General features: G+C 44.9%; 1 long non-coding RNA gene across 1 annotated transcript; it reads left to right on the top strand.

Annotated features, from left to right (window-relative positions):
• The first annotated feature begins 48,581 nt into the window (after positions 1–48,581).
• On the top strand, positions 48,582–124,792 carry LOC147712746 (uncharacterized). The gene is made up of 3 exons (XR_015295769.1): positions 48,582–48,687; positions 86,564–86,723; positions 124,664–124,792. It is a non-coding gene; the product is annotated as an uncharacterized LOC147712746 (long non-coding RNA).
• The last annotated feature ends 19,387 nt before the right edge of the window (positions 124,793–144,179 follow it).

Genomic DNA, 144,179 nt, shown 5'->3' with positions numbered 1-144,179 from the left:
GCAAAGGAGCCCTCGCCTGCCCGATCCTGGCCTGCATCCTCAACAGCACCCTCATCCTCCTCCTGTGTCCTCCTCTTGCCACTGGGGGAAGCTGATGTACAACATGAAAGAAAGAAAAACAGAAAACGTGGATGATATTTGTCAACCAAATCAAACATTTCAAAAGAACTAACAAAATATTTTGGCGAAATAGCAAGACAACTATTCAACGGGATATAATATTGACCAATCTCATGTGGTCTACTACGTTATTAGTATTGCTTGATTTGCGGACCGTCGAATTGGAAACTTCTGGTAACTCACTACACAAAGTACTAAAAAGGTTTGCCAAGGATTGGCAGGCAGCAGTTCGCAGCACGCGAAGTGACAGCCAAAGCCCATCGTGATTGCAGATCAGCGACAACACTAAAGTTTCCTACTACATTAACCAGTCATTAAAATACTCAAACTACCAATCCACCACCACTATTTCTTCTTATCGCCATGTGTACAAAGGAAGGACTGGACTTGAGACTCTAGGGGCTGATTTAGAAGCCCCTTGCGGCTCTTTTGCTCCATTGTTGCGTGACTTTTGTGACGCAGCGGCAGCACAAAAGAGGCGCAATGGTGCGGCGTATATTAACAACGTGACGCATATGGGAGATGCATCACGTTGTAAAGCCCTGCGCCATCAGGGGGCGTTCCGGCGTAAGGGAGGGCGTTCCTGAGCAGGAACGCATCCTAAAAGTGGCTGAGGGAAATCTACAAGATTTCAATCACTCACTTTAACGACAATGATGCGTTACTCAAACCCTGCGCCTGCTTGAAGCAGACGTACGGCTTGACGCAGCTTTGGAGAGATAGGGCACCCCAGAGCATTGATGGAGCTGCGCCATCGTTGCGACGCAACTCCAGCAATGCGCCGCCCTTACGGCACAGATGCGTAACGCTTTGGTGACGTTTTGGGCCCATGGTGCGCCGCATTGTAAATACGGCGCACCATGGGTGATAGTGGCGTGGCGCACAATTACTGGCGCATCCCTGCTACTTTGCAGGGATGCGCCGGTAATTAAACATCTGAACCTTAGTGTGTAGCATTACGCAGTTCTTTAAACTACACTCATACATAATTTCACAGGCCAATGAAATGAACAAATAGGCATAGTAGCAACACTACTGAGAAGGAGAGCAGTGCACCTGAAATGCACAGAATATTTTGAAATATTATATACCTACAATGTAATGAGCAGCATTATAGCTCTTGGTAAAAAAAATTTTTTGCAATATAATAACACAGCAGGAGAAAACAGAGTAGTAAAGAAATAGCTACTACTACTACTCACCAAGCCCGGGGATCTCGAGGCCAAGCAGGTCGAGCAGATCTCGTTCACGGGTCAGGACATCCGTCCAGCGGTGGGTGGCCTCGTTGTAGGTGCGCCGGACTCGAGAGTGGTGGTACATGGCCCGGCACACCTTAACCCACCGCTTCCGCGATCCCGCATCCCGTACCCGCCTCCGATCTTGCCACCTGCCATTATGGTCCTGGGGAGGTGGCGCTGTACATAGAACACTAGTGCGCCCACCTCCTCCGGGCTGAAAATCTCCCGGGGTGCGACTGTCTCCCCCCTCAAACGCCCGCACAGGAGCCGGGCACGGGGTGCGGGACCCTTCCCCTTCTCGGGATGCTTCCGGGCTCCCTTCACCATGGTCTGGGCGGAATGGAATAAAGAAAATAGAATAGGGAAGAGAAGAAAAGAAAAGAGTTTAAAAAAGTAGTTTAAAATTAACAAAAAGTAGCAGTAAACACAAAAATATAGGGCTAGAAAACTAGAGGGATAGATAATAAGTAAAATAGATCAAAAAAACTTCAAACAAGCAAAGGATGGCAGAGATTTAGAGAGGATACAAGAAGCATGCCCAGAACCATAGCAATGAATGAGAAACAAGATGGACGCGCCCGTTCCAGACCGCGCGGGTAAGTTCGCGCGAGATGTTCCTCGCGAACACTCACGAAATTGTACTGGCGAGCCGCACACTTTGCGAGATTACACTTTGCGCCCGGAAATGGAAATACGTCATGCAAACAAGATGGCCGCGCCCTTGAACGACCGCGAGGGTAACTTCGCGCCTTGCGCTACAAGCGACTCGCGAAAACGCACAAAACCTTGCAAACTAACACGCCGCAAAAAAAGAAATCGCATATTCGCACGAATTAGCGGCTTACGAATCCGATCTTGCACGTGTTCGCGCCCCGCGAATCCCGCGACATTGCAGAAAAACGAGTTTTGCAAAACTGAAAGCACTCGACAGGTGAAAGAGTTCAAACTCATCATTAGTAACCATTCGTTGTAGTGCTTCCTGACTGGGGCCCCTCCAGAGTTCAGTTGCTAGTTGCAACAATTGTATGACCCTGCTCTGACCCTCACAGCAGGCTCATAAAATAGCTAGAAGTAGGCCACATAGGTCCTGGAAAAAAAAATTGCACTGCAACAGAAAGCAAATTACTGATAAGGAAGCGGGTGCCAGACCAGAAATTTTAAAACAGTGACACATTAATAAACTAACCCCAAATAAATTCATGTCAGTTGAAGCAGGGCAGGTGTGCTTGCTTTTTCCCCCCATAATCTACAGTGATGATGAACCAGAGGGTGGCATTGATGTAACAGAGGGTGGCATGGGTGAAAGAGAGGGTGGCAGTGGTGAAACAGAGGGTGCTGGGAGGCTGTGATGATGAACCAGACGTAGAAACAACATAGTCGCGACCGTTGCGAGCAGACAAGTAAGTTCGCAATTGCGAACTAGTACCAAACCCTCGCGAACTGGCAGAAACCCTTGCAAACACACAAAAAAAAATCTGCAAATTCGCGAGAATTCGCGGCTTTTGCGGATTGCGAGTTCGCAAATTCGCAAAATTCGCGAACGCCAGAATCGCAAAATTCGCCCATGCTTAGCCTTCTCCCTTGGTCTACGGGGCGTAAGACAGGCTCCGGGATGTCAGGACGGGGTATAGTTACCATATGGTCTTCCCAGTGTAACTTAAGCAAGACCGGGGTATGGTCACTATAGGTTGAGAGTATAGCGTTATGAAAAACAACCCAGTGTAAGATACCTGGGGTCATAAAGATATAATCCAATATGGTACCGGGGTCAGATCCTTTATACGTGACAGTTCTTATCCCTGCCTCAGAGATGCTGACTTCGTACAGGTTATGATTGGCAAGCAACTTATCAAGGGCCTCCCCCCGACTTAGTGTGCTCGAAATGGGGGTCCCTATACCCAGCAGGCCCGCCTGTTCACCTAAAAAACACAGAACACTACATGGGTGAACGTTAAAATCACCTAATAAAATAAATTCAAAGTTAGTGTAATTTTTATTTTGACTGAACATAGTAAGGGAATGATCCAAAGCACCTATGTGATTGTTTCCCTTGTCCCTAACCCAAGAATTATAAAAATGTAATATGACAATTTTGCAACTATGTGAGACTACCCACTCTACAATTAATAGGGTTGGTGACCCACTTGGGATCATCTTGAAGGTACACTTGAGGTTAAGTGAAAATAAGAGGAATAAACCACCCTCTGCTCTTCCAGCTGAATTTGGGACAGCTGGGATTGCAAAGGTAGTGAAGCCAACCAGCCAGAAGTTGGGAGAGGTATCCCAAGTTTCTTGGCAAGCTATGATGTCATGGCTGCTAATATACCCGATCTAGGCAGCGTCAGTCCTCTTTGCTCTAGAGCCAGCTATGTTCCAACTAATCAGTTTACAAAGCCCACGATCAACGGGGAGGATGGTGTTATCACTGCCAGACAGCGGGCCAGCTGGCTGTCAATCTATTTTCTCAATGTCAGAAAGGGGGGAAAAAGATTTCTCAAGGCTAGCCCTTCAGTCTCCTTACATTTTTACATAGACTGTGTGATTAAAGATGTCTGGATACTAAGATCCCGCCTTGGGTTGAAATGTGTGTAAGCCGCTTGCCCTGTCCCACCAACTTCGCTATTTGGGTTCCTTCTTGCTCGGGCTGGGTGATTAAGCCCGGTGTGAGTCACTGGTGGTGGGTAAAAGAAACTCAGGGGGATTGGTCTCATCTGGTCTCCTCCCTTAATATCAGAGCCGTCCCAGAATAATCTATCGGCCATATCAGGGCTGTCAAAGTTGACTACAACGCAATCCCCCTGTACTAACTTGGGTCGTTTCCCAATCCAGCCCACTCTGTTAGCAAATATGATCCTGTCAGCTACTCGAGTCCCACCACTGCTGGCTTCTGCACACCATGACTTTGCCTTAATTATTAAGTCACCACTGATTCCGTCGTTCCTCCTTCTAATGGGGGTACACCAACGAAACTAGTGGCGCTGCCGCCAGGGGTAGGTCAAGATTCAATTTGCTTCCCCTAACCCTCTTGTTCAGGACTCGATTGGATGGGTTGGATGGGTGACTAACGCTCCCTGGGTGTCCTACCTTGGGGCACCCTGAGTCGGCGCCCATGTTAGCACTGTGAGAATTTTCTGCCCCCTCCATGACTACAAGCGATCCGGAGCTACACAAAGTGGGCTTTGGGGTTGTAACCACCAAGCCTCTACCAATATCGAGCGGGGCAATCCCTGTAGCTAAATAAGAGAATGGGGTAAGATCTTTAACCAGTTTATCAATTAATGAACATTTCTTCAATAAACCAGAAATTCAAGTATTCAGAGTGTCAACAATGTCCTTAGCGATCCCCACTAGCAAAGGCTCGATTCGAGCAAGGGACAATATCTCTAACTGGTCTCCAAGATTGGCCTCTGTCCCAGGGGGAGCGATTGGAATACCCTTGGGATCTTCCATCCTCTTAGAGTTCCGTGTAACAGCACTGCCAGTAGATTGTTGACTCAATGTCAAGTTCGGGGCTAAGGGAAGCCAGTGTGGAGAGCAGACAGTTTGTGACGATGGCAAGTTCGCATTAGATATAACCACCTTCGATTCGAGAGGGATAGCAGGGGCATGTTTGATGACAGAAGTTTGTGGGGACGTGGGTGGACGGGTGGCAGATAAGCCCAGTTCAAGTTCGGCATTAGCAATTTCCTTAGACAACACACCCACCGCAGATGACAAATAAGAAATGATAGACTCAGAGTGTCTAGGTAACTTTGCCTTCTTTCCCCCTTCATCAGTTGATAAGGTTTTCTTGCGCTTACCCATTGGGTGATGTCAGGGGGGTGAACCAGCCCTGCCTCCTCCTGCCATGGACGCCACAGACAGCCCGCCCTTGTCCCGGGCTTCTCCCGGCTGCTCCCGCGCGCGACTCACGGGGCGAGAGGCGTTACCTCCTGTTAAGGCGCCTCCGGGCGCTTGGATGACCTGACGCTCACGCCTGGAGCCTGGGGCAAACAAAAGGCTCGCAGAGTGGGAGGTGCGTTGGTGAAAACAACTGTGGCCCCCAGGAGCTCAAGGCGCTCCCTCCTGTTAAGGCGCCTCCGGGCGCGTGGAGGACCTGATGCTCGCTCCTAGATAACCCCTGCTCAACACCTTGGTAGCTTGGCACGAGCAGACAGACTTATCTCAGAGGCAGTGTGTTAATCATTTGTGAATATACACAGTAATACAGTGAAAACACGACAGATGGACACCACACAAGTTTTCTAAAAATAAGTCTTCTTTCTATACACTTAACACAAGACCACAAATGACAAAATTCACAATACTATATCTAAAGTTGACTTAAAGATGATGAAAATTGCTTAGTTCAAGTTCATGATAAATGTAACAAAGTTCTCAACAAAGTACCTGGATGCGTAACGCAAAACAAACAAAAGGCTCGCAGAGTGGGAGGTGCGTTGGTTCCGTGATCCGGGGGAAATGATGCGTCGTGCCTCAATGCTTGCGCAGAGTAGGGGATGCGTTGTGATCCTTATTGGTGCGGAGGTGATGCGTAGATTCTTGGCCATCGGGCCGGTTGCGATGTGCAAGATGGCACCTCGATGCTATGCAATGATCCGGGTGCAGTGCGAGAAGATGGCGCCCTTGATGCGACGATGTAATGATGATGCATTCATGCTCCGGCAGCCTTGCAACGACTCTGTACTTGGAGCCGCGACAGGCCCTGCAACATGCTGCTCCGGTGATGCGATGGCAACTCTCTCGATGGCGTCACGCTTCTCCAGTGATCCGACAGCAGGCAGCTTCGACGAACACCCGCTTTTCGTGAGACACGGCGGCGGCATGCTTCTCCGGCGATGTGACAATTTCAGCTGCGGCGATGACACGCTTCCTCTCAATGCGTCGCGCTCCCAAGTCCCAGCGACAGGCAAAATTCCCAGCAAGGAAATCGACAGGGGGAGCTGGTAGTGAAGTCTTTTGTCCCTGAGACTTCAGCAGGTGGCAAGCACAAGTTCAAGCCCTTGGAAAATATTCTGTCAGATGATGAAAGTTCTTAAAAAGTTCCTTCTCCTTTGCTTGTCAATGAAGAAACCACTGCAGGCCAACCCACCAAACAGCACACTGGTAGAGGGGCAGTCAAACTCCTGCAGCTTCCTTTGGTTCTTCTCCTTGGCAAAAGGTTCATCTTGTTCCCAGAAGTGATCTACATTTGTTGGGTTTGGGTCCCAATATTTATACCCCAAAATGATTTGTTCTCTGAAGGCAGAGAGGCCTCTGCCTAGTCCAAACCAGTTCTTGAACACTTTGTTTAAATGACTCCTTCTTTCCTTTTCACAGTGCAGGGCAGAAACATTAGAAGCCCCTCAGGAGGTGGAGCCAGCACTGTGTAGGAAAGGCACAGCCCTGGATCACTTTGTTGACATGATTCCTTCTCTCCTTTGACAGTGCAGGGCAGAGACATCAGCACACCACAGAAGGTGGAGCCAGCATTGTGGAGGGAAGGCCCAGCCCTATTCAGGTCCCAGGTGCAACTCCTCCCTCCCATCTAGATGCAGATCTCTCTATTCACCATTGGGCTGCCTCAGCCTATCTCCTGGAGTCCCCGAGCCCTGTCACTCAAACTCCAGACAAGGAATACACAACCTAGCAGAGGCAGGCCTGGACAGTTAGACAAGAAAATACCTACTTTAAAAAAGTGGTATTTTCAAACACAGAATGGTAAAACCATCTTTACCAAAATATGTATTTTATCATTCTGAGTTCAGGCATATTAAATTAGAATTTCAACCATGTTCCCTGAGTCAGTTAGGATTATAAAATGTAATAATCTAACTGCCCATTCTGGCCTATGGAGAACAGGAGTCTTACAATAGTGAAAAACGAAAATGGCTGTAATTCACTATTAGGACACGCTACACACACCAGGGCATGTCCTACCTTATGCTTACAATGCACCCTGCCATTTGGCTTACCATAGGGGTGTCTGATATGAAGAAAAAGGAATGTTTAGAGACTGGCAAGTGGGTGCACTTGCCAAATCGACATGGCAGTCATATACTGCACACAGGCCTTGCAATGGCAGCCCGTAGACACACTTTATAAGCTGCTTCTGTGGGTGGCTTCCGAACAGTGCTGCAGGCCCACCAACAGCATCAGAGAGAGACTTTAAACTATTCCTTCCGGCTGCACACTGCTAAACGGAGCTAAAACAACAAGATACCTCGGCGCTGATTGAACACACGAGGTATGCTAAGATTTGGGAACATATCCAATAGTTTAAAGTCTCTCTCTGACCAAGTAATACGGGGAGCGCGCTAACGAAGAGACTTTGTGTCTTTTCTCTTCTACAGCGTGTGGGAACAGATGTGCTGGATTGACATTATATAATTTTGAAATAAGCACACCAGTGACAAACGCATTGGGTAAGTGACCACTGCAAAGACAGTCACTATATATTCTAGTGATTCTTGATAAAATCATAATAGGACTATGGCAATTGAAATTAGATCCTGGATATAGGGTTTATAGCCAATGTTGGCATTTGCAATACAACTCCCCTAATTAAATAGTCAACCCAAAAACCCGGCAATACTAATGATTTTCTCTCTGATAAGCAGTCACCCATAGGTGACCATAAGCTGTGTAGCACTAATGGCTACCTTTCCTTTATATTTTACAGTATAATTTTGGACACTTGCATATTACAAGTGCGGACCGGTCGTCGCACTTGGACGTATCAAGGCACCACGGGAGGGTGAGTGCTTTTTCACATAGGTCATTAGTGGACAAAATCAAAAACATACAGTGATGCTTAGCCCCACTATTCATTTATCATTACAGGTGCCACATGAATGGTTTTAATTGACGTGCACTTTGAGAGATATCCCCTGTCACTCCGTCCTGATGAAGACCCGTTGTTGAGGACTTGAACCGCCCACTCTTTATTTGGGTCGAAACGTCGACGACATTCCCTTTTGGGAGCCTGTACCTAGTGACCCCTGTCCCCAGTCCACCTTCCATCCCCTTCTCCCTGGTAATCCTATTGCCAACGGGGCAATCTAAGGACCAAGGAATTGTAGATAGCACTTAGCGAGTAAAAAAGAAGTATTTTTTACAAGCTATACCTAGGACAGGCTCAATGTTTCCCTGTATATAAATGACCTACACTGTTTTTCTGATCCTCTTGATCATTCACTTGAGCACACGCTTTATCTTTCTCTGTGCACGTTCTTCTTTCCTGTTTTAGAGAAAAAATGTATTTTGTCTTAGGATGTGTGTCAATATATGTATATAGAGACATTGATTTCCATTTGTTAATACGTGATATATTAAATTAATTACCTCAGCTGAACCCCCCTTTTTTCGATTTTATTGATTTATTGGCACATACTGTAAATGTTCTTTGTGGTTGTGGGCTAGCATCATTCATGTCAGAAAGACTATAGATTAAGTCTGAATGTGAAGTTAGTAAGATTGATCAAATGTTATGATTATTTTCATCAGTGAAATTATGTCGAGGACCATTTGTTGTCTATACTGCTGAATACCCAGGTCCTTTTGACTACATTGGGTCTACCCCTGTTCTATAACAGTTTCTTTTTAGTACGAGCAGCGGCAGGAGCGGTAGTTTCACCGGCTGCTGTAGTCTGTTCAGCCTCGTTAGCACCCCTAGTGGTTCCAGTGGCGGGAGGGTTTACCATTGACAGTGGTGTTAGTGTTGTGAGCTGCCACAAGAGCTAGCTGGAAGGTCAGGAGAGGCTGGGGCCGTGGTGAGTAAAGAAGTGTGCAAGACTGAATGGGCTGAGTACTCTGATACTAAATTAAGGGCTCTAATTCAACCAAAAAAACAATAAAGATGCCAAAAGTAAATCTAAAAGAGGCTGGGGCAGGGGGTCCAAAGGCAATCAGTGTTCCCAGGTTTTGCAGACAGAGTGTGAAAGCGGATGTGAAACTCGTGGAGGGTCCTTAGTTGGCTCAGGAGTTGCTGCAGCAACAGTAAATGAAGTGACACTGCTGTTTCAACATAAGGAAGGCGCTGCAAGATCAAATAGGCCTACAAGAGCCTCTGCTAAGAAAGGGCTAGGTGACATTAAACCCCCCTCCCGTATTAGCCCCTCTCTGCGCTCATACTTCAAGGTTTTAAATATCCAGAAACCTGAGCAATTCCAGCACAGTGGTCATTCAGCTCAAACTAATAGCAGCTCGGCTCTTTTTGCAGATAAAGTGGAAAAAGCAGAGAGCGTAGCACAGATGGCGGAAGCAGCCATGACGGTTGAGACAGTCGAACTGTAAGAGGCAAACAGCCCCCTGCAGGCACAAAAGCAGGGACAAGATAGGCAAGCCCAGAACAATCTTGGTGAACTTTTTAACGTACTCACTCAAGGAAAAAATTCTAAATCTGGCCCTAAAAGATAAGACTCTTAAAGGCTCGGACTTTTCGTTTGAAATCCGCTCAGATCTTTCGAAGACCACCTTGGACCGACAGTGGGAGTTGGGACAAAGGATGGAAAAATTGAAGGCCTTGGGTGCGACAGTGCAGATGAGGTTTCCTGCCTTCTTGCGAGTTATGTTCAATAACAAGATGCATAACCTTAGATCCCCTCATGAGGCCGACGAGATGCTGGAGTCATCAAGAGATCTTGCACGGGGAGAGACAGGGAGCCTTTAGGAGTAGGAGTCGATTGTACTGGCAATAAGTATAGCCCCCACTGCTAGCTTACACGGCTTTTATTACCCTGACTGAGCAGTGGAAATCTAGTTGGAAATGAATCTATACTACTATTATAAAGAGAGAACACAAACCTTTGAGCCAGGTAAACTACAAAAGTAATGCACCAATTACTACACCCAATACACCATTTTAAAGGGGAGATGTGGCAGAAGGACATAGGCTATAGATATGTACACCATATTCATTAAAAAAGCAAAAACGCCAAAAGTGGTAAAGCAGTCCCTTGGGGGCGTGGGCGTGGCCGTGGGCGTCTCAAAGAACAAATGTGGGCGTTTACAGGGCCGTGCCAAGTGCAAATAACATACCTAGGCAAGGCAACTTCACAACACACTTACATATGCACACAGAGCGGAAATGCGCTTTCACTGAATTTAGAACGCACAATATGCAGACAGAGCCGAAATGCGCTTTCAATGAATTTCTAACAAACATTTGCAAATCCCAGCACATACAGCGGAAATGCGCTTTCAATTAATTTAAATTCACACATACAGCGCGGTAACGCCAATATACAAAAACAGCAGAGGTGCGTGCTATAAGAAATATACACACATTTGTTGCAGTTACCCAGACAACATTGACGCCTTCGCATTAAAAACCGGGCGGGCCTTCCATCGACGAGGAGTGTCAAGTGAAGCCACACAGGGGGCAGGATTAATCGCATACTACACCAATCACAACACACTAAAAAAAACACACACACAACTTCGGCTTACGAAAAAAAAAAAGTCTTTAACCATTGGCCATTGACCAACGACGTCACAGGGGGGTAAACACGAACAAAAAAAGCCAACATTTCTTAACGGAGAAACGCAATCGACTGCGCATTCACAAGACTTTCCTCACATCTTGTGGACAAGATAAAACGCTTACAATAAGACATACGAATAACGAAAATAAGACAACTGCCCATAATCACTTGAGCATATGCACTTGATATGTACTTCAGGAAGTAGTAGTCAAAATGGCTGTGTTTCTCTCTCTTTCTTTATATATATTCAGGTACATAACCAATCAAATGTCATGAAATAATAGAAGATATTGAAAGTAGCATTTTAATTGGTTGTCAATTTTAACACTTCATAAGTGTTTTTGTTAGGTAATTTACCTCAGGATATTTAGTCAGGCTTACAGCATAATTTTCCCAATGGAATTCCATCAAATTTGGGGAAATGGTAGGGACTGCTATGTAATAGGGCCTATTCTATATTTGATGAAAGTGTCTGTAGTGGTTTTTCTGTAAATTACTTTCCCACCTTTTTTTATCAAGCGCTTACCGGTGCGCTCTCCGGTACGCGAACCGGCAGCATTACGGGAGTCCTCCATTTTGTGTATCGGTAGAATTGAGACACAAGATGGAGGACAAACAATGTTCGGAATGGGTAGAAGGGGGCACGGTAGACACTTTGTGACCCTCTAGGTTTTCTGAGGGGGGCTTAGGACGCTGATATATGCAAAAATAAAAAATAAAAAATTGGAAAATTTTGCGGGGGGAGCGCCCAGTACGCGCACCAGTAAGCGAACCGGGGAGCGTACTTTGGTGAAAAAAAAAAGTTAGAAAAAGATAAACGTTTTGAATGATCAGAGGTAGGGTAGCCCTGAAAAGAGCTATTGGGTTCTGTGGCTAATTTAGGTACCTACAAGTAGGTTCCAATGCACAGTTTTAAATAAAGGATGAATATTCTATTCCCTTCATCGGAGAAGTGCACACCATCTCTTCTGTAGATGTCTTGAATGTTGTAACGCAAGTTATTGTTGTATATTAAACCCATTCCATAGTCTCTCATGTAAGCAGAAACAGATTTATTCACATGTTTCCGTGCTTTCTCAAATTGTGGAAAAAATTGGTTGGACCACTTCCATTTCTGTCTTTGGCATATATTGGAATATACCAAGGCAGTTTGGGGAAAAAGTGTCATCAATTGATGAAAGGTGTTCTTTAAAAGCATTTCCAGACCAACCCCAGTCATAGTGCCCAAATCATTTCCACCACAGTGCACTATTAAGAGGTCAGGGTTTGGCAGATGCATAATTTTTTTTTATTAAAAACATATAAAATATATTTTTCATTTAAAAGAATAATACATTTTACAGCTTTTGATATTTGTTATTAAAAAACCATTGAAATTCACTGACAAAACCATAGGTTATAAACCATATATAGTTAGGAATTAGCATTTACAAAACCTTGAAAATTCTATTAAAAAACCATAGGTTATAGACCATATATAGTTAGGGATTAGCATTTACAAAACCTTACTTTACTCACACAAAACCATTGAAATTTGCATATATAGTTAGTTGCACTAACTATATATCGCGCACCCGCAATCCACTGCTGATGATGTCACATATTACATCATTGATGACATGGTCAGTGACATCACTGATGACATCACTGATGACAACTCAAATGACATCACTGACAACATCACAGATGACATCATTCATGTGTACGATGAACCTCTACAGACTCTGATATAACCTTAGATACACTCAGTGAAAACAGACACTCACAGATTGTCACTCATCCATGGAGTTACTCATACACCTAGACAGTTATGCAAAGAATCAATCACACCTCCATTTCCTCAACTATACAGTTATACACACCTTACTTATTGAAATATATTCTAACACATATTTACTCTCTTATACAATCACTGATACAAGTTTTCAATGATCCATGCAGCCATTCACACATTCACTGGCTCTTAAACACAGTAATTTATATATGTCAACTCTCACATGTACTGTGTTTTACATATGTACTTACTTTGACATGTAGCATTGAGATATCCATTCACTCACTAATACACTCATGCACACAGTCAACCACCCATACAGCTGTTTCCACATGCAGTTTTGAACCCATACATCTAGTGAATCAACTGTTCACACATCTATGCACAGAGTCACACACCTCCCAGCCACCTCCACACACACACTCACTCTCCCATACAAATACTTGGGCAACCAATTAATAACCCTTATAGTAACTCATATAGCTACTGATCATAACATGCAGCAGTTTACAGAACAACAGATATAATGATGCACAAATTAAGACAGTTTAATCACTAACTCATGCACTCAGTGAGACACATTTAATCACTCTCTCATACAATCAGTCATGCACCTACTAAATCCTTCATCCAGACATTTATACATCCACTCATTCTTCAATATGTAAGACATATTTTAACTTTACAGAAACATGCAGTCACTGGATGTTGTCATCAGTGATGTCATTTGAGTTGTCATCAGTGATGTCATCAGTGATGTCACTGACCATGTCATCAATGATGTAATATGTGACATCATCAGCAGTGGATTGCGGGTGCGCGATATATAGTTAGTGCAACTAACTATATATGCGAATTTCAATGGTTTTGTGTGAGTAAAATAAGGTTTTGTAAATGCTAATCCCTAACTATATATGGTCTATAACCTATGGTTTTTTAATTGAATATATATATATATAGATATATATATTAGTCAAGGTGTATTGAAGTATGAGTAGGTGTATGAGTGTCTGAATGGATAATTTAGTAGGTGCGTGACTGACTGTATAAGTGAGTGACTAAGCGTGTCTTACTGAATGCATGGGTTAGTTACTAAACGATGTAAATGTCTGTATCAGTCTGCCAGTTGGTGTATAAGCGGCTTCATGGGTTGGTGAGTAGCTACATGAGTGTCTATATGGGTTATTGATTGGTTGTCTGAGTATCTGTATGGGTGCCTGACTGTCTGTTGGGTGGGTGGGGGTGTGTGACTCTGTGCAAAGATGTGTGAGTGCATATTTCACTCGGTGTATGGGTTCAAGAGTGCAGCTGTGAAGGACTGCATGGATTGGTAAATGTGTGTTGGTGAGTGAATTGATGTCTCCGTGGTACTTGTGTGAGTAACTACATAAGTGAAAGGCAGTATATGTGAGTTTTGGAGTATATAAATCACTATTTGTGAGAGTGAGTGATTATGAGAGAGGCTGTATGGATGAGTATATGCTTGTATCAGTGATTGTAAAAGAGAGTAAGTATTTGTTAGTATCTGTATGAATAAGTGAGGTGGTGTGTATACAACTGTATACGTGAGTAAATGGGAGAGTGAATGATTCTTTGCATGATTGACTAGGTGTGTGAGTAATTTTATAGATGAATGACGATGTGGGAGTCTGCATAGGTGTATGAGTGTAAATGATAGTACTGTATTTATTAGGCCTGGGCAGTAAATTCCATTCTATTCGTGTTTTTTTTGTGGAATTTGGGTAATTTTGCATTCCGCCAAGAACGCGGAATTGCCAAAAATTCTGCGATACGCAACTTCGCAGAATTTTTTGCTTTTTCAGGCTTTCAAAATGTGTGTTCATAAGATATTTCCTCCCTAGCGTGCAAACAGTGTTCGCGAGAAGGAAAATAGCATCGCGAACAGGCGGAATAAGCAATTCTGCGTGTTCACAGAACTTTTGCGTGCTCGCGGATAGTTATTTACTGTTTCGCAGAGCTTTGCTTAGCGCGACTATGCGAATTCCGCCCACCCCAAGTATTTATAAGTGACTGCATGTATGAATGACTGTATGGGTGAATAAGTGGATGTGTGTGTAGACCTAGGAATCAGTGAGTGGGTATGTAGTAACTGGTATTGATGTGTCTTTGGTTTCAAAATGGCAGTCTGTATTTTAGAGTGGGTGTATCAAGGGTTATCTTAGGGTGTGAGGAGGTACATCAGATTAACACATGGATGATATCATCAGTGATGCCATCAGTGATGTCATTTGAAATGTCATCAGTGATTTCACTAACCATGTCATGAATGATGCAATATGTGACGTCATCAGCAGTGCATTGTGGGGGCGCAAGTTATAGTTAGCTCAACTAACTATAACAGCCATATTTCTCTGGTTTTGTGCGAGTGAACTGTCCAACTAACTATAACGTCCCTGAAACCCATGTTTTTTTAGTGAATTTCTATGGTTTTTTAAATTCTAATTTCTAAATATAATGTCCCTGAAACCTTTGTTTTTTTCAGTGAATTGCAAAGGTTTATTAAATGATCATTTCTAACTATAACGTCCCTGAAACCTATGTTTTTTTTAGTGAACTTCTAAAGTTTTTTAAATGATAATTTCAAACTGTAACGTCTTTGAAATAGGAAGACAAGCACCAAGGGAAATGGATAAAGGTGAAACAGAAGTCCTGAAATGCAAAGAAAATTGCGGAAAGAAGCAAGAGATATGCAGGAAGAACCAACAGAGGTGCAGAAAACAGCCTTGTTGCAAAGTCATCCTGTGCCCCTAACTTTTTACTGACTGGTACTGGTGGTAACCAACACTGACTAACCAGGCCCGGAGCCAGTGCTATGCTGAAAGACACTTAGAATACAGTGAAAACACCTACATACACTAGGGTACACTGTGGGTTGGGGTATCCTTGTGATTGGCATGAACTCCCCTGCAAGGCCCTAGTACATAATAGGGCAGGGGGATTAAAATTACCTCTAACTCAGAGGTGCAGAAACAGAGAACATGGGTGCAGAAAGAGGCAAGTGGGGTGCAGAATGAAGTAAGAACAATGCAGAAAGAACCACAAGCGGTGCAAAAAGAGGCAAGAGTGGTGCTGCATACAAAGGTAGGAGGGGTGCACAAAGAGGCATGAGAGGTACAGAAAGAGGCAGGAGGGGTGCAGAAAGAAGGAAGAGAGGTGCAGAAATAAGGGGAGCATAAAGAGGCAGTAGATCTGAAGAAAAAAGCAAATGAGGTACAGAAAGAGGCAAGGTATCTGCAGAAAAATGCAACAGAGGTGGTGAAAGCGGCAAGTATGCTGCAGAAAGAAGCAAGGCAGATGCAGAAAGAGGCACTAGAAGTGCAGAAAGAAGCATCAGAGGTAAACAAAGAGGCAAGAAGGGTGCAGAAAGAGGAGAGAGAAGTGCAGAAAGAAGCAAAAGAGGTGCTCAAAGAGACAAGAGGAATACAGAAAGAACCAAGATAAGTGATGAAAAAAACAACAGAGGTGTACAAGGAGGCACGTGGAATGCAGAAAGAAGGAAGAGAAGTGCAAAAAGAGGCAAGAGGGGTGCAGAAACAAGTAAAAGAACTTCAGGAAGAGGCAACAGAATTGCTCAAAGAAGCAACAGAGGTGCTGAAAGAGGCACAAAGGATGCTGAAAGAAGCAAGAGAAGTGCAGAAAGAAGAAAAAGAGGTGCAGCATGAGGCAAGAGTGGTGCACAAAGACGGAAGAGAGGTGCAGAAAGAGGCTAGAGAGTTTTATGAAGAGGGAAGACGGTTGCAGAAAGAGGCAACAGGGGTGTAGAAACATGTAAGAGAACTTCAGAAAGAGGCATGAGAATTGCTGAAAGAAGCAACAGAGCTGTAAAAAGAAGCAAGAAAAGTGCAGAAATAGGCAACTGAGATACAAAAACAGGCAAGAAAGGTACTGAAATGGAGGACGAGTGTAGAAAGAGTCAACAGGCGTGCAGAAAAAAAGTAAGACAGGTGCAGGAAGAAGCAAGGAAAGTGCAGAATGAAGCAACAGGTCTGCAGAAAAAGGTAAGATAACTGCTGAGAGTTGCAGAAACAGGCAAAAAAGGTACGGGAAGAGGGAACAGAGGTGCAGACAGAGGCAAGAGAGCTACAGAAACAGGTACAAATTTGCAAGATAGGTGCAGAAAGAACGAGAGCAGTGCAAAATAACCAACAGAGGTGCACAAAGAGGCAAGTGAGGTATAGAAGGAGGCTAGAGAACTATAGAAAGAGGCAAGAGAGTTGCAGAAACAAGCAAAAGAGATACAGAAAAAGGTAATAGCTGGATAGACTGAGGCAAGAGAAGTGCAGAAAGAGGGGAGGGGGTGCCAAAAAGGCAAGAGGGATGTAGAGATTTATAACGGAGGTGCAGGAGGAAGCCAGAGCAGTGCAGAAAGAACCAACAGAGGTGCAGAAAGAGGCAAGAGAAGTGCAGAAAGAGGCAAGTGAGGTGCAAAAAGAAGCAAAAGCAGTACGGAAACAACCAACAGAGGTGCTGAAAGAGGCAACAGATGTGCAGAAGGAGGGGTGAGGGGTACAGAAAGAACGAAGAGAAGTGCATAAAGATGCTACAGAGGTCCTGAAAGATGCACGAAGGGTGCAGAAAGAGGCAAGAAAGTGCAGAAAGAAGCAACAGAGGTACAGAAAGAGTCAAGAGTGGTACAGAAAGAGGGAAGAGAGGTGCAGAAAAATAAAAGAGGGGTGCAGAAAGAGGCAAGAGATCTGCAGAAAAAAGCAGGTGAGGTGCAGAAAGAGGCAAGGGATCTGCAGAAAAAAGCAACAGAGGTGCTGAAAGTGGCAAGTCAGCCGCAGAAAGAAGCAAGGCAGATGCAGAAAGAGTCAATAGTAGTGCAGAAAGAAGCATCAGAGGTACACAAAGAGGCAAGAGGGGTGCAGAAAGAAGAGAGAGAAGTACAGAAAGAAGCAAAAGAGGTGCTCAAAGAGGCAAGAGGAAGACAGAAAGAGGCAACAGCAGTACAGAAAGAACCAAGATAAGTGATGAAAAAAACAACAGAGGTGTACAAGGAGGCACGTGGAATGCAGAAAGAAAGAAGAGAAGTGCAAAAAGAGGCAAGAGGGGTGCAGAAACAGGTACAAGAGCCTCAGAAAGAGGCAACAGAATTGCTGAAAGAAGCAACAGAGGTGCTGAAAGAGGCACGAAGGATGCAGAAAGAAGCAAGAGAAGTGCAGAAAGCAGAAACAGCAGTGCAAAATGAGGCAAGAATGGTGCAGAAAGATGAAAGAGAGGTGTAGAAAGAGGCTAGTGAGTTTTATGAAGAGGGAATATGGTTGCAGGAAGAGGCCAGAGGGGTGCAGAAACAGGTAAGAGAACTTCAGAAAGAGGCAAGAGAATTACTGAAAGAAGCAACAGAGCTGTAGAAAGGAGCAAGAAAAGTGCAGAAAGAGGCAAATGAGATACAGAAACAGGCAAGAAATGTACTGAAAGGAAATACGAGTGCAGAAAGAGACAACAGGCGTGCAGAAAAAAGCAAGACAGGTGCAGGAAGAAGCAAGGAAAGTGCAGAAGGAAGCAACAGGGGTGAAGAACGAGGTAATGATAACTGCAGAAAGAAGCAACAGAGATGCAGAAGGAGGCAAGAGAACTGCAGAAACAGGCAAGAGAGTTGCAGAAACAGGCAAAAAAGATACAAAAAGAGGGAACAGAGGTGCAGATAGAGGCAAGAGAGCTACAGAAACAGGTACACATTTGCAAGAGAGGTGCAGAAAGAACAAGAGCAGTGCAAAAGAACCAACAGAGGTGCACACAGAGTCAAGTGAGGTATAGAAGGAGGCAAGGGAACTGCAGAAAGAGGAAAGAGAGTTGCAGAAACAAGCAAAAGAGGTACAGAAAGAGGTAACAGCTGGAAAGACTGAGGCAAGAGAGGTGCAGAAAGAGGGAAGAGGGGTGCCAAAAAGGCAAGAGGGATGTAGAAATGTGTAACGGGGTGCAGGAAGAAGCCAGAGCAGTGCAGAAAGAACCAAAGGAGGTGCAGAAAGAGGCAAGACATGTACAGAAAGAGGCAAGTGAAGTGCCAAACAAAGCAAAATAGGTGCAGAAAGAACCAACAAAGGTGGAAAAGAGGCTAGAGGGGTTTAAAGGGGTAGGGTAGGTGCACCAAGAGGCAAGAGGGATACAGAAAGAGACAGGAGGGGTGTAGAAAGAGGAAGAGAACTGCAGAAAGAAGCAACAAGGTGCTGAAAGAGGAGTGAAGTATGCAGAAAGAGACAAGACAGGTGAAGAAAGAAGGAACAGAGGTAAAGAAAGAGGCATTAGTGGTGCAGTAAGAGGGAAGATAGGTGTAGAAAGAGGCAGGAAAGTTGCACAAAGAGGAAAGAGGGATGCAGAAACAGGCATAAGAGATGCATAAAGAAGCAAGTGAAGTTGAGAAAGAGGCAATAGAGGTGCAGAAAGAGGCAAGTGAACTGCAGAAAGAAGCAAGATAAGTGCAGAAAGATGTACCAGAAGTGCAGAAAGAGGGAAGAGGGGTGGAGAGAGAGGCAAGTGGGGTGCAGAAAGATATACGAGGGGTGCAGAAAGAAGCAAATGAGCTACGTACAGAAAGAGGCAACAGATGTACAGAAAGAGGCAAGAGAGGTGCAGATAGTACAAGAGATTTGCAGAATGAGGTCAAGAGAAGTGCAGAAAAAGAAAGACGTGCAGAAAGAAGCAACAGAAATGAATAAAGAAGCAGGAGAGGTGCTGAGGGAAGCAAGAGTGGCCTGTACACCATTAGTGCCAATTTAACACACACATTTAGCAAAAAGTAACAGGTGACCACTCTAGGTTAGCGAAGGGCCTTCCAGCATGCTTTAACACTTGTCATTGCATTTTTAGTAACGGTTGAGCCATTTGAGCTAGAAACAAGGCTTTATTTGTTCAAATCTGCACCTTAGGGTGCAATGATGATTTATGGTTAATTCAGAAAATTTATAATTGTGCAAAAGTTGGTGCAATTAAACAGTCACATAATTCCAGTGGCCCTGCTTATACCTCTGATTAGGTCCGCAAGTGCCCTTCAGTGATTCTATCTTTGTTGTCTCACTGAGTTCACAGTTGAGCTTCTATGGAAATGAGGAAGATTAAACCTGAGGTTAACACTCCACAATACAGACTATCATACCACATAATTACTCTCCATAACACATAATCCCACTCCACAAAAATCCTATACACTAAATACCACATCTTACAATCCACATAATTTCACTGCACAACATACCACATAATTCCAGTACAAGCCACTCCACTCAGAAAACATTAGTAAAAAACCTTAGCAGTTACAACGCCAATAGTTCTAATTCTCGCAAATGCGAAACTTATTAAATTGTAAAAACTTTTTTAACTAGTGGTTACTTTGCAAAGTGGTGGAGAAAGGGTCCTGGGCTTCTGACCAACGAGCAGGAATTCCGCTATGTAGGACTTACAGGAGGGCTTCTTCGCCCCCAAAGTCCCTCAGGAGTAAACTGGGCTTCATCCCCCATCCCGTAGTCTGCCAGGAGGTGCTTTTGCAGAGTGGTTCAGAAAGTGGGGCATGGCCTCTGAAGACGTCTTAACAATCCTACTGTGAGGAACTTACTGGAGGTAACAAGAGAGGTACCCCTCCTATAACCTCCAGTAAGTCCCACAACAGCAGGATTGCTAAGTTCACATGGCTTGCCACGCCCCCTTCACCCACTACTCGGCAAACACACTCCCTGGCACGCTCTTGGATTGGGATTGTAGTCCTCTTCACTGCTGGGGGTCCTTTAGGGGCCAAATAGCCTACCTCTTACTTCCAGTAAGACCCACACAGTGGGATTGCTGAGAGGTGGTCCAAGGTCATGCTCCCTTTCCCCACCACTCTGCAAATTTGGCTCCTGGCACATTCTAAGTTGGGATATTAAGTCCCCTTTATTCCTGAGGGTCCCTGGGAGCCAACTAGCTTACCAGGTACCTCCGGTAAGTGCCACACTCCTGGATTGCTGAGATTGGCTTGAGGTCACGCCTCTTTTTATCATCACTCTGCAAACGAGGCTGCTGGCGCACTGCTGCTCTTTAAAGGATGAAGTCCACATGTGTCCTGTGGTCCTCAGGACACAAGTGGACCTCATCACCCCACCAGAAGTGTGCCAAGAGGCGTGTTTGCAGAGTGGTGTAAAAAGGGAAGTGGCATCGGACATCTCTCTGCAAACCAGCTGTGTGGCACTTACTGGAGGTACCTGGTGGGCTAGTTGGCATCCAGGGACCCTCAGCAATCAAGGGGACTTAATTTCCCAACTTTGAACGCACCAGGGGGCTAGTTTGCAGGGATGGGACGGGTACTCCGGTGAGTTGCCAGTCTTTTTTTTCATTTTTCTTTGTTTTGTTATTATGTGGGAGGGGCCACATGGCCCTTTTCCCTGGGCCACTTTTCTGCCCCTGGCCTTATTCCCCAGGGCCTGGCAGTCTTTTTGTCGTTGTGGAGGGTGGCCGCGTGGCCCCCTCCAGAGGCCAATTATGGCCTCTGTATAGGGTCCCTGGGGCCTGGTCACTGTTCTTTTTTTAATTTAAGAACGGGTTGGCCTTTATGTTTTAAATGTTTTAATTTTTTCAAATTAAAGGTGAGGGGGGCTGTATGTCCCCCCTCCTGGGCCACTTCTGGCCCCAGGTACCCCATCCATCAGGGCCTGGCCTCACTTTTGGGGACCAAGGGGGAGTCCTAATGCCCTCATCATCCCAGCCAGCTCCCTGCCTCCAGCAGGAAATTGCATTGCTTTTGCAGAAGGGGAGCTGCTGACATGCAGCTCTCCTTCTGCAAAAGCTATTCTGCTGTGGTTTTTGGAAGCAAGAGCCGGTTTCCTGCTCGAGCTTCCAAAAATAAAACCAGTGTTTGCTACGGCAGAGTGGGAACAGTGCTCCCGCCCTTTCAGAGCATACAGCAATATCCTGGGGGTGGGCACCCCGGGACTTGGGGGTGGCGGTCCCCAGGGCCATCAAGGGCTTCAGAAGGGGTGAATGGCCCCTATCCCAAGTGTTTAAAGCCCTGGGGAGGGGGTGGTCCCCTGTATTCTGAATAATTAGTGCCCCGGGGAGGTGGTGGTCCCCGGGGCAGTGTGGGAGGTCAGGAGGCCCAGGTCCCCGGTGCCTAGAGGTGCGAACGAACCCTCGTATTTGAATATTTAGCACCCTGGGGAGATGGCAGTCCCTGGGGCAGTGTGGGCGGGCAGGAGTCCCCCAAGCATTTTTTTAGAAGCCCTGGATAGGTGCCGGTCCCACAGGGCTACAGAGGGGTTGCATGTTCACATACATAATGAATAAAGCCCGGAGGAGGTAGCTTTCCCCAGGGCTGTTGGGGCCGCCATGGGCCCCTGCTAATGAGCTGCACATTGCCCACAGGACCTGGTCTATCCAGGGGCTTATTCAAAACGAAGTGCGGGAGCCCGTGCTTTGTTTTTTTGGGGGTGGGCTTTTTCCAGATATGTGAACCCCCCGAAAATTCAGCAGATTTTCTTTTTGTTATAAATTATTCTTTGGGCCTGGCAGTCCTTGTGGGACCCCATGAGCATGCCTAGGGGTTCAGGGTGTTTCTACCCTGCCCCCTTTTTTCATTTTTCACCCTTTTTCCACATTTTTCTAGGGGTTACAGAGTCACAAGATGGCTGCCAACACTTCCCGGTTTGGAGTGTTGGCAACCAATCAGATTGAAGCTCATGCTTGGGAGGAGTTGCAACTCCTCCTCGGTGTTCAGATATCGATATTTTTCTTTTTGAATTTCTCTGCAACTACTCAACAGATTTAAACCATTTAAAAAAAGAGTTATTTCTGTACGAAAGCCTACTTTTTTGCCAAAAGTGGTGTAATTCTGTTCAGCAGTTCGGGCTGTAGGCGTGTCCAAAGTTTCCAATGGAAATTAACATAGGGAAAGCGCATTTTGGGACCCCCCTTTTTTCTTTGCCCCGCATTATGAATCACTCCCAAGCTTTAAAGACAGGAGCTGACTGGTACGGGCCATTAGTTTTGAAAATTTCGCGAAGATTCATCAAACGGCGCTAAAGATATTGGCAAAAGAAAAAATGCTTTTTGAATAGAAACAAGGTCCTAAATATAACTACCTACTGGCGACCGCCAGTAGGTAGTATATACAAATATATATTATGGAAGATTGCACCTCACAGGTAAGTTAAGGCACACAAGAGAGATTTCACTCAGCGTTCAATTTCAAAGTGATTTATTCACTGCAAAATATATATATATGGGATCAAGACACTTGTTTAGTCAAAACGTGTAATGGCTGCCAAGTCTTGATGGGCTGTCAATAAAGATTTGTATCCAGCAAATATATCGGGTCCATGCTACAGTCTTCAAGAATAACAGAAATGCAAATGGAGTTCTGCTGATAGATATTTTTAGATTTGCGATTAACTTTGGTGTCGTTTGACAAATCGTCACGAAATTCTCCACAAAAAAAGTCTATCCAGGTCAGCTCCTATCCTGAATGATTTAGAGGGGATTCAACTAGCGGGGGCTGAGAAAAAAGAGGAGTCCCTAAACACGTTTTCCCTATGTTAATTTGCATTGGAAATTTTGAGACGGGCTACAGCCCAAACTGCTGAAGGTGTAAATCCGTTCAGTAGGTGCTGAGAAATTCAAAAAATAAGAGTAAAAAAACTTTGAGAAAAGCTACAGCTGAAACTACTAAACAGAATTACCCCAAATTTGGATCAGAAAGCGAACTTCTCAAAAATGGTGTAAATCAGTTCAGTAGTTGCTGAGAAATTCAAAAAATTAAAATAAAGATATCTAGAGACGCAGTGGATCTTTGCACCCTCCCGACCACAAGCTTTATTCTAATTGGCTATCAAAACTCCAAACCAGGAAGTGTTGACAGTCATCTTGTGACTCGGGGAACCATAGCACAAGAAAAGAGAAAAACAAACATGAAAAACAAGAAAACTGGCAGAAGAAACACCCTGACCCGCTAGCCCTGCTTAGGGGGTCCACAAGGACCATCAGGGCCCATAAAAGCATTTAAAAAAAATAATAAGCCGAATTTGCACTTGCTGCACAAATCCGCCCAAGAAATTAAAAAAACAAAGAGTGGGCTCCCGCACTTCGTTGTGTTGAAGCCCCTGGGTGGGCCAGGGCCCAGGGGCACTGAAAAAATGTGTGGGGGTCTGCCACCTCCCCTTGGCTTGAATTATGAGTTGTGAGGGCATGCAGCCACCCCAGGGGCTAATTTTTAAAGGTGTGGGGGGCCTCCAAGGCCCCCCTAAGCCCCGCGGACCACCATCCCCTTGGGGCATTTATTAATTATTTGTGGGGGCACACAACCGAGCAGCCCCGGGAACCACCGGCCCGGGACTTTAAAAAAAAATAAACCTGTGGGGGGGGCTCGAGGCCCCTCACATGCTGCTGGGACCACCACCTCCCCGAGGCACTAAAAGGCAAATTTGGGGGTCCGTTATGGACACCCGTGCCCCAGGGACAAAAACCTCCCCCGGGCATTGTAATTGAAGGGAGGGGGGCCGTGCTGCCCCACCCCTTGAGCCAGTGATGGACCTGGGGACCGCCACCCCCCCAGGGCCAGCTCCTGCAGCTCCCGGGACACTGCTGTTTGCTATGACAGGCCCCAGGGGATGTGGTCCCCAGGTCCAGAAGTGGCCTGGGAGGGGGGCATTGTGGCCTCCTTCCCCAGTAGAATAAAATATACAATGAGGCAGAGCCCCAGGGATGGGGTCCCTGGGGTTAACAGAAGCCTCAGGAGAGGCGCCACACAGCCCCCTCCTTTGAAAATATATTAAATATATATATATATTGAGGCCATGCCCCTGAGGATGCGGTCCCCGGGCCGAAAATGGCCCCGGGAGGGGGACCGCGCGGCCACTTTCGTATAAAAAAATTAACAAATTAGGGGTCAGGCCCTGGGGGATGGGGTCCCCAGGGCCCAAAAATTGGAAATGAATAAAAAAGCTGGCATCGCCCTGAGGCCCTGCCCCATCCCAGCAACACTATGCAAATGCGTGTTTGCATAGTGGTGAAGGGAGGGGGCGAGGCCAGATGTGACATGTGTGCTAACAGGTCCTGTGGCACATTTTAAGTTCGGGGATTAATCCTCCATCAATCCTGATTGTCCTTAGGGGCTAACTAGGGCACCAGGTAACTCCAGTAAGCGCCACAGGGCTGCGTTGCAGAGAGGTGGTTCAAGGCCATGCCCCTTTTTACACCTCTCTGCAACGCAGCTCTGTGGTGCTTACTGGAGGTACTTCTTGGTCTTGTTGGCCCCCAGGGCGCTCAGGATTCAAAGGGACTTAATCCCCCAATTTAAAAAGTGCCACAGGGTGAGTTTGCACACTTCTCACATCAGGTCCCAACTCCTCCTTTCACCACTGTGCAAACAGGCCCTCTGGTGCGTGGTAAGTTGGGGGATTAACACCCCTTGAATCCTGAGGGTCCCTGGGGTCCAACTAGCCCACCAGGTACCTCCAGTAAGCACCAAAGAGCTGTGTTGCAGAGAGGTGTAAAAAGGGGCATGGCCTCTGAACACCTCTCTGCAGCGCAGCTCCCTGGCACATTTTGGAGTTACCTGGTGGCCTAGTTGTCCCCCAGGGACACTCAGGATTGAAGGGGACTTAATCTCCTAATTTAAAATTTGTCAGGGAGTGCATTTGCACACTTGGTATGTCAGGCCCTGCCCCCTCCATGCACCACTGTGCAAACGCACCCTGTTGCACGTTTCAAATTCGGGGATTAAGTCGCCTTCAATACCGAGGGTCCCCAGGGGCCAACTAGCCCACCAGGCACCTCCAGTAAGCACCAGAGCTGCCTTGCAGAGAGGTGTAAAAAGGGGCGTAGCCTTTGAACACCCCTCTGCAACACAACTCCTTGGTGCATGGCTGTCCCGTGGCTGATGATACCCCTTCGAGCCACTGATACGCAGGCCGAAAGGCAGCACAATAATTTGCACACACACACACACCAGGGGCATTGTGTAACAAGCATTTGTTTTTTGATGTAACGTTTCAGATGCATGTGGAAGGCTAATGTACAGACCATGAATATTGATCAAGCTGATCGTTGCATGTTGTGTGTAGTATAAGATATGTGTACACAGCAAAAAACTTTTCAAAAAAGCACTCTGAGCAGAAGAGGTGTCTCTCATCAAACGCTGTAGAAAGTATGACTAAAATGGGTGAGATCCTCCAACTGTTACAAAGGGAAATGTTATGAGCCAATCAAATGCTTTTTTAAGGTCACATGGCAATTGTGCACTGAGCGTGCAAGGAGGCCGCACCCAACGTGATTTTGAAAAAATATATTTATCATAAGTTAATCTCACTTAGAAATATATCATTGTTTAAATATTTTAGGTTATTGCTTGCTCTCATATCCACTTTAAACGTATTTAGATGTAGTTTTGAGACATAAAAAAATGAGGGAATGGCGTACCCGGCGCGACAGCATATATTTATGACATAATACAGGGCCTGCCAGAGTGCACTCGTCGCCTACGCAATGCACAGCGGGCGCGACCCCATACAAACATGACGTAAAGCTCAGCTTGGTAATGCGTACCCGTTGCATGTCAAAGTAGCAGCTGGCGCGCCCTCATACCTATATGATGTTATGCTGGACACGGTGCCAAGAACCCATTGGATACGAAATGCGCATTATTTATGAGTTCAGCAATATGGTGGATAGGATTCGCGTGCTGATGGAGCTTGGTACACTACCGGTATGGGACAGCAGTTTTCTGAAAAGAAAAAAAAAAGATATACATATATATTTTTTTGAAGATATCAAACTTACATAATTTTTTAAGTTAAAAAAAAGTTTTTAGAGTTCCAAAATATTACAAAAAAAATAGAAAAAGTATAAGTTTTATAAATATTAAAATATGAAATTAACATTTAAAACCCTTCGGAATTCAATGAAAAAAACATAGGTTTTACAGACGTTATAGTTAGGAATTAGCATTTAAAAAACCTTTGAAATTCACTAAAAAACCATAGGTTTCAGGGACGTTATAGTTAGTTGGACATGTGACTCATATAAAACCAGAGAAATTCGCCTGGCATAGTTAGTTGAGCTAACTATAATTCGCGTGCCAGCAATGCACTGCTGATGACCTGGTTGGTGACATCACTCATGACATCACTGATGACATCTCAAATGACATCACTGATGACATAATCCATGTGATAATCTGATGCACATACTGATATAAACTTTGATACACCCACTCTAAAACTATTTTTTTTTTTTTTTTTTTTAAATTTTTGAAAACCTTTATTGTGCATAAGGAAGAATAACACATACGGGCCTACAACCATCCGGCCGGCCACGAATAATCATTTAGCACAACAGCATACGATACGGCGACACAGTACTGCAGCAGAATCCCAAACATTTAAAGGAAGAAAGACTGAAGGATATTGCAGCACCTTGTCACAGGATAAATGCAGGTTAAATTTTAAGTTTTTTGTATGCGACTATCGGAGACAGGCCGTAGTGTTCCGTACGATAAATGAAAATTTAGAACAAAGTCCATGTAGGTGGGACATGACGGTAGCAACTATATCAAGCAAATCGAAGATTGATAATCAAGTCCCCGCCAGGCAGGATGTTACACAATAGGTACGCTACAGAGAAGCATCTATGACCCAGTCACAGCACCACTACCACCCTACACCCAGCACTTCCAAACATGGATAAGAAAGTTAAAACCATAGAGGAGAACAAAACAGGTCCCATAGAAAGTAACAAAAATGAAATATAACCCCCCACCCTACACACATGCAGAGGCTATGGCCTACCCCCCCCCTAGCAGCGTGTCTGTCGCCCTATAAACCCGAAATTTAGGAAGAAGAAAAGTCGGAAGAAAGGAGAAAGTACAGCAGGAAGCGCAGAAGAAGGAAAAAGGGAGGCGAAAGGAAAAGGGAAAAAAGGAAAATAAAAAATTGTCACTCTTGAATACAGGGAGGGAGAAAAGGACAAGCTAATCCGCCACTCCCCAAAGGAAAAAGTGGGGGGAGGAGCCCTCTTAACATCTGAACTCCCGGGACCCCAGCCATCCACTACGCCCTACACTGAAAACCACCTAATCCGAAAGCACCAGCGCTGTATTAAATTGCAACAACAGGAGAGATGGAAGAAACATTTCACAATATGTGCGCACAACATTTACAGGAGCAGTTCCAAACCCTGGTCAGCCCACACTGGAAATCATAGCATCTAAGTCGCGAGCGACCAATACACCACGGCACCCGCCCAATCCCCGCCCCAGCCAGAGAAGAAACCAAGATGGCCACCCCAGGCAACGCAGAGACATAGAGAGGTAAAATGGACGCCATCCTACACAGGCTACCCCCCGTCCCAATAGTCGTTGTTGGCAAGTCAGACACCCCTAAAAATTAAACAGAGCCAATGGCTCATTAGGTATCAGGATAGTCAGTTGTGGCTCCGACTGTGCCACAAACAAGACTGCAATAACAGAAAGGAGGCGCTAAGAGCGGGTGCCCAACGATATCAAATAAATCCCAACCAGCTGGAAAAGTCAATTTGCACCCCGCGTACGGTCCACACATTCTCCCCACACAGCATTTTGAGCCCGACCCCCATCAGGCAAGAGAGCAGTGCAGCAAACATACAATCTAGCCTTGACCCGATTTCGGACGTCCTGTAATACACAGCCCTCCATGCATGTCGACCCCCTCATCAACAAAGGAACAAGATGGGAGCAGAGAGGAAAGGGGAGGATCACTAATACAAAATGGACGACACCACCTACTCAATAATGATTCGGTTACAGTACAGAGAGCCCCAAAATTACTCGGAAAAACCAAGTTCAGCAGGGGAAAAGGCGAGAGTTCCAGTGAAAGAGTTTGCAGGGGGACCAGGAGTAGAAGAGCCAGCAGTCCCACCTCCGGCATGAGCAGCGAATGTGGTGAAACAGTAGCCGAGTGCGGGAACAATGTATCCCCGGCAGAGTCGACATGTGACCGTCTGTAAACACCAGGCATGGCAGGGCGAAACATAGTCTCACTTGAAACCCTCGGCAGAACAGTAGCATTAACAGGAGCCCTCAAGGTAGCGATCTGTCCGTGCTGGGAGCAGTCTCTCCGAATCTGCGCCAGGTCCAGGGCGATGTCGTCAAGCTTGTTGCAAAGTTCCTGGGAGTCTCGTCGCAGTGTCGCCCGTAGTTCTCGGAGGGCAAGCAGGACATCTCCGTAGGTCGGGGCAGGCAGTGTGCCCCCCCCCCGCGCCCATTGTCGGAAAGTGCAGGCAAGTCAATCCCTGGTATGGCCGTGGCAGCACAGATAAGGGGCAATGGCGGACGGTCTCCTTCGTCCCGCGGGTCAACAGGGACTTCCATTGCGCCCACCAGCCAGGCACAGAAACAGGGGGGGGCGCGATGTAAGCCAGCAGTTGCTCCGTCCGCCACCGCCGTGAGTTGCTATGCAGCGGCGGCAGCGAGGTGCCCACTGCAACAGATCCAGGCGGTGTGACCAGGCGGTGTGGGCGAACGGGCAGGCAGCGATGTGCGGGCGAGTCCCGCAGTGGATCCGAGTCGTCCCTTCTCGACTCGTAACAATGGAGCCGGAGCGCCGTGCAAGCGTCCCAGCAGTCGCGTGGCAAGCGCGATGTACAGCACTCCACGGCGCCCGGGACACTGATTTCTCCGTTCCAGGGAGAGCAGCCCCTTCCAGGATGCGGGCGCTCCCCAGGCGGGCAGTTAGTCTTCACTCTGCCGAGGTCCGGCGGTAGGCGGCGAGGAGCGCCGGGGCAATGGCGTCAGGACCGGCACCGGGGTATCTCAGCCTTCCGGACGAGCCGAGAGTCCGGACAAGCATTGGCGAGATCAGCACGTCGCCCTCGTCTGAGCAGCCGATGAGGTAGGCAGGATAGCAGGCAGGATTGTTCGACGGGGCAAAAGGACTGGCGGAGCCGGGAGCTCACACGTCCGCTCCGGTCGCCATCTTGGCTCCTCCTCTCTAAAACTATTTTTGAAAACGTACACACAACAATGCCAAATACTACATACCACTCACTATTTACTAGGTCTACACACACATCCTGTCACTTATACATGCAGTTACTTATCAATACAGTACTACAATATGCACTCATACTCCTATACATAGAGTCACACTCCGCCACTCATCCATAGAGTTACTCACACACCTTTTCCGTTACAGTCAAACACACCAATTCTGTTATTTACACCCACACTACATCACTTATTTAAGCAGATACTAACTCATACTTACTGTCTTATATAAGTCTGGGCGAAGTTTGCGAAGTAGCGCTACACGTAGCTACGTGAAGTGCACTTCGCACTACGCGAGCTACGAGTAGCTATGCAAAGTGCATAGTGCAAAATGCTGTTTGCACTGATTGCACAGTGCTGGATGCTTGTCCGCACTGTGCAATCAGTGCAAACTGCATCTTGCACAGCAATCGTTTTCTGACGGTCAAGTAGATTTATACTCAAGTGGCAGCTTTCTCAACGCGAACTGGTAGTTTCTCATCGCGAGCGGTCGATCGCATACGCGACGAAGCGCAATGAGAAACCTGACCTCGCCGTGTTCAGAATCTCGCCGGGAGCTTTATTGTCCACGCTCGCGATCGGCAACTTGATGTTGCTGATCGCAAACGAGAAGCAAGTCTTGATAGGATGTCATTTTGCTTGCTAGTGGTCGGCAACTTGATGTTGAGGACCGCGAGCATGCAAAAAATGACCGCTGCACTACGCTACACTACGCGTGTTTGCACTGTGCTACGTGCAATTCGCAAAGTGCGATGTACGCAAACGTAGCGTAGTGCTTTGCCCAGGGTTAGTCTTATACAATCACTGATACAAGTAGACACTCCTTTAAACACCCACTCTTCAAGTACCTTACTCTCACGTACAGTAATTTATATACTCCAACACTTACATATACTGCCTTAAAACATATGTAGTAACACATATACCACTGAGACATTCATTCATTCACCAAAACACCCATACAAACACTAACTCACCCATGCAGCCCTTCCCAGATGTACTTTTCAATCCATACAACCAGTGAATCCACTCATACATCTATGCATAGAGTCACAGACACCCTCACCCACCCACACAGACACTCAGGCACCCATACAAATACTAAAACAACAAATCAATAACCCATATAGACACTCATGTAGCTACTCACCAACCCATGTAGCCACTTACACACTAACTGAGATACCAATACAAACTTTTACTCACTTATACAGTCAGTCACGCACCTACTAAATCATCCATTCATAAACGTATACACCCACTCATTCTTCAATACACCTTGGCATAGATATATATGAAAAATATTTAAACTTTATAGCAACACACATTCACTGGATGATGTCATCGGTGATGTCACCAGTGATGTCATTTGAGATGTCGTCAGTGATGCCATGAGTGATGTCACTGATCATGTCATGAGTGATGTAATATGTTACGTCATCAGCAGTGCATTGCGGGCACGCGAGTTATAGTTATCTCAACTAACTACAACAGGCAAATTTCTCAGGTAGGTATAGCTAATACCTATTATCCATCGGAAATCTGCAACATTCTATTTGGAATAACTTTTGCACCGGTTGATGAATCTGCATGAAATTTTCCAAACTTTTGGCCAGCTCCGGTCCGTGCCTATCCTGTTTTTTTCACGATGATTCGTCAAGCGGTGGCCAAGAAAACGGGGGGGTCCCAAAACATGTTTTCCCCATGCAATTTCTCATAGGACCTTTAACCGCAGCTACAGCCCGAACTGCTGAACGGAATTACACCAAATTTGGCAAAGAGGTAGTCCTTGGTTCAGACTCATGCCTTTTACAAGAACATATATATCTATGGGCTCGGAGGGTCCGCGAACCCTACGCGAAGCCTATACACACCCTGCCGTGCATGAGCTGTATTTTAATTGGCTCTCAACACTCCAAACCAGGTAGTATTGGCAGCCATTGTGTGCCTCGGTAGAACCGAGGCACAAGTAACCAAACAAAAAACATCGCAAAACATGAAAAGGGGGCAGGGTAGAATCACCCTGGCCCCTAGGCCTGCTCATGGGGTCCAACAAGGACCCCCAGGGCCAAAATTACCTTTTTTTTAAATCACGGGATGCGCATATGATCTGCGCATCCTAGTGATTAAAAAAAAGAAATGCGGTCTCACGTGGTAAATATGCTGATTACCCCCCAGGGGTGCCAAATCCCGGGGGCAATATTGAAAAACATTAGTGTAGAGGTGTCCCAATCCCCTTCACACTGCCCCTGGGACCACCACCAACCGGGGCTCTAATTTAATATATGCGGGGGGCTCATGGGGCCCCCCGTAGCCCCGGCGACCGCCACCCCGGGGCTTCTTCAAAATGGGTAGGGGGATCTCAGGCCCCCCCCCCAGCCCCGGGGACCGCCATCCCCGGGGCTATTTTGAAATGGGTGGGGGGCTCTCAGGCCCCCAGCCCCGGGGACCACCATCCCTGGGGCACCCCAGGGGCTTCTCAAAAATGGAGGGGGGGCAGCGTGGCCCCTCTCCTGGAGCCTTCAATGGCCCTGGGGACCGCTGCCCCCCAGGGCTGGCTCCTGCAGTGTCCCGGCATGCCCACCCCCGGGACACTGCTGTTTGCAATGGCAGGGCGAGAGCCTTGTGGCTCCCACCCTGCTATTTCAAACTGTTTTCCTATTTGGAAGAAAACGCAGGAAACCTGCTCTCTCTTCTAAATAGGAAAGCAGATTGCTTTTCCATAGGGGAGCAGCATGTTAGCTGCTCCCCATATGGAAAAGCAATGCCGGCTCCCGCAGGATGCGGAGAGAGAGGATGGGACCGTGGGGGGATTGGGGATTCCCCCTCGGTCCCCAACGGAGTGGGCCAGCCCAGGGGCATGGGGTCCCCAGGGCAACTAGTGGCCCGGGAGGGGGTTCATGCGGCCCCCCAAATAAATAAAAAAATGAAAAATTTTAAAAAGGGCCGGCCCTGGGGGATGGGGTCCCTGGGGCAAAATTTGCCACAGTAAGGGGGCAAGGCAGCCCCCTCCTCATGATTTTTTTTTTAAAAGGCCCATGCCCCGGGGGATGGGGTCCCCGGGTCAGACTATGGTCTCAGGAAAGGGGCCTCAGGCCCCCTTCCAAATATTTTATTTAAAAAGAAAAAAAATTGGGGGCAAGCCCTGGTGGATGGGGTCCCCAGGGTCAAAAAAGTAGAAAAAGAAGGGGGGCTACACAGCCCCCCTTCTCAAAACAAATATTTAAGAAAAGGGATCACGGCCCCCATCCCCCGCCAAAAAAAATACAAAATTTAAAAAAGAGCCGGCCCTGGGGGATGGGGTCTCTGGGGCCAAAAGTTGCCACAGGAAGGGGGCAAGGCAGCCACCTCCTCATGATTTTTTTTTTTTAAGGCCCATGCCCTGGGGGATGGGGTCCCCGGGGCAGACTATGGTCTCAGGAGAGGGGCCTCAGGCCCCCTTCCAAATATTTTATTTAAAAAGAAAAAAAATTGGGGGCAAGCCCTGGCGGATGGGGTCCCAGGGTCAAAAGTGTAGAAAAAGAAGGGGTTCTACACAGCCCCCCTTCCTAAAAGAAATATTTTTAAAAAGGGATCGCGACCGGAGGCCACACCCCCTTATTGCACCACTATGCAAACGCATCCCCTGGTGCGTTTGCAGAGGGGGAACACATTCCCCTTTAATATTGGGGGTCCCTGGGGCCAACTATCCCACCAGGTTCCTCCAGTATGTGCCAGGGGGCTGAGTTGCAGAGAGGTGTTGTGAGGCCATGCCCCTTTTTACACCTTTCTGCAACACAGCTCTGTGGCGCTTACTGGAGGTAGCTGGTGGGCTAGTTGCACCCCAGGGACCCTCAGTAATCAAGGGGAGTTAATCCCCCAACTTTAAACGTGCCACTGGGCGCGTTGCACAGTGGTGAAGGAAGGGGGTGGGGCCTGAGGTGACATATGTGCAAACACACCCTGTGGCGCATTTTAAGTTGTGGGATTAAGTGCCCTTAAATCTTGAGGTCCCCTGGGGGCCAACTAGCCCACCAGGTACCTCTAGTATGCACCACGGAGCTGTGTTGCAGAGTGTTGTAAAAATGGGCATGGCCTCTGCACACCTCTCTGCAACACAGCCCCTGGGTCATACTAGAGGTACCTGGTGGGCTAGTTGGGGGCCTGTTATGGACCCCCCCAAGCCCCAGGGACCACCACCTCCATGGGGCTTTCTGAATGAAGGGAGCCCTTGATGGCCCTGTAGACCGCCACCCCCCAGGGCCGGCTCCTGCAGTGTCCCAGGGTACCCACCCCCAGGTGGCAGGTGTCGTGATTACAAGCAGCGCAAGAACACGCATGCGCCACTAACCTTATTCCAAAGACCAGCGGGGACGATAAGATGATAGTCCTCAAAGCCTCTCTCCGTAATACCTCAACACTGGGTACTTCACCACTGTTTAAAGGAATCTGGAAAGAGGCCGCGAGGTGAATGGGCAGAGGACATCTATGGTTCTTCGAATGCCTCAGATACACACTACCATGGTAGACACAGGGGTCGACAGTACTGTAAGAGGATGAGAAGAAAGACAACCAAATCTTAGTAATGATGCGGTTGTTGTCCTCCCCGCTGTTCCCTTGATAGTTAAACCTACCGAGATCTATTCTTCTTCTTTCAGTATAGATCCCAGGATAATCAGAATTATGTAGATTAGCAATGGAAATACAAGAAGTTACGTCACTTCTCGATAAGAGCATTCACCTCGACTAAGTTACTGTAATGGTAGCTGAATTCTGATTAGACGTTAACAGCACGTCTAATAATCACCACACTAATTCGTGTGGACAAAGAGTTAAACAGAAAAGCAAACTTCCTCTTATCACCTACGTCGGGAGGTCTCAGGGTAAACAGAATTCTCCACTCTCGTAGGGTTTTTAAATGGTGAGGCGGTAAAACGAGATCAAAATTAATACTGAGAAACACAAAAGGAATTATGAAGGCAATCCCGCTCTCCCCGTAATACTTGCTGTTAGAAGATAAAGGCTTGTGCACTTCACGAAGACGGGAATCCTTCAGGCTTGATCCCCAGAGAGGCGCGTGTGAATATTCCGACCTCGCTGACTCTGGAACGGCGCTAAACACTCCACGGAGTCTGACCGCGCTGGCTCTTGATCGGCGAGGGATTCCACAAGGTGACTGACCGCGCTGGCTCTTGATCGGCGAGGGATTCCACAAGGTGACTGACCGCGCTGGCTCTTGGTCGGCGAGGGTTTCTCCACGGAGTCTGACCGCGCTGGCTCTTGGTCGGCGGTGAACTCTCCAAGACGTCTGGTCGCGCTGGTTTTTCTTTGGCTATGTGACACACGAAAATGCCAATTCCTCCGCACACACTGACGGCGAGTAGTAACAGTCATTCACAAGACAGGAAACAGAACAGGCTCTGGAACATCATTGACAAGCACTGGTCCAGTGAATGGGAGGAACCTATATAGTGTCCTCCCACTTCTCTGTCTCTTGGCACCGCTTTGCCTTCTGGGACCTGTAGTTTCTCCATTTGGGAATCGGGATGAAAATGCACTTTCTCCTTCTTGTGCCATTTTGGGTGATCGCTACAGTACCCCCTCTCGAGGACCGCCGTCCCGGCGGACGACCAGGTTTCCCAGGGTATTTATCATGAAACAGTGCCAATAGGTCAGGACAATGAAGATTGGCTACTGGTTCCCAGGTACGGTCCTCAGGGCCAAAACCTTTCCAATCCACCAGGTATTGGATTCTACCTCGCACCATCCGGGAGTCTAGGATTGCTGCAACCTCGTACTCCTCCTGTCCCTCCACCTCCAGAGGTTGAGGGTGGACCGGCACCCGAACATCAGGCAGACAAGGGCGAAGAAGTGACACATGAAACACAGGATGTATGGACCATGACAGAGGAAGAGAAAGCTTCATGGCCACAGGATTTATCACTTCACAGATACCGTAGGGACCTATGAACTTCGGCTTCAATTTACTGATCCCTTTCAATTTCAGGTTCCGTGTAGATAGCCATACTTTATCCCCAACCTTATACTCAGGTTCCAAGGAACGATTAGTGTCTGCATAACGCTTCAGGGCCTTTTGAGCATTCTCCAAGCAGTGCCTGGCATCAATCAAAACAGCACGGAGATGAGCGTGATGTTCCTGAACAGTAGGAACCAATGATGTGGCTGGCCACTCAAAGGGAAGCATGTTAGGATGTAAACCATACAAACAAAAGAACGGGGAACATCCCAAGGTAGAGTGTACTGCATTGTTGTAGGCGAACTCCGCCAACCACAAAAGGGTGGTCCAGTCAGTTGTGCTTTGCAAAGTGAAACAACGAAGGTATTGTTCAAGGGTTTGGTTTAGCCTTTCCGTTTTTCCATCCGTTTGCGGATGGAAACTAGAGGAGAGGCGTGCATCGATTTGGAGCAATGAACATAAGGCTTTCCAAAAATGGGAAGTGAATTGCGTTCCCCGATCCGTGATCAACACACTCGGCAAGCCATGCAGCCGCAAAATATGCTGCAGGAACACCTTGGCCAATACTAATGAAGAGGGTAGACCTGGCAAGGATATAAAATGACCCATTTTTGTGAGGTGGTCAACTACCACCAATATAACAGTTTGGCCTTCACAAGGGGGCATTTTCACAATGAAATCCATAGACACAGTATGCCAGGGTTTAGGTGGTATCGGCAACGGTTGTAAGAGACCTGAAGGTTTAGCATGACTAGACTTTCCTTGAGCGCAAACAGCACAGTTCTTGACGTATTCTTTCACGTCGGCTCTAAGACTAGGCCACCAAAATGATCGTTCCACTGTGGCAATGGTTTTATGTATACCCATATGTCCGCCTAGTACTGAATCGTGAGCCCATTGTAACACTTGCAGTTGTAAACCACTCTGGGGGATATACAATGCATGATAATGGTATGCAAGTTGGTCTTTCTCACAGCATGTGTTAGATCTTCTTGTATCCAGGAAGCAACATCTAGAACAGAAAGGGCAACTTTACAATCCTCCAGAAAATCCTTGGAGGTAATCAAGGATATAATGTCATCTTGAATGTGTGTCTCCTTAAGGATGGACGGTGGTTCTGAGGGGATAACCGTCTCTTCTTCTCCAAGCCGCGAGAGGGCATCTGCCTTCCCGTTTCGCGTTCCAGGTCTAAACTTGATCACGAAATCGAAGTCGGAAAAGAAGAGAGTCCACCTCAGCTGGCGAGGGGTCAGTGCTTTAGCTGTTTTTAAAAACAACAAATTACGGTGATCGGTAATGATTTCCACCGTATGCAAGGCCCCCAGAAGATAATGTCTCCACTCTTCACATGCTCTCTTAATGGCAAGAAGTTCTTTGTCCGTAATAGTGTAGTTAACTTCACAGGGAGAGAGCTTCTTCGAGTAATATGCCACGGGATGCAGTTGTCCTGTAGAAGGATGTCTTTGAGACAACACTCCCCCAAGAGCGTACTGTGAAGCGTCGGTCTCTAGAATGAACGGTAGATGGGGGTCTGGGTGTCGTAGGACAGGGGCTTGTGTGAATTTCTGTTTCAGAAGACGAAAGGCGCTTTCTGCTTCCTCCCCCCATATGAATGGAGCATTCTTTCGCAAGAGTGCCGTGATAGGTTGTATGGTCTTTGAGAAATCCTGAACAAATCTCCTATAGTAGTTGGCAAAGCCAAGGAAGCTTTGCACGGATTTCACGTTTCTAGGCGTCTTCCATGACAAAATGGCTTCAACCTTTTTCATGTCCATCCTGAATCCTTGTGCGTCAATGACATACCCTAAAAAAGCCACTTCTTGTACATGAAAGAGACATTTCTCCAGCTTTGCATACAGGGAATTCTGTTGCAATCTGTCCAATACGGCCTTCACATGGGAGATGTGTTCAGGATAAGAAACAGAATACACCAGAATATCGTCAATGTACACTATGCAAAAAGACTCCAAGCACCCCCTTAAAACCTCATCCATAAAGTACTGGAAGGCTGCGGGGGCGTTGCAAAGCCCGAAAGGCATCACCCGATATTCATAGAGGCCAAATTTGGTTCTGAACGCGGTTTTCCACTCATCCCCCTTTTTCACCCGTACTAGATGGTATGCTCCACGGAGATCAAGTTTGGTGAAGTACCGAGCGCCTTTTAATTGGTCCATTAAGACCGGAATCAGGGGGAGAGGGTATCTGTTCTTGATCGTCACTTTATTGATGGCTCTGTAGTCGATACAAGGTCTCAATTCATCACAGTCCTTCTTCGGAATAAAGAACATGGGTGATGAGGCAGGGGAGGTGGAATGTCTTATAAAGCCAGTAGCCAGGTTGTCCTCGATGTAGGTCTTCAGATACTGTGTCTCTTTCTCCGTTAAGGCATACACTCGACTACAGGGAATGTCTGCTCCAGGAACAAGGTCCACGCGGCAGTCGTATGCCCGGTGAGGAGGTAATTGGGTGGCTTTTTGTTTGTCAAACAGTGCACTATACTCTATGTACTCTTCTGGCAATGTCGTGGCACAACAGAACAGGTCGACTGTACAGGAATTCGCTAAGTATGTAGCAGGTGATGGGTCGGGTGTGTAACTGTAGATTGCCTGACACCGACAATGCTCTCTGCAATACTCAGATGTCATTCTGACTGTTCTTGAGGACCAGCTCACCACAGGATCGTGTAATGTGAGCCAGGGCATTCCCAGTATCAGACGAAATTGTGGTGCGTCTATGAGATCGAACTGAATATTTTCGCTGTGCTCCTTTCCAAATTCCATCCTTAGAGGAAGGGTATGAGACACAACCGGTCCTGAAGAAAGAACCGTTCCGTCCACTGCCTTGACGGTCTCAGGTTTTTGTTTCTTTTCACATGGTATGCCCATGCGAAGGGCATACTCTCGATCAATATAATTACCAGTTGCTCCTGAATCCAGCAGAGCATCTACTAGGAAAGACTCCTGCGTCGTAATCCATAAAGAAACGCTGATATTCATATGGGCGACCGCGGGATGAAGGGTATTCGCTACAAAAGGGGAGACCATGGGAGAAGGGTGTCTCGAATCAGAGGTCTCTAACTGATCCGAGACCTTTAGTTTTCCGTCGGTTCTTCCATTCTTGAAGTGGCCTGTACACGGGAAGGAGGATTTTTCCCAGTTACGTAAGATTTAGCTCGACATTCATTTACGAAGTGCCCACTTTTTCCGCAATATAGACACAGTTTGAGTCTTCTTCGCCTGTCCTTCTCTTCTTTGGTGAGTGGACCACGGATTCCCCCGATCTGCATAGGTTCGGGATTATCTGACACCTTGGCCTTTTCTTCACCCCCTTGTCGACTTCTGGCCAAGGGGTACGAGAACCTGTAGTCACCTCTTCCTCGATCCCCCTTTCGTTCCAACAATCGATGATCAAGTTGGACCGTCAGATCGATGAGTTCCTCACAAGTGGACGGTAGTTGCACCACCTGTGCCAATACGTCCTTTAGTTCACTCCTCAGTCCCTGATAAAACAAGGATATTCTTTTTTGAACTGGCCAATCCGTTTCCACTATAAGACGATTAAACGTAGTAATATAAGACAAGAGGTCTTGGGACCCTTGTCGTAAAGTCATTAATTCCCTGTCCAAGGACATCATGTGAGACTTTCTGTCAAACAACTTCCGTAGTTCAAGACAAAAATCAGAGAAATTCTGAAGCACAGGATCGTCTCGTTCCAGCAAAGGGATTGTCCAACTGGAGGCATTCCCTCCCATGTACGACATCATGAACGCTGTTTTGGATGCATCATCCTGAAACACCATGGGTTTGCATAAAAAATGAAGACGGCATTGGTTCAAGAATGTTTCGAATTTTCTGGGGTCTCCATAGAATCTTTCGGGTGGGGCTAGAGGTATCCCTTGATTCTGAATAATGTGTACAGTAGGAGTAGTCTCAGTAGAGGTGGAAGGAGCAGCAAAGGAACCTCCTGACAGAAAGGAGGCGGGTGGGGGCAAGGTGGCTGGTCTCAACAATGGTTTAGTAGCGGTTTCTCTTTGTGCAAGATCGGACATGTCTTTACGCAAATCCGCCACTTCTTTATACAGGGCTTGATTTTCTGCTCGAGAGGTCTGGACTTCCTGCTGCAAGTTTGAGAAACTTTCCAGTAAGGAAGTAAGGACCGCGTTCGTATCCATCGTCCAGGCCGGACAGTATTCTTGGGCTTGTCAATCTGTCGTGATTACAAGCAGCGCAAGAACACGCATGCGCCACTAACCTTATTCCAAAGACCAGCGGGGACGATAAGATGATAGTCCTCAAAGCCTCTCTCCGTAATACCTCAACACTGGGTACTTCACCACTGTTTAAGGGAATCTGGAAAGAGGCCGCGAGGTGAATGGGCAGAGGACGTCTATGGTTCTTCGAATGCCTCAGATACACACTACCATGGTAGACACAGGGGTCGACAGTACTGTAAGAGGATGAGAAGAAAGACAACCAAATCTAAGTAATAATGCGGTTGTTGTCCTCCCCGCCGTTCCCTTGATAGTTAAACCTACCGAGATCTATTCTTCTTCTTTCAGTATAGATCCCAGGATAATCAGAATTACGTAGATTAGCAATGGAAATACAAGAAGTTACGTCACTTCTCGATAAGTGCATTCACCTCGACTAAGTTACTGTAATGGTAGCTGAATTCCGATTAGACGTTAACAGCACGTCTAATAATCACCACACTAATTTGTGTGGACAAAGAGTTAAACAGAAAAGCAAACTTCCTCTTATCACCTACGTCGGGAGGTCTCAGGGTAAACAGAATTCTCCACTCTCGTAGGGTTTTTAAATGGCGAGGCGGTAAAACGAGATCAAAATTAATACTGAGAAACACAAAAGGAATTATGAAGGCAATCCCGCTCCCCCCGTAATACTTGCTGTTAGAAGATAAAGGCTTGTGCACTTCACGAAGACGGGAATCCTTCAGGCTTGATCCCCAGAGAGGCGCGTGTGAATATTCCGACCTCGCTGACTCTGGAACGGCGCTAAACACTCCACGGAGTCTGACCGCGCTGGCTCTTGATCGGCGAGGGATTCCACAAGGTGACTGACCACGCTGGCTCTTGATCGGCGAGGGATTCCACAAGGTGACTGACCGCGCTGGCTCTTGGTCGGCGAGGGTTTCTCCACGGAGTCTGACCGCGCTGGCTCTTGGTCGGCGGTGAACTCTCCAAGACGTCTGGTCGCGCTGGTTTTTCTTTGGCTATGTGACACACGAAAACGCCAATTCCTCCGCACACACTGACGGCGAGTAGTAACAGTCATTCACAAGACAGGAAACAGAACAGGCTCTGGAACATCATTGACAAGCACTGGTCCAGTGAATGGGAGGAACCTATATAGTGTCCTCCCACTTCTCTGTCTCTTGGCACCGCTTTGCCTTCTGGGACCTGTAGTTTCTCCATTTGGGAATCGGGATGAAAATGCACTTTCTCCTTCTTGTGCCATTTTGGGTGATCGCTACAGCAGGTGACAGTAGGCCCCCATCCCTTCTCTTCAGTCATATATAAATATGTGCTATAAGTTTCATAATACATAATTACTTATAAATGTATCTTTTTCTTTGTTAGTAGTACAAAAATTTACTCCTATAAAAAGAAATATCCTAGCTTTTAACTCTCTTTCTTAATTGAAAGGTGAGAAAAAGACATTCTATATACTATGTGTTTTCCATGTAAAGATAATCTCATCATAGACTGCACTTTCCGTTGGAAAAGTGTTCTATAGGTTTTGCTGTGCAGAACAAGACATATATCCAATTTTATAAAAAAAATATTAATCTGGCCATATATGGCGGTCTTGTGGAAGGCATATCGCCAGTCCTGTTTTAATTACCACATTGCACGAGCACCAATCAGGAGAGACATATTTGTATTTAAAAACGTATCACTGTGCATATTCAATGCTGTCACCTTTAACCTCATGCGCGCTAGCGGAATTCCGCTCGCACGCTGAGATTTTTTAAATCGCATGTTACGTGGCGAGCTGGGCTCGTCATCAGCGTGCGAGGAGGTTACGCCATGACGAGCCCAGCTCGTCATCAGCGTGGAAGGGGTTAAGCACTGAGGAAAGCTAAATGCTGAAAAGCGTCTGCTGAATAAAGGTGTAGTCTTCGCCCCGGAGTGCCTTCGTATGCTGTATTTGCGTGCGCTGGAGCTTGCATGTTTAAGTGAGTCTCATCCTCACTTCTGAAAGGCACCCACCTGGAGTTCGGCAACAATCTGTTTTTTGATGGAAAAGGAGCTACGTTCTATATACAGAAGCCGAACCGTCTCTACAGAGTGCTCCCGTTGACCGAGGTAACAAATTATCCAAATTCGAGGTTCGCAGTCATGTACTACTTCCTACGATTGCACGCTGACTGGAATGAGGCTTGGTGAGGGGCAAATCAAACACAGTGTCATCGAGTGGTAACGAACATCGCAACTGACTAAATTGCCACAAGACACGCCAAAGAACAGTATTGAGATTTCCACTGGCATGGTAACATAGAACATCTCTCTTCAAAATCGATCGTTGACTCTGAAGTATGGCGGTCTTGTGGAAGGCATATCGTCAGTCCTGTTTTAATTACCACATTGCACGAGCACCAATCAGGAGAGACATCTTTGAATTTAAAAACGTATCACTGTGCATATTTAATGCTGTCACCTTTAAGCACTGAGGAAAGCTAAATGCTGAAACGCGTCTGCTGAATAAAGGTGTTTAATCATCGCCCCGGAGTGCCTTCCTATGCTGTATCTGCGTGCGCTGGAGCATATATATATATATATATATATATATATATATATATATATATATATATATATATATATATATATATATATATATATATATATATATATATATATATATATATACATGATGAAAGCAGTCCTAGTTCCGTCAATGGATGGCGGAACCTGGGAACCTGATAGGTCTGGACCTCGTGAGTCTCACACAGAACAACGAAGAAGAGCCAGGAAACAATGAATCCTCAAATGAGTTAGCAGGAAGACGGTTTATTTAATAAAGATGATGCGTTTCGCTCTACAAGGGAGCTTGTTCACATGAATATATATATAAACTTTTGTGATGGGGGTGGTGTTAGCATCACTGCAAGTATATAAAAAAGCATTATTATTTCTCGAAACGCGTCGCTGGTTCTGTTGAAGGATAATAAAAACACCTTTTGCTGACTCTGATGGTCCGGTCCTCATTTCTGCTGGCGTGTAGCGGTGTCTGCGAGCGCAGAGCAAAGCTGAGGAGGAATCTTTTTTTCATATGTGAACGGAAGTCGATTTGTTTCCGTGACGGACCCCTTCATCACAAGTCGACAGCCGCTTTCAAATCACCTTCTTTAGATCTCGTTTGGGAATCTCGAGCGGCTGTCCCCGGGTGTACTGAAACCTGACCGAACTGTGATTGGCGGTTTGAGCAGCCCCAAAGGATCGCGTCGGAGGACGCGGGACGCGGAGCAGTTCCCGCCATCTACGAGCGGTGAGTGTTTTCAATTGCAATATCACCCGGTGATGAAGTAGTCAAGCAGCCATAGAAAAGTGAGCATAAGAATTACGTTTGCCCGCTAGAAACCCTTAATTAACAACAGAACCGATACCAACATGGATAAAGAGGAAAAGACAAACAGCGGGAAGAAGCCGCTCTTACATTGTTTGATGCGACAGATAAATCCACAAGTCACAACAAAGAACCGGCGCAGAGTGACTATGACAACACGCAAACAAAGGATTTAAAACATTTGTTTAAAGAACTGTTAAAATTGCGCAAAGCAGAATGCACAAAATGGTGGGAACATAAATCCCTAAGCAAATATGAGGAAGTTGGTCGGGTCCCTCGGGGATTAAGAATTTTATTGGCTCCCAGTTTCGACAAACCAGACCCGGCGATGCTGCAAGAATGGGGGGAAAGCAACCTGGCGCGTCCATGAACCTTGTTTGCATATTGATTAAATACGCTGTTAGTGATCGAGCAAAATTACTAGAACAAATCAAAGCTGTAGAAACGGAAATAAATGCTTGCCCGGATCTTTCAGAAATGAAGAAATTAACGGATAATATGAATGAGCAATTACACAAACACGAGGAAAAAATCAAAATCCGTAAGGTGTCTAAATTTACTCGTGATGCTGATGATTACCGATATGGCAGGATTTTTACATTTTCCCGAAAATATAATACAGCCAAAAGAGAGGCATATGCAAAAAAGAAAAATGTCACTGGAGCAAACATCAACAAAACAACCGCAATTGCCAGTACTAGTATGACAGCATCTGGCACTACTAACATTGATGGGGCCGAACAAACCACCGACTCATCTGTAACAAGCGCATCTAGTGTGGAATCATTGTCATCTGGTTCCACTAGCTCAGATTTAAACTTAATGGGACTGGAAACACTGAATCTCCAGCAGGAAATGGACTTTGTAGTAGAGGAGAGGCTCCAAACTTTGAGGTCTTGGCAACCCAACTCACAAGCAGGCAAAGGAGGAACAAACGTCGGAAAGCACGACGGCGCAGAGGGAAACAGCGCCGGTGCTCAGCAAGAACTAAAGAAAAAGAAAAAAACATGGGGAAAACGCCGTTAATGGATAACACTATTGTTAATCTCTCTAAAGTTACCCTCAACAAAGCAGAGGAACAATTACTTTCTTTAGGATTGAACTATTCTCCAATACAAAGTTTCAACTATACCATGACTAGAGTTGACCTCTTTTGCTTTATAAGAAAATTGAAATTAAAAAAACATTTCGCTTTGCAATCTGCCAAAGACCTCAATAATCTAAGTAATGAAGACGAGGAGACTCAATCTGATGGGCCACTGGCATTACGTGCGTCAGACACTCATACTTTTTTAGATGCCAATGATTTACTTAGTTCTTCAGAAACTTTGGAAACAAATTTTGAGGACGCTACACAGATTCGCTTAAGACAAATATCCATTCCTCGAAGAGGAGCAGGCTTAAGTCCTTTTCGAAGCAAATCCAAATTTGTACCTTTGATGCCAAAAGATGCGATCGACATCTTTCACGACTGCGTCACCAATGATATTAAAAGACTCTATACCCAAATGAACAATAAACATAGGAAGAAAGAAATACATATAAAACTTGCTTATGACAAGCTGATGAAAAAATTAGGTAACAACCCTGATATTGTGATCAAAAAATCGGATAAGGGGGGCAATCTGGTGATTTGGCCAAAACAGGACTACATCATTGAAGCCAAACGCCCACTTGAAGACCCCTCATGCTATGTTAAAGCTTCACAGAAAGAGTACGAGAAAGCTACATCTAAACTACATAAGTCATTAGGCCAATGGAAAAGAGAAGGCCTAATATCATCTGAAGAGCATAAATTTATGTATGTTAATTTTCCCAGCTTGCCTTCCCTTTACCTTATTCCTAAGGTACATAAGGCCGTGCAACCAACACCTGGCAGGCCTATTGTATCGGCCATAGGCAGTGTGGGTGAGAAAGTAGGAGAGTATATCGACTATTTCCTTCAGGACTTTGTAAAACAACTCTCCAGTTTCACCTGTGACACCAGTGACTTTATAACAAAGATTTCCACCATTAAGTGGGAGAGTGATATGTGGCTTATCTCGTTAGATGTTGAGTCGCTTTACACCAGCATAGATCACACACAGGGACTTTCTGCTGTACAACACTACCTATCCAATAGACCAATAATGTACTATGAACATAATAAGGTCATTTTAGGCCTTATGGAATGGTGCCTCCACAACAATTTTTTCTCTTTTGGTAAAGAGATTTACAGACAACTTAGGGGAGTGGCGATGGGTGCCTGCTTCTCTCCCAGCTATGCGTGCTTGCACGTTGGCTGGTGGGAGGAGCAGGTCCTCAATGAGCGCCACAAGGCATGGATGGAGGGCCACGTCAGTTGCTTTCTGAGGTACATTGATGATATTTTCATTGCTTGGAGAGGTAGTAAAGAGGAAGCCCTGTCTTTTATTCAGGACATTAATGACAATTCCCTTAACCTTAATTTCACAGCACATATTGACAAGAATCGAATTCAATTCCTTGGTGTTGAGGTGTATATCACTAACTGTACACTGAACACCACCCTACATAGGAAACAGACTGCAGGCAATGCTACATTGCATGCAACTACTATGCATCCAAAACATACTATTTCTGGAATCCCATATGGTGAAATTCTTAGGTTAAAAAGGATCTGCAGTTCCCCTTCTGACTTTAACACCTGTCTAGGGGAACTTACTACAAGATTAAAAGCAAGGGGTTATTCTGAGCGCATTTTAAATGCAGCAATAACTAAATCCATTTCCAGATCCAGAGAAAGTCTCTTTCCTACACCTATTTCCGAGACTGAACTCCCTAATAATATAGAACCCCAGTTGGATTGTCCGCGCCTTATCACGACCTACAGTAAGGAGGATAGAAAAATTAGGTCCATTATAAACAAAAATTGGCCTATTATATTGAGTGATCATATACTCAATACTAGATTACCAGCTTCCCCTACTGTGACTTTTAGACGCGCTAAAACTATGGGCAACTATTTGGATAAGGCTGCCCCAGAACTAAAAACTCAAACACCTTGGCTACGCCCTACCAGAGGATTCTATCAGTGCTCTAGTTGCCGAGCTTGTAAATTCGGAGTTACCACCACGCATTATTCTACCCCTTTTAGTACATTTGCCAAAGCAATTAATGGCAACTATTCTTGCAAGACAGATCATGCTGTTTATGTTCTGGCGTGCACCTGTGGGCTTAGGTATGTTGGCAGTACTAAGCTCCAGGTGCACGTCCGGATATTACAGCATTTGCGGGCTATTCTACATAGTGACCCGACTTACCCGGTCGCACGGCATTTCAAACGGGTACACAATAAAGATCTGAATTGCCTCAGTTACTTTGTCATTGGGGCAGTACCATTCCTAAAAAGAGGAGGTGACCGTGAATTACAGCTTCGAAAACTGGAATCTAGATTCATTCTTGAACTCGATAGTCGTTGGCCCAACGGGCTCAACAATATTGAAGAAATGCATCATTTTTTATAAACTCTTTTGGTGCAGCTACCTATCTCAGACATCTAAGTATATCCAGTTTTCTTACATGTGTGGTTAGTGCACTCCTAGTTAGGTTCCCTATTAGGAGTTACATTGCATGCCAGCATGCACATAAAGGTTATGATATATACCCAACAGTACTGTTTCTGTAAATAGTGATGTTCTAGTAGTTGCACATTTGTATTTCTGTAAGCTATGCACTTTAAATGTATGTTTTCGGATATGCACCTCCTTAGCTATGCCTGAACTGTATTATTCTAAGATTTAATGAAATAACTTTTATCGAGTTCTCTTTGATATTTTTGTATTGTACAGTAAATTTCAATATATAGATAGAAGGTGTATATAGCTGTGGATATAGTTATGTGTGTATATATATGTATATAGATATATGTGTATATATATGTGTATATATAGGAGATATGAAAATAGTTAGTAACTGTTTTTGCTTTCGGTATAGGTTTTGGAGTATATTTTGGTTTTTTGTGATATAAGAATGTGTATGCGTGTATATATATGAAATATGGTACTATTTATACATATTTTCATTTTTAACTTTTTTGATACAGTTTTTTACCATTTGTAACTTTTTTAGAGAGCTTTTGATAGAATAATACAGTCTACCTATAATTCAATACAATAAGAGGGTAGACCAACTTATTTAGTATCTCTGTTCTGATGGTAAAACGGCTTATCCCTGCACTTTTGCACTTTTTTGGAACTCTTTCACTTATGCACTTTTTTACACACTTATTGCACTTTAACTTTCGCTGCTATGAGATATATATATTTGCACATACTAGGATCATATTGGCCGGTAGAAATTAAATTTTGCAATATTAGGAAATGCTTATATAGAGTGACATTAGATCTGTTATTTATCGATCTTATTCATTTTTAAGCTGTGTTACTACCTGGATTTAAACAGTAATTGCATTTTCATGTTGCATTAACAGCAAATAAGATATGTTACCAGCTATAGTATTTCTTCACTATTCATTGTTAAACACGTGATTTTGGTGAACACCACTAGGGGGTGGTGTTAGCATCACTGCAAGTATATAAAAAAGCATTATTATTTTAAACATGTTGCAGCGTGAACAAGGGCTTTCTGTTCGAAACGCATTGCTGGTTCTGTTGTAGGATAATAAAAACACCTTTTGCTGACTCTGATGGTCTGGTCCTCATTTCTGCTGGCGTGGAGGCGGTGTCTGCGAGCGCAGAGCAAAGCTGAGGAGGAATCTTTTTTTCATATATATATATATATATATATATATATATATATATATATATATATATATATATATATATATATATATATATATATATATATATATGTATATATATATATATATATATATATTTGTTTTTTTTTGTTTTTATTGTTTCCAAAAATGTTAACCTTTTCAGTAGGTTCTGGACCAATTCACGGTTAATTACGGACCCAGTGTAAGCCCTCGAGTGGGCCTCAGATTGATTTTGCCTCTTCATACATTAATCCTCTGTTGTGTCATCGAGGGAAGCAGCATGGAAGCAGCAATGATCCATTTCCCGAGGTCTCCTTCATTTTGGAGTGGTGCAATCCTCCACAGGCCTGCGGGCGCCGTGATTAATTGTTTCCAAAAATTCTCCAGCTTTAAGGACGCACTCCACATCTGATAAGGTAACAGCCTTTTATTTTCTTAATGAAGACAGCAATTCCCCTTCGATAATTCTGTCCTTTTGTCAATGCATTTCGAAGCTGTTTGTTTCTTTCTCAATGCAAGCGCGAAGGTGCAGCTGAAGCCCCGGCTTCAGACCTCCGACACCTCACAGCCGCCGCCCTGTGCCAGCGCCCAGGCTGCGCACTGAGTGGCATCGAGCAGCGCCGCGTTCTAGGACCCAGCGAGGAATTGCCGAAGAGTGGAGCAGGGGTGGAGAAGAAGGGTTGTGAGTGATTGCAGAGTACAGCTCTCTGGCACACTAATGAAGTGAAGCCTCTTCCACTGAGCCCCTCGCCCTCCAGAGGAGCACAGCCCGACGACAGAAGCATTCTCGGAGCCCCGTGGAGCGCCAAGTAAGTTCCACTCTCAGAAATGCGTGCAAGTTTCGGGGAGGGAGTTATCGCCCGGTAGTTTAGGATGAAGTAGTTTCTGCTAGCAGTTAAGACAGCTCCGTGGGTCAATGCGCCTGCCCTTCAAATTTGCGTGCGAACTGCAGGCCATGGATTCTACATTGAGAATGTCGGTGCACCGTCTTGCTCTTTAATCATCACGAGGATGATTTAGAAAGTACCTCTGATGTAGGTACCACCAGCTGTCTTTTCACCCTTTATCACCAGGGCACCGTAGGTCTGCTGCAATCTACCATGTATGCTGATTGGCTCCAAGCATTAACATATTTAATAAGAAAGCCAGTAGTGAAAGTTGCCAGTATTGTCTTAAATTCAGTCATTCATTCAATCAAGTTTTCTTTTTTATTTCTAACGATTGATTACTATTTGTTCAGTCCTGTTTAAGGGCTAACTCCAGTAGTGTATTCCACTCTCTCAGCTGCAAGTATGAAATGTGAACTGGTGGTGAAAGAGTTAACTGTGGAGTCTAGAGTCTTCAGTTGTACTCAGGGATACTGCAATTATTTGGTGGGGGGGTATACATCAGTATTGATTACATTTTGTGGCGACAAAAGGCAAATTATGCAACTTTAGATGGCCCACTCTGTGCTAATATTATCCAATGTGAATTGACATTTTACCACAAAATGAGACAGAGAGGATCCAATACTAGTAAAATACTCAGGTTTTTTATTAAAGGAATACAGAAGGTGAGAGAGCGCCATGGAGCCGGTGATGACGGTGTGTGGAGGGCTCCAGGACACCCCCGTGGACCCCAGCCCCTCTCCCGGCCTCCACGTGAACCACCAGGAGCCCCTTGCACACTTGTACCCCAAAGAGCCCTGCACGGGGTACACCCCTAGCGCCTTGGAGCTGGATCTGAGGCGCGGCGGGGGTGATTACTTCATCCTGAGGGTAAGAGGAGTGTCGTTGGACTGATGACTCATGCTTCTCTTGTAGAGGGAGTCAGTCACTGAGGGAGTGCGTGAGTGATCCAGTGTGCTAGTGTGCAGGGGCGGATTGGCACTGCGGGCATCGGCCGAAGGGAAGGGCCGATGTTTCAGTACCCTCTGTGGGCCGTTTTTTTTCTCCCCTTTCCCAGTCCACAGAGAGTGGTCTCTGCTGTCTGCTCTCTGTCGACTGGGAAAGGGGAGAAAAAAAACGGCCCACAGAGTGCACAGAGACAGAGACAGAAATGAAAGCTCTTCACTGTGCGGCCATACAGCGATTATCACCTGTGGCCTCTGCTGCATCCCCTGCCCTGCAAAGCAATCGCGCTAAGGCCGGGCTGGCGAGGGGTGATTGTTTACAAGAATCGGCCTCCCTGGGGGCCAGGTGTTGCTCAGGCCTTTTGAGCCATTTTCACCTTGGCCCCCCTGGGGCCCATGCACGGGAAACAGTGTTAGTCTTAACACCTCGCCCACAGCCCCTCACATTCAGGGCACAGTGAGCGAGGAAGACTGGGTCTGGCTGTGGGGGCCAGGTGATGTTTTGAAAGCGCACAATCTTCACCTTAGGCGTCCCCCCCTGGCTACTGTGGATGATCCAGCAGCTGTGTTTTGTGCTGATTAATTTACAAATTGCAGGGGCCTCACTGCTGTTCATGTGCTCCTGAGCTGAAGGTCTGAGGAGGGCTGAATATGTTAGTAATAGCAGGGGCTTCGCTGCTTTTCAGGTGCTCTTGTGCTGGAGTGCTCGAATAATTTTGTGATGGAAAGGGCCTTGCTGGTTTTTCAGTTGCTCAGCATGTAGGCCATTGTCACCTTGGCCTTGTGTCCTGCGCAAGAACAGTATCCTTCCACTTTCATTCCTTGTCTGTGCATAGGCATAGGTGGCCTAACGCCAGAGTTGCAGCGATGGGGATTCAAGTTTGAGTCCCAGCGTCTGCTCAACAACCTGTGATTCTGGGCAGATCACTTCCTCGCCCAGGCCCTTAAATAAAAAATCAGATCATGTGTACTGTAATTGGTACTCATGAATAGAACTCAAATAGCCTTTGTCTTGGGCTGAATTTACACTATATAAAACTGCCAAATGGTACTTGCTGTATTATAAATCTGAACACAATGACAGAAGCAGCAAAATACCAGTCGGGCGGCACACTATGCTAAGCACAGATTTGTAGCTTAGGTGTTTTAAGCTACGCCCCTTATCACATTGAACACCCCCTTTGGAGAGACCCCTCAGTTTTTTCATCCCACTTAAAGCCCTGGAAACAACACCATGTCACAGGCACCTCAGGGCCTGGCACTGTGCATCATGCATGACTCATGACTTCCAAGGTTTCAGATTGACTATGTGCAGGGGCATCTTGAATCCCTCCCTTTGCTTTAGGAACTACTGCGAGGGGTGAGTTCCTGATGAGTCTCTTCTGTCTGCAACTCTGCGGACAAAGGCTCAGCTCACAATTATTGTGAAAAGGTGGGTGAGAGAGTAAGTGAAGGGATGGCTGGATGGATCAGTGAAAGGGTGAATGGATGAATGAAAGGGTGAATGGATGGATGATGAGAGAGAATGGGTGGATGGATGAGTGAAATGATTGATGGATTTATTAATTGATAAGTGAAAGAGTGAATGGATGAACAGATGTGTGAAAGGGTGGCCGTAAGGATGGATGAGTGAGTGAAAGGGAGGGTACATGGGCAAAAGATTGGATAGATGAGTGAATGAATGAAAGGATGGATGAGAGAAAAGATGGATGGATGTTTCAAAGGATGGATGAGTGATAGGGTCAATGGATGGATGCATGAGTGGATGAGTAGATGGTTGGGTGGATGTAAGGAAGGATGGATGGCTAAGTGAAAGGGTCGATGGAGAGAGAAAGGGAGGATGGATGACTGAAAGGGTGAATAGGTGGAAGGATGAGTGACTGGGTGGATGGATAAGAAAGTGAAAGGATGGCTGGATGGGTGAGAGGGAAAATGGCTATATGGATGAGTGAAGGGATGGATTGGGTGAAAGGGTGGATGGAGAGAAAGTGAGGATGGATGTGTGGATGACTGAAAGGGTGAATGTGTGGAAGGATGAGTGACTGGGTGGATGGATGAGTAAGTGAAAGGGTGGCTGGATGGGCGAAAGGGTAAATGGATGGATGATTGGATGGATGGGAGGAAGAGTGGATGAATGGGTGGATAATGGATGGATGAGTAAAAGGGTGCATGGAGGGATGGATGAGTGAAATGATGGATGGAAGAATACATGATGGATAGGTTTGCAAATGGTTGAACATGTTTGGATCTGGATTAGCGGCATCTTATGTTTGACACTTTACATATCACAATGACTATCCAAGCAGATCTTCCCGACCATTTCTCTCACCAAACATGCTTGCTCAGAACCATGAATTGTAAACAAAATATCAGACTGGACAACCCAGTGCTGTAACCATATATATAGATTATTATCATATGAAATATCACAAAAAGACCTGCACAGTTGATCAAAGCTGCGTGCATACTGAAAAACCGTGAAGTACACGATTGGTTCAACCTGATATAAACTTAATTTTGACTAGTGCTTTAATGATTGTCTATTTACTCACTTACATAATATTGTGCAACCTCCTCTGATGGGTCTGTAAAACCTACCTTTTGTCCAGAAGTTTTGTTCTGAATTTTGACCCTTTGTCCTGAATTTTTACGCTTCCCATCCTGAATTTGCACCCATGCCAGTTGGTCACCCTAGTCCTGACACTCCCATACAGAACTACAGAGTGTTCACCCTGCCTTTTCTATTTGGATACTCTTCTAACCAGATGCACCACACTGCCAAGCTCTAACTCAAGAGGGGCCATCTAATCCCCTTGGCATCACCCTCTCCACACGGCTGGCCAAAATAGGCTGAGTAAAGCAGTACTCAAAGCTACATCTAGTGTGCCTCAATCGTCGTTCCACCGAATCCAGAAAATACTGCACTCGACTTAGTGCAGTAGGTCTTCCTGAAAGGTTTACTTGACCCAGAAATGCAATGTGTTGCTAGCCGATCCCTTCCTCTGAAGCAAGAAGGAACAGGTAGGAACCATTTTGTTTACCATTTCTTTGCACAATTTACTGATTCATTAGTGTGCCAGTTAACAATGTAACTTTATTTTAAAGGCCTCATCCAAAATGCGCACAAGGGGCATATTTCTCTATATGCCAAAAATATTAATTAGCACGTTTTGGTTAGTTTTTGTTTGTAGTGTGTAGGTCTGACTGCACTCTAATGTGGCAACATGTTTGTGTGTTGATTTCAGGACATGTCTAAGACTTTGTGTAATGTGCTTTCTCAAAAGAGAGCTGTTTAGCCTCAATCTAAGCTAAGCCTTGTTCGAGGCCTAAGCAAAATTTGCAAACTTGTCACTTCTTTCTCTGTGCAGAAGAATTCACTTTTCTAGCATGTTCAGGTTAAAATTCCTTGTAGGAGAGTAGGGTCTGCTATCCTATGGTCACCCCAAATTTTTGCTTTTTGCTTCACTGGTTTCTGACTTAATGTGGCTGTGGGCCTGCTAATCAGACCCACAGCCTGCTGTTCTCTCTCTAAATTAATGCCAATGCACTTTAGGTGCATTACGAATTGGAACTGGTTCACCTTATGAGCCCCTGTACTAGTGCACCCTAGGTGCCCAGGGCATAGGTGTATCCGAGGCCTACCAGGGGCTGCAGCACGTATTGTGCCACCCCTGGCCTGGCCTCCATATTTGACACAACTGGCTGATCACTCAGCTGGGGTAAGTCGGTGTAACCACCTCTTACTTAGGTACAGTATGTCTGTGCCTAACCCTAAACTGGACACATATGTTCCTATCAGCCACTCCTATGGAAGGCCTCATCAATCCTGGAGGCAGAGTGCTTGGAAATATGTGAGATGGTGCTCTGGCATGAGCTGAGCCTGTCTGCAGCTGTCGGGAACAACTCCCTAAGCCGTTCCGGGATATTGCCATACCATATACTCTTAAGTGCATTATAATCCTCGCGGTTAAATGCTATCTTTGGTTTGGCTTTATCAAAACATGTCGAGTAAGGTGTCATACGAATTGGAATACTATCCCCTCGCCAATTCTGGCGACGGGGATAGCATTCCACCCTTCTAGAGGGACACGACATGTGCGTAGCCTTAACCCCGGTTAAAGTTAAACAGAGCCTCAGCTTCACAAAATGGACGCTGCCACCACAGACACAAGTCTGGCCTCCTGCTGCTGACCGAAACTCGGCAGATGGTGGCCTGGACAAAGGGTTTCCTGCCTTGGGAGGTGCGAGCACCACCCCAGACAGGATTTTGTGTATTAGGTAGGACAGGGCTGAAAAGAATCAGACATGCCCGGGGCACACAAGGTGTCCCCGTGCATAGGCCAGTCCAAACCGGTTCTGGGGCCTTCCAGCCCCAGTCCTGGCGCGGAGCTGGACAAAGGAAAGGGGGTGTAACCGCCCCCCTTCCTGGTTCCACCCAGAGGAGGGACCTAGTAGGTGATCCACCCCCAGTATGGGAATAAGAGGGGGAGCAGTGCCATTGCACAGCAGATCATCCCGAAATCAACTTAAAACTAAGAAGAAGACTGGACTTCGACATTCTGCTGCACAGAAGACTGAAGAAGAATCTCCCTTGTGGCCAAGGAGTGACCACCCTGTGAACACAGGTACCAACCAGCAACTCGACGTCTGCTTTGCCGCCGCCTCCCGCCGGAGACCGAGCCCAGAGCCCGACAAGAACCAGACTCCCAGACCTCTCAAAGCCCGATCCACAGTCCCTGCGAAGAAGGGACCCGTGGAGGCACCGAGTGACGTGGGACCGGACCTCTTGGAAGACACTCGTAAAGCTGACTGCGCAGCTTCTGAGGCATCCTCGACGTTGTGCTTTGGGGATTGAGAACCCCCACCACCGAGCAGCCCTTGCACCGAAGATCAGCCCCCCAGCATCTCCACGATCTGCGTGGGGCCCTTTTGCACTGTGCCACTCGACGCGCCATCCCGGCCACTAGCCACGTGGTCAGCGGCCATCTTGGCGACGAACCCGAAGATTTAAACAGCAGGTCTGGTTGCTCCAGACCTACCCAAGCTCCTGTGAAAAGGAGCCCTCGCTCTGACCTTGCTGGTCCGAGTGAACAGCATCTTTCAACTTCTGCGTGGCTTGCATTTGCCAAGGCCTGTTTGCTCCGATCAGGTCGCCGACACCGCCAACAGCGAGAAGCCTACGTGGGACAGCTCGTGACCGACTCCTGGACGTCCTCGACCCCGGGTATCCACGTGGCTGCAGAAAGAAGCTACCCGACAACGCCTGTTTGCACCCGACATCGCCTGGTTCCACTCTGGTTCCAGGGCAGTCACTGGCTAGTGACTTTGAACACTGTCCCCTCTGCTTTCAGGTCCTCAACTCTTCTGATCCACCCTTGGATCCACCGGAACTCTTCTCATCGAGCCGCCTGCAGCATCTTCAGCTCCAAGCACCATCGACCAGCGTGACGAAACCCGACACATCTTCGACCCTGTGCACCCGCTTCCTGTGGGTGAGGTAACTCAGCTCCGCCGGTGCTCCTGCACTGGTACACATCCCAAGGGCCTGTGTTTTAAGTTTCAGCTCCGTAGGTCACTCGGAAGGTTCCTAACTTTCTAACTTTGTGCTTTTTACGCACCATAGACTTTGTATTGAGAAGTGCGTGCACTTTGAACACTGCACCCGAGTCCCGTGGGCCTTTCCCGACTTAGTTAACTCCAGTCTCGAATAGCTCCAGCGATTCCCAAGGCCCTAGGCCTCTTCACTTTCCTTTAGGTATCTCTTATACCACTTATTTAGTATATGGTTTAGGTGGCCCCTAGGGCTCATCCATATTGTGCAACTTTTGTGTATTTTAAACTGTCTTGTGATTTAACGCTTGTGCTTCTGTGCTCATAAAGAGTCCAGGGGATTTTAATAGTTAATAAATCAATATATATTTTCAATATATATCTGTGTGGTGTCCCTTTCATTTGGTATTCAAGGGGGTTGTGTATGGTATAACAGCTGGCTTCACATGCCTTTCAGAGTTTAGCCTAAGACTGCTTTGTCCACGTTACCACTAGGATAACTGGTCTACAAGGTTGAATTACAACCATCATCATAAGGGTTGCTTGGCATGGTACAAAGTGATCACTAGAATTAGTGAGCATTATATACCAGGCCAACTTCTCACATTGGTGAGCAGCGGATTGGGATCTGAGCTTGCTGTTGTTTTACCATTACAATCTTTGAGATTATCATTTGAAAGATCATACAGGTACCTGCTAGGTACATATAAAACAAGACTAGTATACATAAGTTCTACTGAACTTAGTTGTTGTAGAGCAAAGGGAGTAGCACACCCTAGCTACAACTACTAGATAGGTTTAGTAGGTAAACACCAGTGTAGGTAGATTGCAACACATCCACCCACACTAGAGCAATGTCTGGAACAGAGGGGTCCAGTGGACTTACTCCTGTTGAGAGTGACCCTCCAAGGGCACCATCCCAGTTTGCTATTTTTCCCTTTAAGGAATTAAGACAGCTTTGTGTCTTAAGGGGTCTGAAGACAGGGCCTTCCCCTACTGCAGACCACCTAAGAGAGCTCTTGGATCAGTCTGAAGCTCTAAAGACCTCTAAAGCAAACCCCACAGGGAACGCTGAAGGAGGCCATCCTTCAGAGGATGACACTGTAGACCCCCCTGCCCCTATCATCCTAGTAGATGAGGAAGCCTCCACCACTGGAGCTCCTCAAGTAGATGTAGAGGAAGAGGAAGAAGAAGAGGAGGAGGAGGTGGAAAGCAGTGAGTCAGATGATGACAGAGATAGTCAGGTGCTGGTCAGTAGACTGAACCAGGCTAACTTAAGTCAACTTGGGAATGAATCAGGTAACAACCCATTCAGACCCCCAGGTGGACTTAACCAGGGCCATAGGAGGAGAAGGCATCACTCAGGTGAATCCAATACCTCCCATGTCTCTAGAGGCTCTCATGGTCACTCCAGAAAGGAGATGACTAGCCCTCAGAGAAGGGAACATGAGGCCAAGATGAGAGAGGCTGAGCTTAGGATCCAGAGGCAAGAATTAGAGGTTGCCCTGGCTAAGGAGAAACTTGCTAGAGCAAGACAGCCTAGAGAGAGTGGGGTAATAGAACCCACTGGTGGCAGCAATATCCACAAGGATAAAGACAGGTCTTTTGATAATAGAAACCTGAGTAAGATTGTGCCCCCCTACAAAGCTGGGGATGATATCCATAAATGGATTACTGCAATGGAGAGAGCCTGCAGAGTACAGCAGATCCCTCAGGAGCAGTGGGCAGCAATCTTGTGGCTCTCCTTTGAAGGTAGAGGCCGAGACAGACTCCTCACAGTTAGTGATGGGGATTCTAGAAACTACCTGGTCCTGAAGAGTGCTCTGATTGATGGGTTAGGCTTAACCACTGAACAGTACAGGTTAATGTTCAGAGATACCCAGAAGACACAGACTCAGGACTGGTCTGAATTTGTTGAATGTGCCACTAAGGCTCTGGAGGGATGGTTGCTGGGAAGCAAGGTTACAGACTATGAAGGATTGTACAATTTGCTGATGAGAGAACAAATTTTAAATAATTGTCAGAACCAGCAGTTGCATCAACATTTGGTTGACTCAGATTTGACCTCTCCCCAAGAATTGGGAAAGAGGGCAGATAAGTGGGTAAGAACCAGAGTTAAGCAAAAGAACCAGAACCAGAACCAGGGTGGTGACCAGAAGAAAACAGACCAGAAGGGTGGGGAGCAGAAAGCTAAAGACCAGAAGTCTTCAACAGGGCCCCAAACTGAGACAGAGGGTGGGTCCCAAACTTCCAAGAAGAAGAAGAAAGAAGGTCAGAAGAAACCCTGGTGTAAAACTTGTAAGAACACCTCTCACTGGACAAGTGAGTGTAAAAAGGGTGGAGCCCCCAGCACTGCAGCCCCTAAGGCACCTGCACCCACTAGTACAGTTAGCAGTGTTGGTCCTCAAGCCAAGGGTTTAGTGGGAATCACTTTGGGAACTGAAGGAGATTCTGACCTAGTCAGAACCCTTACACAGGCTGTTCTGGTTTGTGAAGGGGACATAGATTTGACCCCTGACATAAGTCCCAGTAACCTGGGCAAATACAGACAGACACCTTTGATTAACAACAAAGTGGCTCAAGCTTACAGGGACACATGTGCCAGTGTCACTATGGTGACACCTAACTTTGTGGACCCTGGACAATACATGCCAGGCGATGATTACCTGGTGACCAATGCCAGCAATGTCACTACTACACATAGTGTGGCACTTGTTAACTTTTCCTGGGGAGGGGTAACTGGCCTAAAGAAAGTTGTGGTTAGTGCTGATCTCCCAGTAGAATGTTTGTTGGGCAATGACCTGGAGAACTCTCTATGGTCAGAAGTTGAGTACAGGACTCATGCAGAGATGTTAGGGATATCATCACATGTCCTTGCTGTGACCAGGTCACAGGCCAAAAAGTGCCTCTCTGAACCTCAGGTCTTGGATCCTGGAACAATGGACCAAGTACCTCCCAAGAAGAAGAACAGGAGGGTTAAGGCTGCGCCTTCCCAACTGCCTACAAGTGAGGATCAGGCTTCACAGGAAACTGATCTTGAGATCCCTGAAGGAACTGTCCCTGAAGAGCTTGAACCTGATCAGGTTGAGTTTCTGGGGACAGGGGGACCTTCTAGGGCAGACTTGGGGCAGGCTCAGTTAACCTGTCCTTCTCTTGAACCCCTCAGACAGCAGGCTGCTGCTGAGGCTGCTGGGAATGCTCAAGGTGCCCATAAAGTATATTGGGACGATGGACTCCTTTATTCAGAGGCTAGAGACCCCAAGCCTGGTGCTACCAGGAGGTTGGTTATACCTCTGCAATTTAGGGGCTTCCTACTCACCTTGGCCCATGATATTCCTTTAGCAGGACACCTAGGCCAGAACAAGACTTGGGACAGGCTTGTCCCTCACTTTCACTGGCCTCACATGTCTGAAGACACCAAGGAGTTTTGTCGCTCCTGTGAAACCTGCCAAGCCAGTGGTAAAGCAGGTGGAACAACAAAGGCCCCCCTGATACCACTACCTGTGGTGGGGGTTCCCTTTGAGAGAGTGGGGATTGATATTGTTGGTCCAATGGATCCCCCTACAGCATCTGGGCACAGATTCATACTGGTGGTAGTGGATCATGCCACCAGGTACCCAGAGGCAATTCCCCTTAGGACCACAACAGCTCCTGTTGTGGCCAGGGCCTTACTTGGAGTTTTCTCCAGAGTGGGGTTTCCTAAGGAGGTAATATCAGATAGAGGTACCAACTTCATGTCTGGATATTTGACAGCTATGTGGAAGGAATGTGGTGTAAACTACAAGTTCACCACTCCTTATCACCCACAATGCAATGGGCTTGTTGAAAGGTTTAACAAGACCCTAAAGGGCATGATTAAAGGATTACCTGAAAAGCTCAGGCGAAGATGGGACATCCTTCTGCCCTGCCTTTTGTTCGCTTACAGAGAGGTCCCTCAAAAGGGGGTTGGCTTCAGCCCCTTTGAATTGTTGTTTGGGCACCCTGTAAGAGGACCCCTGTGTCTTGTGAAGGAAGGATGGGAGTTACCTCTCAAAAAGCCTAAACAGGACATAGTGGACTATGTACTTGGTCTCCGCTCCAGGATGGCAGAGTACATGGAAAAGGCATCCAAAAACCTTGAGGCTAGCCAAGAATTACAGAAAGCTTGGCATGACCAAAAGGCTGTCCTTGTTGAGTTTCAGCCTGGACAGAAGGTATGGGTGTTGGAGCCAGTGGCCCCAGCAGCACTCCAAGACAAATGGTCTGGACCCCATACAATTCTGGAAAAGAAGGGAGAGGTTACCTACTTGGTGGACCTAGGAACTCCCAGGAGCCCCCACAGGGTGCTCCATGTGAACAGATTGAAGGCATATGTCAGCAGGGCAGACATGGGCTTGCTCATGGCTACAGATGAGGGACAGGAGGAAGAGAGTGACCCTCTCCCAGACCTGCTCACTCAGAACCCTGAGGATGGTTCAGTTGATGGTGTGGCCTTAGGTGGCAGCCTCACTGAACATCAGCAACATGACTGCAGACAAGTTCTACAGGCATACGGGCATATGTTCTCATTGACACCCAGTCAGACTAACTGGTGTACACATGTGGTGGACACTGGTGACAGTCTTCCTGTAAAGAGCAAAATTTACAGGCAACCTGACCACGTCAGGGACTGTATAAAGACTGAGGTGCAAAAGATGCTGGAATTAGGTGTCATTGAGCCTTCAGAGAGCCCCTGGGCTAGCCCAGTGGTTCTGGTCCCCAAACCTCACACCAAAGATGGCAAGAGAGAGATGAGGTTCTGTGTGGATTACAGAGGACTCAATGCTGTCACCAGGACAGATGCACACCCTATTCCAAGGGCAGATGAGCTCATTGACAAGTTGGCTTCTGCCAAATATTTGAGCACATTTGACTTGACAGCTGGCTACTGGCAAATCAGGTTAGCTGAGGAGTCTAAAGCCAAGACAGCATTTTCTACCCCTAGTGGGCATTATCAGTTTGTGGTGATGCCCTTTGGTTTGAAAAATGCACCTGCCACCTTCCAAAGGTTGGTGAACCAAGTCCTCACTGGGTTGGATGACTTTTGTGCAGCTTATCTGGACGATATTGCTGTCTTTAGCTCCACCTGGGAGGATCACCTGATCCACCTGAAGGAAGTGCTTGAGGCTCTGCAGAAGGCAGGCCTCACTATCAAGGCAACCAAGTGCCAGATAGGGCAGAGCAAGGTTGTATACCTGGGCCACCTTGTAGGTGGAGGCCAAGTTCAACCACTGGAGAGTAAGATCCAGACCATCAAGGACTGGTCCCCTCCAACTACCCAGACTCAGGTCAGAGCTTTCTTGGGCCTGACTGGGTACTACAGGAAGTTTGTTAAGAACTATGGGTCCATTGTGACTCCTCTTAATGATCTGACATCCAAGAAGATGCCCAAAAAGGTTCAGTGGACAGAAATCTGTCAAAAGGCATTTGATGACCTGAAGAAGGCCATGTGCTCTGCACCTATCCTGAAGAGTCCTGACTACTCAAGAGAGTTCATTGTCCAAACAGATGCTTCTGAGTTGGGAGTGGGAGCAGTGCTTTCACAGCTTAATGTAGATGGCCAGGACCAGCCCATTGCTTTCATTAGCAGAAGGCTGACCCCCAGAGAGAAACGTTGGTCAGCTATAGAGAGGGAGGCCTTTGCTGTGGTGTGGGCCCTGAAGAAGCTGAGACCATACTTATTTGGCACTCACTTCAAGATTCAGACCGACCATAAGCCCCTCCTATGGCTTAATCAGATGAAGGGTGAAAACCCCAAACTACTCAGGTGGTCCATTTCCCTACAGGGGATGGACTTTACAGTGGAGCACCGCCCAGGGACTGACCATGGCAACGCAGATGGTCTCTCCAGGTACTTCCACTTAGAACATGAAGACACAACTGGTCAAGGTTAGTCTAATGTCCCTGCGTTTGGGGGGGGGTTATGTAGGAGAGTAGGGTCTGCTATCCTATGGTCACCCCAAATTTTTGCTTTTTGCTTCACTGGTTTCTGACTTAATGTGGCTGTGGGCCTGCTAATCAGACCCACAGCCTGCTGTTCTCTCTCTAAATTAATGCCAATGCACTTTAGGTGCATTACGAATTGGAACTGGTTCACCTTATGAGCCCCTGTACTAGTGCACCCTAGGTGCCCAGGGCATAGGTGTATCCGAGGCCTACCAGGGGCTGCAGCACGTATTGTGCCACCCCTGGCCTGGCCTCCATATTTGACACAACTGGCTGATCACTCAGCTGGGGTAAGTCGGTGTAACCACCTCTTACTTAGGTACAGTATGTCTGTGCCTAACCCTAAACTGGACACATATGTTCCTATCAGCCACTCCTATGGAAGGCCTCATCAATCCTGGAGGCAGAGTGCTTGGAAATATGTGAGATGGTGCTCTGGCATGAGCTGAGCCTGTCTGCAGCTGTCGGGAACAACTCCCTAAGCCGTTCCGGGATATTGCCATACCATATACTCTTAAGTGCATTATAATCCTCGCGGTTAAATGCTATCTTTGGTTTGGCTTTATCAAAACATGTCGAGTAAGGTGTCATACGAATTGGAATACTATCCCCTCGCCAATTCTGGCGACGGGGATAGCATTCCACCCTTCTAGAGGGACACGACATGTGCGTAGCCTTAACCCCGGTTAAAGTTAAACAGAGCCTCAGCTTCACAAAATGGACGCTGCCACCACAGACACAAGTCTGGCCTCCTGCTGCTGACCGAAACTCGGCAGATGGTGGCCTGGACAAAGGGTTTCCTGCCTTGGGAGGTGCGAGCACCACCCCAGACAGGATTTTGTGTATTAGGTAGGACAGGGCTGAAAAGAATCAGACATGCCCGGGGCACACAAGGTGTCCCCGTGCATAGGCCAGTCCAAACCGGTTCTGGGGCCTTCCAGCCCCAGTCCTGGCGCGGAGCTGGACAAAGGAAAGGGGGTGTAACCGCCCCCCTTCCTGGTTCCACCCAGAGGAGGGACCTAGTAGGTGATCCACCCCCAGTATGGGAATAAGAGGGGGAGCAGTGCCATTGCACAGCAGATCATCCCGAAATCAACTTAAAACTAAGAAGAAGACTGGACTTCGACATTCTGCTGCACAGAAGACTGAAGAAGAATCTCCCTTGTGGCCAAGGAGTGACCACCCTGTGAACACAGGTACCAACCAGCAACTCGACGTCTGCTTTGCCGCCGCCTCCCGCCGGAGACCGAGCCCAGAGCCCGACAAGAACCAGACTCCCAGACCTCTCAAAGCCCGATCCACAGTCCCTGCGAAGAAGGGACCCGTGGAGGCACCGAGTGACGTGGGACCGGACCTCTTGGAAGACACTCGTAAAGCTGACTGCGCAGCTTCTGAGGCATCCTCGACGTTGTGCTTTGGGGATTGAGAACCCCCACCACCGAGCAGCCCTTGCACCGAAGATCAGCCCCCCAGCATCTCCACGATCTGCGTGGGGCCCTTTTGCACTGTGCCACTCGACGCGCCATCCCGGCCACTAGCCACGTGGTCAGCGGCCATCTTGGCGACGAACCCGAAGATTTAAACAGCAGGTCTGGTTGCTCCAGACCTACCCAAGCTCCTGTGAAAAGGAGCCCTCGCTCTGACCTTGCTGGTCCGAGTGAACAGCATCTTTCAACTTCTGCGTGGCTTGCATTTGCCAAGGCCTGTTTGCTCCGATCAGGTCGCCGACACCGCCAACAGCGAGAAGCCTACGTGGGACAGCTCGTGACCGACTCCTGGACGTCCTCGACCCCGGGTATCCACGTGGCTGCAGAAAGAAGCTACCCGACAACGCCTGTTTGCACCCGACATCGCCTGGTTCCACTCTGGTTCCAGGGCAGTCACTGGCTAGTGACTTTGAACACTGTCCCCTCTGCTTTCAGGTCCTCAACTCTTCTGATCCACCCTTGGATCCACCGGAACTCTTCTCATCGAGCCGCCTGCAGCATCTTCAGCTCCAAGCACCATCGACCAGCGTGACGAAACCCGACACATCTTCGACCCTGTGCACCCGCTTCCTGTGGGTGAGGTAACTCAGCTCCGCCGGTGCTCCTGCACTGGTACACATCCCAAGGGCCTGTGTTTTAAGTTTCAGCTCCGTAGGTCACTCGGAAGGTTCCTAACTTTCTAACTTTGTGCTTTTTACGCACCATAGACTTTGTATTGAGAAGTGCGTGCACTTTGAACACTGCACCCGAGTCCCGTGGGCCTTTCCCGACTTAGTTAACTCCAGTCTCGAATAGCTCCAGCGATTCCCAAGGCCCTAGGCCTCTTCACTTTCCTTTAGGTATCTCTTATACCACTTATTTAGTATATGGTTTAGGTGGCCCCTAGGGCTCATCCATATTGTGCAACTTTTGTGTATTTTAAACTGTCTTGTGATTTAACGCTTGTGCTTCTGTGCTCATAAAGAGTCCAGGGGATTTTAATAGTTAATAAATCAATATATATTTTCAATATATATCTGTGTGGTGTCCCTTTCATTTGGTATTCAAGGGGGTTGTGTATGGTATAACAGCTGGCTTCACATGCCTTTCAGAGTTTAGCCTAAGACTGCTTTGTCCACGTTACCACTAGGATAACTGGTCTACAAGGTTGAATTACAACCATCATCATAAGGGTTGCTTGGCATGGTACAAAGTGATCACTAGAATTAGTGAGCATTATATACCAGGCCAACTTCTCACATTCCTTTTTGCAGATTTTCTATCATTTTCATGGTTAATTGAGTTATCCTCAGTCTCCTCATGTCCCAGACTTGAAGGCAGCAACAGATATGAATAAAACTGTGTTTTTTGTATATAGACATCACCTGCTGGATGTGAATTACATTTATGACTAGATTGCACAGATACATTTTTTCGGCATTCTTTACACCCCAGACTGCCTTTTCCGCATTTGTGAATTCTTACTTTTGTTATTACATGTTCTGTTCCCAGAGATTCCAGTCTTACCCTTTCACCTTGACTTTGTACTAGATTTCTGATTTATGTGATGATTAGAGTCTAGGACATAGCTGGTTGGGAAAGAGTATCTAACGACATTGTGCAGGGCGTTAAGTCTGCAAGTAATAATAATTTATCAGAACTGCAGTGCTCCTAAATGTATGCCACGCCCCTTGAACGTGGGCCACATTTTTCGTCAGTGCCCGGGCCAAATTGTGATCCCAATCCGACCCTGCCAGTGTGTGAGGGAGTATATCATGTGAGCGAGTGCGTGAGGGTGGCCGAATTACTGAAACAAGGACACGCACAAGAGATCCAGTGAAGAACTGGGGCAGGGAACCAGCACAGGAGTGAGTGCATGAGTGAACCAGCTAAAGAGTGGCACTTGTGAAAGTGCAAGGAAATATGAGTGACGCAGCGAGGCATGCGTGACTAAACCAACGTGGCGTGCGTGACTGAGGCATGGGATTCGTGAGTGAAGCTGTAATGGAGTGGGTAAGTCACTAACGCTGAATGGCATTAATTGAGCGAGCGACGTAAACCTCAAAGTGGTTGGTGTCCTCCGTGGAAATTATGAAAAGGAAAACACCCCAATGTGCTTTTTATTTGGTTTAAATCCTTCCTGCAATCTTTCCTCCCGCCTTTCCTTCAACTGATCCACAGGGGCAGCCTTAGGCATGTGCAAGCTGTGCCCCTGCACAGGGACACCAAACCCCAGGGGCCACCATGCCAATATATATCCTTAATATAATATTCATCTGAGGATGGATACATATTTCCGTGGCGGCCCCTGGCAGGGATTTGGCGGCCTCTGGCTCTGTTCCAATTCCAAACACCCTGACCCCCACCCCTTCACTGGCCTCTGCACTCCGCCCCGCCAGGACCCCCTCTTCCAGGGCCCCCTACCTACGCTTCCTGCCCAGGGCCACCATGAACCTAGAGCCACCCCTGTTGTCCGTTCATGATTCTGTCTTTCATTCCATCCTGTGGAGATTTTCTTTAATGTTTTTCTTTCCATACTTCCTTCCAACATTATTAACTTGTTTTATGTCAAAGGGTGATGGGGTAGCACAGCGTCTACAAAAAGTTGTTTGTACATTTATTAATGAAATATTAGCGCCTGATTCACAAAAGGTTTTGAGCGCCCAAGTTTGATTTGGAAGGGTCAAAGGATTCAGAATTCCAAACGCCAATTCACAGAATCACAATTAGTGAAATTTGCGAAGCACAAACTACAATAGCTACTAACCCTATATATTTCAAGCTATTACAAACAATCTTTCAGTAGGGAAGAGGGGAAGGTATTACCCAATATTTCATGGGGATGCTATGGAAGATTTTTTTTCACAGGGAAAAGATATTTTCCAGACAGAGAAGAAACAAGTTATATATATAAATAAATGAATGTTTTTGCAAGGTTTAATTTTGTGTTTTTTTTCCACCCTGTGGAAAATCTGCACGAGTAAATGTTGCCCAGTAAGCGCACTCCTAAGAATCTAGAGGTATCTTGGGTTGCCAGGAGATTTTAGGGGATTTTTGTGATTCCCCAGAGAGTTGGAAATCTGTCCAAGGACGAATTCCAGGAGAATAAACCCACTTCATTAACTGTGTGGGAAGGTCCATGCTTTTACAAATGCTGTAAAGGGGTATATTTCCCCATTAATGACTATTGTGGTGAATTTGCAAGAAAGAGAAGGTGGTGGTTCTAGTTTCAAGGGAATAATAAATTACTAAATAAATCTAAAATGCTGTATGGTGGTAAGGTACATAAGAAAGGCAGAGAAAATAAAAATAGGAATACAAAATAGGAATCCAAAAGATCGGAAAAATGTATATGTTCCTGTGGTCTGCAATGTGGGTCTGAACCATCCCCTCACTAAATCTCTCTCTTGTCTTCTCCTATTTTCCTCACTTGTCTATGGCTCTTTCGCTTTCCTTTCTCTGAATTTCCTCAGTCTGGAGTGCTGGAGCAGGCAATCAAAGATGTGACAGGCATCCTATTGCCGGCTGTCGATGGAGAAGTGCACCGAGTAGGTGCTTTTCACCTTCTCACCTCTACTAGAGATCCCTGTGAGGATAACCAGTGTAAATAAATATACAGTGCCCAGGACAACCAACGCCCATGAACTTAGGGATTCAACCCTTCTTTCCCCCATCATGCCATACCAGGTACCCAGCATTCTGGGAGTTGGAGTTCCCTACAGACTCTAACATGCGGATGATCACATGAGCGGGGGCGGCGTTAACAGTGGACTGCATAAAGGTCGTCAATACTCTAACTGGGCGCTATGGACAAGAGGTGTAACAGCGAGGGGCGTCTGAGGAAGGAGAAATAATCCGAAATGCATTATGCCCGGCTGTAAGGATATCAAATAAAGGACCCCACCTGTATTTCCCCGTCGGTGGCTCCTTCCTTTCAAGTGGTTGGAGGGCTGTTGCAGATATTTTCGTGTCAGCCAGAGACACGGCAAGGAGTCCCGCTTCATTAAGCGGCTGCCTGCTTCACTGGTGCTCTGTGTATGCAGGTTTCGTCGACGCCAAGGTATTGGCTACAGGCAGCACACCTTCAGAGCGCTGGATTTGCGAGGGACACCGCGGCATAGCGGACCGTGACTACACGGTGTTGTTGGTGCATTGTTGCCAACCCATGCCCCAGCAAACTTACGCCCGCAAGGTGGAAGCGTCATGCGGGGACTCGAGGGGTTCGGATGCCGGAGTATTCACCTCTACACCAGTGCCCAGCACAACCAACGCCCATGAACTTAGGGATTCAAACCTTCTTTCCCCCATCAAGCAATACCAGGTACACAGCATTCTGGGAGTTGGAGTTCCCTACAGACTCTAACATGCGGATGATCACATGAGCGGGGGCGACGTTAACAGTGGACTGCATAAAGGTCGTCAATACTCTAACTGGGCGCTATGGACAAGAGGTGTAACAGCGAGGGACGTCTGAGGAAGGAGAAATAATCCGAAATGCATTATGCCCGGCTGTAAGGATATCAAATAAAGGACCCCACCTGTATTTCCCGGTCAGGGGCTCCTTCCTTTCAAGTGGTTGGAGGGCTGTTGCAGATATTTTCGTGTCAGCCAGAGACACGCCAAGGAGTCCTGCTTCATTAAGCGGCTGCCTGCTTCACTGGTGCTCTGTGTATGCAGGTTTCGTTGACACCAAGGTATTGGCTACAGGCAGCACACCTTCAGAGCGCTGGATTTGCAAGGGACACCGCGGCATAGCGGACCGTGACTACACGGTGTTGTTGGTGCATTGTTGCCAACCCATGCCCCAGCGAACTTACGCCCGCAAGGTGGAAGCGTCATGCGGGGACTCGAGGGGTTCGGATGCCGGAGTATTCACCTCTACACCAGTGCCCAGCACAACCAACGCCCATGAACTTAGGGATTCAACCCTTCTTTCCCCCATCACGCCATACCAGGTACACAGCATTCTGGGAGTTGGAGTTCCCTACAGACTCTAACATGTAGATGATCACATGAGCGGGGGCGGCGTTAGCAGTGGACTGCATAAAGGTCGTTAATACTCTAACTGGGCGCTATGGACAAGAGGTGTAACAGCGAGGGGCGTCTGAGGAAGGAGAAATAATCCGAAATGCATTATGCCCGGCTGTAAGGATATCAAACAAAGGGCCCCACATGTATTTCCCTGTCTGTGGCTCCTTCCTTTCAAGTGGTTGGATGTTGTATAGATATATATATAAACATCTGCTTAATCGTGCGGATCAAAATATGGCAGACACAAAACATATTTTATGGGTGGTTTGTTAAACCCTCGTAATGAGTTATTAACAAGGGAAAACAATGGGACTTGACTGGGAGAGCCTTTTGCTAACAGAGTCACTTCATGTAATGCCTGCCGTTTCCCTTCTTGCTAAACGAGGATAAGGTCTAGCGCCAGGTGATAGCTGGAAAATCAATGTCTTTAGGAGACCAGCACTGCAACTTTTTTTTCTCTATGCGAAAAATTAGGCGGCAGACAATTTAATTGGCTGATCAAGGAAAGCAGTGGTCTTACCTTTAATTACCAGTGGGCTTACCATGAGGGATACAAAACAGGGACTTGGGGGCCTGTTTGTTTGCTTGCTTCCCGCCCTCGGTTTCAAGTGGATCTTTGAGGGTGTATGTTTTTTTATTATAACACATGTCATGCTTTCAAGTGCACATATTGTGTGGCCACAATAGTTAATGGCACATTAAAGACTGACAAACCATGCCAACACGTCGTGGAGCCAGCGTGTGGGCCTCTCTGTCTCACTCTTGCTTGTTTTAAGGCAGCTGCAGCCCAGGACGCAGAACACACAAAAAGGCAAACTTTGAAACACCAGGTGCCTTTTGTGACAGACATTGACATGTTAAAGCACGTGACATGGACCTAGCAATAAAAATATAATTTTGATTGTCTGCGGTTTGCACGCCATGGAGAGCAGCCTGGCTCTCTGACAGCCAAACCCTTTTCCCTCCCTTGCTTTTTTTCCCCTCGCAAAGCCCAGGGTCTCCCTGAGCCAAATCCGAACACCTGTTGGCCAGACCCCACAACCTGTCGTGGGAAGCTCTCCCCCCCCCAGCGCTTCCAGATATCTAAAACACATTTTGTTGTTGTGGAATTATTTAGTGCCCTTCCCACAGGCTGGCAGGAGAGGGGCAGAGTTGTACCCACAAATTTGAGCTGGTGTGTGTTTGCCCCTTGCAGCTGGCACTCTGTGCCCCTGACAGATACAGTAATGAAAATGGGATGAGTTCATGGATTTAGCATGGTTTACACCCTATATATCACAGGGCATTAATCCCCAATATTGCCAGATTAAAAGCCCTAGGAATAGAAGAGAGGCCATTTCAAAGTGGCGCCGAGTGCAGATTGGTACGCACCGCTTCTCTGAGACAGAATTGATACTTCTCTAATACATTTTTCTAATTTTAGGATAAAGAGCACCGTCTAGTTGTTTTTTCAGGGATTATTTCTGCCCCAATCATGCCCAAGAGGCAACACAATCACAGCCAATAAATAACGAGGGCGCAAACATTGTTCCAGGAAGGATGCATGTTATTTTATGTGCTATCTATTCTGCTCGCTGATTGGGTGAAGAATGTCTGACCCGCTGAAATACCTTCATGCCAAGCAGCGCCCGCTCTCTTTTTCTTTAAGGACAGCCTTTGAAGTTGGTGATTTGTGGGCAGATAGTTTTCTCCCTCAGACTTTTCAAGAGAGGGAGATGCATCGCTACTTAGGTGGTGCATAGCGATTGTTAGGAAAATAGAAGGGAGAGATAGCGCCCACTCATAATATCTACGTTTCAGTTTATGTTGGGGTCATACTGTTGTAATTTAGCAGCGATTAGGTTAAGCATTAGCAGAAGACATCTTGTATTTAGAGACTATCTTGTCCGTTGTGTGGAATCCATTTTCTATTTCTGGCAGCCATTTTGCTTGCCATGTGCTCACCATGTGCTCTGTCCTACCTTCCTGTCAACTGCTCTTGAAATCTGCCTAGAGAGGAGATATATTTATCCTCTTCTGCTTCACACATGCTCAGTTGAGCATGCAGCTGTCCCCAACTTGTAACTGTCAGGATGTGTCCAACAGAATTAGCAAACTGTCAGCCCCTCCCACTTGTTGCCAGCACACTCTCTGTATGACCTTGTATGTATTTAAAACCAGTATTCTGTACTTGTACTGCCTTCATTTGAGCCCTTGTGTGGGTATAAAAGGACCGAGCTCCTTCCAATCAGTGTGCTACTCCATACATTGCTGAAGGGTGTTGTGTTAATGTAGTTCCACCTCATGAGGTTTAATAAACTCTGTCTTTTCTATTCCAGTTTCTGTGCCAACTTCTTTCTATTGGTCTGAGGACTCTGTGCAGAGAAGGGAGAACCCCTAGCACTGGTAGCCCTTGCTGAGGCTCACCACCACAATACCAACCTAGACATAGCTGTAGTAGAATCACTCTAATATTTGTGTATTAAATGTATTGAATCGCAATGCTATTCTTGGAATGCCTTCTTGGAATTTGAACTCATATTGACAATCGATGGATACCTACATATATACTCCATATAAATGCACACACACTCAAACACACCCATGCATCAGAATAAAGGTGTCTGTGCTTATATTTCTCTCTCTCTCTCTCTCTCTCTCTTTCTCTCTCTCTCTCTCTCTCTCTCTCTCTCTCTCTCTCTCTCTCTCTTTATATATATATTTATTCACTGAAAAAACCATAGGTTTCAGCCACGTTATAGTTAGGAATTAGCATTTAAAAAACCTTAGAAATTCCCTGAAAAAAACATAGTTTTCACAAATGTTATAGTTAGCTGGACATTTCACTTTAAATTCCCCTGTTGCACTGCTGATGTCATCACATATTACATCACTCATGACATGGTCAGTGACATCACTCATGACATCACTGATGACATCTCAAATTACATCACTACCATTACAATTACCAGCATGCAGGCAAAAAACCCACTGTCAGCCACGCCTACTAAAGGCGGCTTCACTAAATAAATTAAGTACCAAACAGGTGATGTTATCTGTGCCTCTGTGCCTACCCTCATGACTAAGAGGCATGGTGCCTCGAAACGCGTCGAGCATGAATGCAGTTTTGAGCTGACAGAGAGCGGTCTGCATGAGGTAAACACTGTGAGGACAGCGTTGAGTGCCCCACTTGAGCACAAGAGCATTTTGGTTTTGAACATTGGAACGCGGCTGCCTGAGCCGCGATAACAAGAGTAGCACCATTTCGGGAGTTTGGAAAGTCTGTGGGGGGTAATGTTCTCCCCATGTGAAGCACGCAGTCCAGATGCGAATAACAAGCCCGCACTGATGAAGCCCTTTCCTACTAAAGGACATTAATGCTTATAATTTTGATAGAAAGGAACAGAGTCTACTATAGGCAATCACTAAGAACTCACCTGATGAACTACGATTACCAGCATGCCGGCAGAAAAACCACTGTCAGCCACGCCCACTAAAGGCGGCTTCACAAAATAAATAAAGTAGCAAACAGGTGATATTATCTGTGCCTCTGTACCTAAGGTCATGACTAGGAGGCGTGGTGCCTCAAAACCCCTCGAGCATGAATGCAGTTTGGGGCTGACAGAAAGCAGGCTGCATGAGGTAAACACTGTGAGGACAGCGTCGAGTGCCCCACTTGAGCGAGTGCAAGGGCTTTTTGGTTTTGAATACATATATATATATATATAGATTAACGCTCCAAAGTCCTTCCCACTCCTCCTTGGAAAGAATACAACAGCACTCGAGGTTGAGGGTTGCAAACGCGCTAGATTTTATTTAGCGGAGGGTGCACACAGACGCGTTTCGGCGGTCTGCCTTCGTCAGTGTGTGATGCACTGTGTTTGTTTCCGACATTGTTTTTAACATACATGGTCACTCCCACTTTCAATCAGGTGTTGACACAAACAAGGGGACTGAAGCCTAGCACGAGACAGAGGCGGCCATCTTATAGTGTATAGTAGATGGAACACAGTATTAGCTAGTTGCCATATGAAGCCCACAGATGGGCAATCGCATTATTCCCTGCTAGGCTAAACACAATAAAATGTCATAAGATCGACATAAACAATAAAGCCGTGGATCGGCTTGTGTCCCCATATATATTACATGTACCAAATCACCTGTACACAAAAGAAAAATAAATCAATTCTCAAACCACAGCTGAAAGCTAGACATAGCTGAGAGAGGGGGGTTTTAGACAAGTGGGTGTAAAGTGAGATGCGTCGCGTGCATCATCAGGAGGGGCATGTATAATTGTTCACAATAATCAATCACATTTCAAATAGAAATTATAACGTGAATTCAAAATTAGAAAATGTGAATAAAGTGCATCTTATGTACAGTGGAAAGTTTAGATATGTGGGAGACATCTGAGTTAAACTCCTGCATTCTATCCGATCAAATTTTGAATTCATTCAATAAGGATCACAAAGTATTAATGATGTTACCTGAATGCAAAGTAGTAGATTATACCATAAAAAACAGGTATTTAAAGTTAAGTAACAATAACGTGCCTCTCACATGCTGATATGTACAAGACGGAAAATCGGATTCAAGTTTCAGAGCTATTGTATATATATATATAGATAGATAGATAGATAGATAGATAGATAGATAGATAGATAGATAGATAGATATATAGATAGATAAAATATGCTGTTTATAAACGTTACAATACCCCATGGTATTAATATTTCATTCCAATGCTTTCAATATCTAAAATCCCCCAAAATACTATAGTACTTGTTTTAATACCTGAGTATTAATTGTAATCTTCTAAAATTTAGTTTATTTTATATTTAATTGTAGTTAAAAATAAACTTCATAATAAAAAAATCTCAATACATTTATTTTATTAATAAAATATACATTATCAACCTATTTTGAAGAAATGTTTAAAATGTAATTCCTGAGTATTTAGTAACACAGAAAGTGCAGTTAAACTTCTGTAATCCTTTAAACACATTTAATATTATATGTTATTATTATTTATGTATTACTCCTATTACATTACAATTAATATTAATATGTGAGTATTCATTTTTACAATGACATCTGTTTTCCAAACATTTCAAACATTATGTTTTTAAATAATTATACATTATTTATTATTTTAATATAAACATTATTCACTTATTTAAATTAATACCTAAGTATTAAACTATAAAGTAACACCCTTTTTTATTAAACATTACATTTTAAATTAATCTATTTTCTAATATTAATATAATATTTGTATTAACATTAATACCCGAGCATTAAAATAAACAAACCTTATCAACAACAAATACCATCCGATACTTACCAATGCTTTGTAATAGCAGCATGTTGTAATGGTAACTGCATTGTAATGGCATACAATGTAATGTTGTCAGCATTGTAATAGTCGCCTGTGTTGTAATTGATGTCTCCTGTCTGTGTGAATGCATAAGTCCATAAATTGAGTCTGGGTGATTAGGTGACTGCATGAGTAATTCCTGGATGACTGGACAAGTGAAAGTGTAGCAGCTGAGTGATTGAATGAGTGCATGGGTAGAGTCTCATTGAATGGATGAGCCCAAGACTAATGCCCGGGTGATTGGATGTGGGATTGGATGAGTGCATGGGTAGTACATGAGTGAAGGGATAAGTGCACGGATAGTGTACAGTAAACTGGGTGAGTGCATGGGTAGTACATAAGTAAATGGATTATGACATGGGTAAAGCATGAGTGAATATATGAGTGCAAGGTAAATGTCTCAGTGAATAGATGAGTGCATAAACATCATTTAGGTCAATGGATGGGTGCATGAGAGCATGAGTATTGGCTGAATGATTTTATGTGTGCATGTGCAGTGCCTGGGTGAATGAATGAGTATAAGGGCAATGACTGGATGAATGGATGTGTGCATTGGTAGTGCATGAGTGAATTTATGTAGCGATCACCCAACATTGCATAAGAGGGAAAAAGTGCGTTTTTGTCATGATTCCCAAATGGAGAAACTACAGGTCCCAGAATGCAAAGCGGCGCCAGGAACCAGGGATGTGGGCGGACACTATATAGGCACTTCCCTATCACAGGACCGGTGCTTGTCAATCATGTTCCAGAGCCTGTTCTGTTTTCCTTCATTGTGAATGCCTGTTTCCAAGAGCCGTCAGAGTGTGTGGAGAGATCGGCGTTTTTCGTGTGTCACGTATCCAGAGCGGAATCAGAGTGACCGAACGTCTTGGAGAGACCCTCGCCGACCAAGAGCCAGCGAGGTCAGACTCCGTGGAGAAGAGACCTTCGCCGATCAAGAGCCAGCGAGGTCAGATTAGAGGAGAAGAAACCCCCGCCGATCAAGAGCCAGCGCGGTCAGAGTTTCACACGAGCCTCGCTGGAAGTACAAGCCTGACGGATTCCTGTCCGCGTAACACTGCACAAGCCGTGATCGTCTCACAGCAAGTATTACGGGGAGAGCGGGATTGCTGTCATCATTTCTTTTCTTTGGTAACATTGTATCATTGTCATCCCCGTACTGCCGCCGCACCCTTTGAAAACCCTGCGTGCTGGGAGAATTCTGTTTACTCTGTGCCTTCCCGACGCAGGCAAAAAGGAAGTTGTTCTTTTGTTTAACTCTTTGTCCACACGAAGTAGTGTGGTGAAAATAAGACGTGCTGTTTAAACGTCTATTTTGGAAATCCACTATCAGTTAGTACTTATTCGAGGTGAATGATATTGTTAAGAAGTGACGTAACTTCTTGTACTTTCGTAACAGTTCTACGTGGTGCAGATTGTCCGGAGATCTATACTGAGAGAAGAAGAATAGATTTCGGTAGGTTTACCTATCAAGGGGAAGGTGGGAAGGACAATCACCGTGTTGTTACTAAGAGCTTGTTGTCTTCCTTTTGTATCCTCTCACAGTACTATCGACCCCTGTGTCTACTATGGTAGTGTGTATCTGAGGCATCCGAAGCACCCTAGACGTTCCCTGCCCATTCACCTCGCGGCCTCTTTCCTGATTCCCTTAAACAGTGGTGGAGTACCCAGTGTTGAGGTATTACGGAGAGAGGCTTTGAGGACTATCTTCTTATCGTCCCTGCTGGTCTTTGGATTAAGGTTAGTGGCGCATGCGTGTTCTTGCGCTGCTTGTAATCACGACAGATTGACAAGCCCAAGAATACTGTCCGGCCTGGACGATGGATACCAATGCGGTCCTTACTTCCTTACTGGAAAGTTTCTCGAACTTGCAGCAAGAAGTCCAGACCTCGCGAGCAGAAAACCAAGCTCTGTACAAAGAAGTGTCGGATTTGCGTAAAGACATGTCCGATCTTGCACAAAGGGAACCCGTTCCTAAACCGTTGTTGAGACCCGCTACCTTGCCCCCACCGGCCTCCTTCCCGTCCAGAGGTTCCTTTGCTGCGCCTTCCACCTCTAATGAGACTACCCCTACCGTACACATTATTCAAAACCAAGGGATACCTCTAGCCCCGCCTGAAAGATTTTATGGAGACCCCAGAAAATTCGAAACATTCTTGAACCAATGCCGTCTCCATTTTCTATGTAAACCCATGGTGTTTCAGGATGATTCATCCAAAACTGCATTCCTGATGTCATACATGGGAGGGAATGCCTCCAGTTGGACAATCCCTTTGCTGGAGCGAGATGATCCTGTACTACAGAATTTCTCTGAATTCTGTCTAGAACTTCGGAAGTTGTTTGACAGAAAGTCACACATGATGTCCTTGGACAGGGAATTAATGACTTTACGACAAGGCTCCCAAGACCTCTTGTCTTATATTACCACGTTTAATCGTCTTATCGTGGAAACGGATTGGCCAGTTCAAAAAAGGATATCCTTGTTTTACCAGGGATTGAGGAGTGAACTGAAAGACGTATTGGCACAGGTGGTGCAATTACCGTCCACTTGCGAGGAACTCATTGATCTGACGGTCCAGCTTGATCATCGATTGTTGGAACGAAAGGGGGATCGAGGAAGAGGTGACTACAGGTTCTCGTACCCCTTGGCCAGAAGTCGACAAGGGGGTGAAGAAAAGGCCAAGGTGGCAGATAGTCCAGAACCTATGCAGATCGGGGGAATCCGTGGTCCACTCACCAAAGAAGAGAAGGACAGACGAAGGAAACTCAAACTGTGTCTATACTGCGGAAAAAGTGGACACTTCGTAAATGAATGTCGAGCAAAATCTTATGTAACCGGGAGAAATCCTCCTTCCCGTGTACAGGCCACTTCTAGAACGGAAGAACCGACGGAAAACTAAAGGTCTCGAATCCGTCAGAGGCCTCTGATTCGAGACACCCTTCTCCCATGGTCTCCTCGTTTGTAGCGAATACTCTTCATCCCGCTGTCGCCCACATGAATGTCAGCGTTTCCTTATGGATTTCGATGCAGGATTCCTTCCTGGTAGATGCTCTGCTTGACTCGGGAGCAACTGGCAATTATATTGATCGAGATTATGCCCTTCGCATGGGCATACCATGTGAAAAGAAACAAAAACCTGAGACCGTCAAGGCAGTGGACGGGACGGTTCTTTCTTCAGGACCTGTTGTGTCTCATACCCTTCCTCTACGGATGGATTTTGGAAAGGAGCACAGCGAAACTATTCAATTTGATCTCATAGACGCACCACAATTCCGTTTGATACCGGGAATGCCCTGGCTCACATTACACGATCCTGTGGTGAGCTGGTCCTCAAGAACAGTCAGCATGACATCTGAGTACTGCAGAGAGCATTGTAGAAGCCAGGCGATCTATAGTTACACACCCGGCCCATCACCTGCTACATACTTAGCAAATTCCTGTACGGTCGACCTGTTCTGTTGTGCCACGACATTGCCAGAAGAGTACATAGAGTATAGTGCTCTGTTTGACAAACAAAAAGCCACCCAATTACCCCCTCACCGGGCATACGACTGCCGCGTGGACCTTGTTCCTGGAGCAGATATTCCCTGTAGTAGAGTGTATGCCCTAACGGAGAAAGAGACACAGTATCTTAAGACCTACATTGAGGACAACCTGGCTACAGGCTTTATAAGACATTCCACCTCTCCCGCCTCATCCCCCATGTTCTTTATTCCGAAGAAGGACTGTGATGAATTGAGACCCTGCATTGACTACAGAGCCATAAATAAAGTGACAATCAAGAACAGATACCCTCTCCCCTTGATTCCGGTCTTAATGGTCCAATTAAAAGGCGCTCGATACTTCACCAAGCTTGATCTTCGAGGAGCATACCATCTAGTACGGGTGAAACAGGGGGATGAGTGGAAAACCGCGTTTAGAACCAAATTTGGACTCTATGAATATCGGGTGATGCCTTTCGGGCTTTGCAACGCCCCCGCAGCATTCCAGTACTTTATGGATGAGGTTTTGAGGGGGTGCTTAGAGTCTTTTTGTATAGTGTACATTGGCGATATCCTGGTGTATTCCGTTACTTATTCTGAACACATCTCCCATGTGAAGGCCGTATTGGACCGCTTGCAACAGAATTCTCTGTATGCGAAGTTGGAGAAATGTCTCTTTCATGTACAAGAAGTGGCATTTCTAGGATATGTCATTGACGCGCAAGGATTCAGGATGGACATGAAAAAGGTGGAAGCCATTTTGTCATGGAAGACGCCTAAAAACGTGAAATCCGTGCAAAGTTTCCTTGGCTTTGCCAACTATTATAGGAGATTTGTTCAGGATTTCTCAAAGACCATACAACCTATCATGGCGCTCTTGAGAAAGAATGCTCCATTCATATGGGGAGAGGAAGCAGAAAGCGCCTTTCGAATGCTTAAACAGAAGTTCACACAAGCTCCTGTCCTACGACACCCAGATCCCCATCTGCCGTTCATTCTTGAAACCGACGCTTCACAGTACGCTCTTGGGGGAGTGTTGTCTCAAAGACATCCTTCTACAGGACAGCTGCACCCCGTGGCATTTTACTCGAAAAAGCTCTCTCCCTGTGAAGTTAACTACACTATTACAGACAAAGAACTTCTTGCCATTAAGAGAGCATGTGAAGAGTGGAGGCACTATCTTCTGGGGGCCTTGCATACAGTGGAGATCATTACAGATCACCGTAACTTGTTGTTTTTAAAGACGGCTAAAGCACTGACCCCTCGCCAGCTGAGGTGGACTCTCTTCTTTTCCGACTTCGACTTCGTGATCAAGTTCAGACCTGGTACGAGAAATGGGAAGGCTGATGCCCTCTCGCGGCTTGGAGAAGAAGAGACGGTTGCCCCCTCAGACCCACCGTCCATCCTTAAAGAGACACACATTCAAGACGACAGTATAGCCTTGATTACCTCCAAGGATTTTCTGGAGGATTGTAAAGTCGCTCTTTCTGTTCTTGATGTTGCCTCCTGGATACAAGAAGATCCAACACATCGCTGTGAAAAAGACCAACTTGCATACCATTATCATGCATTGTACATCCCCCAAGATGGGTTACAATTACAAGTGTTACAATGGGCTCACGATTCAGTACTTGGTGGACACATGGGTATACATAAAACCATTGCTACAGTGGAACGATCATTTTGGTGGCCTAGTCTTAGAGCCGACGTGAAAGAATACGTCAAGAACTGTGCTGTTTGCGCTCAAGGGAAGTCTAGTCATGCGAAACCTTCAGGTCTCTTACAACCGTTGCCGATACCCCCTAAACCCTGGCATACTGTGTCTATGGATTTCATTGTGGAAATGCCCCCGTGTGAAGGCCAAACTGTTATATTGGTGATAGTTGACCACCTCACGAAAATGGGTCATTTTATATCCTTGCCAGGTCTACCCTCTTCATTGGTATTGGCCAAGGTGTTCCTGCAACAGGTCGTGCGGCTGCATGGCTTGCCGAGTGTGTTGATCACGGATCGTGGAACGCAATTCACTTCCCATTTCTGGAAAGCCTTATGTACATTGCTCCAAATTGATGCACGCCTCTCCTCTAGTTTCCATCCGCAATCGGATGGAAAAACGGAAAGGCTCAACCAAACCCTTGAGCAATACCTTCGTTGTTTTACTTTGCAAAGCACAACGGACTGGACCACCCTTTTGTGGTTGGCGGAATTCGCCTACAACAATGCGGAACACTCTACCTTAGGATGTTCCCCGTTCTTTTGTTTATATGGCTTAAATCCTAACATGCTTCCTTTTGAGTGGCTGGCCACATCCTTGGTTCCTACTGTTCAGGAACATCACGCTCATCTCCGGGCTGTTTTGATTGATGCTAGACACTGCTTGGAGAATGCTCAAAAGGCCCAAAAGCGTTTTGCAGACACTCATCGTTCCTTGGAACCTGAGTATAAGGTTGGGGATAAAGTGTGGCTATCTACACGGAACTTGAAATTGAAAGGGATCAGTAAATTGAAGCCGAAGTTCATAGGTCCCTACGGTATCTGTGAAGTGATAAATCCTGTGGCCATGAAGCTTTCTCTTCCTCTGTCATGGTCCATACATCCTGTGTTTCATGTATCGCTTCTTCGCCCTTGTCTGCCTGAGGTTCGGGTGCCGGTCCGCCCTCCACCTCTGGAGGTAGAAGGTCAGGAGGAGTACGAAGTTGCAGCTATCCTGGACTCTCGGATGGTGCGAGGTAGAATCCAATACCTGGTGGACTGGAAAGGTTTTGGCCCTGAGGACCGCACCTGGGAACCGGTTGCCAATCTACATTGTCCTGACTTATTGGCACTGTTTCATGATACCTACCCTGGGAAACCGGGTCGTCCGCCGGGACGGCGGTCCTCGAGAGGGGGTACTGTAGCGATCACCCAACATTGCATAAGAGGGAAAAAGTGCGTTTTTGTCATGATTCCCAAATGGAGAAACTACAGGTCCCAGAATGCAAAGCGGCGCCAGGAACCAGGGATGTGGGCGGACACTATATAGGCACTTCCCTATCACAGGACCGGTGCTTGTCAATCATGTTCCAGAGCCTGTTCTGTTTTCCTTCATTGTGAATGCCTGTTTCCAAGAGCCGTCAGAGTGTGTGGAGAGATCGGCGTTTTTCGTGTGTCACGTATCCAGAGCGGAATCAGAGTGACCGAACGTCTTGGAGAGACCCTCGCCGACCAAGAGCCAGCGAGGTCAGACTCCGTGGAGAAGAGACCTTCGCCGATCAAGAGCCAGCGAGGTCAGATTAGAGGAGAAGAAACCCCGCCGATCAAGAGCCAGCGCGGTCAGAGTTTCACACGAGCCTCGCTGGAAGTACAAGCCTGACGGATTCCTGTCCGCGTAACACTGCACAAGCCGTGATCGTCTCACAGCAAGTATTACGGGGAGAGCGGGATTGCTGTCATCATTTCTTTTCTTTGGTAACATTGTATCATTGTCATCCCCGTACTGCCGCCGCACCCTTTGAAAACCCTGCGTGCTGGGAGAATTCTGTTTACTCTGTGCCCTCCCGACGCAGGCAAAAAGGAAGTTGTTCTTTTGTTTAACTCTTTGTCCACACGAAGTAGTGTGGTGAAAATAAGACGTGCTGTTTAAACGTCTATTTTGGAAATCCACTATCAGTTAGTACTTATTCGAGGTGAATGATATTGTTAAGAAGTGACGTAACTTCTTGTACTTTCGTAACAGTTCTACGTGGTGCAGATTGTCCGGAGATCTATACTGAGAGAAGAAGAATAGATTTCGGTAGGTTTACCTATCAAGGGGAAGGTGGGAAGGACAATCACCGTGTTGTTACTAAGAGCTTGTTGTCTTCCTTTTGTATCCTCTCACAGTACTATCGACCCCTGTGTCTACTATGGTAGTGTGTATCTGAGGCATCCGAAGCACCCTAGACGTTCCCTGCCCATTCACCTCGCGGCCTCTTTCCTGATTCCCTTAAACAGTGGTGGAGTACCCAGTGTTGAGGTATTACGGAGAGAGGCTTTGAGGACTATCTTCTTATCGTCCCTGCTGGTCTTTGGATTAAGGTTAGTGGCGCATGCGTGTTCTTGCGCTGCTTGTAATCACGACAATTTATGAGTGCAAGGTTACTGTTAGAGTGAAATGTTGAGTGCATAACTAGAACAAGGGTGATTGGATGCCTGCATGGGTAGTGGCTGAGTGAATGGATGAGTGCATGGGTAGTGGCTGAATGAATGGATGAGAGCATGGGTAGCACCTCATATATAACGTTAGTGTAAGGGTATTGCCTAGGTGAGTGGATCAATTCCTAGGTAGTACCTAAATGAATTGATTAGTGCATGGATAGTGGCTGGGTGATACAATGACTGCATGGGTACTGCCTGAGTGAATGCAGGAGTGCAATGAGAGTACCTGGGTGATTAGGTGACTGCATGGATAGTACCTGGGAGATTGGATAAGGGTATGGTTAGTGCCTGGGTAACTGGACAAGTACAAGCATTGCACATGGGGGATTGGATAACTGCATGGGTAGCGTCTTATTGAATTAATGAGTCCATGGGTAGTCCCTGAGTGATTGGCCGAGTCCAAGGGTAATGCTGGGTGAATGCATGAGTGCATGGATAGTGCCTGACTGATTAGGTGAGTACATGGGTAGTATGTAAGTGAATGGATTAGTGCATGGTAGTGCATGAGTGAACAGATATGTGCAAGGTTAGTGACTGATTGTATGAGTGTAGAGGCAGTCCCTAGGTGAATGCATGAGTGCATGAGTAGTGATTGAGTCAATGGATGAGTTTATATGTACTGCCTGAGTAAATGCATGACTGCACCAGTAGTGACTGGTTGATTGGATGTGTGGTTGAGCAGTGCCTGGGTAAATGCATGAGGGCAAGGGTAGTGGCTGAGTGAATGGATGAGTGCATGAGTTATGTATGAGTGAATGTATTACTCATGAATAGTGCCTCAGTGAATAGATGAGTGAACAGGTAGTGACAGCATGATTGAATGAGTACATTGTAAGTACCTGAGTGAATGAATGAGTGGAAAGAAAGTGACTTGATAATTAAAATACTAACATACTAGTGCCTGGCTAAATGGAATGACTGCAGTGGCAATTCATGAGTGAATGGATGAGTACATGAGCTGTGCCTGAGTGAGTGTATCAGTATATTAGTAGTGCTATTATGATTGGATAACTGTGCAACTACTGTGTGTATAATTCTATGTGTGCATTGCTAGTAGCTATGTGGTATGATTCATGAGTGTATGGGTAGTGATTGAATGAATGGATGAGTGACTGCCTTGGTACTTCATGAGTGAATGGATGAGTACATGAGTTGTGCTTAAGTGATTGTATCAGTCTATGAGTAGTGCTTTCATGACTGGATAACTGTATTACTACTGGGTGTGAAATTATATGTGTGCATTGCTAGTGGCTCTGTGGTGTGATTCATGAGGGTATGGGTAGTTTATGAATGAATGGATGAGTGCATGCATTGTACCATATACATGAGATTCTATAGTTCTAAACTTAGGCCTTTTGGTTCCATGATATATATTAAAATACTTGATCAAATAGGAAGATACGTTAGACTTCAAAACTGTCAAATGTTTAAATTTACCAAAATGGACTTTCAGTTTCAAGCATAGATATCACTATCTATGTACTACTTCAATTATACCTTTGTGGAGAATAATATAATCTACCATAAAGGTAATTGCAACATGTTTTAAAAGTCACAAAGAAATACTATGTTTTGAAGAACTTTTATTGGTGTATGCATTTTTGCAGAAAGTGTGATACTGCGTCTCTGGAGTAGGATGATTCTTTTCAAATAGTCTAACAATAATGAATTATTCATATAAGAAACAAATAACATATTCATATAGCTTAAACCCTTCTCCATTTTATTATGAACTAGCAGCCCGTCCCGACGTTGTCCGGGTATGAATTGCTGCCGGCCAGTAGTATATTGTTTTGTAGGATATTGTTTTGATAGCATTTCTTACCTGTGACAGTCCTGTGAAACGCTCCGATTCACAGTGCACTGTTGATGCACTTAAGAGTGCGCGTTCAGTAGTGTGTGAACAACTTTTCCCTACTTTATTTTTCCTTGCAATATTATATAGCGCAAACTCGACAACATGGCATGAGCACAATTTACATTACAGAAGAACAGATTCATTTGTGGTAGGCACGGGGAGACAAAGCAATTTGCCTGGAATCGCAGGATGTTGAGCTGATGCCAAGATTCGAATGTAGCTCCCCAACTCTAAAGTTTGCAATTCTAGAACTTGTGGCGGGAGGTGTGTCTAAAAGTGTATGTCGGTGCTGGCCATCAATGAGACAGACCTGTGCATTTTTCAAATGGGTGATGAAAAAATATGAGTATGTTGCTGGAGACGTGGGCCGCCGTGCCACCAATGTACATAAGAGGGGAGGGTAAACACCCATTTTTCCGCAACTTTTTTCCGCATACCATCACTCCGAATACTTTCATTACAAAAGTACCATGACTCCACAATGCCATTATAACGCATGGCATTACATTTTATATGCTTTTACCACACATACATTTACAACGAAATTCGTTGTAAATGCATGACTGGTAAAAGCATGTTTTTTTAATGTTTGGATAAGGTAAGTATGAGTATAGGGGTATTTGTTTTGGGGTACTGAGGTATATGTTTTGGTGTGTTTGGGTTTGTTACGGGTTCAGATATAGTTTTGGGTTATGGGGTACAAGGGTAGTTTTAGGGTTTAGGGATAGGTATGTGTTTTGGGGTGCAGGGGTATTTTTAGGGTTCAGGGCTAGGTTTAGGGATATTTTTAGGGTTCAGGGGTAGTTTTGGGTTTTGGGGTACAGGGGTATTTTAAGGGTTCAGGGCTAGGTTTGGGTTTTTGGGTACAGGGGTATTTTAGGGTTCAGGGGCAGGTTTGGGTTTTGGGGTACAGGGGTATTTTAGGGTTCAGGGGTAGGTTTGGGTTTTGGGGTGCAGTGGTATTTTTAGGTTTCAGGGCTAGGTTTGGGTTTTGGGGTACAGGGATATTTTTAGGGTTCAGGGGTAGGTTTGGGTTTTGAGGTACAGGGGTATGTACAGGGTTCAGGGTTAAGTTTGGATTTTTGGGTACAGGGGTATTTTTAGGGTTTAGGGATAGGTTTGGGTTTTGGGGTACAGGGTATATTTATAGGGTTAAGATGGGTTAGCGTTTAAGGGTGTTGGGGTATTTTAAGGAGTAAGGGTGGGTTATGATTATGGGGTGCAGGGGTATTTAAAGGGAGCAGGGTGGGATTAGCACACAATATGAGACATGGCATGAAGGGTGGGATGTACCACACGCCCCCATCGTTTGTCACGCCCCCAGGACACGCCCACAGCACAATGCAGACACGCCCACAAGGGACTACTTAGCTGGCAATGTTCTTTTACCTTTTAAATGAATATGGTGGGCGTCTGCATAGCCTATGTTCTTCTGCTGCAACTGCCCTTTCCAACTCTGTATTGGGTGTTGTGATTGGTGCTGTGGTTCCTGAGATTACCTGCCTCAAAGGTTTGGGCTCTCTCTTTGTTATATTAGTATGGATATTGTATTATGCATTCTTACCTTTCAAATAATTTAGATACATAATCCATTAAATCTGTTTTAGAGTAGCATTATCCTAAACAGTATCAAAACAGTGTTCAACGTTAAACAGTACCTACTATTAAGAAGAAAAAGAAAATCAATTATTTTATTTTAATATATTAGGGGAATTATAATATTCAATTTTTGATAACATAACATTATTTTATAATTAGATCAAATTTTCAGTTTCCCTTTTTTGGTGTTCTCAGATTGTATATAACTTCACCATACACAGTGACTTGAATGTAGCATCATCATTGAACAGCAGGAAAAAAACTATTGAATTGATTTTACACAAAAAATATCAGCATAGGACATAATTATCAATATGTGTAACTGTGAGTTTTCCTATCTATCCTTCGTTAATCACTCTTTAATCTACATTAACTCTATTATTTATTACAAATACATTTGAAAAAATGTACAATCTCATTTACATCTGCTACAATTTTGACAACAAATATATAAACTATTTGCTTTTAAACACAATTTTCAAAATGTTATATCTATTAGGTCAAATACAAATTTAAACACTAATTATAAACAGTAATGGATTGCAGTGTTTCCTATTTTCTGTTAGCATCTTCCCCAATAGACTGAATGATGTTCACAAAACCTTGGCTAGAGAAATAACAGATAAGAATTTGGTAATTGAGAAGACAATCTAGGTTTGAATTCCAGGTAAGCTTCATTGCAATGTATCATTCCATTCTATCACCTTAAATAAACAGTATAGTGTCCAGATGTTGGCATAGGCCCATCATGGAAAATACTAGCCACTGTTTTATAAGCTCTACCTGAAATAGATATTTGACTTCCTTTAAAATTTAAAATTTTTGTTTCTAATTGTTTTCCATTTGCTCTATAGCAGTGTAACATTAAAATGCAATATTTTCCAAATCTTTCAATATGTAATGTAGATAACATCTCTGAACTACAATGGGAAAATCCTAATTTGATGCTTTAATCAATTTGTTAAAAGGTATTGATTTGCAGACTGCGATTGTTAAGTATAGGAACTGTTCTCTACATATTTTATTGGTAGAAGAAAATAAGCATTCTTCACACCTATGGCCCCATTTGTAACTTAGTTCAAATAAGTTATCAATGTGTATTCCTTTATCTTCTAATACTCCAAGCCTGAGCATTAGAAATTCTTGTGCATCTTGTTCTGTTTGGAGTAAATGTCAATGAATCAGCACATATATCTAAAAGATGTTGAAATCCAGAAGCAGTATGTATTTTAATTCTGTTACTTCCCAACTGTTGAAATAAATGTTGTAGTGCAGAACAGAATCTTTTTTCACAATCAATTTTCCATGATTTCCGGATAAAGATGTAGTAAATGAAACACAATATTCAGAATCACATTAGCATAACAGTTGATACCTGAAATGTTTTCCTACTGGTATCCTACATTGTCATCATCACCCTCGACTTTTCTTTTATTTGCACCTTCAACACTCTCTTATTTCCTTTTTTCAGTCTCTGATGAATGTTTGATATATTTCCATTTTGTACACACTATCAACAAGATTTCTGATAACTGGTGCATCCCCAGGGATGCGCCAGTTATTTTGCGCCGCTGCTCCGCCACCCATGGTGCGCTGCATTTACAATGCGGCGCACCATGGGCCAAAAACGGCACAGATGTGTGACGCATCTGTGCCATAAAGGTGGCGCATTGCTGGAGTCGCGTCGCAAGCTATTACTATCTCCATAAAGTAACTGTCTAAAAATCAAAGAACAGTTTCAATAGTCTATTACATCAATGAATATTGTAAATTAATGACATATTAATATTCATATTATTTGATAAGCAGTTACTTACAATTGCATTGCCATTGTCTTAATTATGAGTAAATATGTAGCATGTATAATTATGCACATTAGGAAAGCTGTAAATGCTTGAAACTCTGGCAGAAAACTTTAATAAAGTACTGTATCCTTTTATTTTCTAAGTTTTTGTAGAAGAAGATGTATTCATCACTTTTTGCTCATTATTCATGGTAGTCAGATTTTTTATTCTGCATTCCAGTGCTTCTGTTATGCATTGCATACCTAGATAAAGGATCTAGGCTTCAGCAACTGAATGCTGTAGTAGGATTGACAACAATTGTCCGGCTGTATGATAAGTTACATAGCTTTTAAGTTAGGATCATCAGCTGCATAACGCATGTTAGAATACATGTAGAAGTAGAGACATATCTCAGACGTGATAGCAAGCAGATATTCAAGCTTCACAGAGTACAGTTTCCGATTAAAGGAGACACCTACATTTATACAGCCTACTTCAAGTGTACCTTTGAAGAGACTCGTATGGTCCAGGAAAAAGAATAATACATCCAACAACATGTTTTAAACCTTACTTTTCTCTTGCAGATTCATTATAGAGCGACAGCTCACAATCTTCGCCCTACGCAAAAAGGAAACTCTGACTCCTGTTATCCCACTGTTCTCAGTCTCAGCATCTTTCTCAAGATGTGAATAATTGTGTCTCTACCTTTTTGGGGTGAGATGACACTTGTAAAGAAGTCTATAGGTAAGAGAGTACCTCTGTTTCACACCACATGTTCTCTAAATTTCTGTAGATGAAGATGTATGCATTACGTTCAGCTTATTATAAAGCACAGACAGATAATAAACTCTGTATTTGAGTGCATCTGTGACACCTACATAGATAAAGGATCCGGACTAATGTGACTGATTGCTGTAGTAGCTCTGACAAGATGTATGCAGCTGAATAATAAGCTACTAAGGGCCCGATTCACAAACGTAATCTGAGACAAAATTCTAACCGTATGACTTTTGGTTTTAACAAAAGGAATTTAGCAGTGGTAAACTTAGGATTCCTAACTTTGCTACTATTAAACTGAGATGAAAACCTACCTTTACGACTTTCAGTATTCACAAAAGGCATTAAGTAGTAGTAAAGTTAGGATTCTAACTTTACTTCTACTAAATTCCTTTTGTGAATACCAAAAGTTGTAAAGTTAGGATTTTGTCTGAGTTTAGTAGTAGTAGAGTTAGGAATCCTAACTTTACTACTACTAAATGCCCTTTGTGAATACCAAAATGTGTAAAGTGAGGATTTTGTCTCAGAATACTTATGTGAATCGGGCCCGCAGTTTTTAAGTTACGGTCATCAGCAGCACCACACATGTCAGAATACATGAAAAAGTGCACACATACCTGAGATATTCTAGCAGTTAGGCAATCAAACTTAGCAGGGTATGCTTTCATTTTAAAGCACACACCTCGCTATCTATGGCCTACTTGGAATGTTCCTTTCCAAAGACTTACATTGACTACAATAAAGGTTAATACTTCTGCTAACATGCTTTAAACCACACTATACTCTAGCATCTTGCTTAGAAAGTCTAGATATGCCAATACCAGATTTACACCAAAACTAAAATGCCAACTGTTCTGTTTGTGGGAATTGGGCTGATTTTATAGGTTGGGCCTGGTTACCACCTGTTTCTAGTTAGTACTAAATTGCATGTGCAAATGGGCCTATTTGAGCATAGTCGCAATATGCGATTGCTCCATACATGTGATTAAGCGAGTCGCAATTTGTGATTCACTATTATGGGGATGCAAAAAGTGGTCACTTTTCCTGCGAATCTTATTCTATCGTAATGTATATTTATCATTTGCGAGTGCCTTTCGCACATTGTGTAAGCCCATTTTTGCATGTGCAAATCATTTTGCGAATTATTTTGCACATGGAAGATGGTCATACTTCTGGCCCATAGTTTTTAAGTTAGGGTCATCAGCTGCACAACACATGCCAGAATACATTTAGATGTAGAGACATCCCTCAAACATAATAGCAAGCAGATATTCAAACTTGACAGAGTACCTTTCCATTTAAAGCAAACACCTGAATGTATGCAGCCTACTTTAAGTGTACCTTTCCAGAAACTCAAATGAACTTGGATATCAACATGTTTAAGGCCTCACTTTTCTCTTGCAGTTTGATTATACACTGACAGCTCACAGTGTCATGCCTATGCAAAGATGAAAGGCCGACTCTTCTCATGCCACTCTTCTGAGTCTCAGCATGTTTCTCAAGACGTCAATGAGTGTGTCTCTGACATTTTCTGCTGAGATGACACACTTAAAGAAGCCTATAGAAACTAAAATACCTCTGTTGCACACCACATGCTCTCTAAATTTGTGTAGAAAAAAATCTATGGCTCACTTTCTGCTCATTATACAGGACAGACAAGTATTGAACTCTGTATTCAAGTGCTACTTTGATGCCTATATGGTTAAGGGATCCAGGTTTCTGTAACTTAATCCTGTAGTAGCTCCAATAAGATGTGTGTTGAGGCATGATATGTTACAACGCAAGCCATTACAACACATGTACCATTAGAAAAAAAATTACTATTATAGACCCGCAAGGTGTTTACCTCAGGGAAGGTGCTGGTCAGTGATGCATATGTGTTCTAATAGAATGTGTTGCAATAGTATGCATTGTAATGGAACTTGCATTGTATTGCATTGTAATGCCTGTGTTGTAATAGATGTTTCTCAGACATAGATTTATATGGAATCGGATGCAGGTGAATACACCTGCAAACATGTTTTAAACCTCCGTTTTCTCTACTACTTTCATTACATGCTCAGGAAGCACACAAATCAGTATGCACAACCTATTTCCAATATTCATTTCACTACAATTATACAGACTACAATACAGGTTCCTACATTTGGTAACATATTTTAAACCTCATATTTCTCTAATGCTTCTCAAACATTATCAATACTGCATCTCAAAGTTAAAAAATGTTGTCACAAACACTGAATCACTCTTACACAATACATAACACACCTTACATACTTGAACCTCACATCTGAAATACTATTGTAGAATATGAAAATATCTGAAACTCCTAAACAATATTCTTTGCCACACAATAAATGTGATGCACCACTCTCAACTAGGTAAAATTAGTAATGGTAACATTTTTCCTCCCAATTTGCACAGAAATAAATGTAAGTAACAAATCAGAATACTTAATTTTTTCAAATTCTAAAACCCATTTCTATTGGATAAACATATTAACCCTTTATAACTCTCTTCTGAAAGTGCCCAATCTGGTTCTGTAACTTAGTGGAGTCGCAAATTCAAAGGGATGCTGCAGTGTAGCATTGCGATGGAGTCGCGAACCCTTCCAGGAGTTCAAAAATGTATCTTCAATAAAACTAGTAATATTTTTTACAAACATACCACTTTTTTGTGTGGCGTTTTAGATTCCAAATGGATTTTCCCGATTTATGCCCTTATATAGGTACCATTCACATTGCCCTTATATAGGCATAGAGATCAAGCCCTTATTTAGGCATAGCCCATGCTACCCAATTACAGGCGTGGCTACTTCCATCTGTTCACCAATCATCACAACGATTTCTTGGAAAAGTAGCTTAAGCCATTAGGGACTTCCCCTTGCTTGAATATTGATGTCTCCAAGAACTCAGTTACTTTACAATAACCAAGTATTTCCCAGGGTTCATTCATGATGTTCGTATGCCCGACTTTACGTCAAACATGACATTCCTAAACCCCTTCAAGGTATAAATATACCTTCAGTTGCTATAGTAAGGCACGGTGGTTCGATGACCGACTTGCCCTACGCAGCTCGCTACAGCAAGCGCCGAAGGAAGCCGACTCTCCAGCTGGCGCACTGATCAGGAAGCTGCCCTTCTCTGCCAAGAATCCAGCTACAGTGTTTCTGAGTCCCCTTGTGGGGTGTTGGGAAATCGAGTCCCGAGAAAGAGATACCAGACCTCCTTCATTCTAACAAGGTATGGGGCTGATTAGAACCTAGAGAAACCTTTGGTAGATTCTTGGCAAAAACTAAACCTATGCTAAAGACCATACTTACTTCCTCCCTCGTACTAGACCTAGGTTAGGTACATTGGGGTAGGCGTATTTTAGAAGCACCAGTTGACTATTTTAGTCTATGTTATTTATGTGTGTATTTTTATATGGCTTAGAAAACATACAATGCTCTTACAGTATTATTTCATAATACTATTCTCGCTGTACGCATTATACTTTGCATTCTGTCTGACGATTGTAGCAGTTCACCTCTCTTGCATGAGAAAGAAGACTGTTCAATAAACGTTTCATTGAAAACGCCAGTCTCTCTATTTCTCTGCAACTCTGAGAAATGATTGACTGAGTGAACTAGTTATCTATTGTTTCCACAAATCTGAGAGATATAGTCTTATTCTTGGGAAACAAAGTTGTCATGTTTATGCGGTTGTCAGAAACTAATCCCTTCTTCTGAATTCGATAACGTTTCTAGTGACCTCCGAGCTAGCTGGCACTCACTATCAAGTTTAGAATATTCGATAGAGACCTATTGACCTAAGTCCTACGTCAAATCTATAGGATATATTATTCCAATGTGCAGAGCCTATTGGGAATATAGGAACTACACTACATGGCACCCAACTTTTGGTAAGGCACTAATTTAAAACTAGATACTAAAGCAACTCAGTTGTGCTTTTCTCAGAGACCCCTTTTTCTGTAATACTCCAATAGACGTCTGGAGTGGGTAAAAGAAAATATCCGCCATAGCTGAGTAGGGCAAAAATCCTATGTATTAGTTTTTGGTTTGTTCAATGTTGAAGGATACAGTGTTCCAAAATATTGTGCACCTTATCTTTGTTTCCTTGAAGCTTGCTCTGCAAACTTTCAGTCAATAAAAAATGTCCCTAAACAGAGGTAACAATCCCGTGGCAATTGGAGCTACAGGCGACGATGCCGTACAAGCTTTCAACACAACAGGTTTTAACAAAACCGATGAGGATTCTATAAGCTTTTCAGAAAATTTAAGGAGAGACATCACTAAAAACGTATTAGAAATGGCCTATCAGCAACAGGTGGTAGGGTCGTTTTTGTGATAGAGGTACATGAATATCACCAGACAGAGGTATTCTATTCATGGATAGTCTTCCCCGAAGCAAATCCAGTAACAAAAGTGTTTCACTTCTACAAAGAAGATGAACCACCAGAGGAATGCATTCCTTTCGAGGATATTGAAATTCCATTAACATACTAAGAGCATGCTCTCTGGTTTAAAGGCGCCCTAAAACATATAAATCACATTACCAGGCTCGGTCCACTAGGTAGATCAGGAGTAACATGGCCGGTTTTAGCCAGCTATACTCCACATCCTGAAATCAATGAAATGACAGATGTGGCACTACTAGCTCAATTGAAAGAGCTAATAACAATTTATAGACAATTGGTTCAATATGTCATGCAGACTCTTACAGTCCAACCTGCAATAATGATTCCACAGCATCCCCCTCACCAGGGGAACACAAATAAAGACTCTACATTTGGTCGTTGGTAAATTACCCGCAAAACGGGAACAAATTCCATTCTGGATAGCTCTAAAAATTACGCAAATCGAGGAAGTATTTCCGAATACTACTCCTCAAGAGAAACACAGAATTTTAACAATCTGTTTACCAATGGGGATCGCACCACATCTGGAGGACTGCGACACTTGTGGTACAGTCTTTGCTGCTATTTACACTAAAACACATGGTGTTCCGTCTATGGCGGTAATACCAGACGTCCTGAAACAAATTAAAAATGAATACTGGGCAGAGCCTGCTTTAAATCTAGGTATGAAATTACTGAAAGATTTCAAACAGGTATCAACAATATTATAATTAATATTAAAGGTGAAGCAGCATCCATGGCGATCCATCAAAAGTTAAGGGAATTTGATGTAACTGAGCAACCAGAAGAACTGGCCAGAATAATTGAAAAATCCTATGAAGAATTAGGCAGAGACAGCTTGGGTGGGAACACAGTTAAACCCCAACTGTCAGAAAGTCCTGAAAAGGTCTTTACCAAAAACACTCCTACTCCTAATAAAAAGAAGTGGGTAAACACAAAACAAATGTCTAAAGAGAAGCGTTGTCAATCCCGAAGTAGATCTCCTCAAAAGGAGCCCTCTGAAAGGAGTTATAACCTCGGGAATAGGGATAATTTGAGAAAACCTGATAGATTTCAAGATACTGATACACGTTCCTCTCGTACCTTTCAGACTTCATCACAGAAATCAGAAAGAAGAGGACGGTCAGAAAACAAGGAAGAACGTGTGAAGTCCAAAGACGACCAACACGTTCGGAAAAACAAGAAACCTCAATTCACCAAAAAGAAAGTAGCAGGTCTAAAAATCAGACACAACTCAAGAATGGGGAATGGGCTCAGACAATGTTGGACAGCGCAGCAGAAGTCACCATAGCTCGCAAGAACTTGAAGTATCATCTGGAGACAGTGGACTTGAATGAATTAATTCAAGTTGAAACTGCGGATACCAGGGTTAGTTGTCCACATAAGGTATATGAAATAACACTCCAGATGGAGAGGGACATACCAAGAAAAGTGAGAGCACTCTGTTGGGAGCGACTTTCAAAGGGTTATGACATTCTTCTAGCTAAACAAGACTGGCCACCACAATTTGTCAGGGAGTGCCCACATGGCGAAGACATCATTATGCCAGCCTTCACCAATCAAATTCCAATTCATTTAATATATACCTTTGCCAGGAAATGGGCAGTGGCCCAGGCTCCTGCATTATATAAAAATCATGTAGGATGGGATGAGGATTCTCCTCATCGTAAAATCCAGTTAAAAAAACAACCGACTGCACAAAGGCAGCATCCAGTTAAGCAAGAAGCTAAAAAACAGGTCAGGGAGATATTAGATCAACTTGAATACCAAGGTGTGATTGAAACATGCACCTCGTCAATGAACAGTACTTTGTTTCCTGTTTCCAAACCAGGCAATACATATCTTCTAGTATTTGATTACAGACATTTAAACTCCTGTTGCAAAACCTTTGCAGTACAAAATGCACACAGTGCAGCATTGATGAATGACATTGTGAGTAAAACATATAAAACCACATTTAATATTTCTAACGGTTTCTTGTGACAGCACATTGCACCAGAAAGTAGGTATTTGACTGCTTGCTCAATGATGGGGACACAGGGTCAATTCTTTTGTCTCACACAAGGATTCAAGAATAGTCCTGGATTATTTATTTTCATCAAGTGGAACAAAGTTACTGTAAACATATGATGATGAAGCACTATCATGTGTACATGACATTTATCTAACAGACGATGACTTGGATAGGCACTTGAACAGGGTGAACACCATTGTACTTGGATTAGTCTCAGAAGGGTACAAATTCAAGTTAAAAAAATCTAGAATTGCCCACCTCAACGTCCTCTTTCTAGGATATGAATTATCAAGTGAAGGCAAAATCCTGGCAGCCAACTTTCTACAGAAATGTGCGCTGCTCCAACCTCCAAAAACACTGAAAAACGTAGTCAATTCTAGGTTTCCTGAATTTCGGAAGAACTTGCATTCTAAACTACGCAGAAAGGGTTAAACCTCTCTATGAATTAATCAAATCTGATTTTAAAACAGTTAATTGGACTCAAAAAATTTGCGTTTGTTGCAAACAGACATGTTAGCAACAAAACATTTGAAACACGTGTAAACGTACGCAACTTAGTGATCCGAATCATTCCAGGACAATGCGGATTCACGTACTTAACTTTTAACGAAGGTGAAAAGTACCAATAGCATATAAATCACACTTGAACACACAAGCAGAAATGAAATTCACCTCTACAGAAAAAAATCTGACAGTGCTTCAAACTGCAGTAGCAAAAGAGAGAGCCCTCATAGAGGGTAAACGAATTATGGTTGTTACACCTGTACCTGCCTTAGAGGCAGTGACAAAAGTGAGCATTCCAAATGCAAAAGCTTTACATCTGAGATCGATACAATGGGTTAATTCTCTTGCTGCAACAGACGTTAAATATGTTTTTGATCCATATTTGAAACGACAAGCATTTCTATAATACGAACAAGAATGTCCTCTGCCTACTGAAATTCTGTCTTCAGAGCAGTATGAATGAATAATTTATACTGACGGATCAGCATAACCCGCTAAGAGGGGTAAACAAGCCTATAGTGCGACGTGTGCGATCGTTAAAGGTCATTGGCGCGATAGCAAATTCCGACCAATGGTCACTAAAACACAACCTTTAGGATATTGAACAGCTCAGCGAGCTGAACTACAAGTATTCAAGATGAAGCTTGAGAATACGGACCGCGAATTCCCCACACTCATAGTGTTCAATTCATATTATTGTGTTCAATCTTACAATGTATACGTACAGAACTGGATTCAAAACGATTACAAAGATGCACAAGGTGGCACAATCAAGCATAAAATGCTTTGGGAACAAGTAGTTAAGTTACGACAGGAACTACAAAACACTCATGTGATACATACACTGAGTCATCAATGTGATGGCGTTCACGTTGAAGGGAATTCATTTGCTGATGAAGCTGCGAAGGCAGATGTGCAAATGGCTTCCGTAGCTGCAATCAACAAGCAAAGACAGTGGAAAAACATTACCTAGAGGGGTTCCACTCAAATACTCGTATATAACTGATGCAAACAATGTTCCGTTTGCTCGAATCCCTGGAGTGGGGGATAGAGTAATACCAAAAATGGAACATAGATTAGGACTAATCTTAGCAGCACATGAAGGGCTTGCCTCTAGTCTGCACACGCAGGTGTTTACGCCACAGTGTCATTATTAAAACAGAGAAACTGGTGGCCACGCATGAGGAAATAAACCAGAAACTATGTTTTTTTAATGTGAAATCTGCCAAAAGATGAAAGTCTCTATAGTGACACTTCCTGCGCAGATGCTCCTGTTAATTTCAGATAAACCATTAGCTTGTGTTTACCTGCACCACTGCGATCCCTTACAGAGGGATAGTAACTATAAATATATCATGGTTGTAGTGGATTCGTGTTCAAGATTCATTTGGATGTGGCCTGGTATAAAAGATTTGTGAGTCTTTATGGGTACATATGCAGTCAGCATGCTACATTCTGACGAGGGTCCTGCGTTTAGCTCTCGAGCTTACAAGGAGACCATGGCCAAATTGGGCGTTGCATTGCGGTACTATAGTCCATTCCATCCTCAGGGAAATTCGGTAGTGGAGAGAAAAAAACGGGACATAAAGCAATCTATAACAGCTAGGGTATTAGATAGGGGTGGGCGGAATTTGCGTAATCACGCTACGCAAAACTCTGCAAAATGGTAAAAAATCTCCGGGAACATGCAGAAATTCTGCGAACACGCGAAATTGCTTGTTTGCAATGCTTTTTTACTTTTCACAATCGCTGTTTGCGTGCTTGGGGGGAAATATCTTGAGAAAACGCATTTTGAGAACGCAAACAAGCAAAAAATTGTGGGCAATTTCGCGTTCTTCACGGAACGCAAAATTATCCAAATTCCGCAAATACCGCGAACAGAATGGAATTTACCACCCAGGCCTAGTATTAGGCTCAGGTGACGGGTGGGTCAAACCTTTAATAAGTGTCCAGTGTAGTCTTAATAATCTGCCAAGATGTTCTCTAGGGGGTATCACTCCATATGAAGTCCTTTTTGGGACCAGAATGTTAATATCGGATCTCGATTGTCAGACTTCAGTGGTAGACCAATAACCTTTGATATCAAAGACCGTTTGGCTGTTTTACATGACTTAAATGAAATAAGAATGAAACAAAGTAACGTGTTCCTTAAGCCAACAACCACTGAAGAAAACCCGACCGTCCCAGCAAGGCCTGTCTGGATTCCTAATCTTGGGGATCTAGTCAGAGAGAAGATCTCGGACAAGAAGGAACTTGTGCCTTCTTACAGACAACCAGTACTTGTACTAGCAATCCACGGATCAAGAACAGTATTACTGTCCCCCCTTGCTGGCAAAAAGGAGAACAGGTTTGTCTCCATCGACCTGATTAAACCACATCATGTGGCCGATCATAAGCAGTAGGCCAAGTGGACTCGGCCAATGTAGCAGACGCCCTAATCTGGCTACTATCCAAGAGGTTCAAACTGAGAGACTCATTACCTTTGAATAATCTGCAGTGCGAAATGAAGGACTATGCAATAAAGTTATGGAGCTTATACCTCTGGAGACCCAAATAACAGTTTGTCAAGAAACGCCTGTCTGCAATGCAGTATCATCTGAATACACAAATGTAGCATGTGATCGTGAGGTTCCAGCAATTTCAACAGATCCTGAGGCAATTCTTACAATTGACAGAACTGCCTCTGGCTATTTCATTAACTTTGATACGTTTTCTGAGGATCCAAGCGAACCTGAAATAATGCCAGTAAAAAGAACTTTCAATGAACAGGCAATAGACCTTTTTCATCACCTGGAAAATACTTATCTAGTTTCACCATGGATTGAACTTTGGATTGTGTTGGTTGTGCTTTTTCTTCCACTTTGGTTGACTCTGGTAATAACTTTGGGAACGCTGATAAATGGAAGATATGTTAAAATGGACACTGCAAGTAAGAACATCAATTTACTCCTCAAGCCACACAAATAATCTCATTTTGAACAAAGAGATTTGTCATCAGTGAACATCACAGCCATTCCTATACCTGGTGGTATAGCTTAGGACAGAACTGATTATGACATATAAGGCCTGGCAGAGCTGTTGAAGATTCTACACCAGTTCAAAATGTCCTTGAATGACTTTGTTTCATCTAGTACCTTTTCTGATGATTGGGACTTCGAGACTGTTAATAATATGATGTCAGGGCCAGGGTGTGGCTGGACGAGCAGCGAAATGGCCGCTTAACCAGCGAGCTCCACCGACTGCAAGAGAAATCCTTTCATAATCCTGGCTGTTCCTAATCGTACACACCCTGGACCAGTTCATAACGGCAGCGGATGACCTGTGGCACAATCGACCGCAGAGCCGGCGCCCTGGGTCAACTAGAACCTCTTGGAAAGGACCCGGACACTTGGTCCGACTGGAGCTAGCGGTAAGATCCGGTGGTGCTGGAGGCCTGCGCGGGGGCGTGGTGCTAATTGAGGGCGCGGCCCCACAGGCCTGATCGAGGGAGAAGCGGTGCATCGTGTGACGGCCCTGGACATGAACATGTGGAGGTGGGGTAAGGCTCTGCATAAGCAGAGGGTAATTTGCATGAAAGAAACCTATATTAAGGCCCACTGACCCACCAAACTGCCACGGAATTGGTTATTAAAAGCGGAGACGAGTGCTGCCGCCATTTTCGATTGGGCTGTGTCATCGCGATTGGCGCCGACTGCGGGACTGGACCCACTGGTTCCGAGCTCCGAGCATGAATATCGGAATACCTGCTGACCCACTGCCACACTAAGGTAACGACTAACTGGTGATTCGGCCACATTCTGTGGAGCATCCTCGCTCGGTGCGCCGTGCACGTGGCAGGTGTGGGTGCTGGCTACAGTGGCGAGCTGGTTGGCCGAGGTGGCTTACAAAATTGCTGCAAGAATGTACTGCTTCAATCTTGTTCCAGATTGCCTATTCTCAGTGCCAGCTATACCCATTTGATCTCATGCATTTTAAGTGCGCTGGACATTGAGGGACCTGTTTGCTGGAACAGTGGTTTTTGGGGCTCTGGGCCCTGGTGGTATTTGACATTTGCTGGCCCTGCGGTGCTGTTCGGGCAGAGCCCCTTGTCTGACTATCCTTAGGGCCTAGGTGACCGCCAACGAGAGTGGAGAGGCATTGTATGATTATCTCGATCTACCACGATCTGCACTGCCCCGCATTGAGCTACCTGTGAAGCAAGTTCATCGTCGGTATAGCTAACTTGAACGCACCATACTGCAGGACACGCTGACTTCAGGCACTTGATCATGGGGTGACACCCAACAGCCGAAGCTCACGTTTGAGTAGAAAAGACTGTCCAAGCAGGCTGAGCAGGAATCCGGGGCTGCGGAGGAGTCGTCGCATGAAGCCCCTCAAGACCTCGATGTAACGGCACTAATGCTTGAGGTGCGCTCTGGCCTGAAGAGTATCGATGCAAAATCGGATAACATGACGGCCCAACTCGAAAATGTGCGATCCCAGGTTGCCACACATGAAACACGTCTAGATAGCCTAGAAAATAGACACATGGAATGCTGTGAGTTTCAGAAAAATACCAAAGTGCACATCTCCAACATGGAAAAGAAAATAGAGGCGCTATGCGCCAAGGCGGATGACCTCGAAGCGCGCTCTCGAAGATATAATGTTCGTATCACAGGCATTCCGGAGACTACGGCGATGGGGAAAATGGAGATTTTTGTATCTGAGCTGTTGCACGAAATTTTCGACCCCAACCTCTCCCCTGTCTTTACTGTGGAGCGGGCGCACGAACACTGGGGAAAAAGCCGCCCCTGGGTACTCCACCAAGACCGATCCTAGCTAAACTGCTCAATTACCAAGACAGGGACCTAATACTTCATTTGGCAAGGGAGAAAGGGAGGATAACACACACAGGGAATAACATATCCTTCTTTCCAGACTTCACGCCGCTGGTGCAGGCTGCGCGCAAATAATTCTTGCCTGCCAAAAAACTGCTGCTCCAGGCGGAAGTCCCATACTCTCTTATGTACCCTGCTAAACTAAGGGTCGTGCACGATGGCACCATTGAAATTTGCGTTGCATATATGTAAACCCAGATCCAGGAGAAAGGCTCAAACTGGGGGTGAAGCCGAGAGCCAAATGAGTGACAATGACTGAACACCAAATACCCTGCGGCTGCCATGTCGCAGGGCTTACATATAATGTCACTGATGTCATTGTCCTTGTACCTCCGAAAATGCCATTATGCTCCTCCTACAGTACCATAAGATGCCAAAGATGTCTGGTTGTATGGTTGTGTAATACTTGTATCCTGTTTTTATCCGTTAGAGAAATAGCCTGAACTGATGCAGTCACACTGTGCGAACAGGGGTGTATGCTTGAGATGCCACGCCTCCGAGGGGTGTCTCCCACAATTTAACTGTTCTATTGTTTGTGCGTCATTGGCGTAGCAGGGGGTTACTGACACAACCTGATTGGGGGGTTGGTGTGGGTGGGGGGGTGGATTTGGGTAATGGGAAGTTTGGTATATCGTCAACTATTTACGAATCTGCGTGTTTTTTGTGATCTACATGTTCCTAGTGTGAGTCGGACGGAGCACGGGCACACTGGAGAAAAGCACTGACAATGGGGGTGACTAAAGTTTTAACATGGAATATAAGGGGCCTAAAAGACAACAGAAAGTCAAGACTAATGCACAGCTACTTGCTCAGACATAGTATAGATATTTGCTTCTTGCAAGAAACACACATTAATTCCACGTGCTCACACAAACTTAAACACTCAAGGTGGGGATCCACATACTCAGCTATATTTTAAAATTACGCAAGTGGTGTAGCTATCCTTTTGCGCCGGGGTGTGGATTGGAGGGAGCACTCTGCGTTCAGTGTCACTGAGGGCAGATATGTTATATTACATGGCGCCCTGCTCTGCAAAAACGTGGTACTGGTGGCTGTGTATGGACCAAACACTGACAACCCGGAGTTTTTCAGGGAGGTGTGGGCTCGGGTCACTATTCTAGATTGCTCCACGGTTATATAGTGTGGAGACTTCAACGTGGTCATAGATGACTCCTTGGATAGGAAGGGCACATCCAGGCAATTGCATCCACATGCCAGCCAGGCTCTGCGAGACATAATGAATGAGGGCTCACTTATAGACATGTGGAGATCCCGTAATGCGGGTGCTATAGTGGGCACATACATATATCTGCACATCGTGCGGCCTGGTCCAGATTGGACTACTGGTTGGTATCTCAGGATGTGGCCACCTGGACTGTTAAAGTTGACATTTTGGCCCGCTCCATGTCAGATTATGCTCCCTGTCTCTTGGAGCTGGACATTCCGGGAGACCCTACTAGGGCCTTCACTTGGCGCCTTCCGCCTAACGTGTTTCAAGATGCAGCCTTTACAGAGGAAATTAGACGGGACATCACAGATTACTTCACCAACAATACAGGCTCGGTTACTATTGAGGCAGTTCTCTGGGACGCCTTTAAGGTTGTTATACATGGGCAGTGCATAGCACGTAGGGCGAGGGTTCTGAAAGCCATAGGAATCACATTGGCTGAGACTGAGAGTACACTTAAGGCTCTTGAACAATTATTCTGTGTAAATCCTACGCCTGAACTGGCATCCCAGATTAAAACCAAACAACTAGACTTTGCCGAGGAAGCACAACGTTAGCTGAAATTCCTTGGTCAACAGGCTAAGGCTCGCAGATACGGGGAGGGAGACAGACCCAGTCGTACACTTGCCAGGATGATAAACACCACTTCTCCACCTACACATGTACACACAATTATAGACTCTGCAGGGGAAATGACAACGGGACAACACAAAATATTACAGGCATTCACCACATACTATTCTAAGTTATATGAGCCCACTCATGCTGAATCAAAAGACGCCCTTGAGTCCTTTTTAGAATCCATAGCACTTGTATGATTTAACAATACGCACAGGCAGTATATACATCGACCCATAACAGTGCAGGAAATTGCCACTACTATCAAGGCCCTGCTGCTTAATAAAGCTCCGGGACCTGATGGCCTCACAGCAGTTTTTTACAAGACATATGTGGTGAAGCTGGCTCCGCGATTACATGCTGTTTTCGCTGAGGTGCAGGAGGTGGGGGTGTTGCCGGACTCGATGAGAGAGGCCCTTATGATTACATTGCTGAAACCGGATAAGGATGGCCAGAATATAGACTCCTACAGGCCCCTCTCACTGATTAATGTTGATGTCAAAATCTACGCGAAAATAATAGCTGATCGCCTCCAACCCTTGCTCCCAATCGTGGCCCTTCCGGACCAATCAGGGTTTATACCTGGCCGTGCTACTACTCATAACCTAAGAACGTTTTTTTTGACAATACATTATCTACACCCTGATACACAAGCAGCAGTGGTCTTTCTCGATGCCACAAAAGCATTTGATTCACTTGAGTGGCCATATCTAGCCACTATCCTGGAGCGTATGGGGTTTAGCCCGCTATTTGTAAATCGAATCTGCTTACTCTACACTGCCCCTAATGTCAGGGTTAGAGTTAACGGCATGATATCTGACCCGTTCCCAATCTCCAGAGGCTCTAGACAGGGGTGTCCACTGTCACCACTATTGTTTGCAATTGCCATGGAGCCACTAGCTGCCAGAATTAGGCAACACCATACCGCCAGGGGTATTGGATTCAGTACTCGGGTACTTAGAGTTTGCTTATCTCCTTATACGCTGACAATGTCACTCTGTATGTGAACAACCCAACTGAAAACTTAAACCCAATTTTGCGAGAGTCTGTTAAGTTCGGGGGGCTGTCGGGCGTTTCCATAAATTGGTCAAAGTCAGTTATATTCCCTCTCACTGACAGCACCTCCGAGGTACATTCTGATTACCCTCTAAGATGGGAAGCGAACGAGGTAAAATACTTAGGCATTTGGATCAGCCTGAACATCCAAGAGATCTGGACTCTGAATTTTGGCAGAGCGATATCCTGGCTGGAAAGCAAGGTGGCGATATGGTCTAAACTCCCCCTCTCTTTAGCAGGTAGAATTGCACTAATAAAAATGATTGTGCTGCCTAAATTACTCTACCTTTTTACAAACATACTGATTCCACTGACACAACACTTCTTCACTTGTCTGCGCTCACATTTGTTGGCTCAGGTTTGGGCTGGGAGTCAGGCTAGACTTTCATGGGCATTGCTAACGCTTCCACTTAGGCAGGGTGGGACGGGAGCCCCAGACATGCACTTGTACGCACTTTGCGCACAAGTCCAATACCTACACTTTTGGGCATACCCTACACCTTGCCAACCCCATGTGGCAGTGAAGATTGACATGGTTGCTCCACTTCCCCTGAGTGTGGCCCTCTATCGCAAAACTCCCAGGCCGTCGAATGACATAGACTCAGCCAATATGCTCCGCTGGACTTGGCGTGAACTGCTAAAACGAGCTGCCCTATCTCTGTTATATGCGCCTGCGATCCCCCTTAAACAGAATCCCATGCTTCCGTGCCTGGAAGACGGTGGAGGTGAGGTAACCATCGCTGGATCCACATTGCGCACATTCGCGGACATATACCCTGACGGCACATTCCTGGATCTGCCGGTCACAGACGAGTACAATCCACTGTCATTTAGAGACAGATTCACACACCACAAACTCAAATCTGCATGCAGGGCAATGTGAGACCGGTTTCCTAAGGAGCCGCCACACCTACAGGCTCTACAAAACATATTAGCTAGGGCATCCCGGAAGAAACTTGTCTCGCACCTATACAGCTCCATGCAAGAACAATCCCCTATAGTGGTGCCCAAGTCTCAGCAACTATGGAGTAATGAACTGGAGACGCTCCTGACTGACGAACAGTGGTCATTCTGCTGTAGGCAGCTATTGGACCTCTCCCCAAATTACAAACTCCGACTTATACACTTCAAGTTCCTCCATAGAGTCTACTGCACCCCGCTAGCTTTCCATCGCATGGGCATTAGAGACGATGACAAATGTTGGAAATGTGGGGAGGAGGGTGCTTCTTTTTTACATGTGGCTTGGTACTGCCCGGCTTTATTTGATTACTGGTCTGAAATTTTTGCTGCTATCAATCAAATCCTAAATAGAGCTGATGCCCCTTCTCCGCTCCTAGGCATTCTGGGCTGGGTGGAAAACGCTGAGCCAAAGGTCAGAAGTTACATGCGTTATTGTTACTCTATGCCAAGAGGCGAGTGGCCATGAACTGGGGGCATAAAACTAGGCCTAAATTTAATGACTGGCTGGCAGATGTTACATATGGCCACACGCAACTGGGAGCCTATTGGGACCTGATGCCAACTACCTCACGTCCCAGAGACATTTGGGAACCATTCCTGCAGTGGTCACGTGATAGGATGGTCTCCCCCATGGCTACACCCACTAACCCGACTGTATAATTCCAAACTGATGCTATGTGATTACCCTAAATTTGTTTGCATGACTATGCCATATTTACAAAAATGTGTAGATGATGGGATGCGGAGGGCCCAGGAGTGCTTTACTCCCCACCCGAACGCTTAACAGATATAGGAAGATAAAGTCGCCCGCTTGTCTTTGTATAGAGAGATATAAGTTTGGCCCGAATGCTGCTTACTGACTCCACGGAATATGTCTACCCTTCTTAATTTTGATACTCAAATGCTGTAATGTCGGATTTGATTTATATTTATACTGACGATTGCCTGTTTTTTCTGGTTAGTTATGAGAAAACTAAAAATTGTATCCTTTTTGAAATGTGCAGAAGCAGTGCCGCACTGATTTCTTCATCTGATGTACACATGTTGATATAATATGTAATTACTGCATTTATACTATGCAATCTTAAATAAATACAATTTTAAAAAAAAATAATATGATATCAGACTGTCTGAAAAGTTTACAAATCAGGAATATTTAGAAGGTTCATCGGATTATGAACAAATGTATTGTTATAATCACTATGGTCATCATTTCTTGCACAAATCTGCAAATCCAAGATATGTACTGTGGTATAACCAATGGGAACATTGTCCTATGCCACCAAAGGGTAGCTCAAAAGCATTTTTGAGAAATTGTCCATACTTTTCAGGTTTTAATACTTCAAATCCAGAATCATTTTACTTTAAAAATGTTAACAAGACAGGAATGAAAAGTATGTTGACAAATACCAAACTAATTTATTTTGCAGCATTTTATGCTCAGCTGTCTTCACTAGGTTTTGCTTTTTAAAAAGACAACATTGAGACAAAAACTGTCCGGGGCACAAAAGATTGGCAAATGCAGGGGATAGAAGCTTTATTTAGAGCCTGCACCTTCACAGAGAAAATTATGTTTTTGAATGACACTGTCCAACAGACATCTTGCCTTGGGTTAGCCAAGATAAAAGACCTAAACAATCCGTCCAAAACTACACCTACACCTGTTAGTGATAACACTTCAGAGTGGGAGGTCGACGTACATACTATTTTGCATCACAACAGAACAGATCCAGATTGGAAGAAATGGTTAATCTAGCCACACAGACTCAACCAACTGTCAAGATAGATTCCTGAATAAAACACAAGGGTTCAAATTCACTATGCCAGATCCAAGATATGTTCAGAGACAACATCCAGGAATAGTAGCAACAAACAGTGTAGGGAAACTGTGCCTTGAAAGGTTACATAGATCTACACTCAAGGATGTAAACAAGACTTATCTTGAATTAAAGATGGTGCTGATCTTAGAGAATTCTTGCTAGGACCAAGACAACCGCATCATACATGTTTTATATATGCTGGTGTCTATGCTGCTTATAATGAAGCATGGAAGATTACGCAAGCAGAGACTGCAGACAGAATACGAGAAATTGATTGTATTAATTTAGAGAAATCTCTCTCTGTAGTTGACAATGGGTTAACAACTCTTTCGTCCAAAATATATTCTTTGGACAGCATAGTATCCTCTGCCATACACTAAAGTTGAACAGGACTTGGTCATGCTGCAACATGGTCAGTCGCAATTAAGTTCTATCATACTATTAGGCTGGACATTGCAAAACCTTCATTCAGGCTTTGTGCCTTGGCGTTTAATCAATACTACGTCACTGTTTTCAAAATTCAATCTCACTGATAAACAGATCAAACTTGCACAGAGGGGAGCAGACTATACAGTGCTGAGCATTGAAAAACTGGAAAGATTGCCATTTACAGTCGCTGAAAAACCAGCCATTGAATGGATAATACACGGAATAATCACTCCACCTGTTACAATTTTCCATTTTTAGTATTGACTAAAACATATACAAGCAGGCACAAATGAAAGGTTGGGTAAAGAATACATCAAGACATCCTGGGAAATACCATACACACACAGATGTTGGAGTGGGGGGAAATAAGTTTTTCTAAGTGGTAAAAATTGTGAAAACGCACTAAGCGGTTCTATCCTTTGTCAGGGTATTAATTTACACGGGGCCTGCAATGGTTCTTCTACCAACTTATCCTGCCACTTGCAAGATTCGCCAGCTGCAGTGATTGATCCAATTTTTGGACAGCTTTTTAATGGAAGTTACCTCATGTTGAATGATTACAGCTGCTGTGGCATGTTGCCAGGTTTAGCATATCTCGTAACTATGTCTGCCAGGGTCACTTGCTGATTGGAAGTTTTGTTTCCTAAAACCAAGACAGACCGGGAGTCGACTTTATGGCCCTCATAGAAGATCTCTTCTATACGAATTGATACTTTAAGCAGAATGAAAGCCATTCTTTTACAGAAAACTGTGCAACTGACCTCTGACAAAGAGACCTATGATTTGCAAGTCACAAGGACTTCTGTCGAGATACATGCACTCTTAACTACAAATTGCCCTATACATTTCTCAGAAAATGTTAAGTCGTATCTTAAACATGTCTGATACGAGTGGTATTGTACATTTATTTAGGACAGTTTTTTCAGGACTATTAGCACCCTTTGAAGCAGTCCTAGGAATATTTCCAAACTTCGTGCACTCTGTGTTTTGGTGGATTTCCTCTCATTTTGGGTCTCACTGCAGGGATAGTATTTTTGCTACTACTGCTGCGATATGGCAAGTCAATCCACAAGCGACACCCAGATCACCGTGGAGACAACTCTACTGGTGATGAAGTGTTGTGAGCGCATCGTCCAAATTTTGGGATTAACTCGTGTAAGAGAATTAAATACCACATGGTTTCTGTCATTCAGACCAACTTGGCAAGATTGCATCCTACCTGTGTTACGCTGCCTGCTATGCGGAGAAGAATGTGTGTCAGACACCTGTCTCACACTCCCATCAGTCATGCCAACGGATGTTGATACTTTGCTTGAATCAGTAACGGCCCATGCACTGTGTTGTCCCCAGCGGCTACCAAATCTGATGACAGCATTCATTGAGATCGCGAAGACACAAAATGCTGACGGTGAGGTACGAGAGGAAACCGGCACACAGGTACTATCCATTATGAACATTGCTAATGAGACCAATGCTGACGGTGATGCTTCACATCTATGTGCGGTTGATCTTCTTACGAGGTAATCCAACTCTCACCTACAATGGTAGACACATTCTTTACAGACTTAGAAGTTTTGATGTTTTCTCCAAACAATAACATTGACTTTTGGTTTGGCACACAGTGTTTTGAGAGACTCTGAATTCGACCTTCATTTTTCTAAAAAAGTTCTAACTTTGGGACTCTTTTTTTCTATGATTAACTTTTTCTTTTTCCAAATTTGTATTTTTCATTTTTTGGCAAAAAATAATCTGCTTAAAGTTGAACTATTCATAGAGAACTAGAAATCTTTGAAAACAAGACAATATTTGTTCTTGTCCACATTCAAACAGTTTATGTAAATCTGACATACATTTGTTTCAGCTTTTTTCTTCTGTATTTACGAGCCATTTTATAAATGTATTTTCATGATTCATTCAGACAGCATTTACAAATGTCAACATATATGCTTAGAATGAAACATTGCTTTAAATGCGTACAGCACACATTCTCTTTTTGTGTACAACCAGTACCATTGCATTTTTATGTGTTTTGGGCGAGTTTTTAACACATCATGGTACACATCATTGTATATAGGTAGTATTCATGTTGCCCTTATATAGGCATAGAAATCAAGCCCTTATTTAGGCATAGCCCATGATACCCAAATGCAGGCATGGCTACTTCCATCGCCCAAGATGCTAATTATTCCATCTTGGGCGATCTGAACCTACATTTCGATACTCCGACTAACTCGACGGTACGTAGCATCCTTGCTGACTTAGAGGCTGTTCAACTCTCCCAGCAGGTGTTTCAGCCCACTCATGTAGGGGGACATATTCTGGACCCCTTCTTTTCCAATCTGGCGGAGACTGAGGTTATATCCATCTCCCCGTTAGGATGGACAGATCATTTTTTGGTGCCCATCCAATGCCCCTTACCCGTGACCCCTTCCATCCCTTCGGTCAGTAGGGTATCCAGGAGGCATTGGAATAAACTTAGGTTAAATGATCTTCACCGTCTCTTAGCGGTAGTGCCGTTGGGCCCATTTAAGGATGTGGAAGCGGGCTAGGACCATTTTTGCACTTGGATTACCGGGGCCTTGGACTCTCTGATTCCCATTGTTTCGAGTAAAATCAGTACCAGAGAGTCGAGCCCCTGGTATGATAGTGCTTTACGTGCCTTGAAGGGTATCTGCAGATGGGCGGAGAGAGCATGGCGGAAGTCTTATGAGGCTGATTTGAAAGCCGCATATGTTGCTTCCGTCAAGATCTACCACCGGGCCATCTGTCGGGCCCGGGCGGCATTTTATGCTGCTGAATTCCGTAACAGCTCAAACCCATCAAAGACCATCCTAGGCCGTGAAAGATCTTTTGGCGAAGCGGACTTCCTCTGTGGCTGTGGGGTCTACCTCCCACTGCGAGTCCCTGGCCTCTTACTTCTTGGGAAAGGTCCAGGCTATTTACCGGGCCTTCCCTAGTATGGGGACTGACCTGGGAGTCTCAGATGGGGTTTCAAGCCACCTTACCCTGCATTCTTTTCCTCCACTGCTTCCGGAGAGGTTTGACAAACTTGCCTCGCAGGTCAAATCTGGCTCTCCATCGGATCCAGTAAGACCTGCTCTTTTTAGAGATCAGGCTTTTTTGGGACGTTCTGCTGTATGTTCCTTAGTCAACCGCTCACTGGATTCGGGTGTGGTTCCAACTAAATGGAAGCAGGCAGTGGTTTCCCCTATCATCAAAAAACCCACCCTGGACCCCTCGAAGCCCAAAAGTTACCGCCCTATTTCACTGTTACCCTGGCCGGCGAAGATAACGGAGGCTTATGTTAATCTGGCCTTGTCAGAACATCTCGTCCGGACCAATGCTCTTGACCCTACGCAGAATGGCTTCCGTGCTGGACACAGCACGGAAACCGCCCTCCTCGTGATGGTAGAGCATCTACGAGCGGTGTTGGATGCTGGTCAGACGGCGGCGCTGATATTATTAGACCTCAGCGCCGCCTTCGACACGTTGTCCCATAGTATCCTTTTGCACCGGCTCGAGGAGATTGGCGTAGGGGGCCAGGCTTTGCAGTGGTTCCGCTCCTTTCTTGACAATCGTTCCTTCTGTGTGGCCATCCCTCCCTTCAAGTCCAATTTCCAGCCGCTGGCCATGGGGGTACCGCAGGGATCCTCACTGAGTCCCACGTTATTCAATCTATACGTGAGACCGCTGGCTGAGGTCGCTAGGCAGTGGGGCCTGACCTTGGTCTCATATGCCGACGACACTCAGCTGGGGGTTACCCTCAGCGGGGATGCGAAACAAGATGCCCCCAGGTTCCAGGATGGACTGAAGGCGGTGGCCAGCTGACTGACGGGGAACTGTCTCCAGCTCAATGCCACCAAGACAGAAGTTATGATTGTCGGAAAGAGAGTGGAATTATGGGGTGACCAATGGTGGCCGGCAGAGTTGGGACCAACTCCGACTCCGGTGTCGGAACTGAAAAACCTAGGAGTCTGGCTGGACGCTGGTCTTACCTTTGTTGGCCACACTAAGAAAACAGCAGCGTGCTGTTTTGGCCCCCTCAGGGGCTTAAGACCTGTCCTTAAATTTTTTGATGCCCCAACTAGGCAGCTGGTAATCCAGGCCACTATCATCTCTCGCCTGGATTATGGCAGCTCTCTCCTGGTGGGAGCTAATCTGGAAGAAATTACCCGCTTACAACGGGTACAAAATGCTGCGGCTAGAGCGATTGTTGGCCTGCCCAGATTTTGTCCTGTATCAAATGTCCTTCGCTCCTTGCACTGGCTTCCAGTGAGAAAGCAAATCCAGTTTAAGGTCCTGTGTTTGACCTTTAAAATTCTGAAAGGTATAGGCCCCCAAATCATGTCTAGCTCCCTGTCCTTTTACGTTCCTACACATACCCTTCGTTCTCATGGCCAGGCTCTCGCTGTGGTCCCTAGATTCAGGCTTTGCCGTGCGGGTGGACGCTCCTTCAGTGTTAAAGCTGCAACCATCTGGAACTCCCTGCAGGTCGAAATTCGCCGTTGGAGGACCTTATGCTTTTCCCCAAAGCTATCAAAACTTTCCTGTTTTAGTCAGTCTTTTTAGTGGCCTTTTCTGTTCGGTTCCTGTTATGTTATGTCCTACCTTGTCACTGCGCCAGGACGCTCCTTCGCTGGAGCAGCTGTGCGCACAACAAATATCGATAACATAACATAACATAACATAACATAACATAACATAACATCCGTTCGCCAAACGTCACAACGATTTCTTGGGAAAACCAGCTTAAGCTGTTAGGGACTTTCTCTTTCTTGAATGTTGATTTCTCAAAGAACTCAGTTACTTTACAATGAACAAATATTCCCCAGGGGTTCATTCATGACGTTCATATGCCCGACTTTACGTCAAACATGGCATTCCTAAACACCTAAAAGGTATAAATATACCTTCACTTGCTATAGCAAAGCAAGGTGGTTCGGAGCAGTTCGACAACCTACTTGCCTGACGCAGCTCACTACAGCAAGTGCCGAAGGTAGCCGACTCTTTAGCTGACGCACTGATCAGGAAGCTGCTCCAGTGTTTCTGACTCCCCTTGCGGGGTGTTGGGAAATCGAGTCCCGAGAAAGAGATACCAGACCTCCTTCATTCTAACAAGGTATGAAGCTGATTAGAACCTAGAGAAACCTTTGGTAGATTCTTGGCAAGAACTAAACCTATGTTAAAGACCATACTTACTTCCTCCCTCGCAATAGACCTAGGTTAGGTACATTGGGGTAGGCGTATTTTAGAAGCACCAGTTGAGTATTTAGTCTATGGTATTTATGTATGTATTATTATATGGCTTAGAAACCATACAATGCTCTTACAGTATTATTTCATAATACTATTCTCGCTGTACGCATTATACTTTGTATTCTGTCTAACGAATATAGCAGGTCAACTCTTTTGCATGAGAGAACACTGTTCAATAAACCTTTTATTGAAAACGCCCGTATCTCTATTTCTCTGCAACTCTGTATAAATGAAGCATGCACGATTGACTGAGTGAACTAGTTATCTATTATTTCCACGACTCTGAGAGATATATTCTTATTCTTGGGAAACAAAGTTATCATGTTTATGCGGTTGTCAGAAACTAATCCCTTCCTGTGAATTTGAGAAAGTTTCTAGTGACCTCTGAGCTAGCTGGCACTCACTTTTAAGTTTAGTATATTCAAAAGAGACCTATTGACCTAAGTCCTACATCAAATCTATAGGATATATTATTCCAATGCGCAGAGCCTACTGGGAATATAGGAACTACACTACAACTTCTAAACATACTACTGACTTGGGAGAACTCAATTTACAAGCATATTGCGGAAAAAGTAGTGAATAAGCAGCTAACGAATCATATCATGAAGAATGATTTACTGCATCCATCCCAATCGGACTTCGAGTTGCTTACTGTACAGAATCAGCACTACTCTTGGCCACAGACACAATGAGAAAATACGTGGATGAAGGGCAGACGGTTGCAATGATCCTGTTGGACCTCAATGTGGCCTTTGATACCGTCACACACGGGCTGCTCCTTCAAAGATTAGAGGAATGCAGATCAGAAGTTCTGCATTGCGATGGTTGGCATCCTTTCTTTCTTCACATAGCGTCCAAGCTGCCAAACAATCACACCTGTCTAAGAGCATCCCTCTACCTCAGGGAGTCCCACAGGGATCGATACTGAGTCCCAAAACAACTACCTAGCCCAATAACAGAAGTGAAAAACCTCAGCTATGGTTTGATTCTGGAATATCATTCGACATTCAAATTCGGAGAGTTGTTAGGAAATGCTTTGGAAAACAAAAAATTCTAAGAAAGCTTCTCGACTTACAACCATCAAATGCTAGGAATACCATTGTACATGCCTTAGTGACCTCTCAACTAGACTACGGCAATGTACTATATCTGGGGCATCTAAAAGGGGGCTCGCAAAACTTCAGTCAGTGCAGAATGCAGCCGCTCGCTTAGTGCTAGGAATTCCGAGAAGAGATTCAACAAAGAAAGCCTTGGCAGGACTGCACTGGTTGCCAGTTGAGAAAAGAATTATATTCAAAGCTATGTTTTACTGTCATCGAATTCTTTCAAAGAAAAACCTACAATGCCTATACTGTCTAATATCTCTATATTCCCCGAGCCGGATTTTAAGATCCAAGGATAGAGCGTTGGTGAATGTACCAGGAATTAATAAAGCCAGAATGGGGCACACTCTTTCAGATATCTTGTGGCTAAAACGTGGAATTCACTGCCGGAGGACCTAAGAATGGAGTCATGCAAAACCAGGTTTCGTTGATACTTAAAAATGTGGGGGCATATTACCAAGCAATAGCGATAATTATCGCTATTGCTTGGTTAGAGACAAAAATTTACCGCTGTGCTGCGGCGATTTTTACCGCAAATAAACCTTGGTATTACCAAGGTTTACTCCAAATGCGATAAAAATTGCCGCAATGCATTAATATTGCTGAAAAGTCAGCGATATTCATGCATTGCCGAGCTAATGCTCTTAGCCATGTTATCCACCTCCCATTGGATAACATGGCTAAGAACTGCTCAGGGCAGGTGTTAGCTTTTGGAGATATTCGCGCTTAGCACGAATATCTCCAAAAGTTGGTAATAGGAGATAGCGATGTTAGCGACTGTTTTCAGTCGCTAACATCTTGGCACGCCCACTTTGCATGTCATTAGTGATAAATATCACTGACATGCAAAGTGGGGCCCAAGATGGTCGCTATCTCCTACTAGCTGTCGCTAACTGGTGTTAGCGACAGCTAGGTAATAGGGAGATAGTTTTATCTCCGCTTTCTTGGCTTTTAAAGCCAAAAAAGCGGAGATAAACCCCCTTGATAATATGTCCCCTTGTTATTATACTCAGCAGCTTAGAGATCCTCCACAACTGTGGTAAGAGCAGCAGATTTTGCTTTTCTTCCTTTCAGTGAGTCTGTTTAGCATGGGGACACACCGTTGATGTAACTATGCGCTCTATAAATGGATTAATATATATTACAAGACCACATACATTACATTACATTACAATAATATATGTATATATATATATACATATAAATATATATCCTACTGCCGGTTGCCAGTAGGTAGTTTTAGTTAGGACCTAGATTCCATAGGAAATCCGCAACATTCTATTTGGAATAACTTTGGCACCGGTCGACAAATCTTCGCTAAATTCTCCAAGAAGATGGGGTGCTCCGCTCTGCTCCTATCCTGAAACTTTGGGGTGCTTCGTCAAGCAGTGGCTTAGAAAAAATCGGGGACCTAAAACGTGTTTTCCCATGCAATTTTCCATAGGGACCTTCAGACACGGCTACAGCCTGAACTGCTGAACGGAATTACACCAAATTTGGCAAAAAGGTAGAGTTTGGCCTGCAGATCATGCTTTTTGTTAAATGGTGTAAATCCGTTCAATAGTTCCTGAGAAAATCAAATGTAAAATCATAGATATATCTATAGATGAAGTACGGTACGCGTACAGTACGCGTACCCTCCCGAGAACGAGCTTTATGCTTATTGGCTGTCAGCACTCCAAACCAGGAAGTGTTGGCAGCCATCTTGTCCCTCTGTAGAACCAAAGAAACGTGAAAAGGGCGCAGGGTAGAAACACTCAGACCCCCTAGGCCTGCTCAGGGGTTCCCACAAGGACCCCCAAGGCAAAATAATATATATTTTTTAATTGCGGGATACGCGTAGGTACGTGTATCCAGCGAAAAATAAAAACCTGAAGCCGCTTTTTTGGTAATTAGCCCCTGGGTGGGCCAAATCCCAGGGGCATTTTAGTTTATTAAAATGGGGGGCCCATAGGGGCTTTCACGTTACATATGCGGGGGGCCCTCCCGCAGCCCCGGGGACCGCCAACCCCCAGGATTCTTTTTTTATAATAATGGGGGGCCCAGAGGGGCCAGCCAGCCCCGGGAACCGCTACCCCCGGGGCTTTAATATTATGTATGTAGGGATTCACGGCCCCAAAACAGCCCCGGGGCCTGCCACCCCCCGGGGCTTCTTTTTTTAAAAATAAAATGTTTTAAAAAACCTGTGTGGGTGGGGCTTAAGCCCCCGAAACGCCCTTGGGATCGCCACCTCCCCGGGGCTCTAATATTCAAAATAGGGGGTCAGTGATGGACCCCCCAGCCCCGGGACCACCCCCCCCCGGGGCTTTTAACTGTTAGGACGGGGGCTCCCCCTTCCTGGAGCCTTGTGGTGGCCCTGGGGACCGCCACCCCCCAAGGCCGGCTCCTGCAGTGTCCCGGGGTGCCTACCCCAGGACACTGCTGTTTGCTATGGCCATAGCACACTGCTTTGGTTTTTGAAAGAGAAACCTTCTCTCTCCGGGCCAAGGAGGCAGCACCGCCTACTGAGAAGAATGGACTGTTGGTGTTGGATCTACAAACATTATGATAACAGAGAGGCAAGTTTGTTCATGGATTAAAGAAAGCAACGCGATCGGAGGCTCTATGAAGGGATTGACAACAATTGCAGAACCTATTGAAGGTATTATTTTAGCGCTAAGGACTACAATTTCCAGAAGGCCATCGATTGTATGCGGCCATTGAGGGCCATATAGTAGCCAATTACGGTACTCGCCCTATGCGCATCTGTTATGAAGCAAGCCAACCTGCGATCAAGGAGCAATGAGCTCCGAAACGCGTAGGGAAAAGGCACATGAAATATCCGGAAGCGCTGCTGTTTTGCTGAATAAAGAACTTTGCTATGAAGCTCTGTTTGCTTGCCGCTGTGTGCTTATCCAAACTTTTGGACACTTTTGGATGATATATATATATATATATATATATATATATATATCACGAGCAACTTTTAGCTGGTGCTGACGGCGAGGTTCGGCACAGCCTCGCAAAATATACACAAGCAAATTCCTTTAATTAAGAAGACGCCGCACACCACTTCAACGATTAGCTTCAGTTATTTATTTACTTTAGGTTTTCCCCACCTATTTGTTTAGGACATATACTGTCCTTGGTCACGGTTAACAAACATTTGTCTGTCATTTGTGTTCATTATTTGTACTAGAGACTCCATGTGGCATATTATGGTGCGTTATGGGCTCAGTAGTGAAATATGCATTGCTTGCTATCAAGATTATCTTCTATTAAGAAGACCGGTGTCCGGCAGTTCACGAGACCAAGGGGGAATTCTTCACCGCTTATAATTAGTCAGCGTGTGAAATGTGCATGGTTGAGGCTGCCGTGTAATTAGTCAGCCTCATAAATGCATTTTACGTCTAGTTACGCTCATTCATTGACAATTGTCGACTGAGTGTCCGAGTGTCAGTAGTGGATGAGTGCCTGTATCTGAATTTGCCCCCATTGTTTCGTTAGTGCCGGTCTCCCAGTCATCTTATACTAGGATAACAAAAATAAGCATTAAAAACATTATCTCATTCACATGTCTCTCAATGTTACTTTTCTTTGAATTCAACTTTGCAGACTGTAACGATTCAAGTCCATGTTCAAAAATGTGTATTTGTGACAGGTTAAAGCACTACAACAAAATTAGTTTAAAAATTGAACATTTTTAATGTATTATGTAATATTTTGTAATATTCGTAAAACATGATGTATTCTACAATTGTATAAAAACCATAACATTTTAACTTGTCTAGAAGTGTAATAAATGTATGTTCAATTTTTAAACTAATTTTGTTGTAGTGCTTTAACCTGTCACAAATACACATGAAATTGTTTCTGAGTGATTGTTATAACTGCATGCTGTTTTCCAGTCTAAGATTGATAGATATTTGATTTGTTGTGATTTAGATAACATCTTTATATATACTTGGTGGTTGCGTCTACAAATCAAATTAAGTGTAGTGGGTACTAAATCCCGGGTGATCATTCCCACGGGCATCTTTGACTTTAGGGACATTGTAACTTTTCTTTTCATACCACAGAAGCATTGTAATTGATACACAACAAACTGTGATTCACAACTTATTTTCTCTCTAGTCTCAAAGTTTCTTCCTCTTGAATCTTTCAAGCTTTTCAAGTTTTGGCCAACTTTACAAGCTTTACACGATTGACATTTGGTGAACCCATGCTGGTTTGATTTTTTTTAAGTGACTGTTGACCAAAGTATCTTGAATTGACGGAGCTTTACGGAAAGATATTAGTGGTCTGTCTCCTATCAGGGAGCCAATTTCTGTATCTTTTTTTCGGTACACTCCAGTATTTGGTCAGAATGTGCCATATCTTTAAGCTCTCTTTTGAATATGTGAGAATTAGTCGCGGTTTGTCGTCATCTCGTTTGGTTTCTTTGTTTTGTGTATAAGCATTTCTGCCCTTGTTTTTGTTCTTGCTCTCTGATCTCCTCGTAGTATGTCAGCATGTTTGTATCCGCGGGTGATGAACCGATCTTTGGTTTCTTTGAATTTATTTTCCATTTCTATATCTTCCGTGCAGTTCCGTTTCCGTTTCATACGCAAAAATTCACCATATGGGATGTTTTGCTTCAATGATGTAGGGTGAAAACTTGTGCCATATAGTACGCTGTTTGTGGAAGTCTTCTTTCTAAAAACTGTCGTCTCTAGTTTGTTATTCTTTACATAGACCTTTGTATCTAAAAAGTCTATTTCTGTTTTCTGGATGTTATAAGTAAACTTTATTCCCACTTCATTTTCATTTAGAATTTCAATCTACTTGATCAGTTTTTCTTTCGGACCTTGCCATAAGAGGAACAGGTCATCGATGAACCTGAGCCACAATACTACATCTGTGGTGTATTGTTCATTTTCCTCTCTCCAAGCTATGTTCTTCTCCCACCAACAATGGTGAGTTTGGCATAGCATGGATAGAAGTACACGCCCATAGCACAGCTGCATACCTGTGCATATATGTTTTTATTGAAGAGGAACACATTGTTGGTTAGGCAAAATGTTATCATGTCTAACAACATGTTTGTATGTCTTAGCTCATATATTGGCCTTTGTTTCAAGAAGTACTTAATTGCTGTTAGTCCCACGTCGTGTTGTATTGACGTGTACAGGGACACGTTATCTATCGTGGCCAACCAATACTCAGGATGCCACTCCGTGTCCATGATGTTCCTAAGAAAGTCCCCAGTATCTTTAAAAAAAGAACTCATTGTTGGGACAATGGGTGCTAGGAAGTGATTCACATATGATGCAATGGTTTCACACAAAGAGCCACAGCTAGATATTATAGGCTGGGCAGGTGGATTATGCAGTGTCTTATGAATTTTCGGCAGGAAATAAATTGTGGGGATTATTTGATGTGATACAGTGAGATAGTTCTTTTCTTCATTGCTGATCAATCCCTTTTCTTGCCAAACACTGATTAATTTATGTAAGCCATTCATCATTTCAACGGTTGGATTACGTTGTAGTAGTTTGTAATTTGTCATGTTGTTCAGTTGGCCATTGGCCTCTTCCAGATACTCTGTTTTATTTTGGATGACTATGTTGCCCCCTTTGTCTGCCGGTTTTATTTCTATTAGAGGGTTTGTCTGGAGGGCTTTTAGCGCTGATCGTTCCTTCTTGGTAACATTTTCTTTGCTATTTGTTGTGACTTCTAGTTCCGCCACAACTAGGTCATGGTAGATGTCTATGCGGTTGCCTGGGTTTAAGACAGGGCAGAATTTGGACTTTATCTTAAGATTGGTTTTAGAGTGTGAGCCAATTCGGATTTCCATTTTTATTATTACTTGTGTGTTTGTTTGTTCTATATCTTCTAGTTTGTGTGCCAATTCATAGGCAGTCTCTAGGCTTGTAGCATTCACAACTGTAAACTGTTCTTGTTCTGTGCGTGGAGTGGACTGATTCCCCCTTGGTCTTGTGAACTGCCGGACACTGGTCTTCTTAATACGAAGATAAGCTTGATAGCAAGCAATGCATATTCACTACTGAGCCCATAATGCACCATAATATGCCACTTGGAGTCTCTAGTACAAATAATGAACACAAATGACAGACAAATGTTTGTTAACCGTGACCCGGAACAGTATATGTCCGAAATGCGTAGGTGGGGAAAACCTACAGTAAATAAATAACTGAAGCTAATCGTTGAAATGGTCTGCGGCGTCTTCCTAATTGAAGGAATTTGCTCGAGTATATATATAATATTTATATATCCAACCAACTCCAGTTCATGCAATGAATCCACACTGGTGCCGCGACCTCTGTTATTAAATGCTTTTTATGTAATTTTGCAACGGGTGGTGGGTTGGCCACTACATATGTATATTGTGGAAGGCTTAAAACAATTGAATGATGTAACTAAATACAGTATGGCAAGTAAATCAGAGAATGATGAGTCAAATAGAATGATTTTTGACAATCTGAAACTTTGGAGGGAATAAGAATTATTGGAGCACAGTGAATACATGTATTTATATTGTAAGGACCCGAAAATTCCTGCACTATACCTCCTGCCCAAAATACATAAAAATGCCACTAGACCACCAGGTAGACTGATAGTGTCATCCAGGGGCAGCACATTAGAAAATGTATCAAAATATGTAGATTGTTTCCTACAGCCATATGTGCAGAACCTACCGGACTACATAAAAGACACAGGGGATTTTTTAAACAAAATCAAGGGGATAGAGAGGCAAGAAAATTACCAGCTCTTAAGCATGTATGTGTGTAGCCTTTATACAAGCATTCCACAGAATGCTGGAGTTGACGCTTGCAGACACTTCTTAAAGCAAAGATCATTGTCATATCTGGTTCATACAGAGATGTTACTGGATATGATTTCTATTTGTTTGAAAAATAATTTTGTCATCTTTGACAAAATTTTGTGCAGACAAACCCAGGGGACGGCAATGGGGACCTGCTTCGCCCCCAGCTTTGCAGGTCTTTACCTCAGCTGGTGGGAGGAGCAGGTGGTCCGGAACATCACATTGTACCAAGACCACGTCGTCCTCTGGACAAGGTACATAGATGAATTTTTTTGTATTTGGAAGGGAGATCAAGTGAAAGCTTATGAATTCGTCCAAGTACTTAATGTGAATAACTACAATCTACAGTTAACTAGCCAGAGCAGTAAAGAAAAAATTGTTTTCTTGGACCTTGAAATATTTATTGAGAAAAATGCAATACACAGCAGACTCCACAGGAAAAAGACAGCTGGCAACAGTCTGTTACTCTCTCAAAGTTGTCACCCCAGAAATCTGGTTGCTAGTATCCCGTTTGGAGAACTCTTGCGCGCTAAATGCAATTGTAGCTCGAATGAGGACTATAATAAAGAAGAGGAAAGAATGTGCAACAGATTTAGAGATAGGGGGTATAAAGAAGACACTATTTTAGCGTCAGTTGAAAAGGAAAAGAACCTTAACAGGGACGAGCTTTTGAATAAATCCAAAGAAAGTAAGGAAACAGATAAAAAAACTCAGGTTTATTACAACTTACCACAACCAGGCTTGGGAGGTACGGAAAAGTTTAAATAAATTCTGGGAAGTATTGAGAACAGATGAGGACCTCAATGTGCATGTGGGATTATACCCATCTATCACTTTCAGACGCTGTAAGTCATTAAAAGATACTTTGACAACTAGCTCAATAAAGGAGAGCAAGAGGAAGAACCCTGTTGAAGGTTTTTTTACTTGCATGAGGTGCAAGGCATGCAAGTACAGTCAGAACCGCAAAACTGTAAAACTGAGGAGAGACAAGCCAGCTTTCAAAATTGCTAGACACTTTTCCTGTGATACGGAGTTCGCAGTGTATGCGTTGAGATGTCCCTGTGATCTCTATTATATAGGGAGCACTACCAAGAAAGTCAAATTACGAGTTCTTGAACACCTAAGAGCAATTTCCAAAAATGATAGGCAGTACCCGGTTGCTCACCATTTCCATGAAGTACACAGCAAAAACCAAAATCTCCTCAAATTCTGTGTGTTAGATTCAGTGCCCCAAAGGGAAAGAGGGGGGAATTGCACTATCGAGTTGAGGAAACTTGAGTCTAAGATGATCATAAGGTTTAACACTATGATGCCTACAGGGTTAAATTTTGACGAAGAAGAACTGGCAATTCATCTGAGATAAGAAGTTAATAATTTATTTTTTGTGTCTGAACCTTTGCGTCTATTTGTTCTTTGATGATGTTTTAACTGATTGTTTTTAATTCACTAAGAGAGAGTTCCTCGGCACTAAATCAGAAATTATATGTTGTTTCCATTGCAGAAAGAACTATATGACAGATTGGAAGATCCGGAAAATGAAATATGTTTCTGCTCACTCGAGCAGGATTTTATTTTCAAATGCATTAAATGTTGAAAGCTGATAGAAAGCGTGTCACAAATTGCAGTATGTTGCAAGTTATGTCTGTTTATGAATTATGAAGCCCACTGGGGCAGTACTTCTATCAAATTACTTTGTAGCGTTTTTCGAAGCAGGCTTAACAAGGCAAAGTGAAGCGATGCCCACTGGAGCAAAATACTTTTCATGAAAATCATTTGCACTGTTAATTCTCAACATTTAAATGTTTTATCACAATTATGGTTTAAGTTAAAATTCACGGAACTTCATTGTTTTGGATTGCTTAAAATTAACACTGGAGTCTTTTCACTGTTTCTATTGATTGAAGGCGGAACTAGTCTCTATCACTTTAAATATAACATTGTATCGGTAAAACTCCACCCATAAACAAGCTGTGATTGACAGCAAAACAGCGAAACGCGGTGGGCACCCGTTGCAAAATTAAATAAAAAGCGTTTAATAACAGAGGCCGCGGCACCTGTGTGGATTTATTTGCATGAACTGGAGTTGGTTGGATATACGGGAGTGGCGTCCCTGCCGCGTTGCCCGCCGCCATTGAGGCTCATCGCTTGCCGAAACTTGGTGTTGGGATATATATAAATATATATATATATATAACTTTCTGTTTCATATTTTAACTCGTTTACCGCGGCGAACATTCCGCCGCGGTGCAGGCCTTCTGAAGGGTGGATGGGGCTACATCGGCCAACGGTCTTTAGTACCACCAGAGAGGGAGTGCTCCCGTCGGCCGTTGGCCGACAGGAGCACGGAACGGGTTAAAAGCACATTTAACTTTCAACCCTTACCCCATTCTGCTTAATCTTAGTTTCCATACTAAACGTTTCTGCAACATTCCTGGTTCGAAGTGTTGGCAGCCAATCAGATCACAGGCTCGAGATAAGGAGGGTTATCTTATCTTCCATGGCCACAGTTGTATATCTGAAAAAAAATGTATATTTCTCAGGCACAACTGAACAGATTTATACCGTTTAACAAAAAGAGTGCTCTCCAGGCCAAGAGCTACCTTTCTGTCAAATTGGTTTTTATTCTGTTCAGCAGTTTGGGTTGTAGCTGCATCAAGTTTCCCATGGTAATTAATGTGGAGAAAAAGCATTTGGGACTCCCTTTTTCTCTGACCCCTCTTGTATTGGTTTTGAAAATTTTGCAAATATTCGTCAAACAACGCCTAGGATTTCAGCCTTAGCGAATCGCAAACGGCCTTTTTACCGATTTTGGAATGTTTGAAAAATTAGCAAAATAAGGAATCGCAACAAATTGTGATTCCTTATTTTGCTTAAGCATTTAAGGAATCACAATTTTGCGATTCCTTAAATGCTATGTATGAAGCTTTTCAAAATTGCGATTTCAGGTTTAGAAATCGCTAATTACCACCAACTTGTAGTTGGTGGTAATTTGCGATTTCTTGTAAATATGCACAATTGTGAATTTGTGAGGGTGGCATATGACGCACATACATTCCCATATGCACACACATGTAATTTACAGGGGTGCAGCAGGGTGTCCTTGAGACACCCCTGCACCCTTGAAATAATCCTCAAATAGCGATTAGCAAATTGCGAATTCGCGAATTGAGAATTATTTCACAGTCATTTCTATGGGCCTCCTGGCCCATAGAAATTAATGGGAAATTATTCCTTATTTGCGAATTCGCAAATTGCGAATTCGCAAATAAGGAATAATTGGAAATCGCTAAAAAATAGCGATTTGGTACATACATACCATTTAGCGATTTCTAAATAGCGATTCCTTAAAATTCGCTATTTAGAAATCGCAAATGGTGATGATGATACATATGGTCCTAACACTTTTCCTGCTGGAACAAGGTCCTAACTATAACTACCTACTGGCGACCGCCAGTAGGTTACATACATATATAGATAGATAGAAAGAGAGAGAGAGAGAGAGAGAGAGAGAGAGAGAGAGAGAGAGAGAGAGAGAGCGAGAGAGAGAGAGAGAGAGAGAGAGAGAGAGAGAGAGAGAGAGAGAGAGAAAGAGAGAGAGAGAGAGAGAGAGGAAAAACACACATTTAAGTTGTTTGAATTGCATTTAACTTAATTACAGATATAGTTGCAACATTTCAATGATAGTATCCATGACTCCTTAATGTTTAGCAGAGTGGGATTTATACATTCAGTCAACGCAGAGAATTTGTTGATGGACCTTTACCTGGTAAGGTAAACATATTTACAGAGGCATTTTGTAGATATGTTCATCAATTATGTTTCTTATACTTCTAAGCTTTAACTTTCTAGTAGACAGTGTTTATGCTTTGCTTTCTTTGACATTCACCCTCTATCTGAAACCTGCAATTCCAAGTGAGTGCTCCTGCAATGCTGCCCATAATCATGACGTACTGTAATTGAAAGCAATTTCTGCTTGTTGAAATCTTGTTTCCACTGCAAGATACTAGCAACATAAACTATATTGCACAGCATAGTTGAAGAAAGAGGAATACCTGTAATCTTGTCTGAGCCAGATTCAGATTAAAATGACGTGCCAATACCATGAAATCACCCTCAAGATGACTCCAAGGCAGGAGAAGAATGACATGCAGAGATCATTCAAAAAAATGTTTGAGTAAGTTGGGCAATTAAATGTAAAAAGTAAAACCACACAACAATGTTGCTTTTAACATAACTTTTGCATAACCCTTTTTGGGATTTATGTTTTTGCTTAATATTTTTAATGATGATGGAATTCATGTTGAGGCCTCGGTTAATCACTGTCTTCTCAGGGTTCTGCCGGTCCCCAAATCAAGGAATTGAATGCAACTTAAATTTACCATACTGAGACTTGTTTTGGCCAAACTCCGAATTGCAATCCATTAAACGAACCCTGCACACTCTAGGCTGACTACATGGAGAACAGACATGCGCAAATGGGGACTTGTTGAGGAGCGCTGTCTGCGCTTAGTCTACACTAATGAAAATACTGACTGTGATTTTGAGACTTGGGGGTCCATGCTGGAGAAGTTACAATAGGCTGGGCAACTATGTGGGGACTTGGAGGCCTTATCTCAGATGGGAAGCTCCAGAACACAGACACGGACAATACCTGAGGCCCTCTCCAATTGACTATCACCGGATGGGAGGAACGGTCTGATGTGTGTGTTGGGAGTAGCTAGTTGATCCTTGCAGATTGTGGTAGGCAAGCTGGATCATTAGAGGACCCTCCCCGTGGGTGGGGTGATGTTTTCATGTGAAAACATTGCGATAGTGGTTAAACCCCTGACAAATCCATGTCACTGGATGGCCATGGACCGGATCAGTTGCCTCATGTCATGGTCTAGTCAACATGTTATCTAATGCACTGTGGGTCCATCCTGGGGAAAGAGTGGGGTGGACTCTGATGTATACTTAGCCTGTCTCTATGTTTTGGGTATACGTGTATTATAGTTTCTCTATGAATTGCTGCCTACATTTTTTTGTTCTTTTTTTTTACATGTTTTATGTCATAATGACAACTATTTAATTCATCTGGGTTGTTCAGCACTCCCAGCATTCGTGAATGTACCTCATGATGTCATTTGTTGTCCGAATCCTGGATTGACCCGATGGCATTATTGATCCAAGGAGGGTTCTTAATTGCACGAACTGTGCTTGTTTTGACATCATTTGCGAACAACGTATCAACGTGCAAATTAAATGTATGCTGATGGCTGCATGATTCCGAACTAAAAACAAATTGAAAAAATATATATTTTTGATTATCAAACATTATTCAGATTGTTATTACAGAAATAAAATAAGTTTACAGATTGAAACCTTTTTAAGTGAAACAAATATAATAAGTAGTGTTGCGGGGATTCTGCACACACAGAACTATGAGCAGGAAAACAGGACATTGGTGTGTAGAGGCTAAGCCTTCCTACCACCAAAGTACCCATAATCCCAGAACCGACCAGCTGTAGTGTCTCATTCATGCTCCTACATAATCACAAAGCTACAAATTATTAGACAACTCAGAACACAACACTCCTGACTCCCTCAGGAATCATGGTAGAAAGACGTACCCCTTTGCTCACTCACTCGTACTTGTCCAAATTAAAATAATCAGAGTCACTGACATAGTTTAAAATGTTTATTTTAACTATTGTGCTCTAAAATGCAGTATACCAGCCACTACCAGTAGCAAACGCATAAACCTAAAACGCATAAACCCTCCCCTTGACTAGAAGAGGTTTCATTATATAAAGGAAGATCCCGGGGCTTTGGCAGCAGAACCCATACATAAGTGCCTACACTGTAGTTTTTACATCATAGGAACTGCAGAGTTCTTCTCCCTGCAAAGGTCCCTCTCCAAGTGTGTATTAAACCAACATGCCATCCCATAATATCAAAGCACCGGTTTCCAGCATCTGCAGCTGTGTAGCATGTTTTGTCTAAGTGCTAGGGACTGACCAGAACAGATTAACAAGGTACATTGTTTATAGACCATGCACAGAGTGTTCAGGCTAAACTACAGCAAGAAGCATAGAATGCAGAATGCAGACAGTTCTCATGTGAAATGCACAAACAGAGTCTTGCAAAATAAAGTCATGAAGTAACATGCGCAAAAGCAGCATCATGGTGGCAGAGTTCATGCTAACTTAGCAATGTCAACAATGACCCTAATGGACCATACTACAGTAGTAGTGAACATATGTTATAATTATTCTTCCTCCCTTTCACAATGGTGGATCTTACTTTGTATTCAACATGATGTGTGCCTCATACACCACTTTCAGAAGTTTGTTTGGGAGTTTGATGCATACTCATGGTTTCTAATGCAGAGACCCTACTGAGCCTTGAGACCTTTTCACTTTCACAGCCACATACTTAACCTATTACAGACATGCTTGCAGTTTGGATATTCTCTAAAGCACTGGTCACCTGAACCAGCCAACCTGCAACATCCCCACAATAGTGACCCATCTCGACCTGCATGTTGACCATGTGCCTTGATGAAGTAGCTGTAGCATGCATCAGCCTGTAAATAGATCTTATGAATCCAACTAATCGGAACAGAATATGATGATGCTAGCTTGTATGATTTAAATTATCATATTGCAATCCATTGCTTCCATTTGATACATTTGATACAGCATCAGTAATTTGTTTGACTCTCTCAATAAAAGAACAATGTTATTATTCTTGTCTAAACCATCTTTCCTGTTAACTATATTTGCAATCATTGACACTAACTGTGTATTAACAGATTTTGTTTTCTTATTTTGTAGGTGCTGCACTACCGGCATGTATTTCTTCAAACCACCAAAATGTATGATTGTGTCCAGATCATTTGTAGGGCTAACAATGACTGAACAACACCACCTAGAAGCAATGTTTCTGCAGGCAAAAAGTCTTCTATGAATGTGTTTGCCCCTTCTAGCAGGTTGTGTTATACCTGTGTCTACTGATTGTTCCTCTGATTCTTGAGGTAGTGGAGCGACTAAAATAGTATAGTCGTTTAAAAGTGTAAGCTTTACGTTCCATATCTCCAATAATGCATCATACAGGCAACAGTAAGCATTAATCAGGAGTATTTTCCTGCATATTACATGTTAAATTGTTTTTTAAATGTACTATCTTATTTTTTGAATAAGTAGGCAATACAGAGGTATCAGTTTCTGAAAGTCCAGCTAAGATTTCTAGCTCAAAGGTGCTTTCAATAATTTCTTCTAGAGGTGTTGAGGTGCCTGGGTTGAGGGTCTCTGGTTTGCTCCATGGGGCTCAGCAAGTTGAGTTGTGTCCTTTTCATATGTGAACGCAGATCGTACCACCACATCTGTACAGTGCTTAATTTTTAAAATATTAAGTGCAGGTGCTCCCAAAAAGTTTTTGGGAGGCCACACCCATCCCCCCGGCTCCACCTACTACCTGCCCGGACTGACCAAGTGCAACACTTTCCGAATTAGACACAACTATCCATGTCGAACAGTACAGTGACAGACATCACTGACTCTCTTTAAGAGCTGGCATTAGCACAGGCGGTGCCCAGTGTAATAAACGTTTTTTGTGCTTCCTCCAATGACTTCCTTCTCCACAGATTCCTTTATTACCACTCTCCATTAGTGCCTCTTATCTCTCCATAGTTTAGTTCCTCTCTCACAAACATTTTATTTAGTTTATAGCGCTGCTCACACCAGTGCAGAGTGCCAGAACACTTTATACCACAGACACATTGTACAGAAAGAATGAATCATGCTAGGAAATAAAAAATAAAACAGTGAGGATTACAAGGTGTGGAATCAAGTCACCTATAGATAGGTAGGCATTATATTTTAAAAGTGGTCTGGAAAAGCACAAACTCAGGGTTTAAAATGTACCAGTCATTGGGGTTGTCTTTACTAATAAGAATGCATTTTTACGCAAACTAACTAATGACAGTTTTTAGGCCACTGTGTGGAATAGGATTGTAATTTATGAATTATAAGTAACTCAATGGATCTCTGTTACAAAGCAGTAACCTAATGAACTTTCCACATAAAATACAGTTTTGTGACATGCAAAATACACATTCTTAGCAGCTGGCATGTCAACCCCTTGTACTACTGGTGAGTTAAAACTTGCACTACACAAACCTCTAATCCCTCTCCAGCAGGAACATTAATCACAATGTTATCTTTGACTTACCAAGAGGAGTCACTGACAGTGGTGGGTAAATAATGCCTGCTGCCTTGGGATGGTCGATGTAGCTGTAGTCTGTGGAGTCCCTCACCTCAAGCAGCTGCTCTGACTGCCATGATGATGTACTGGAGACAATGCTGGCTCTCTTCTCTGCATATAGTCCTCTACTGCTTTGCATCTAATATGCAGCAATAGATTTAACTTAGATTTAACTTGCTGTGAGAGGGCATGGCGTGGGACACCATCTTCAGAGTCTTGACTCTGTCTTAAGACACTCAGCGCCAGCTCTCACCGTGACTGGCAAAGCCGCCAGCAAACCTCCAAAAGAAGGAGGGCAATCAGGGTGGCACATGTCAAGAAGGTCATGGCTGTTCCTTACTGTAATTCCTCCGGCAGCAGCAGCAATTCCTGGTGGCAAGACAAGAGTGCTCATGCGCCGGCCTGTGCCAGCCACAACAGAGGCCTGACGGGCTGGCGAAACCTTGATTTCCAGGGGCTGCTGCACCAGCAGGCCATAGAGCAGGAGTGCTTGGTTTGAGGTGGCAATGCCCACTCTAATCAGAATGGGCTGTAAACAGCACCACTTGTTCGGTCAGGCGCAGCAGTTAAGAAAATTATGAATCCAGGCTGGACATTCAACAGGAATGTGCGATTTCTGTGAAAAACATGGAAAGCAGCACTGAATCCACGTGAGCTGGGCCTGTCCCATGCAGAGCAGATTCTCCAAGGCAGCTAAACGAATTGCATGGGGAGCGCAGCAGCAGCGCTCTACTTATTTAATTATGTGCTGGCGACAGGACTTTATTTGCATTCAATTCGGGTAGATGTGAATGTGTGACTAATGCATTTTAGTGCCATGGTGCGGTTACCAGCACTAAAATATATTATTCCAATCCCTGATGGGTGGTACTTAGTAGGGCTGCCCAATGCCCAGAGAGGGAAAATAATTCAACAGCCCTTGGAAAAAAGTCCTGGTACTGAGCACGGGAAAGCACCAGCACAAATTAAGCACTGCATCTGTAGCTCTTCAATGGTACGCTACAATACAGGCAAAAATACAGCATAAAATGCCTCATCTAGCTTTCCTCTCACTTACTCATAAACTGTCCCGTCAAATGATATTCCTGTGTTTGTTATGCCCTGAGTGGGAGACAGGATGACTCCAAATAAGCTGTCCAGATTAGACTTAATCACAGTAGCCCATTAGGGGCTGGTGTCGGCACATGCTGAGATAAATGAAACCAAAGCAATGTCACTGAAACACTACTGGTGACTGTGTTTATATAAATAGTTCAGACATTATATTTGACAATGTGATTTTTGTCAACCGATTAAAGATTCTACTGTTAGAAGACCTGCGCTAACTCCCCTCACCAATTAGGATTCTATATTTGGACCATGTTGGGCAAAGAAATTCTGATAACCAATTTAAAAGCATATTGGTGGCAACAGATTCATGTTCTAGATTTTTAGGGGTGTGACCTCAGACAAAAGTAGGTGTTCCAGCATTGGTAAAGGATTTGCAGTGTCTAATATCCATAGGAGCAGTTCATACCTTTTATTCCGACTATAGTCCTGCATTTGCCTCTACGGCTTATAGGGATGCTACATCTGCTCTAGGAGTATGTGTACAATTCAGCAGTCTGTATCAAGCAAGGAGTTATGGGTTAATCGATAATGCTAACGGCATGCTCATAAAAGCCCTGACTTCTACAGTACCTAGTTCACATCTCAGTTCGTATAATCATCTGTATGGAGTTCAGAGAGCATTACATAACTTGCCTAATTGAGTTCAGGAAGAGTGTACTCTATATGAGGTGCTCGGAGTACCTTTGTACATACTTGGCCTAGATAATCAGAGGAAGGTTACAGGGAAAATTAGAGCTGGACCAACATTTGAATGTCTTCCAGAACTTTCAGGGGGCAAGAGAAAAGCTGTCTAATGTGAAGCATTTGGAAACCACCACTGGTGAAGAGAAGGTTTCAACATCTACTGATGGTTGGGTCCAAAAGTTTGGGTTTTAGTTGAAGAAAAGATCCACTATTCTGAAAGAACCTTGTACTTACCACCGTAACATGTAATCAAAAGTGTTCCTTGGCCTAGAATTGATAAAAAAGACATGCATTTTGACAACATTAGAGAACTGGTTGCAGTGTTACTACAAATAGAGATATTTGTTAGTTCTGCAGCAGAGACTTATGATTTGTGAACAGCCATAAGTACTTAGGAAACTCAGAGGCTAATACAACAAAATACCCAACTCTTTTTACTGATACTGTACATTTTCAACACATGTCCTACAACTGGTATTGTGCACTTTTCTAAGAACATCAGCTCTGGTTTGGGGACTAGATTTACAGCTGTGTCCGGATTGATACTATAATGTTTTCATTTTCATTCTTTGTTCTCTAGTTTTTTTTGAGGATTTACTCTAACCGCCTCTCACTGCGTGAGAACCACAACAACTGTTTCATTACCCTGATCCTTCCACCTTATGAGACACCAGTGACATGCCTGTGTCACCCATCTGTCTCATCAAACACTCACATGTTGCTTGTGAACCTGATGCCATTCAAATATCCACATATGACATCTAAGAGACGCCCTCTAATTTGACAAGAAAAATGCAGAGAAATCTGTCTCCATAAACTGCGTCATGAAGAAGAGAAACTGTCAAAACATTTTTTTTATCATGCATGGTCTGCTTGATTATCAAAATGCTTCTCTTCCTAATAGATGTCATGATATGATAATGTATTTTATGATAATGTATTTTATATGACATAAAAGCTTTATCTTAATCGCTTTAAACATGTTAGGCATAAAAGAAGCATTCACACAAAGCTTACTGCATAATTTCATGCTGTTTTACATATTTTATGATATTTTATATATATTCTTTTAATGTTTATGCTGACTTTATTCATTCATTTATAGGTATGAAAGTTTTTATATCTCCCATTAGGCAATTTTACTTAAGTATTTTAACTAAACAAATTCCCTTAAATCAAGGTCTTACACACACCTTTGACTCAACCACTCCATGTTCAGACATGCAAGCCGAGGACATTGTAAAGACCCAAAGATCAGTCTCCATTTTGGGGCCAATCATTACGTTAGCCTGTCAACCCTTGACCTAGATCCTGCATGTCCATATATTTCAAGAAACTCATTAAAGCATAAAATCATTCAGACAATGACCTTGACAAATACCTAAGGTGACATACGTCTGAGACACGTTCTCTGTTATCTATGTCTAAAGGTTGACAGTGATTGTATGATATAAACAATATAGTCTGAATTGACATACTTTTCCCATACTAGTTTATATCACTTTAACTTGAACTGTCATACAGGTTCATAACAGTTATGTCCCAAATGATGTGCAAGTTCCCCAATGTAGGGTAAAGGTCAGTGTCTAATACCAAAACTCCCATGAAGTGTCCACTGAGTAGGAGGGGTCTTTGTCCTAGATAAACGCATGAGGGTCCTGCCAGCATTATGATGATTATAATAAATTAATTTAACACACCTCACCTTTTCATGCCCTATTGGTAATAATTGATGTATAGTAATCCCGTTACACAGCAGTATTAAAAAAGGTACATCGAAACCACACATCCATTGCACAATATTGACGTTTCACATAACAACATGAATGGAGAACACCACAGCACAAACACCACACAGCAGCTCACAAATGTAACATAACACACCAACATAATATATACACCAGTTCACAACATGAGAAAATATTTTGGGAAATAATCAATTGCCAAGTTTTTTCAAGCAGTGAATCTCCGGCCATTCATGATTATATTGCAGGTTTTAGAGCTTTCCCTCAAGTCAGTCCCTTTTAATCTTCTCTTTCAGTTACAGGAAGTCAGACAAGTTATTGACCATTTTAGTAAGAACAAAGCTCCAGGACCTGATGGGGTCTCTCCTGTTTAAATTAACTTGGATATCAATTTATGGGCCCCTTTGCTTACCCTGCCTCTAAAGACTGTGGTCAAAAGTTGGATTCCCTCTTATTGGTCGCATTCTGTGATCCGAACTATCTTTAAAAAATGTGTAAAAAGAAAGATCTATGCAGTTATCTCCCTGTCTCCCTACTTGATTAAACCATAAAAGTTGCATGTAGGGTATTCTTATCACGAGATGGCTGGTCAGATACTTGCTACCATCCAATATGGTTGTAGGCAGGGAAAAGCCAGCATTGATCAGTCTCTTAATTTATATATAATTGTGAAAATATCACTATTGCCAAGCCTGAAAGCATTCACAGGGCATTCATGGATCACGCATTGGTTTTCACTAGTGTGAACAGGAAAACATTATGGCCTTTTAAGATCTCAGTGGGATTTGGTGTGGATATTGTGTATTTGCTGGCTGATCTGCATTGGAATATGACCACCTAGTGGGAATGGGGACTACACAAAGGAGTTAGATACTATGCTTGGAGCCAGATGTTGTAATGTAACTTGTCTTGTGCATCCTCCCTATGCTTACCCCTGCTTCACTGCTTGGCCCTTGATGATGTCATCGTAATGTTGGGAGGGTTGAAAAGTAAGGAGATGTCAGTTGGTATGAGGGGCTGAGCAGTGGAACTGCTCCTGGTGGGGTCTATTTCTTATATCTACATAACATCTTATACCAAGGATTTTAAGTGAACAATAAACCTATAATCTTGGATACATCTATGGACTACAGATCTTTCTTTCATTACTTTAACACTGGCGACGATTTTAAAAGAACCTGCGTGCTATTTCTATGGATTTGGACTTTCAAGAAACTAAAGGATTTGGATTTGGAGAAACTTGGCACATCTAAGACCCCCACTAGTGACCACATCATCGGTCGCCCTTTCATGTAAGTGCCAGTTTCTGTTTCACTGACGTTACTTAACAATATTGGTCTGCTGTAATTTACGAGCTGTTTGGAGAGAGAGTACTGTATTTAATGCAGAGAGTGTGCTCCAAGCTGCCCAAGAAAAAAGGGAATGACGTGATAATTTGAGCCCCAGTTCTTATTGGAAAAAAACGTGTGGTTTTCAGTTCTGGCCTGCCCCACTATTAAGGATCTGCAAGCTTTTCATGTCCGGTATTTGACTCTGTACAAATCTAGTGAGGAGAAAACGTCAACAAGTCTTGGTGTTGTGGGATGGCATAATCGACTCTTTGTCTCTCTATTCGAATCGGAAGAAAAATGTAAAATGAGTCAAGCGTTTGGTTTGCTGCGCCTTACATGTTTAATTAACAGAGCCTATAAATCAATAAAGCCATTTCAAAATGCTTACTGATGTAATGCTCGTGAATTTTTGACCACAGTTTATTTTTGTAACAGTATGCTGCCTGGCGTGTGAAATCTGAAAGCAGATTTATTGTCTGAAAGTGTGGTTTTCTTTTACATTTAAGCACTGGTGAGGTTTTTTCATTAAGCAACTGTCATGTGGCTGTGCTCCTTGCGCAACGTTCAAATATTAAAAATGTAATCAGCTTGAGCTATCACGCGCTACTCACCTCTCTTTGCAGCACAGCTGGCAAATCTTTTGTGACGTCCTGTTTTTGTTCACATTTGAGGGCACGCTGAAGCCGGTAACCACCCGGCATGACAATCTTGAACTTGCCACCATCCTTGTTACCATAGAGATCACCATTACAACTGGAACGATAATGATGAGTTTTCTTCATGCAAACCTTTCCTTAGCAGAACTCTGAACCCATTCGGAGTTTCTTTGGAGCAACTTTGGATATTTTCAAAACGGATCAACAGTGCCATCTTGTGGTTTTATGGCACATTAACATTTCAGCTTGGCGCAGGGACTTGGGAATTTCGTAGAGGTACTGTTGAGTGACTGTTTTTTTTCAAATATGCATTTCCTTGCAGTGCTGTTCGTGAATCTAAGAGAGTGGGCCATCTTTTCTGCTTGTCTACGGTGACACGCACACCTTCTCTCACCTTTAATTGATTTATACTGTGATTTGCATGTGTTTTAATGTGTTTAACATATCAGTGCATGTTTTAAGTGTGTTTTTGTGTGGGTTTTGTCTTTTGTTTTGGTTGTTTTATCTTCGGGAAGATTTCTGGAGTGGTTGCTTTATTGTATGTATTTGGGGTCATTGTGGAAAGGATTTTGGGAGCTGTTGTGGCTGTGGTTTCCTATGGTGACTTTATTTTCAATCTTATTGTGGGGCATTCTTTGGTTTCTGTTTTTGTATACTTGTTGGAACATGTTTTTCTGTTGTGTTACTTGTGTATGGAAAGGGGGAAATGTGGTGTTTGAGTGCTTGGGAGTATAGTTCTCTCATTTGCTACCCCATAGGCTATGTGCCGTTTTCTTAGTTGTGGGTTACATAAGTCTGTCACCCCATTAGTTTTTTTAGGTTTCTTGGTTGTGGGTGACATCAGTCTGTCACCCCATTAGTTTTTCTAGGTTTTGTTGAGAGTCTGAGAGTTTTGTTCTCTCATTTGGGTTGTGGGTAACTTTGTCGGATACCCCTTAGCAATGTACCCCTATTCTTGGTCTGGTATGCAGAATTGGGAGTATGGTGTGTCCCCAGTCCTGCTGCTTCTTTCATTTGGTTGTGGGTTGGCTTTGGACAGACGCCCCGTTGGCATAGCTTGTTTTTACCTCTGTGGTTTTTGTGAATATTGGTCTCACATTTGGTTTGGGGTCGACAAAGTTTTGTCGCCCCGTTGGTCTTACTTTACCTTTGTGGTTGTATGGAGAGGATATGTACCTCCATTGTTGGGTGAGAAATATCTAGTCCCTGACATTGTCTGGATTGCTTTAGGACTTTTGTGTTTGTCCCAGTTTTCCTTTGTAGTTGTATGGAGAGGATGTGAACCTCCGTCGTTGGGTGAAAAATATCTAGTCCCTGATATTGTCTGGTTTACCTTTGGACCTTTGTGGGGGGCTTAGCTTTGTTTTATTATTAATGTGTTTGGAGTGTTAGAAGGTTTAGGACTTGGATGTTGAATCGCTGTGTTTTTTTGCTCTTTGTTTCTGAATCTTTCTGACATTCCCTTTTGTGCTTTTTCATCTTTGCACATTTACTTCTTTGTGAATTATATTGCTTGTGTGCTTATGATTCATTTGTTGATTTTGATGAAAGGGGGATGTGTTGAAATGTAACTTGTCTTGTGCATCCTCCCTATGCTTACCCCTGCTTCACTGCTTGGCCCTTGATGATGTCATCGTAATGTTGGGAGGGTTGAACAGTAAGGAGATGTCAGTTGGTATGAGGGGCTGAGCAGTGGAACTGCTCCTGGTGGGATGTATTTCCTATATCTACAAAACATCTTATACAAAGGATTTTAAGTGAACAATAAACCTATAATCTTGGATACATCTATGACTACAGATCTTTCTTTCATTACTCTAACACCAGACAGGGGTGCATTTTAGTCATCTGGAGGATCACCTGTTACATGAAGATTTTGAATTGCCACACATGAGTAAGAGACACGTAACACTTCTTCTTTATGCAGATGATACAGTTCTTCAAGCAAACACTGCATTGACCGTTCACATATACTTAACTCATTTGTGAGCTTCATGGCTTCACTCAATATATCAATTAATCTGTGGAAGACTAAAAAACATATTGCATTAGGGCGGAAATCTAGAGGGTTATTTCTTTCCCTTATCTCAGGGGTTTGCTTAATCACAAATGCTCCTGGTCTTCTTTGATTTCATCCAAGCAGTTTCTTTTTAAGAGGATGGAGGTAACACTATTTGATTTTGCTGTCAGACTTGGGAGCAAGCTGATCCATACCTTACTCAAGGTGTATGAGGTCATATGTTTCTCAGCACTATAGTGAGCTGTGGGGGGGTATGTGGAGTGGTGGAATATTGTTGTAAATGTTTGCCTGCACTCTTCCTCTGTATGTTGTGTTTTATTACCAATGAAGTACTAAACCAGAGATACATTTCTGACATGATTGTCCTCTCTCTCTTGTTGAAGTGGCCTTCTGTCTGGAATAATTTGGACTTGGATCTCCACAGGTTATTCTTGAGGGATTACCTATCATTGTTTTATGCGAACAAGATTCCTTGATTTAGCTACTTAAGAGTTTGCTTTTTGGCACATGGACATATGAATTTGTTTATGTCTCTCCTGAATCTATTAAAAAAGTTGACCTATTATGGACAAAGAATACATTTCTTGCCATTGGAAAGTTCAACAGAGAAGGCCATGAAATGAAACAAAGGAGCTGTTTGTGTGCATGCTATCCTTAAAACAACCCTGTACATTGAACCTTACATTCTTTTTGCAAGCAATAGTTATCATCAATAACTTTTAATTAGATTCAGCCTTGGTATGTTGCATCATTTGCTGGGTATCTTAAGCTAATCCTTGGTTGAAGAACTTGCTCCCTGCAGCTGTGATATGTTCTCCACCCATGATAACCGTCATTTTATCTTGTTCTGTGACTTTTATTCTGATTTCTGCCGCAAATTTGATTTACCCCTTCTTAAGAGCATATTTTTTACCAAGGCCAGGCCTGCTCTTATTTACATTAAAATGATATGATCTGAATGCACCTCTTTAGATATTTTCGGTTTTTTAGAGGGCGCGGTAAAGAAAAGATTAAGCTTAGGAAATTCATTTTTTACAGTTTGCCCTTTTATGTGAGCAATGATTGCTATTTTTATTCCTGTTTTTTGCTTTCATATATTTATTACCTTGATGTTCATTCTGTAGTTAAATGTAGATTGGTTTTTAACTGAGTATATTGTTTTATGAATCTTGTTTTCCGAAATAAACATTAATTTGTTAATTCACAGAAAAATATTAAAATGCTGAATTAAAAAATGACAAAGCAGGGGCGTGGCTTGGCGGGCGAAGATGGCGGTCGCAGCCTTGTAAACATCCCATCGGCCCGGACTTAATCCGTTCATTTATCCTGGCCCCCGAGCCCGCTGTTGAGACCCAGTGACTGGCACTGATTTGGTGAAGTCCCCTGCCTGCTCCGGTGTATCGATCCTGCGTTTTTCTCTCTCCTGTGCTCAAGAAGAGGTGACGGCGACGTGCGGCCTAGTGACCGGCTGGAGACCGGGGTCCTTGAGTTTGGAGACACCCGGCGGCGGTTGCGGGCTCGCGGGTGGTGGTGGCATCCACTGCGCCGCTCTTGGCTCAGCTCTACTGCTACGGTCGCCCACGGATCACAGCGACGCCATTCATTCCTGCGCCTTGGGCGGACACTTCTCTATCCTGTGATTGAGAAGAGGCGACGGTGACGTGAGGCCTCGTGACCGGCTGGAGACCGGGGTCCTCGAGTTTCGAGACTCCCGGTGGCGGTTGCGGGCTCGCGGGCGGTGGTGGCATCCACTGCGCCGCTCTGGGCTCGGCTCTACGGCTACGGTTGCCCACGGATCACAGCGACGCCACTCATTCCTGCGCCTTGGGCGGACACTCGTGGCGACGAGGCGTGGTGGAGGCCTGTCCCGCCTTGGTGAAGCCGGGACCTCGAGTTTCGCGACCTCGGGCCTGTGCCGGCCTGCCCGCTTCCTTCTTGGGGACTCCTATACCGACGTTCCATCCCGAGGCCTGGGGCCTCCAGCGCTCGTGGCGGTACCCAGGGGTTCCTGAGCCTTGTCGGGAGTGGTGCCCGCCCTGTCCAGTGTGCGGTCCTGGCGAGCCCGCGATCGGCCATGACCAGGGCTGGAGGAGGCGGCCCGCCTAAGCATGGCCCTATTGATAAATTCACAGGGCCTAGTGGTGGCTCTGGGGCGGCTGGTGGCAGCGGTGGCCCTGGGCCGGACAATGCAGCGATCCTGGCGGCCATCACCCAATCCCGGGACATGCTTGATGCTAAAATTGGGGCGGTAGGAGCGGATGTTACACTGCTGCGCCAGGACCTCCGCAATGCGGTGGTGCGGATCACCGAGGCCGAATCCTGAATCACGGTGACCGAAACGGACATTGGCGCCCTGAAGAAGAGGTTGGCGGAGGTGGAGGGAGTCCAGAAGACGTTGGCGGCCCGAGTGGAGGACGCCGAAGGGCGCGCGCGGAGGAACAACCTCCGCTTCATTGGCTTTCCGGAGCGGTGCGAGAAGGACGATATGGAGCGGTTCTTGACCCAGTGGCTGGAGAGCTGGCTCCCCGAAGGGGCACTGTCCACGTGCTTTGTTATCGAGAGGGCGCACAGGGCCCTGACCCAGCGGCCACCGGAGGGTGAGCGTCCTAGGCCGGTCATTGCCCAGCTGCTAAACTATCATGACCGCGATGTTATCCTGCGGGAGGCGAGGAACAAAGGCTCGCTCACCTTTGAGAATCATACTATCATGATCTTTTCTGACTACACGAAGATGGTGCAGCAGCAGAGACAATCCTTTGTGGCCGCCAAGGCCAAGCTGAGGGGCCTGAAGCTCCAATACTCTCTCCTGTATCCAGCCCGCCTGCGAGTGGTGTACCAGTCCCGGACACATTTCTTTGATTCACCCGAAGAGGTATTCCGCTGGACTGATGAGGCGGTGCGACTCAGGCCGCATGCCCAGCCGGGGCTGGACCCAGGCAGGTCCCAGGGATCGTCGCCGGAGCGGGCGGATCGCCCGAACCGAAAGGGTCGCCACCGGAGGTCTCGCTCTAGGAAGAGGTCGGCCTCCGCCAGTGCATCGCAGACGGGTGGTGCAAGGGACTCGGAGCACTCTGACACCGGCAGCTGAACATTGCTGGGACTGGACCCTATTTGCCGAGTACTGAGTTGCCCTACATTGGCTGGTGAGACTGTTCTATTATGACTTCCTTATGCCAGTCAGTTCCCATCTGAGGACTCCTATTACTTGTAACGGGAACGCAGTGGGGCTCGGGGGGCGCCTTTTGTGGGCCTCAGACCCTCACGGTTGTGAGTGTTGTTGGGGGGTGGTGAGTGTGTCTTGGTTGGGGTGTTGAGATCCATTGGTATGGCGGGCCCTGGGTTCTCTGTTCTGAACCCGGGTCTCTCCATGCCGCGACAGATACTTCAATGTTTTCTGAGGTATTGGGGTGGGGGGAGCGGGGTGTGGGGGGAGGTTCTTCTGTTGCTGATGTTTGGGGGGTCTGGGTCTGGGGGGGGTTGCTGAGTGTTGGGGTTGGGAGGGTGGGACCACACGTGTGTATGACTCTTGATTTTGTTGCTTTGTGGGGTGCGCCAGGGTGGGGCGGAGGGCTGGATACTGGACACTGTGTTGATGATGGCTGATAATACGACTATGTCTCCTCAAAAGACCCTGCGCGTTTTGACGTGGAATGTGAGGGGTATTCTGGACAAAATCAAGCGGGGGCTGTGCTGCGTTGGGGGAAGAGAGAGATGGTGGATGTGCTGCTGCTTCAAGAGACCCACATGCTGGGCTCCAAGGCCCTTAGCCTTCAGAGGTTCGGATTTCAGCAAGTGTACCATGCGGGCTTCACAAGGGGCTCGCGGGGGGTGGCTATCTTGGTACACCGCAGGGTGGCTTATGTGCATGAAAAGCAGTGGATTGATCCTCAGGGCCGGTATATTTTCATCAAGGGCCTGTTGGGTACCGAACAAGTGGTTTTTGGTAGCGTATACGCCCCCCCCCCCTCTGCAGTGGGCCCTGTCTGAGCGGCTGTTCGCGCTGTGGAATGAGATTCCGGAGGTACTGACCATGGTGGGAGGCGATTGGAACGAGGTTATGGATGTGGGCTTGGATCGCCTGAGGCGGGTGCCTGTTGTATTGGATCCCCCCCCCCCGCTGCTGCTCCCACCAGACTGTGTGCGACTGTGAGTGGCCTGGGCTGGGTTGATGTGTGGCGACACTTTCATCCTGCTGCGCGTGAATTCACATATGTGTCGGCGGTGCATGGGTCCTTTTCGAGACTAGATTATCTGTTTGTGCCGGGTGCCTGTCTGAGTCGAGTCAGAGATGCTGTGATACTCCCCAGAGGCTTGTCTGATCATTCCCCTGTCCTAGCTACCATGACCCTCCCCTCCAAGAGACAGCCGTTTCGCTGGCGGATGTCATCTTGGCAACTGCAGCGGCCCGAGTACGTGCATCACCTGCATGGGGCGATTGATCATTACTGGCGCGAGAATCTAGTGGGAGATATGGATGCAATGGTGGTGTGGGAGGCGCTGAAACCCACGCTTCGGGGCACTGATATAGCTTGGTGTGTGGCTGCTCGGCGAAAACATCGGGAGGCCATTGTGACCGCCGCGGCCCGCGTGGAGGAACTGGAGCAACGTGGTCGTCTTGGGGGCGACGAAGGCATTGTGCGGCAGCTCCTGCAAGCCCAACAGTCGTACGCCTCCCTCCTTTACGAGGAGGCCCGGCAGGCATGGCTCGCCACGCGCAGCAGGGTGTATCAGTGGGGTGACAAGTCTTCTACTATGCTGCATAGGTTATGTCATGCGACCTTCCAGCCCCTGGTGTTGCCGGGTCTTGCGGCGGAAGACGGCTCGGTTATGACCGATCCGGATTTGCTGGCGGCTAGCTTTGCCCGTTATTACGAGATGCAATACGCTCCTCGTGATCACTTGAAGACGAGCAAAATATCTGCATATCTCGACGACCTGCTACCGCAGGCCATCCCCGATGAGACCAGAACCGCCCTGGACGCCCGCTTACGGCTGAGGAACTCGGGGACGCCCTTGGTCAACTAAATGCTGGAAAGGCGCCTGGCCTGAGTGGATACCCAAGCGAATTCTATAAAAAGTTTCACGTCCAGCTGGGGCCCCACTATCGACGCGCCCTGGAAGCGGCGCGGGCTCAAGGGGAGCTGCCACCGGACTGGCGTCATGCCGAAATCGTGGTCTTCTTGAAGCCGGGCAGGGCGCCGGACAGGCACGACTCTTACAGGCCGATTTCCCTTCTTAACATCGAGGCCAAGATTCTGGCTAAGGCCTTAGCGAATCGCCTCCTGCCCCACATTGCTGACCTAGTCCACCCCGACCAGGCTGGATTCATGCCTCGCAGGGCCACCCCGCATAATATCCGACGGGCGCAGGCAGCGGTAGATGCTATGGGTGCTAGAGATGAGCAGGCGGCACTCCTCCTGGCGGATATGGACCGAGCCTTTGATTCGGTGAGCTGGGCATACCTGTTCACACTGTTAGCCCGCCTCAACCTGGGGCCGGTCTTCTTGTCGTATGTTCGTCTCCTTTACACTAACGTAACGGCCTCGGTCCGTGTGGCAGGTGCTACCTCTGGGCGCTTCCGTATAGGTCGCGGTACTCAGCAGGGTTGCCCTCTGTCCCCGTACCTGTTTGCCCTTGCCATGGAACCCCTGGCGTCGCGGGTACGAGCGGATGCCCGGTTGCGTGGCTTCGTCTGGAATGAGGACTTGGTGGATAGGATTGCACTGTATGCGGATGACGTCCTCCTCTTCCTTACTGACCTACGGCGCTCGGGTCCCCGGGTTCTAGAGATCATGCGGGCGTTTGGCGAGGTCTCGGGTCTTCATCTTAACCTGAATAAATCGACCCTGTGGGTACTGGGGGGCGGAGTGGTTGCCGACCCTTGGGCTGCTGAGTTGCGAGTGGCGACGAATGGCCTGAAATATCTGGGAGTATTTCTCTCGGAGTCGCGGGTCGTGGCCAGGCTGATGTCAAGACTTGGTCCAGAATGCCGCTCACTATCTTTGGGAGATCGGCCATCTTCAAGATGGTGGCGCTTCCGCGGCTCCTATACCAGATCCAAAATTTCCCGCACCCCATCGGCCTGGAGTGGTTCCGTCAGGTTAATTCAGTGTTAGGCCGCTTCCTGTGGGATGGCGGTGCGGCCAGGGTGGCCTTGAAGACGTGCTTTCTGTCCACGTACTGTGGTGGCCTGGCCACCTCGGACCTCCTCTCCTACTACCAAGCTTCCCAACTACTCGTCCTTAATGAATGGTGGTATGGCGATAGAGGGGATCCGGCATATGCCCTGGAACGATCGCTCATGGGTGATCGCACGCTCCACACCATCCTTTATTCGGCTCGCCTACGCCTTGGGTTGCCTTCGGTCACCAGAGTGGTCTTTGCTGTGTGGCGACAGTCATTACGCCGCATGGGATGGTGGGGCAAATTGACGGCTGAGACGCCGCTTTGGCATAATGGTCTGCTCCCGGAGCTGGCTTCCCTGACCGGGTTTGAGGGTTGGGAAGCCATTGGGGTTACACAACTGGACCAGGTCATGTCCGGCACCACCCTCAAATCCTTCGAAGAGCTCCACACGGAGTTCCAAATGCCTCAGTCCCAGTTCTTCTGCTACCTCCAGCTGCGGCACGCCCTCACCCCGAGCATCGCCGGCCTCGACTCCTTGCCGGAGTTTAGCCCAGTCGAGGCTAAAGTGTTTATGGGAGACCTGGGGGACAGGAAGGTCTCTAGGATTTACCAGACACTTGTTATCCACTGCTCCTCCACCCTGCACTCTCTTCGGGAGGCGTGGGAAGTGGACGTGGGCCCCCTTGATGAAGACGATTGGAGGGAGGCGCTGGAATCCCCACGTGGAACCGCCATTGCAGTCCGGCTCCGGCTAATCCAATTTAAATACTTGCACCGCGCTTAATATACGCGTGAACGACTGTGGAAGGCTGGTTTGATTGCATTCCCGGAATGCTTGCGCTGTGGGGCGGTGCCTGGCTCCTTGATGCACACTGTATGGTTGTGTGGCCGACTGACTGGGTTCTGGAGGGGTGTGTGGAGTTGCCTGGCTGAGGTCCTGGGCTGGGACCTTCCTCGTACCCACCGGCTGGGCCTACTGCACGTTATGGAAGGTGTTGGGGGTAACATATATAAACGCCACCTGTTGCTCTTGGGGCTGGTCGTGGCTAAGCGGACCTGGCCCGGGCGTGGAAGTCAGTGAGGGCTCCCCCCCTGTCTGCATGGAAGGCTGGGCTGGATTATTTCATGGGTCTGGAGAGGCCGATCTTTGAAGCGAGGGGCTGCCCGCGCAAACACTACAAAATCTGGAAGCGTTGGGCCGACTACCGTGGTCTGTCTCTGGACCCCCCGGCGGAGCAAGAGGAGGACATTTGATCACATTGACATTTCTGGCCCGAAGCGGCAACGCCCTGGTGGCGCTACACCTGCTTATTTTTCTCTATTGCTTTCTATACACGTGTGGTAGGGGGGGTTGGGGGGGTGTTCGGAGCGGGGGGGTAGAGTTGTGGGTTAGGGTGGGTTGCTGGGGAGTTCCTATACTGAGCCTATTTTGAGTCTGCTCTATCATTTGCTGCCTATGTAATTGCTATATTGATATTGTCGTGGTGATCTTCGAGTGTGGAGAGGCCACGTTCTTGATGCTCATTTGCTCAATAAAATTGGTTGTGAAAAAAAAAATGACAAAGCAGCAAGAAAGTGAATACGAACACAATAATATAACACATCAACAAAACCTAGGACTACAAATCAAGTCAACAACATGATAGAGGCGTAAGTCAATAACACAAGAACCACAAACCAAATACACATAAAGAACTCAATAAAAAATGTAAGCAATATAAAACACAGCAATAAAACAGAGCAGTAAGGAAGCACCAGCACACTAGCACGTGACATTACAACAAATAAAAAATGGAATACTATATTAGCACAAACAAGATTGTTTGACTAAAGCACAATACAGTAAAACAATACAAGAACACATCATAACGGCCCAACACTGCAGCACAATAAAACATCGCAACAGAGGGACTTAACAGCACACAACACCAACCAACACAAATACAAGTCAAGTCAAGTATCGGCCAAAGACCTTAAAAGATGCAAAGTACCAAATACACTCAATGAAAAGCATCATGACAACTATGTGTAACTCCATTAATAAAAAAATACACAAGTTACATTTCATAGAAACTAGAAAGATAAAAAGAGGTTAAAAAGATAAAAAAATATATATACATATTAAAAACACTGTACAATCAGGGCACGAATATCACACAACAGGCAAGACTAGACAGAACATTGGCCGCTGGAGTAGTTGGTAATAAATGACCAGCGCCTCCGACACATGGCATATAAATAAAAGAAACAGAGAATACAACTGGCTGGGAAGTATCACATTTTAAGATCCTGAGTGCCTGATGATACAGCTTGAGCCCCAAGTTTCTGCATAATTGAATGAGCCATCGCTGCCTAAGATTCTTATAGCATGACCAAAAAAAGAGGACGTGGGGCACAGACTCTTCTTTTGCACCACATGCTGGGCATTCTAGTGATTTATTATAAGACCATTTGTGCGAAAAAACCCTAAGTGCTAATGTGCCATTTGTAAATTGAACATAGAGTTTTCTAGCTTCGCTAGGGACAATCTCATCCAAAAATGGCTCAAGTTTGTACTCATCTTTGTTTCTTAAAAAGTCTAGAGTTAGGGATCCCAGTTCGTGACAGCATCCTCCAGTTGTTGATTACGATGAAATTTCACCAAATCTGCACGGGACACCTTCATACGAGCTATTTCAGGCTTAGATCCGGGATGCCCAACCTCTTGCTCTCCTTTCATATGTAAGCAAACCATTGGATTTTATCTATCCCAGGGATTCCCATAAGTTATTTAACTTCCGCTCTAAAGTACCTCAATTCTGGGGTTACCCATAGTCTACGCCAATATAATAAGGGGCGAAGACCAGTTTCCTCGTCTATGGGTCTGATATCTAGGTCCAGTCTTAGAGGGATAAGGGGAGTGCTAACTGGAAGCGACAACAGAGATCTCAGAAAGCAGTTTTCTGCCTTGAGGATATATTCATCTGAGCAGTGTCCCCACAATTCTGCCCCGTACAGAATGGCTCCCCGGGCTTGTGCCTTATAAATTTTCAAAATGGGGGCAACTTTTTTGGAGGTGGATTCCCGGTGCAGTTTTAAAACACCTCCTGTCATCTGCACTAGCCTGAGTTTGGCCTTGGATATCTGAGGGCCCCATTCCATAGTGTTGTTGAGGGTAATGCCCTAATAATAGAATACAGAAACCCTATCCAAGATAGTGCCATTTAGAGAAGGGTTGGAGCGAGTGATCTTTGGTGGATTACAGATCATGTACTTTGTTTTTGAGATGTTAATCTCCAACCACCTTTTCTCGCAGAAACTGGCAAAACTATCTAGGGCACGCTGTATTCCCATCGGGGATTTGGACAAAAGGAGGGTGTCATCAGCAAACATAAGTGCCACTACTTGCTCACCACGTATCTTGGGTGCATCAATATCTTTGACCCCTTTGAGATGGGCAATAAGGGCATTAACAAAGAGACAGAAAAGGGTGGGCGCCAGAACGCATCCCTGTCTCACTCCTCTATTGACCACAAACCTAGGAGTCAAGGCACCCCTTTTACCTTTTCTGACCTGTGCAACGTTGTTAGAATGGAGTCTCCTAAAAGTATTATGAAGATAAGTTGGAATCCCCATATCCGCCAAAACTTCCCACAAAATGTCCCAGGGTACGAGATCGAATTTCGTCTTAAGGTCAAAGAAAATTACGTAGAGGCTGCCACCCTCTGCTTTAACCGTTTTCCAACATAAGAGTTGCAATCTTAAAAGTTGGTTGACAGTAGATGTTTTTTCCCTAAATACGGGTTGGTATGGGCTCAGTATCTCAGATTCCTCCATCCAGGTCTAGAGGGGATCGAGAATAATCTGTGCAAAGAGTTTTTGACTCATGAAGATCAAATTGATCGGGCGGTAGTTTGCAGGGATTAGTGGGGAGCCCTTTTTGAATAATGGGACAATTTTCACCCCCAGTCAAGTCTCAGGTATGGGGGAGCCATGAAGTATGGCATTAAACAACAGACAGAAGTATGTGGTCCAAATCTCAGGTTGGTCCCTATAAAAGTCCTCGGGGATTTTGTCAATACCAGGGGCTATTCCTGTCGGGAGTCTCCTTATCGCAACCTCCACCTCCAACAGTGAGATTTTTATGTCCACAGCTGGTTTAAAAGTTGTCAGTGCGGGAGAATCTTCCCGGCTATTTTGAGAATCACTGTGGATATTCTGGGGGGTTAGCAGGCTCACAGAAGAGCCTGCTTTCATCGAATAATTCACAATTGCCCAAAACTCCTGCATATTCCTATTACCCAGGGCACTTTTTATACTGTCCCATCTATTGTTTTCCCATTGCTACTTGGCCTCTGCAATAGCCTGCTTGTATGCCTGTCTCCTCAGTTTTACTAGGCTCCTGGCTGGGGCTTTGATTGACTCAATTAAAAGTG

This window comes from Lissotriton vulgaris, chromosome 5 (genome assembly GCF_964263255.1).
Source record: "Lissotriton vulgaris chromosome 5, aLisVul1.2, whole genome shotgun sequence".
NCBI lineage: Eukaryota > Metazoa > Chordata > Amphibia > Caudata > Salamandridae > Lissotriton > Lissotriton vulgaris.
This window is presented reverse-complemented; position numbering and strand designations above follow the sequence as displayed.